General features: G+C 35.3%; 11 protein-coding genes across 25 annotated transcripts in view; 8 read left to right on the forward strand and 3 right to left on the reverse strand.

The window, feature by feature from the left end:
- Nucleotides 1–728: 728 nt before the first annotated feature.
- On the reverse strand, nt 729–15,278 carry LOC117912904. Of its 5 annotated transcripts, none has more exons than XR_004651056.1 (6): nt 15,066–15,272; nt 14,890–14,984; nt 14,634–14,730; nt 3,969–4,025; nt 2,895–3,043; nt 729–1,025 (listed from the first exon to the last, which is right to left on the reverse strand). XR_004651056.1 is itself a non-coding variant. In XM_034827701.1 (5 exons), the coding sequence occupies exons 2-4, from the start codon at nt 14,972–14,974 to the stop codon at nt 4,013–4,015; spliced, it is 195 nt and encodes a 64-aa protein (XP_034683592.1). In that variant the 5' UTR covers nt 14,975–14,984; nt 15,066–15,269; the 3' UTR covers nt 729–1,025; nt 3,969–4,012. The 5 variants fall into 5 exon arrangements, 3 of the variants coding, with proteins under 3 accessions (XP_034683592.1, XP_034683591.1, XP_034683590.1); XR_004651055.1 differs by having other exon boundaries at nt 3,965–4,025; XM_034827701.1 differs by lacking the exon at nt 2,895–3,043 and having other exon boundaries at nt 15,066–15,269.
- A 5,147-nt stretch (nt 15,279–20,425) lies between these two features.
- Nucleotides 20,426–59,911, forward strand: LOC117912593 (DNA-directed RNA polymerase III subunit RPC5). Of its 5 annotated transcripts, none has more exons than XM_034827242.1 (15): nt 20,426–20,869; nt 21,083–21,151; nt 21,236–21,343; nt 28,173–28,241; nt 32,174–32,338; nt 32,879–32,926; nt 38,180–38,286; nt 38,434–38,508; nt 42,738–42,789; nt 44,857–45,485; nt 57,046–57,252; nt 57,372–57,492; nt 58,677–58,793; nt 58,965–59,093; nt 59,406–59,911. In XM_034827242.1, the coding sequence occupies exons 1-13, from the start codon at nt 20,510–20,512 to the stop codon at nt 58,746–58,748; spliced, it is 2,082 nt and encodes a 693-aa protein (XP_034683133.1). In that variant the 5' UTR covers nt 20,426–20,509; the 3' UTR covers nt 58,749–58,793; nt 58,965–59,093; nt 59,406–59,911. The 5 variants fall into 5 exon arrangements, with proteins under 5 accessions (XP_034683133.1, XP_034683134.1, XP_034683135.1 ...); XM_034827243.1 differs by having other exon boundaries at nt 58,965–59,087; XM_034827244.1 differs by having other exon boundaries at nt 44,872–45,485.
- A 1,528-nt stretch (nt 59,912–61,439) lies between these two features.
- LOC117912629 (splicing factor U2af large subunit B) lies at nt 61,440–68,626 on the forward strand. 5 transcript variants are annotated; one of them, XR_004651030.1, is made up of 13 exons: nt 61,440–61,633; nt 62,998–63,230; nt 63,615–63,728; nt 64,615–64,685; nt 65,287–65,366; nt 65,461–65,505; nt 65,607–65,666; nt 66,324–66,384; nt 66,466–66,578; nt 66,885–67,331; nt 67,637–67,772; nt 67,894–68,112; nt 68,216–68,626. XR_004651030.1 is itself a non-coding variant. In XM_034827306.1 (13 exons), the coding sequence occupies exons 1-13, from the start codon at nt 61,505–61,507 to the stop codon at nt 68,351–68,353; spliced, it is 1,695 nt and encodes a 564-aa protein (XP_034683197.1). In that variant the 5' UTR covers nt 61,441–61,504; the 3' UTR covers nt 68,354–68,626. The 5 variants fall into 5 exon arrangements, 4 of the variants coding, with proteins under 4 accessions (XP_034683197.1, XP_034683198.1, XP_034683199.1 ...); XM_034827306.1 differs by having other exon boundaries at nt 61,441–61,633; nt 68,045–68,112; XM_034827307.1 differs by having other exon boundaries at nt 61,505–61,633; nt 65,296–65,366; nt 68,045–68,112; nt 68,216–68,353.
- A 657-nt stretch (nt 68,627–69,283) lies between these two features.
- LOC117913626 (pentatricopeptide repeat-containing protein At4g36680, mitochondrial) lies at nt 69,284–70,960 on the forward strand. The gene has a single exon (XM_034828647.1). It carries the CDS (start codon nt 69,357–69,359, stop codon nt 70,605–70,607), a length of 1,251 nt encoding a protein of 416 aa, XP_034684538.1. The 5' UTR covers nt 69,284–69,356; the 3' UTR covers nt 70,608–70,960.
- Nucleotides 70,961–72,399: 1,439 nt separating this feature from the next.
- Nucleotides 72,400–81,975, forward strand: LOC117913520 (splicing factor 3B subunit 4). Its single transcript, XM_034828516.1, has 9 exons — nt 72,400–72,573; nt 74,693–74,741; nt 76,144–76,232; nt 76,402–76,458; nt 76,619–76,681; nt 76,823–76,888; nt 79,516–79,602; nt 80,433–80,526; nt 81,080–81,975. The coding sequence occupies exons 1-9, from the start codon at nt 72,469–72,471 to the stop codon at nt 81,589–81,591; spliced, it is 1,122 nt and encodes a 373-aa protein (XP_034684407.1). The 5' UTR covers nt 72,400–72,468; the 3' UTR covers nt 81,592–81,975.
- Nucleotides 81,976–89,837: 7,862 nt separating this feature from the next.
- On the reverse strand, nt 89,838–90,954 carry LOC117913296 (replication protein A 70 kDa DNA-binding subunit B-like). Its single transcript, XM_034828243.1, has 4 exons — nt 90,739–90,954; nt 90,469–90,629; nt 90,237–90,357; nt 89,838–90,038 (listed from the first exon to the last, which is right to left on the reverse strand). The coding sequence occupies exons 1-4, from the start codon at nt 90,853–90,855 to the stop codon at nt 89,838–89,840; spliced, it is 600 nt and encodes a 199-aa protein (XP_034684134.1). The 5' UTR covers nt 90,856–90,954.
- A 7,789-nt stretch (nt 90,955–98,743) lies between these two features.
- Nucleotides 98,744–101,439, forward strand: LOC117912313 (indole-3-pyruvate monooxygenase YUCCA6-like). 2 transcript variants are annotated; one of them, XM_034826856.1, is made up of 4 exons: nt 98,755–99,786; nt 100,183–100,431; nt 100,722–100,844; nt 100,945–101,439. In XM_034826856.1, the coding sequence occupies exons 1-4, from the start codon at nt 98,950–98,952 to the stop codon at nt 101,140–101,142; spliced, it is 1,407 nt and encodes a 468-aa protein (XP_034682747.1). In that variant the 5' UTR covers nt 98,755–98,949; the 3' UTR covers nt 101,143–101,439. The 2 variants fall into 2 exon arrangements, with proteins under 2 accessions (XP_034682748.1, XP_034682747.1); XM_034826857.1 differs by lacking the exon at nt 100,183–100,431 and having other exon boundaries at nt 98,744–99,786.
- Nucleotides 101,440–106,792: 5,353 nt separating this feature from the next.
- LOC117912332 (transcription repressor OFP7-like) lies at nt 106,793–108,346 on the reverse strand. Its single transcript, XM_034826885.1, has one exon. It carries the CDS (start codon nt 108,073–108,075, stop codon nt 106,993–106,995), a length of 1,083 nt encoding a protein of 360 aa, XP_034682776.1. The 5' UTR covers nt 108,076–108,346; the 3' UTR covers nt 106,793–106,992.
- An 8,159-nt stretch (nt 108,347–116,505) lies between these two features.
- LOC117912365 (probable polyol transporter 6) lies at nt 116,506–135,698 on the forward strand. 2 transcript variants are annotated; one of them, XM_034826923.1, is made up of 6 exons: nt 116,517–116,778; nt 117,001–117,493; nt 124,400–124,404; nt 125,003–125,241; nt 125,356–125,571; nt 135,195–135,698. In XM_034826923.1, the coding sequence occupies exons 1-6, from the start codon at nt 116,679–116,681 to the stop codon at nt 135,276–135,278; spliced, it is 1,137 nt and encodes a 378-aa protein (XP_034682814.1). In that variant the 5' UTR covers nt 116,517–116,678; the 3' UTR covers nt 135,279–135,698. The 2 variants fall into 2 exon arrangements, with proteins under 2 accessions (XP_034682813.1, XP_034682814.1); XM_034826922.1 differs by lacking the exons at nt 124,400–124,404; nt 125,003–125,241; nt 125,356–125,571; nt 135,195–135,698 and having other exon boundaries at nt 116,506–116,778; nt 117,001–118,628.
- On the forward strand, nt 121,026–123,962 carry LOC117912366. Its single transcript, XM_034826924.1, is given in 4 exon segments — nt 121,026–121,411; nt 121,705–122,043; nt 123,256–123,490; nt 123,493–123,962. Coding segments are annotated over 4 exon segments (1,089 nt in total). The 5' UTR covers nt 121,026–121,123; the 3' UTR covers nt 123,720–123,962.
- Nucleotides 135,699–136,229: 531 nt separating the features above from the next.
- The window catches only part of LOC117912364 (plant-specific TFIIB-related protein 1), an 8,570-nt gene continuing 2,360 nt past the window's right edge, over nt 136,230–142,439 (forward strand). Inside the window, exons 1-2 of the mRNA XM_034826920.1 lie at nt 136,230–137,038; nt 142,276–142,434. Of these exons, the coding sequence (XP_034682811.1) occupies nt 136,403–137,038; nt 142,276–142,434 (795 nt within the window). The 5' untranslated portion in view covers nt 136,230–136,402. The remainder of the gene's footprint in view (nt 137,039–142,275; nt 142,435–142,439) is intronic.

The raw sequence follows: 142,439 nt of genomic DNA on the forward strand, positions 1-142,439 counted from the left end.
AATGATCCTCTCGATCACGTAATCACATATGTGATGTGAGGTGATTTTTTATTTTTTATTTTTTATTTTAACTAAAAATTAAAATCATAATTTTTAAAAAATTAACATAATTCAATTGAAATAAGCTTAAATTAATTTCTGGTTTTAAAAGTTATTCAAAAAATTAAATTTTGGGTTTAAAAGCTCGTCATAGGTTTGAAGGGCTGCTGCACGACCCTATCAGCGAATAGTAATTGGTGGGGCCAGATGCAAGCTCATAAAGAAACAGTAGCATGGCATAGTACGTAACAATTGCACATGCACGCCGGGTCCCATTCCTTGACATATTAATGTATCATACATACGCTACACCATCAAATTACATGAACAAGAATTTCCTTTGTTTTAATGACCATTTTTATTTATTTATTTATTTATTTAGAGCAAGTGACGATAAGGATGATTTTTTAAAAGCAGAAGCTTGAACTGAGGATACAACCAAAAAGCCGGCACTTCTTTTCTCCACACTCCATCATTATTCGCATTGACTTTAGAATGCATTTCTTTTTGTAGTTCAAACTCTGCATTATTATATGCAGTGGGATGGGGCCTCTCTGTCCTTTAATTATCTCAGACTCCATCCCCTTCAAGCTTCCTCCAGTGCCCTATTAAATTCTCTGCTCTGCTGTAAAATACTAAATACCATGTGTTGGTGGCACCATACGACTTGGTCAGCCAGGCGCCCGAGATTTAAATTCACAATATCCTTAGCATTAAGTGTAAGCATCATATAATTAAGAAGACAAATTTAGAGCTACCACGCAAGCTGTTAGGCCGGCCAAACTAAAGATTGTTGATAATGACAACAAAAATATAATTGCTACTCAGGGGAGGAATATATGAATCCAGCAAACATCAAGAGGAACATAAGCTTCAAAATAATTAAACACCTACAAACAGAAGAACCAATATTCAATCCAGCTCTATTTGGTTGGTGATGGAGCAACAGGAATCCACAGAATCACATGGGGGATACTTGCATCGTCCTGCAACACGAAAGAAAAGTATGGGTGAATCAGTAAAATACCAATCTCTGAGTCATTTGCAGGTTTCTTTTAAGAGAGTGCTACAGCAAGTTACATCCACTCAAGTGACCATCAGCAAAAGTGAAAGTCTTTTATCTCTTCTCCACGAAGTTTGAGAAACAGATTCTAAAACGTTGCAAAAGGTCTAACCTCGTTCTTGATTCTTACTAACATCTATATGTGCTTTTTTCTTTTTTACATGCTACAAAGTTGAAATCTTCCTGTTCATGTTATTTCCAATACCCTTCTTCGATATATGGTATTTTCCCCATTCTAGTTATTGTGATGATAAATAGGATGTGGGGTCACAAGTCGCTACTTGAAAAGTATGGTTCAATGACTACTCATTCACTTCGGTTGTTCTTCCTCTACTTTTGAGAGAGATAAAAGTGGGGCGGGGGTGGTTCAATAAGTTCCTTCTCTTTAACACCTTCACTGGAAAAGGTGATTCCATCTCTTTACAATTTTGATAGAGACAAGAGGTGACCATGGCCCCAATAATGGCCCTGTCGTAATGATGTTGTAGCCTATCAGCATCTATTCTAAAACCGTATGTACAAGAAACAAAGAAGAGAGAAGAGAAACAATTTTTGATGGGTGTTTTAAGGTTTGTAACTATACTACAAGCTACCATCCGTAATGAATGAACAGTTAATATTGATTGAATTCATCAAATTAAATGTATGAACGACTTCGCCTATGAACTAAAATACTTTGATACAAAAATTCAAATAAAAATAGTACCAATGGTCAAAACATCAGTTTTCATTATAGATCTATTGGTTAACATCATAGATTTTTACATAGTTTTCATTACCTGAACTTATTGTAAATCAAGACATGCAGGTCAGTAATAATAGCTGCGCTATTTTGGAAAGGCAGATCAAGTTTCGGCAGACACAAGGTACTCGTGGTCTATGCAGGCTAACTTTGTATCAGTGTCAAGAACTTGGGAAAACCATTAGCCTAGGATGACAGGATCTCAGTGATTACTATCATTAGACATTACTGTTGGACGACCGTTCCAAATAAACATCACAAGGACTATCTATGATTACCTGACAGTCCAATTAAGCCCTCGATAACAGAATCAAAAGTTAATGATAAGGTGCTCTACTTCCATTTCTTTCCCTCAACCCCACACCCATCTGCAACACCAACACCCTTCCCACTCACCTCAGCACAAACCCCACCCAAAACCTTCTCCAACCCCAACCAAAGCCCAAAAAAATAAGGAGAGAGAGAGAGAGAGAAAGAGCAAAGTTCTTGCTAAAATGACTCAAAAGCATTGTTGACCAGAAAAATGAAATTATTAAGGGCAGTTAGGTATTTATAATTTACAACAATGACATTGCAAAGTGCAGAGAATTTAAAAGAATAATAAAGTAAACCGAGCATTCATGTGATCATGCAGAGTCAAGCTTGTTATGATTATGTCAATCAGTGAATGGACTCTATTGCTGCAATGCACTAAGCTCCTACATTATCCCCAACTTCTCATATTTAAATTAGCACCCATATTCCTTTTAATGGTTTAAAGTCAAACGACAGGGTTTTGCTGGATTCAACTGATTGAAAATGGGCATAAAAGGATGTGTGCATGGAACAACTTTAAGGAAAAAGATTTCTACCATTTTTATATAAATGTCAACATTTTGTTTTAAGTTTCTTCAATCATATTAATAAAAATTAAAGAAACTTTAACTGCATTGTGGGTGATTCCTAAAGAAACAGTTACCATATGCATTTTGGAAAAGGGACTGGCCGGGTGGATAGGCAGGCATATATGAATTTGATCATGTAAGTTGCATGACCAAGTACCATATTTACCTTCAGCTGTCCTATCTTCCCATAATAAACAGTTAGAACTCATTCTTACTTAAGTTTGCTCCAAGCACCATCAATGTTCCCCGGATGCCTGGTTAAATAACCAGAAAAAGCTTTTAATTGGGAGCCACTTTTAACAGTTACTGAAACATCTGCCAAGGAAAACCCCACGTCATGATTTGTTTTTCAGATACCTTGGAGTTCTGAGGCAAAAGGCATTGTTCAAGACCTACTGTGGGAGTGTATGAGCCATGAAACAGAACAGATCAGAATATATGAATGTGATTAAGGAGATATTTTTTTGTTTGAACTTGCAGAATCCTTCAACTGATTAGGAATTTTGAGCTATCTTCTCAAATTTCAAGTCATCACCACCCAGCTCCCACAGCAAAGCATTAACAATTGACATATCTTAAGCAAGTACTCTTTTTTTACATATGCATGATATAACATTTAGAATCAATCAGCTTTATATAAAAAAAGAAAATATAATAATGACTCACCATCTTTCATGTTTTAATAAACTTATATACAATAATATATATAAATCGAAAGGCTGTTTTTAGATTTCTCCTCTTAGAGGAGTTTTTATTTTCCCTTTTTATTTTTGTAAATCATGGGATAAGATGCCCAGGGATTTTGATTCTTCAAAACTTCAACCAAATTTTTTCAAACTATTTTGGAGTGTTATGTCAGATCCTACATGAAATATATGAAACCATGTTAAATCGTTTTGCTTGTTCAAAAGTGTAACAAACCAAAACAAAGCCCTTCTTTTTTTCATTAACTTTTGCGGTGCTTTATCAAGATAGAGTTAAATTGCCATCTTTCTTATGTGTTATTTGTTTCTTTTTTATTTTAAAAGAGGCCATTTGTATGAAATCTAAAAATGCAGCACAAATAGAGGAAGAAATATATATATATATATATATATCTAGAACAATTGATATGCAATGAACAAATACATTTTGCAGATCATTGAAAATTTTTTGCAAGCATTCATATCAAAAAGAAAGAATCAAGAATGATGAACACCTAAGAAAAATCATCAAAAGCATAAGCAATATGCTTACATACTATAATTATCCATCTGGAAATGGCATTCCTGCAACTCCTGAAATTCACCATAAGTGCCTGAAAAAGTATCAAAAATTGCCAACAGACAACAGTAAAAAATTGTGAATGAGATATAAGAGTTGGCATCAAAATATTAAAGTAAAAGATCTTGAATAATCAATGCATATGTGCAAAATCATCACAGTTATAAAACTTCTAGTCAAATTATCACATTACAATCATACCAAGTGATATTTTATTTGTTTTTATCCAAAAAACAAAAACCAAGTGATATTTTATTGTATTTGTTTAATATTGCTAGAGGCTTCCATCTATGATATTTCTTCCACATGAAGCCAATTATGCCACATTAGGCCCTATTGGCCAGCAATGCAGCATTCCCTTCTTAATATGCTTAATGTCTCTCAAGCCCATTCCCCCTTGACCTGAAGCTAAGATGCCTGTCCCATCTCAGCATTTTGTCTAGCATAACGCCATCTAATATATGGGTTTCATTGAATCAGGTGTGTAAGCTGGACACTGAAAAAGCTTTCGACCATATTCAGTTTTGAGTTTGGTGGGCTGGGGAAAATGGAGTGTCTGAATAAAATTTATATATCCGTAATTTTCTGTGTTGGTAAATGGGACTTCTACTGGATTTTTTCAGAGCTCAAGGGGATTGGGATAAGGTGATCCCCTCTCTCCTTATCTGTATATTCTGGTGATGGAGGTGCTGAGTCACGTCATCCAAAGGGCAGTGAATGAGGGCAAGGATTGATGCCAAGATAGAGGCTATGCATGCCTTCATGACTGGATAGTATTCAGAGATGATGGAGTATCTTCAACACACTTCCCTCCATCTCCTCCTCAACCTTGACCTATCCTTTTGGCCTTTCCCTCCTTGGACTCTTTTCTATATGATGGTTTTGATGATGCCAAAGGGGTAGACATATGGCATTTGATAGTCTTTCATATAAGACATTTGACAGTCTCTTTGTTTTCAGTTTGCTTGCTCATGTTTTTAGTTCCTATGATTTCTCTTATGCATGGTTAATGTTATTTAGGCATGTATGGTTTATTTACTTATAGGCTATGCTTATGTATTGGACAGATGATATACATATTATGATGATGGTTACTACTTTCACTTGACTTGAATAACAAGTTTTAGCTTAATGCTTTTTAGCCCAACAAAATGCATGTAGGGAGAGCTTTTTTTCCAACCCTAGGTTTTGTCATTATCAAAAAGGGGGAGATTGTTAGCCCAAGGTTTTTCAAAGGCAACTAGTAAGATATTTTGATAATAATAAAATAAGGGATCAGTATTTAATGTTTTCAAATGAAGCTCATGCAGGAAAAAAATTATCTTAAAAAGTTAGAGGGCTCATGATCAAGAAGAAGATGCAATTTAAGTCACGTTCTCAAGACAAAAGCTTTTTGGTTAAGGTCTTTGTACAAATTTCAATGCTATGTAAGGCTAGAAAAAGGTGCAATCAAGATAGGCAAATTCCTCCAAACTTTTCCTAAGCACCCAAATTATCAAAGATGAACCTAAAGTAAGTTTTTCATGGAAAGTATTATTTTAAATAATCCATCCTAAAACATTTTTAAAACCAGATGCTCTTGAAGTCCTTTTCAACACCAAAAAGGTTTTCAAACAAAAATTACATCGAGGGCCTTAATAATTTTGTGCTAAAACTCATAAAATGGAAGCAAATGGAGGTTGGGACCATAGGGCGGTCAATCGGTGGTACCCCTACTTGGTGCCTCCATGTGTGTTCCAATAGGTCATCTTTGATAGTAAGTTATGGAGAGTAAATTAGCTCAACAAGGAGATCAATTGACCTAGTCAACCGATGTAGTAGGATTGTCTCCCAACGGTCACCTGCAATACATTAATGGTTCAATTGCTAGCTAGGTGGTTGATTAGACAGTTGATCAAGGCAATGATTATTTTGGCTCCAACAACCACTTGACTTTCATTTCATATAAAAAGGTTCCTTATCTCTCATTTATATTCTCTCAACGACCTAACATTTAATTACACCCATTATGAGAGTATAAAAACAATTAAAGAGCACATTTATTCTTCCAACTTGCAAATCCTCGATTGTACCTTTTCCTAGTCTTACATAACATTAATATTTTGACAAAGACCTTAACCAAAAAGCTTCCATCTTTAAATCTTGACTTGAATTGCATCTCTCCTTCTTGATCATGAGCCCTTTAACTTTATAAGGGTGGCTTGGGAGTTAGACGTTTGTCTACTCTCAATAGAGCACTTTTATGCAAGTGGAACTGGCGGTTTGCGAATGAAAGGGAGGCTCTTTGGAGGCAAGTCATTAGTAGGAAGTTTGGGGAGGAAGAAGGGGGCTGGTATACTAGAGAAGTTAGGGAGGGGTTTGGAGTAGGCTTGTGGAAGGAAATAAGGAAGGAAGGAGCTCTCTTGCAAAACAAAGTTGTCTTTTCTATGGGGAATGGTAGAAGGGTGAAATTTTGGAATGATAATTGGTGTGGGAATTTCTCTCTCAGTAATTTGTTTCCTTCTTTGTATGCCTTTGCTTCATCTAAAGAGGCTTGGCTAGTGGAGTTATGGGATCATTCGGGAGATGAAGGGGTTTGGAATCCTAGCTTTTCTAGGTCCTTTAATGACTGGGAGGTGGAGGGGGTGGAGAGATTACTTCTGACAATCCGGGGTAGGAGGCTTAATCCTCTTTTGGAAGATAGAATGTTGTGGAAAGAGACTAAAAATGGGATTTTCTCAGTTAAGTCCCTTTATAGTTCGCTAGCTTCAAGAAGAGATGTTCAGTTCCCTTATAGTAATATTTGGAGTATTTGTGTGTCTACCAAAGTGAGCTTCTTTGCTTGGGAAGCTTATTGGGGTAAGGTGCTAACCTTGGATCAACTTAAAAAGAGGGGCCGGTCTCTAGCTAATAGATGCTTCCTTTGCGGTATGGAAGAAGAGTCAATTGATCATATTCTTATTCAGTGCTCTAAGGCAAGAGGGTTATGGGAGTTATTGTTTGCTTTGTTTGGTGTTACTTGGGTCCTCCCTTCTTCGGTTAGAGATACTCTTAGTGGTTGGTGTGGCTTTAAGTTGGGCAAGAAGCGTAGGAAGGTGTGGAACGCAGCCCCTTTGTGCATTTTTTGGGCGGTTTGGAAGGAAAGAAACAGGATAGCTTTTGATAATGAAGAGTTATCAATTCATAGGTTGAAGAATTCTTTTGTTTGTAATCTTTGGCTATGGACTAAATCGGTTGTAAATGAGGGTCCTCTTCCTCTGATTAATTTTTTTGATTGGCTAGGCGCTAGTTGAGGGCAGGTATTGTATCTCTTTTTCTTTTTGTGCCTATTGGCGCCTCTTGTATACATCCTGTATGCTTGGGTTAGCCTCAAGGCACCCTTTTCTAATATATTTTTGTTGTGTGTTTGCCTATCAAAAAAAAGATCAAAGGCTATAAGCCCATTCACAATGGGTTAGAATGTGGTATGCTGATTTAGCTCCTTACTTGCAAAGACAACAACAACTAACTAAAGATCATCCTCTCCTCATAAGGTGATCAATTACGAGAGTTTTCTTCCATACCATCTCCTGAACAAACAAATTGGCCTTAAATGGCGCTTTGAAATTCTAAACTGTGTTAGTTTGAAACAAAGAAGATTCTCTTGTAGCCAAAAAATTGTAGTAAAAAAATCATTCTCGGGTTAGTTTCACACAAGCTTATCCTCCAAATCATCTTCCATTGACAAGGAACTCAGTAGCTACAACAGAGAGCCCATTATAATCTCCTCATAGTCAAAGAAGTTTCTTCTATAACCGAGGTTCCATTTTTGTTAGCCTAAGGTTTTGAAAAGGCAATCAATGAAATATTTGGACAAAGACCTTAACCAAAAAGTTTTCATCTTGAGATCTTGACTTGAATTGCATCTCCTTCTTGATCAAGAGCCCTTTAACTTTATAAGATCATTTTGCTAGCATAGGCTTCATTTGAAATCATTAGATACTAATCCTCTTTTTTTTTATCATCAAAATATTTGATTGATTGCCTTTGGAAAAACTTAGGCTAATAAAAATGGAACCTCGGTTACAAAAGAAACTTCTTTGACTATGAGGAGATTGTAATGGGTTCTTTGTTGTAGCCACTAAGTCCCTTGTCAATGGAAGACGATTTGGAGGATAAGTTTGTGTGGAATTAAACCAAGAATGATTCTATCTCTATCAGGTCCTACTACAATTTTTTTGCTATAAGGGAGTCTTCTTTGTTTCCAACTAACACAATTTAGAATTTCAAAGCATCATTTAAGGCGAATTTGTTTGTTTAGGAGATGGTATGGAAGAAAACTCTCACAATTGATCACCTTATGAGGAGAGGATGACCTTTAGTAAATTGTTGTTGTCTTTGCAAGCAACGAGCTAAATCAGCATACAACATTTTAACCCATTGTGAGTGGGCTTGTAGCTTTTGATCTTGGTTTTCTCACTATATGGGATGGCTTGGGTGTTGTTATTGTCAGTCAAGGGGTTTGCAAACAGCTTTTGTTGCATATAGTTTGGAAATTAATCTCTTTTTATTTGTTTTGGAACACATGGAAGGAACAAAATCTTAGATTCTTTGTAGAATCTGAGAAGTTGATTATGATAGAAAAAAACAGGCTTTCATTAAAGCCTTGTTACTCTAGTCTAATGGAGAAGTAGGAAATGAAAAGCTCTCTTTTCTTCTTTAATTTTGTTTATTTTATTTTATTTTTTATTTTGTAGATAGATTGGGAGTGGGTTAGCTTCTTTGGTGTGCTCTCTTCCTTTGGTGCATATCTTGTATACATTGTATGTACTTGGTTTGGGCTTTGGTTGGCGCTTTTAATTTTATACTTCTTTTGTTTTGCCTGTCAAAAAGAATATTTCCAAAAGCTACAGAATAATCTCTAATGGAACGTTTTTCAGACATGAGTTTAGCAATTTCAGGTGGTGCTACAAACTAGTGATAAACAGGTACAGATAAAAGATTCAGCAAATTGATAAAGAGCCCCACCAAGTGAAAATGAAAATAAAATAAATAAGTAAAATGGGAAACACCATTTAGATGGTTCAAACATGTCTAAAGAGAAACAAGAAAGCACATTGCAAAATGCCGGAAAGTCTAAGTTGATAGTATAGATGGTAAATAAAACCTGAAATCTGTTGGGTATTGTTAAAGACCTTAGTTAGACTGTTATTATAGTTAGAAGTGGTCAACAAGTGTCATCCTGTGATTAGTCTACTTGAGTTTTCTGTTAGAAAGTCAGTCAGTCACCAATTATATAGACCTCTTGTAAGAACTGTTTATTCAGAACACCGTTGCAGAATTCATATCTGAATCCACTTTCGTTACTTCTTTAACATGGTATCAGAACCAAACTTACTGTCAATGGTGAGTCCTTCGATCTCTGCTATAATCAGGACTTAATCTTCTTTGTCAAGATCCGCTCCAATTTCATTTACTCACTCAATCTCCGTAAAACTTGACCAAACAATTTTCAACAAGTGATTGCAGAGATCAAGGGTTACAAGTTGATGAAATCCTGTTTTTTTTTTTTTTTTTGATAAGTAAGTTGATGAAATTCTTCAATGTGTTGAAGTTGTTCCCTAGAGATTTCTTTCAACCACTAATGAAGCTACTGGAAAGATCAATCCAGATTCTCCTGATTAGGAACAACAAGATCAATTGTTAGTGTCTTGGTTATCATCATCCATGTCTGAAAGTACCTGTACTCTGATGGTTGGTTGTGAAACATCTTTTCAAATTTGGGCAAAATTAAAATTGTATTTCACGTCTAAAATAAAGCAATTCAAAACACAACTTCAAAATACCAAGAAGGGTTCATCAACTATCAATGAATATATTTTGAAGATTAACAATCTTGTTGATAGTCTTGCTTCTGTTGCATGTCATTTCAATTTCTAGTCTTGCTTCTGTTGCATGTCATTTCAATTTCTGATCATTGATGGTCTATCTTTGGAGTATGACACCTTTATCACTTCAGTTACTTCAAGGACTGATCCTTACATGGTAGATGAAATTGAATCTTTACTTCTTGCGCAAGAGGCACGAATCGAGAAAAACAATCAGTTCTTGGACTGTTGCCCTAGTGCTAATTTTGCTGCATAAAATCCAAACAATAAGGATAAAAAGACATTTGCTTCTTTTAGCAATAGGCAATCAAATTTTCAGCAGATGCTTAGTCCAGGAACATTCAGGGGTTCTTCCAATTTTCATGCTAATCAAGGTGGTTTTAGAGGTCGTAGCTTTGGTGGTTCAGGTAGAGGTCGGGGAGAATAGTAAGTTTTTTTGAATGGTTGGGCACTTGTTGAGGTTTTCCCTTTGTTTTCTCCTGTTTGAGCCTTGGTGGTGAAGGGAGGTTTGTTTCTTGTATACCTTGGGTCACTCTTTTGGCAACTCTTTTCATTTAATGTCGATCTTTATTTATCAAAAAAAAAAGGTAGAGGTCAGGGAGGATGGCAATCTTGGAACTTTAATGAGCCCCAATGTCAATTATATGGCAGAGTTGGACATGTTGTAATGCAATGCTATTATAGGTTTTATCCATCATTTTAGGGTCAACTTTCTTTTCAAGGACCTAACACTGGTTTTTCGTCCAACTGCACCAATAGCAGCTATCCTTGCCACTCCAGAATCTGTCTATGATTCAAATAGGTATCCTGACTCTAGGTAACAAATCATGTAACTCCAGATGTGAACAACTTGATGACAAAGTCTGAATTCACTGGACAAAATAGACTCTTCATGGACAATGGAACAGGTTTGCATATTCAATACATTGGACATTCTTCCTTTCTATCACAATTCCCAAATTTCTTTCTTTGAAAATTTTGCTGCATGTTCCTTCAATAACCCAAAATTTCTTAAGCATTTCTAAATTTGCCAAGGACAACAATGTATTCTTTGAATTCTATCCTAATTTTTGTTTTGTTAACATTCAGGTTTCCAAGCAGGTTCTAATGGAAGGGAGGACTTAAGCTTGGTTTGTAAGCGTTTGATGATTCCCATGTCAAGATTCCTTCAAAGCAATCACAACCTCATTCCTCTGGAAGTCCTTTCAATTGTAAACAATGTTCAAGTAGCCAACTCATGTTTCAGATTCCTGTAATTCTCTCACTTCCAGCCCTAATCCTTCTAATGTTGATCTTTGGCATAGCATATTAGGTCATCTATCTACTCAAGTGGTAAATCTGTACTTTCATCTTGTAATATTCTTATTTCTAATTAAATGAACCCAAGCTTTTGTTCTGCTTGTTGTCTTGGCAAGATACATAAATTTCCATTTGACCTGTCTGAAACTCAATACACAGCTCTTCAGTTGATACACTCACACTTGTGGGGTCCTGCATCTACACAGTCTTCTAGTGGATATCACAATTAGATCCATTTTATTGATGCCTTTTCTAGGTTCACCTGGGGTCTATCTTCTTTGAAACAAGTCAAACGCTTTTCAAACCTTGGTAAATTTCAAAATACAGGTTGAATTGCAACTCGGATTTAAGATAAAAGCTATTCAAACAAACCAGGGTGGAGCATATGGAGCCTTTTCTGAATTTCTTTAATCTCATGGTATTATTTAGAGATCCCTCACACTCATGAACAAAATGAGGTACCAGAGAGAAAGCATAGACGCATTGTTAAGAATGGACTTACCTTGTTCACGAAAGCTTCCATACCTTTCAATCATTGGAATGAGACTTTTTCCAACACTTGTGTTGGATAACAAGTCTCCCTTAGAGGTCATGTTTAAAACCCCTCCAGATTATTCTTTCCTTGGAATTTTTTTTTGTTCTTGTTTTCCTAATATTCGACCTTATAACAAGAATAAACTTCAGTTTTGTACAATTGAATGTACTTTCCTTGGCTATAGTTTTAACCACAAAGGTTATGAGTGTCTTGATCCAAATGGTAGAATTTTTATTTTTAGAAATGTTATTTTGATGAAATATCTTTTCCGTTTGCAAAAAGAATTCTGCTGCGTTGCTCTTGTTCTAAAACGAATACTTCAGTTGGGCCTTTAGCCACTCCAACTATTCTTTCCATTTCTCCAAATCGTTCAACCATGCAATCTTCTCCAAATCAAACAGCTTTAGGTCATTTTATCAATCTGTCTGGTTCCTCATTTTCAGATAAATCTAGTGCTTTATCAGTTCCTAATAATGTCCAAATTGTTGATATATTGCAAAATACCTTAGTTCCAAGTAGCCATTCTGAAGATTCAACTTTTGATGCAGTTACTACTGATATTTCTGTAGCTACTCAGTCTTTGCAGATCATCCCGGGAACACTCATGTTATGATTACAAGATCAAAAAGTGGAGTTTTTAAACCAAAGGTGTTAATGACTGCTGTGGAACCAAACAGTGTAGAAGAAGCTTTAGTTAATGATCATTGGAAAGCTGCTATGACTGAAGAGTATTTGGCTCTTATGCGCAATAAACTTGGTCTTTAGTGTCACTACCAGCAGGAAGAAAGGCCATATGAAGTAAATGGATGTTTAAAGTGAAAGAAAAACTTGATGGTACATTTCAGAAGTATAAGGCCAAATTAGTTGCAAAGGGGTTTCACCAGGTGGTTGGATTTCTTTCAAATGAAACATTTAGTCCAGTAATTAAGCCTATAACAATCAGAATTGCACTCAATATTGCTTTGAAAAAAGAATGGCTGGTTCACCAATTAGATGTTAATAATGCATTTTCAAATGGTGTTCTATAGGAAGAGGTTCTTATGGAACAACTAGTTTGCAATTTGCATAAGGTTCTATATGGCTCTAAAACAACCCCCATGTACTTGGTTTGACTGGTTGAATGATGCTTTATACTCTTTTGGCTTTCTATCTACTAAATCAAACTCGTCATTGTTTACTGGGATCACACCCAAACATTCTCATACATTCTTGTATATGTGGATGACATTCTGATTACAAGAAGTGATACTAAAGTTATTGCAAGCCTCAACCTATTTAAACAAGTTTACTTTGAAAGACTTAGGGATAGCCAACTATTTCTTGGGAACCCAAGCTTAGCTTACAAGTGAAGGCATTCATCTCTCATAGACCAAGTACACTAATTTGCTATGTAAAGCTAAAATGCAATATGACAAGCCTCTCTCAACCCTAATAACAAGTGGCTTGAGGCTCTGTGGCTTTGAGAGTAATCCAGTGGAAGACACTCGTCTCTATACATCCATTGTAGGAACTCTACAATATGTGGCCATCACTTGACCAAAGATTACTTATAGTGTCAATTGACTTTGTCAGTTCATGCAAAATCCTTTGCAGTCACATTGGAAATCAATAAAAATAATACTAAGATATTTGAGAGGAACACTCAACTTTGGCTTGCACTAAAAAGAAAGTCTACTCTTGACTTGATTGACTTTTGTGATGCTAACAGGACTGCGACTCTAGATGATAGAAGATTTACTTGAGGATATTGTGTGTACTTTGGCTCAAATTTGTTTGCTTGGTATTCAAAGAAACAACATTTTAGGTCTAGTACAGAAGCAAAATATAGAAGTTTGGAACATCTAGCTGCTAAGATCACTTGGATACAATCTCTACTTTCAGAACTCAAAATTGCTATTTCTAAGGCTCCAATGATTTGGTGTGACAATCTCAGCACAGTAATGCTTGCAGCAAATCGTGTCCTCCATGCTAGAACAAAGCACATCAAATTAGTTCTATATTTTGTTCAAGAAAAGGTCTTAAAGAAGCTCATTGAAGTTTGTCATGTTCCTTCAATTGGCCAAACTGCTGATGTTCTTACAAAGCTATCTCTAGTACTCAATTCTTAACTTTGAGAAGCAAACTCTAAGAAGAAAATCTTTCTACCCTGAGTTTAGGGGAAAATGTCAAAGACCTTAGTTAGGCTGTTATCATGGTTTGTCATTGTAGTTAGAAGTGCTTAACAAGTGTCATTTTGAGATTAGCTAACTTAAGTTTTTTATTAGAAAGTAAGTAGGTGTTTGGTAAACCAACTTAATAACTTAAAATGATTTAATAACTTAATTTAAGACATTAAGTAAATTAAGCATATTTGATAAAATAACTTAATGACACGACTTAAAGTTAAAAACTGCTTTAAGAAATAAATAAAAATATGTAAGTCAACATCTTCATTTTACCTTTTTATCCTCATTTGTCATAATTACTTTCACGATTTCTTTTGCTACTCCGCAACCCTCATTGTTACTCAACCTCATTTGCCCTAGTTATAATTTATGAGGGTAAATATGTTAGTTTGGTGATTTAGAATAAATTTTAAATTAATTTTATCCAACAACCTTAATACTTAAAATAAGAATTAAGTAATAAATTTTAAGTCAACAATTTAAGAATATTTTTACTTAAAAGTCAACTTAACTCGTTAAGTAATAAGTATTAAGTTTTACCAAACACTCCTTAAGTTAGTCATTGATTTTGTATACCTCTTGTAAGAAACTGATAAATTCAGAATGCCATTGCAGAATTCAGATATGAATTCTCTTTCTCTACTTCTTTAACAGGTATAATTACGAACAAGCTTTGAATTTTCAATTTTTATCCGACTTTGAACTATAACAGGTTATGGAAATATTGAGTAAGATTACGTGAAACCGAAGTAAGAAATTAACAGCAGAAGCAATGATAATGACGATGTTGTTTTCACCTTGGGGGAAAGGAAACGAGGTACCTTTTGCAGAACTCGGATGCATTGCGTGCGCCGTTGTAGCAAACAAACCACATCAACAAAATCACCAAAATGTCTACCATACATAAGAAATCCAAACAGCTGAATCTCCAAAACTTTCCCTCGATCATAAAAATAAAAAAAATAAAAAATGCAAATCTAGATCTTATGGTTCCAGAAAACCCTAGTTGGAACAAGCTCAAAATCCTTGAGCAATAATAGAAGAGAAGGATACTGAAGAGACAACGCTCCCACCAATCTAACATGTAAAGTCCAAAAGTGACATTGTAGAGATAGATCTTGCGCTGAACCCAATTCATTGACTCCGACCTGAGATTAGATTTGAAGAAATTGTAAAACCGAATAACTGATCGATTCAAAGACTGCAGATAAACTATAGAATGCTTTCACCTTTCAATTTCTGATCAAACAAAACTCCAACCGAGATTCTCGATTCCCTTCGATTTTCCGATCCGCTGACTGGTCGTTGCTGAACTGCTTACTGTTGAATTGCGAAGTGTTTATATTTAATGGGCGTCTAGAAAAAGGAACAAAAAAACAGAAGTGGCTCTATACACATATACAGTTGTCGGGTCGAAATATTGCCACGTGTCCTGTTTGATCGTCACGTTTAAAGTGTGTCATACACGCGCTAGGACAACTCTTATGGGAAAGAAAGAAACGAGAAGTGCTGCTTCGTGGATGTTGTAACCGAAGTTCCACCGTGTCTCACGGCGCAGCATAAAAAGGCAGGCGAGATGTGCTTCAACGGTGAAAGGTATCTTTGGCTCCTACAACTGACCTTCAAATCTTATCATCGTTGCATGTGGTTTAGAATTAGAACGTACAAACAATTATCTTTTATTGTGGAAGTGGGAAAAACACTTTGGTTAGATAAAAATACACTTCCCATCAAAAACTTTTTTATATTGTAAGATTATGCTATGTCGCGATAATAAGATAAGATAGGTATATAATATGATATTATATTTTATTAGATATAAAATAAATATTATTTTTAATATATCTATATTACGTGATATCATATTTTATTAGATATAAAATAAATCATATTTTTAATAGGATGTGATATATTTTGATATATCCTATCAGCATGGTCATGATACATTAAAGTAGTATATGTAATAAAATATGTTATGTTATATTATGTTTATATTTAATTTATAAAATTAATTAAAAATAATAATATAAAATATATATTATTTTTAATATTTAAAATATAAATTATATTCTCTTCTAGTATTTCTATTTAAAAATATTAAAAATTTTATTATATTTAACAATATTCGTGATTAAATATTTAAATATTATAAATAACATTTTTTTATAATATGTTGTTCAATATATAAAAATAATTTATATATTATACATTAATATTAGCTTATAATTTTTTTAGTTTTTTTTAACCATGAATTTAATTTATAATAAGAAAATTTATTTTGCAAAATGAGTATATTAAAAAATAAAAATAAATAAATTTATAATATATGAGATATGCATATTTCATATCCAATAATGTGATTAACATATTCCATATAAAAGAAAAAAAATTATGGATAATATAGCTCACCAATTATTTTATCTTATGTTTTGTTGAATATAAAATATAATAAGTGATATAATAACTTATTTCATATCATATCCGATCAATCAAATATAACTTTAGAAAATTTAACATATCTATAAATCTATGTACATTATAAAGTATATGTATATGAAGTCATTTAGGAACAATGGGACTTGAGTTAGCAACTAAACAGTCCCAACTATTGTTGGTCAATTTTTATAGTACTGTTCATTGCACTATCCTTCAATTAAACCATGGGATAATAGCTCATAATTGTTTACTAGAGTTTGTTTGGTAAAGAAATTGAGTATATGCTCTTTTCCATGCAAAGCTTTTTCACCAAGGATCTAGAGCCTATATTTGATCCTAAGAAAGGGAAAATAGGAGGAAAATAAAATAGAGAGAAACTGTGGAAGGGAAAAAAAAATGATTCAAAGTTAATAAATTATTTTTATATACTTTTCAAATTCATTTCACTTATTTTATTTCATTATATAAAAATTATATAAAATTTTAATTATATATATTTTAACTAAATATGAAAAAACTATTTTTTTAAACATTTTTTTCCTTTGTATTTTTCAATAATTAAACATAGCCAAAAGAAAACCCATAAGGCTCATTGTCTCCATGGACCATTTGATTTGGGATGTCTACATGGTGGTACATTATTTTATTATTTTTCTTTGGGGTCTATGGTTGTATTTCTCCAATATTGTAGCAAGTGTTTGAGCCTTGAGTGTAAAAAACTAACAACAAAAGAGGGGGTAGATATCCAATTTTGGAGTGAGACTTGTTTGTTTTGTGTGCACAAATGATGTAAATTCCTTTCCAAGCCATTGCTCTTTAAGTCTTAGTCATGAATACTAGGTTGTTTCCACTACTAATAGTTAGGTATTGAATCAAGTAACAATTTCGTATGTGTTTTTATTAGGAATCCTTTGTTTTCATATTGGTTTTTTGATATGTGTGTTTTTTCATTCATAGATCATTCAAACCTAGTTTGTTGAAAATTTATCAAGTATTTTTAATTTTTACTTTTTAATTAGATCGATGATCGTGTTATATGGGTGTTCCAATTGATAGCCAAACTAATTTTAAAGATTAAAAATAACTATTTACAAGATGTTATGTGTGTATGTGATTTTAACATAATGTTTGCATTTGTTTAGGCTGGTAGAAAATGAAGAACAAATTATGCACATGGCTTTTTGAATGCACCAAACATATATGAAATCCAATTTTCTCGGTTAAGTAATGAAAAATATTATTCAATTGATTTTAATTTTTTTTGTGCATATGAATTCCTACCACTTCATCATTTACAATAATATCATGGTAACGTAATCAACTTACAAGATATTAAAAAAATATTTTAATTACAAACATTCTTAAGGATATAAGCCTTAATTTAATCCCATTGTTGTATATTATATCTTTTGCGATTTTATTTGTTTATTAGTACAAATTGATAATCATTTAGGCAATATGAGGTCGAAAATCTTTTAGTATAAGGTAAATAAACAACTATGTATAATATAAGTTACTCGATTGATCTGTCAAATGTGAGTGTTGCATTTACGATAATTTGTAGGATCAAATTGCTCAAATAATATGAGCAAATTGTATTAATGTCAATCTAAGATTTGTAATTCATATATCATGAATATGTGTGTTTTGTCTAAGTTAAATGTTAAAATTTTATATTTTTCTTGACTAGTTATCGTTAATAATATATGATATATATTGTAATTGATAGTGCTTAAATATAGTTTGTAAATTGAATTGATAACTATAAAATATAACGGAGAAATTGAATTGATAACTATAAAATATAACGGATAAAAAATTCATGTGTCATCCCAACTTCAGACGAACATGTTTTGTCATGTTTAAAACAAGTAAGAATTGTAATAGTTGATTTTATTAGAGTCCATTAAATAATGCAAGAATAACCAATTAACTTGTAAACTAGATTAATTGATATCGATAAAATATACTATGCATAATTTATTATTTATAACAATTTTTATATTATAGAGACATCTATATTGCCTTTTTTTGAATTCCCAACTTATCATGCCAATACATGTAACAAATTATCATGACATATTCTATGTATTGGTTATTATTAGTGTAATATCATTGTTATTTATTATTTAATATTTTTTATTATTACTATTATTGTTAAGTGAATGAATATGCCCTTCGTAATTATGAACTTATAACACATTTATATATTATAAATTTATTTTTATCATGTATTGTCTGTGTCACAATACTTATAATTTGTTTGGTTGTGATTATATGAAACACTTTTAATATTTATAACATTTGAAGTTATTTAAGTATTAAACAATGTTTGAAACATTTTCTAAAATCACTCTCAAACGCACTCTTAAGTGCTTTTAATAGTGTTTTTATTTGAAGTGTTTTATTTGAAAGTATTTTGTTTGAAAATATTTTTAGGAGAATTACTTATTAAGAGTGCCTTTGAGAGTTATTTTAGAAAGCATTTATAACATTTATAACACTTTAATAATAAAAAATTTAAAGTATTAAAAATATTAAAAGCACTTCTTAAAATTATTACCAAATGGATTTTAAATATTTTTTTAGAAAACACTACAAGCGTTTTTTCAACACTATAAGGTTACGTGTAGGAGTGGTTTTATAAAGTATTTCCAATATTTTTAACACTTTAATGAAAAAAAAAATTAAAGTATTAAAGATGCTTCCTAAAATCATTGTCAAACTAACTATAAGTAATCTTTCAGATTATAAAAGTGTTTCATAAATTTTACCAAACATCTATTTTTATTTTATTTTATTATTTAAAAACACTTTTTAAGTAAAAAATGATTCCTATCAAATAAACTCTTATGGTATTAATTTGTTTTAATGTTGATAACATGTTTTGCAGGCTATTGTTTTGTTTTGCACGTTAATTAATTAAAATGGACTATCTACATATATTTTTATAGATTTTTTTTTTGTCAAATGTCAAAAAAACAGGCAAGATGCTTTGAAATTTTGGTCTATTATCATTTATATGTCTGATTTATATGTCTGGATAAGTATATTTGAAATCAATTGTAAATAAACATGTTTACATTGTATTTTTTTTTTAAATTAATATTATTTTAAAAATTATACACAAATTTTAAAATGGACTAAAACTCTTTTATGTTTTAATAAAGTATATATATTTTTATATTTAAAGATTTTATAATTCCATATATGGTTTATTTTGAACATCAAAGTAATTATGAGAAGAAAATATTCAATTTTAAAAAAGCTCAAAAACATTTTTTTATAAAACTATTTTTATTAAATCAACTTTTTTTTAAAAGAATATTTTTAGAAATACAATTATATTTAAACATTCAAGTATATATATATATATATATATATATAAGTTTAGGATGTGTTTGGTACTTATTTTTGACAATTGTTATGAAAAATAGTTTTAAATTATTCTATGATGTTTTGTAGGATAAAATCGAAACTTGAAATGTTTTTAACCTATTTTTAATATTTTTAAATGTGTTTTAAAAATATTTTTATGTTTGCAGTTTTATTTTGAATCATTCATGTTTGTATTATTAATATTTAAAATAATTTTTTAAAAACAAGTAAAAACAATTAAAAGATGTTATCTAAAAATATCATATTTTCTATTATTTAAAAGTTGAAAACATAAAATAGTTTATGATTATCAAATATGTTTTTCAATTTTTTTTGTTCTAAAAAATAAAAAATTATTTTTTAAAATCATTTTCAAACATACTCTTAATAACTTGTTGTCTAAAATTTACTACATAAAATTTTAAAGTATAATGCATATTTTGAGTTCTTACTTAAAACATTAAAGGGAAATGGAAAAAAGAAAAAAATAAAAAAATGGTTTAAATTTATTTCAAAAGTAACCATTATTTTAAAACAAATCAATTTTTTATGCATTTTTTTAACTATTTTTGAGAATAATTAAGGGGTAAAAATGTGTTTAAAAGTGATTTTAGAAAACGTTTTTAATATTTTTTTTGAAAATTTTAAATAATAAATATTTGTAAGTATTATAAATATTAAAAGTGGTTATAGTAAAGAGTCACGAAGACAAAAGTGCGTGACCTATAACCTATGTGCCTATATATATCTTTCGATTTCAGAAATTATAATTTCCAGTTCTTTCAGGTTCTCCGCTTCAACCCTCCCATACCTGTGTCACTCTCACCAAACAGACTCGCCGGCCGGAAAGACGTCAAGCATGGACCTAGACGACCTAGATGGTCCGAACCGGGCTCCTGTGAGGCGGCCCTCGCGTTTCGCACCCAAATCCTCCAAACCTAAGCTCATCCCAAAACCAGAACCATCATCTCAACCTGAACCATCCAAGCTCGATGATGTAACTCTTATCAATAAGAAGGAAGAAGACTCTCAACCTCCGCTGGTCAAGAAAGCTGACGAGTCCTTCGCTTCATCTACTCAAAACGGCGTTATCGAGACGGAGGTGGAAGCCAAAGCGGAAGTGGAGGACGCCATGGAGGAAGACGACCGCGATGAAGATCCAGTGGTCCGTGAAATTGATGTCTTCTTCACTCCGCCTCCCACTGATGACAACACTAAGGTGTGTGTTCTTTAATTGCATTTTTCCTTTGAGCTCTGTTTGGTTGCTGAGAAAGTGTTGCAACATCAGGGCCGCAGGAAAATAAATTCCGCTTAGATGTGGAACTAGGAGTATCATGAGTATAATTACTATGCTTTCTCAGGACCCAAATGAAGGGTTATGTGTTTTATTTTTATTATTATTTTTGTCTTAAAACCGTTTCTGCTTTTCCAGATATATGTTCTGCAGTATCCTCTAAGACCGTACTGGCGTCCGTACGAATTGGGCGAAAGATGTGATGAGGTGTGCACTGCACATTTATTACAGAGTTGTTCTTCTTCGTGAAGAGAAACAAACCTGTTTAAGCCTAGTCTTTTCGTTTTGCAGGTTAGGGTGAAACCTGCTAGCGCAGAAGTAGAAGTGGATTTGTCTATTGATGTCGATTCCAAAAATTATGATCCTGATGCTCCTAATGCGCAGAGGATGAAGAAGCAGGTTTTTTTTTTTTTTTTTTATAAGATTTGAGATTTTCCATTTCAGTATATGATCAATTTATCTAAATTAATACACGTCTCTCATGGTTAATCCCAATCTACTGTTGAGAACAGTTATGCAAAATTATATCTGGGGAGGTTGAAAATTGTAACTGCTTTAGGCATAACAATTAGGGTTTTTATTTTTATTTTTAAGTTTTTTATTTTATTTTAATTTTTTGGTGAGTTTTAGTAGAGAAGAATGGACTTTCTACAAAAGTCTTCACATTGACGTGAGTTGAAAAATATTAAGAAAACATTGAAAATGCCATATAAATTTGTAAAAAAATTAAAGCAACAAGAATGGATACATGAATACTTGACAAATCCTTATTGTTGTGGTTGTGTGCCATTTGCAGAATTGGCCTTGGACACAGTTTGATTGCCTGCTGCTTGTGATGAATTAGATCTTGATAAGTTTGTTGGGAATTAATAGGTTGCATCATTTGGACGCTGGTAGGTTACAGCATGGTTTGGGAGGGTCTATTTCACAAAGTAAACAAGATACTCACTGATCAAACCAGCTATGGTTTCTTTTATGGAGTAGGATTTGAGACAACATTAGATGAGGTTGAGGTTTTGGGAAAATTGTAAGATTTATAGATTGGGCTCAAGTTAGTTGGGGAGCAACCAAGGGCCCTAGGTCAGGGCAAGTCTTGTTTCACCAAGTAAACAAGTTATAATTTCATAAATAGAATAAGATTTGAGGTAACTTGCCAAGGTGGCCTAAATGCTCAGGACGAATACTGGGAAGTGTGGTCCCAATAAGTGGCACATGGTCTTGAGTTTGAATCTTGCCACTGATGATACACTGAATTTACTTGGTATTAGTTGTTGTGGGGCGGTCAACGCCTCAAGGTTTGAGTCCTCATGGAGAGTCCTAAGGGCTTGATCATAAAAGTTTTATCGGTTATAAAAAAAAGAAAAAGGAAAAAAAAAAAGAAAAAAAAGAACAGGATTTGAGGTAATCTTACTCAGGTTGAGATTTTGGGAAAATGGAATGATTTAGAGGATGAGAAAAAGTGAGATGTGGGTAGCTCCTTGGGATAGAGCATGTTCGATCCCACTAAGCTTTGTATTCACCAGATAACATGGGGAAGGACCAGGTACTTTCAGCTCCATGTATCAGCTATACTTTCAATCATGTCCTTTACTATGGCTTTGAACCATTCTTGTGCCTCTTGTAGCTGTTAAATGCGAGCAAGCTTTGGCTTTATTGGCTGTATTAGATCAAGTGACCAGATCTCTAGTATAGGGTGTAGTCTACCCTCTTTATAGTATAACTAGCACTTGAAGTGACAATTTTTCTCTAGTGTGTTACGTGTTCGAAGAGTAGTGAATCAAGTGACCATCTTTTTCTTCACTATCCCATTGCACTACAATTGTCGCATAGATTGTTTAGCCCAACCAATCTCAAGTGGATTCCTCCTAGAGCCATAGCAGAGATGTTGTGAATCTCCTTTAAAGGCTTTGGCAGCCAGCCTAGATCGAAGATTCTTTGGCAGGTGGTTGTTTTATCCTTTATATGATTCATTTGGTTATAGAGGAATCCTAGGATATTTGAGGATAGATGGAGATATGTGGATGTTGTATGGGATCAATTTTATTTTTCTCTTCCTTGTGGATCTCAATCATTGAGCCTTTTGCATATATTCCTTTACATGTCTTATTGTTGGAGTTGAAGACGTGCTTGTTGCTCCAACAGGTTGGAGAGGAAAGGAATGAGGGATTGGTTACCCATTCTAGTGGGTTTAGTTAGGTTAACTGATTGTAATTCCTTGTTGTCCAAAATACAAATCCTAAATTACATAGCAACTTTGACCAAGAAAAACCAAAAAAAGAGTCACTATGGCTTTTGTAGTATTTCGGGTATCGTCCTCAAAGACTAACTTATAGAAGTTGTCAAATTAGGTCTAAATGATTTTTTTCCCCCTAATTTCTTAAACCGAGAATGTGTAAAATTGATTTGAATAAAATCGAATTGACTAAAATAAACCTAATTAAATTGCAAGAGAATTATTTATTTCTAATTCAAATGATTCAAGATTGAGGGTTCCGCAATCCAACTTTGGGTATAGGGCTTACAACAAAATAAGGGTATCAATTTTAGTTAGGCTTAGGGTATTCGGAATATGAGGTCAAATGAGATCAACCCGAGTTCCAAAACTTAGGATTGCATTCGTGTCCTAACTTTTAATATTTTATTCCATTACTGAAATTCTAAATAGATGAATGGATATGAAATCTGGGTTAAGGTGATGTAGGACAATCCTAGGATGGTTGCCTACACTCAAGGGTAGGTGGGCTATGGTTTTATTTTTAGGGTGTAAGGAGAGGAACAAGGAATAAATTTTATGATAGAGAAAAGTATAAGATAAGAAATAGAGAGAAAGAAGAAACAATGAAGAAAAGATGAAAAACCTTAGAGTCTCACTAAGGCCTTTTAGGAGTCTCACCTAGAAGAAAATCAATGGAGTCTCACCATTGAGGGTTGCAACCTTGCAATGAAAGAAAGTATAATATCATTCATCAAATTCATCCATTTGATTTACATTGATTAGCCTATTTATAGGCTTCTCTAAGAAATCCAAAGTCTACTAGGTCTCTAATAACCTATTATGATTCTAATTCTAATTATAACATCCAAAGTCTACTAAGACTCTAATAACCTATCATGACTCAAATTCTAATTATATTATAACTCAACTAGCTAATCCTAATTAGATTCCAACAAATACGAATCACAATTCAATTCTAATTAATATTAATCCTACTTAAAGTTTACTTAGGTCTTCCCTTTCTTCCTTGAATAAACTTTAAAAGGCTTTCCCCCATCATAAGGTCTAGGATTTAGGCTTTTACCATTTTGTGTAGATTTGTTTTAGGGTAGATAACAATAGCAAAACCTCAAATAATTAAGGATCAAGAATTACCAAGAATCCCTAGTATCAAGGAATGAGCTATTGTACTATCCCCTAATTCAAACTAACATTAGAAGACTGGTGATGGGGGATTTCTTTCCGGCTGCAGGCTTCGGGGGAGAGGGGGCGTGGAGCTGGCTGTATCCCATCTTCTCTTTGCTGACGACACAATTATTTTCTGCAAAGCGGAAAGAGAGCAAGTAACCAATCTAAGTTGGATCTTGGCGTGGTTTGAGGCGGCTTCGGGTCTCAAAATTAATCTTGCTAAGAGTGCCCTAATTCCTGTGGGGCAAGTGGAGGAGTTGGCGGTTGAACTAGGGTGCAGATTGGGGACTTTACCCACTGTTTATTTGGGGCTGCCCCTTGGAGCCCACCATAAAACCCCCTCTTCTTGGGACGGGGTGGAAGAGAGAATGAGAAGAAGACTTGCCCAGTGGAAAAGACAATACATCTCGAAGGGAGGTAGAATTACTCTTATCAAGAGTACGTTGGCCAGCATACCTACCTACTTTCTGTCCCTTATTCGCATCCCTAAATCGGTTTCAAAGAGGATTGAGAAAATCCAAAGAGATTTCCTTTGGGGGGGAGGAAGTTTAGAGAGGAAAGCTCACTTAATTAAGTGGAAGGTGGTCTGTAGCCCTAAGGAGGAGGGAGGATTAGGCATCCGAAAGATTGATTTTTTGAATAAAGCTTTGCTTGGCAAATGGGTGTGGAGATATGCCCACGAGAAAGAGAACCTGTGGAAAATGGTGATAGGGGTAAAGTATGGCCAAGAGGGATGTGGGTGGAGGACTAAGGATGTTTGTGGGCCTTATGGAGTGGGATTGTGGAAGGAGATAATGAAGGAAGCTGAATGGTGTTGGGAGAGCATTGATTTTAAGGTAGGGAGGGGGACCAAAGTGCTGTTCTGGATGGATAAGTGGTGTGGTAATGAGGCGCTTGCTCACTCTTTCCCATAGTTGTTTACCTTGGCAAGGCATAGGAATGCCAAAGTAAGTGAAGTGTGGGACTCTAGCATGGGTCAAGGAGGTTGGAATCTTAGATTGGCTAGAGATCTCAACGATTGGGAGCTGGACCAGATAGGAAACATGCTGAATCTGCTGAGGGATTTTAGGACTTCTACTGAGGAGGATGTTGTGAGATGGAAAAGGGAAGGCAATGGTATTTTTGGGGTTAAGGGGACTTACAAACTGCTGGTGGGGTCCTCAGCCTGTGTCTTCCCGAACAGACGCATTTGGATGGAAAAGGTTCCAACAAAAGTGTCTTTTTTTGCTTGGGAAGCTTCGTGGGGGAAGATCCTCACCTTGGATAAGTTGCAAAGAAGGGGGTGGCAGCTCCCTAATCGGTGTTTTTTGTGTGGCTGTGAAGAGGAAAATGCGAATCATATTCTAGTTCATTGTACAGTGGTTAAGACTCTTTGGGAGATTGCCCTCTCCATTTTTGGAGTCCAGTGGGTGTTCCCAAATTCAGTTATGGAAGTGCTACTTAGCTGGAGGGGCTCTTTTGTGGGGAAAAAAAGAAAAAGTACCTGGAATTCCATTCCGTTGTGCATATTTTGGACGGTGTGGAAGGAAAGGAATAGGTTAGCTTTTAGGGGAGGATCTTTAGATATTCAAAAATTCAAGAATTTTTTTGTATGTAACTTGTGGAGTTGGGCTAGGGTGTACATTGGTGAGGATACCTATTCTCTTTTAGGCTTTTTGGAGTGGCTAGCGGCCACTTGAGGGTGTGTGAGGTTTTTTCCCTCTTTTTATCTTGTTTGTTCTCCTTTTTGGGCTTTTGAGTATACTCCCTGTATACATGAGGCTTTTCAGCCTTTTCTAATATATGCTGATGTTTATCTATCAAAAAAAAAAAAAAAAATTAGAAGATATCTCTGTTTTCATTTATTATGCCTAAACTTTTTTTTCACTCATTCATTTTTAATTCAATTTTACCCATTGTTTTCCCTTGGCTTTAACCCTAGGTTTTCATGTTTCACACCCTAAAAGGGCCTTTTAGCGTCTCATGATGGTGATTTAATTCACACAATTCATAAAAGAAGAATAAAAAACCATTGTTGAATAAAAGAAATTGGAAATAATTGGTTAAATTAATAAAATAGAAAAAACAAACCAATAGTCTTCAATATAGTCTTCTATCCCCACAAAACCCAAGAAGCCCTCAAAATACCTAAATATTGAGTTTTTATAGTTTCCATAAAAAACCTAACACATGACATGCCTCTATTAGCCACTTATTTCCCAAAATAATTATTTAAAAATAAATAAAAAAATAAAAAAAAATCTTGATTTCTAGTCATTTGGAGCCCATTTAGGGTGGATGGAGTGCCCAAGACACAATTCCTGAGGTGGAGGAGGTGAAACCCCAAAGTGGTAGTGTGTGATTTTGAAATTGGGGTAATTTCGAAATCATAAGTTGAATTTTCAAAAGAATTTTGAAATGGTCCATCAACTTTGCCCAATTGTCTTCAAATGGCCATAATTTTTTTGTTTCAGCTTCGATTTGTGTGCACCGTTTGAAGTGTTGGACTTTTGACTTCCGAAGCTTCAAAATGATATATAGCTTGCCCAAAATTGATTTGGGAAGTGCTCTAGATTTAACCTCAAAGTTAGAGTGTGTGCTATTGCCAGGTTTTGAGTTCCAAATTTCTATGTGAACTTGATTGCATCTGCTTCAACCCTCATCCATTATGGTTGCTTGCCCTCTATCTTAATCTATAACATCTGTTGCTAGTATTTCATGCCTATGGCTTGCTCATTACGCCCTTGTTTAGACTCTTCATAGTTCACAAGTCCCAAGTCTCTCAATTATGCATGTTTAACCCTTTCTACTTCCATAATTGATAATGACTTTTGCACTTATCATTTTTTTTATCCCTTAAACCTATAGTTAGGTTCAAAATAGAAGTTATATCCATAGCTAGAGTCTTAGCATGAATGCAAGTTAAGCTGGATGGTTTGAGCTTTTGATGTTGCGTGAATTATATTATGTATGTGCCATCGGAGCATATATTTTGGCTCCAATCATTAACCTTTGACAGTTGTTCCTTAGGTAATCTTAGATAGTTGGGGTACAAGAGGAGCTACTATAGATCATTCATGTACAGTATTGAGAGCTTACTCAAAGCATGTAAAAGCAAGATTGGTTATTGAGGTAGAGATATTAACATTATTGGAGGGTTGCAGCATGCCAAGGCTTTAGGTTTATCCAATCAATTAGTGGTGTGAGACTTCACTACTGTACTATCCTAGCTGTTGAAAAGGGAAAGAGGGTCATGGAAACTTGACAATTGGGTGTGCAAAATTATAGACATTGCTTGTGGTTGGGGATGCTCCTTTTCTTGAATTCCTCGTTCATCTAATCAAGTAGCTAACTGGTTAGCCAAACCAGAAGCAACACACTTGACCTTTTTTGTTGGAGATTTTCTTCCCCTTGAGTGTATAATGTCTTTCTATTTGTATTACAGGGGTATTACCCCTTGAGAGGAGGGGCTATTTTTGTTGTGGTGTTGGATGCTTGGTTACTTTTTAGCTAACTTTTGTACATCTTTGAAGGCTTGCTTATCCTTTTTGTATTCATCATTTATTGAATGAAGATGTTTTTGTTCCTACCTTTAAAAAAAAAAAAAAGGTGATAGTGTTCTCTCCTATGCTGCTCTAAAGATCAGTTTGTTCCTTCATACAACTCCTTTTTTGTTCTTGTTTTTATGCTTTGTACTTGTTTTTCCTTAGGTTTGTATTTCCTTACAGAAACTTATATTTGTAAATGTTGGATGTCTTTGTGGTCCTGTTTGCCATTATTAGCTCATATTGGCCAATGATTATGTGGTGATGATGCATGACATCGTTTTTCTTGGTTTCTATGTAGACTTTGTCGACTTCATGGAAACCACCTCAAACAACTGGCTATGTCGTAGGAGTTTTGATGGGGAATAAGGTATGCTCCTTGTTTACATATATCTTAGATCTGTTTTTTTAAGGCTTAATCTACTATTGTTTTGATCTTGAATATGGTTGAGATTGGTTGAATTGTTCCTAAGGCATGAGATCTGTTAAAGGCAGTAAAAATTTTGAGTTGGTTGAAATTATTAGAATTGTTAAAGGTGGTTTTTTATGCTTTGAGGCCAGTCAGAAAGATAATTGTCTCCAATTATGATTTGACTTTATTGTTAAGGTGCTTTTAGGGCAATTGATGTGCCTGGATAAGAACTTGCCAGTTCTTTTGTACCCTTGGGTCTGTTAAAACTATATAAACTTTTATTGGGGCCAAATTTTATGCAAGGCATCATTTTAGTAAGACGAGCTAATAAGATTTCTGACTGGATGATGGATTAATCTTCCAGCTCCTTAGTTGATGGGATGATATATATATAGTTGCAAACGTGCTGGCAGTGTGTTTTGAAAAAGGAAGTACATGGGCCATGGGAATGCCGGCAAGTCTCCACAAAAGTTGGTTTTGTGGTTTAAAATATGAATAGTGGGATTGATTAAGAGTTAGCATGATCAATTTAAGTAAACTAGATTGATGACTACAAATTCATGTCCTACAAAATTACATGGGCAGTATTTTTTTTATTTTTGGTCAGAATACATGGCCAGTACTTTGATTAACTGCAAAACTATCCTTTTAATATTTTGCCATCTCCTTTGTAATTTGGAAGCTTAGTGCTGTCAAAATGCTTTATCATGACATTCTGGTTTTGTTATGCAAAATTGTCATTATGAGTTTGGTCTCCTTGTTTTCAAAATGCAATTATGGATTCCATGAGAAAGCAAGGGTTGACAAAAGTTTGTTATTCTGTTTAAAGTATGAATAGGAGTGTTAAGAGTTAGCATGATCACTTTGAGGAGACTAGATTGCTTACCACAAATTAGTGTCCTAAGAAATTCCTATCCATTTTCTTAGCATTTTAACTTTTGTTGCAATCTTACTGATATAGAAATTGACTTTCTCGAACGATTTATGTTTTCACTAACTTCAGTGCTCTTGTCTCCTGATGCCGTAGATTTACGTGCTTGGTCTTTATTCTCCTTAGGTTTATTCTCAATAATTTTTTTTTCTTGGCCTTGTCTAGTTCTTGAAATCCAATTTTGTTTCTTTTAGCCAAATTTGTTTGGAAATCAAAAGCCCCTTCAAAGGTCAAGGCCTTTGCTTGGTTAGTGGTGCACGAGAAGGCAAACACCAATGATAGGCTACAGTTGAGAAAACCCCACAAATCTCTTAGTTCTCATTGGTGCATTTTATGCAAGGGAAGTGAAGAATCGATTGACTATCTTTTTCTTCATTGCCCATTAACATTAGGGCTTTGGCATAAGCTCTTTAGTCTAGCCAAGATGGATTGGGTTCTGCCCATGAGTATTGGTGGTATGATGATAATCTCATAGGATTGGGGACTTCCATTAAAGGCGAGACTCTTTAGTAAATTGTTTGTCTCACTATACTTTGGATTGTGTGGAAATTGAGAAATGCTAGGATTTTAGAGGAAAAGTGGAGAACGGAAGGAATGTTGTGAGATCTACTTCACTTCTATTCTTCCCTGTGGACCTCTTCTATTATTGCTTTTAGAGGAGTTCCACTTCATGTTATTCAATATAGTTGACTTTTGGTTTGTAATTCAAAAAGGGTGAATAACATTGAGTGGAGTTGATTCCGGTTTTTGAGATATTTTGTGTATACCTATGTGTATAGTTCTCCTTGTAGAGTGGAGGTGTCTAGTCTTACTTTGATAAGATTTTGTATTTTGTGGGAAGGACCTCTCATCCTTGTCTTGAACTTTTATTATCATCAATAAAGGATATGTTCCCTCAGCTGTTCAGAATGGCAACAAACAATTCTGCTGCAGTGGCTGATCTTTGGGGGAGGCAAGGAGGGGGTGGTGGGGTTTGGGAGGTGCACTTTAGAAGATCCTTTCAAGATTGGGAATTGGAGGAGGTGAGTCGTTTTCTGGAATATATTTCTGCAGTAAAGGTTCAAGATGGGGAGGATTTCTTGGTTTGGAAGATTGAGAGGAGGGGAAAGTTTAGTGTTAAGTCTTATTATAGGTCTTTCAAGGGTGAGAATAGCCCTTTCTTTCCGGCCAAAGAGGTTTGGGGTTCACATGCCCCTTTGAGAACTCGTTTTTTTACTTGGGAAGCAGTTTGGGGTAAAATTTCTACTATTGATATGTTGATGAGAAGGGGTTGGTCTATGGTTAATAGATGCAATCTGTGTAAAGAGAATGAGGAATCGGCGGACCATATCCTTATTCATTGTGACAAGACTAGGAAACTATGGAATTCAGTGTTGTCTTCTTTTGGGGTGATATGGGTATTCCCAGCTTCAGTGAGAAACTTGCTAGGCGAATGGAAAATCAAGGGTCTAGGGAAGAAAAGGAAAGCAGTGTGGAGATTAGCGCCTATTTGTCTCTTTTGGTGCATTTGGGGAGAGAGAAACCGAAGAACGTTCCAAGAGGAAGAAATGTCAGATACGAGTCTAAGGAACCTCTTTTTTCGGTCTCTTCTAGAGTGGTCTAAACCTTTTCTGGACTTAGACTATCTCTCCTTTCTGATTTTTTTGGGTGATGGGGTTGAAGTTTAGCTGTTTTCCTTTTTAGTCTGTGTTTGTTTTTGTGGCCTCGGGTTTGGCTTTCTTTGTATACTGCCTGTGTACATGGGGAGCGCCCCCTTTTAGGCGTGTTTTAATCATAAATTTTCTCTTTGTCTATCAAAAAAAAATTATCATCAATATATCTTTTGTTTTTGATAAATTTTTTTCCCCACCCTCTTCCTAATTTAGAAGCTTAGTGTTGTTAGATCAAGAAACTTTGTTATGGCATTATTTTTATATTTTTTTTAATGAAAAAAATATATTGTTTTCTTCCCTAGCTTTTCAAAGTGGACTTACGTGTCATGTGCTCAAGTCCCCTGTGGTCCAATACCTGGACTTCATGTAGGACTTCTATTAAAGGGAAATATGTGGGATGTGGTGCATTTAACATGTGCTTCATGTTGGCATCATCTTCCTCTGGCTTGTCACCAGTTCTCTGGCCAGAGTTTTGAAATCAACAATATGAATCAAACATGAAGGCTATGCATGTTTTTGACTTTACCTGACACCATAGGGCACTTGTTTGAGATATCTTTGACAGGGATAAGCCGAGCTTTGAACCTTGGGGCTGAAATCCAGTTCTTGTGGCCAGCAATGTTTTTGATTTGCCTAATTATGATTATTCTGTGCAGGCATCTCTATTTTGGTGAATGGTAGTTAATGCCTTTGATGTTGTCTAGCTTACTTTAAATCAAGGTTTAAAATGTTGTGATCAATCGAGGATATATTGCTGAAATATCGTGTATCAGAGGCAACTGACACGATAACCTCCTTCGAAATCTTGAGTGTCCAATATTTCCCTATTTTCACCTTTTTTTCGGCCTTGTATAAATATTTTGCCGATTATCACCGATTTTTGGGCAATTTTTATGCCATGTCACTAATGTGTATATATGTATATATATGTATGTATGTATGTATGTATATATAGAATTTTGCATGGCATGTGTGTCAATTCATCATCTATAACCTGGATTACTTGATCTGATCATAGAACCAAGATTACCAGTTGCTAAATGCAAGGCACAAGAGTTTGTTGATTTTGTAAGTGTATTATGACAACTTTTGTATTATACTGTTGCTTTATAAAATTTTAGTTTGTTTGATGTTAAGGGTTAGGAAGTCCTTTCGGTGTCCTTTGTACCCTTGTGTACATTGGTGTGCCCCTTTTGTTTAGGTTCTTTTAATGAGGTACTTGTTGGCCTATCATTAGAAGAAAAAAGGATATCTAAAGTAATGAAGCTTTATTTTTATTTTTTTTCTTTTCCCCCCACCTCTTGCAGCTACACCTGAACCCTATTCATGCAGTGGTGCAGCTCCGGCCATCAATGGAATATCTCAGTTCTGGTGGTGCAAAAAGAAAGAACAATGTTACAGGCGACACAAACAGTGCAGTTAAGCTAGAGGTTTCTAATGAAGGAGAATCTGTTGGGTCATTGAAGAAACAGGTAAATTGTTTTATGAATCTATGATCTATCATGCTACTAGACTCAGCAATTTATTGTGCAGAAGTCTGGAGTATATGGGCTGACTATGTGCATTGATGGGGCACCAACATATCCAGGTTTAGAACAATTTGTTATCTGACATTGTGATCTGATAATTCTGAATTGGCTTCATCTAATTTTCAATTTTTTCTTAAAATCAATAAACAAGTATATTGTGGCAAAGAATAGAATAAGTGCAAAGAAGGTCTAGGAGTCCTTTCTGGAACACCCATAGACAAAAGGATTAGAGATAAACAAGGGAAAGGCTACAGACTACAAAAAGAATAAGACCTATCTCAAGTAGGGTAGAATTTCTAACTTAGCCCATCAAGGTGTCCAATTGGTTAAAGCAAATGCCAGGATGTGTGGTGCCCTGCTAGGACTCCTTGAAGTTTAACTAGATTTTATATTAGTCCACTTTGTCTCTCCCTTTATGTTTTTGTAATGTGTATTTACTTTGAAATAGAGTTAAAACTCTATATACCAATCCTTCCTGTGCAGAACAAGATAATGGGAATTTTGGATGAGCAAAACACAGATGCTGCAGAGGTATGGCATTTCATTATGCAATGATGCCATTGATATTCAATGAATTGCCTATTTTTCCAGAATGAGGGCTATCTTGTCACTAATGGTTAATTGTTGATGCATTTGAAGGCATTCTAAATTAGATGTATAATCTAAGAAAAAGTAACTGAAGATGGTTGCCTTTTCAGTTAGCCAAAGTTAAATGTGGTTCTTAACTTCTTATGATCATCATCATTGTTATCAGCATAAAATTCTTAGTATTACTATTGTTTTTTATTGGTCTGTTGTTCTTATTATTATGTAGTATTTTTTTTTCCCTTTTTAATTAGAAACAAAAGATGTATTAATTAAAGTGAAAAAAACATGAGAAGGATGAGAAATCCTCCCCATGATATACAAACCTGATCAAAGGACCCAATGAAACCTCCGCTTTACAAGGAGGACTATACAAAAGGAACCAAAAACCTATATAAGTATAACATCTCTTGAAGCTCATCTAGGGACCTCACCATGTAGGCCCAACCCTAGGGTGTACATACCGAAACCTATACAATTATTATGTGGTATTTTGTCCATAGAGCACTATTGAAGCTAACATGTGAGAATTTTGTGAAGGGAGCAATTCTTTATATTAAAAGGATGAAGTACAAAGATTATACATCGACAAACCTAGAAATCTTCTAAGCAAGATAACACTAAACTACACCTTATATGTATTATATGTAATCAATACATGTCTCTAACATCTTGCACTTGCATGTTTAGGAGTATATGCTATTTTTTCATCAATTTTGAAATCCATCTAGGTTGGGATCATCAACAATAGCTAAAGGAGGCCTATAGGACCCATGGAAGTCGAAAATAGTCTATTATGATATTCCAAGATGGCACGTTGTTGGAATTTCTGAAGAATATTTTGAGAGGATTAGTAGGAAAGGGGCTCATGGTGAGGTATAGAGGAAAAGGAGGTCTTAAAGAAGAACTTTTAACTGTTGTCCAGCAGGGGAGAGGAGCATCCCTCAGATTGTCTCTTCAATAAGTTGATGGCTTTCAGTAGCTTTGTGGGGATGGCAATGGTGGGATTTGAAAAGAAGATTATTTCCCTTTCAGTAGCCCTTTTTGTCAAAGAATCTAAGACCAGAAGGTTAGCAGTAATTGAGTTCAATAAGTGGGCTTCATTGGAAGAAACTATGTGGAGGCAAAAGCCAAGAGAAATAAACACCAAATTCTTCCATAATATGACCGAAGTGCAGAGAAGAATAAACTTTTTGTCCAAAGTTAGAGTGAATGGGGATTTTTGAGGATGCAAATGTAAAAGAATGAGTTTCTAAGGGCTTCCAAAATCTTTGATTGGAAGTGGGTGATTGGAGACCCAACATTAGTGGGATGACTTTTGAAGCGTTGGGAAGTGAGGATGCTAGAGTCTTGGAGTTTCCTTTGTACAGGGAGGAAGTATTAGCCACCTTGTCTGGTTTGTGCGAGGACAAAGCTCCAAGGTTAGATGGTTTCACTATGGTAGTTTAACAAATGAGTTTGGATTTTGCAGAATCATAGGTGATAGGTTTCTTTAAGGAACAATTCAATTATGATTTTTTTGAGAGAAGCTTAAGTGCCATTTTCTTGGTTTTAGTCTTAAAGAAAGGAGGAGTGGAGGATGTGAAAGATTTTTGACCTTATTAACTTAGTTGGGGGGCTGTACAAGCTCTTGGCTAAGGTTCGAGCTAATAAGCTAAAAAAGGTGGTAGGGTAAGTGGTTTTTGTTTACTAACATGCATTTGTGGAGGGTGGGCAAATTTTAGACACAGTTCTTATTGCAAATGAAGCCTTAGATTTGAGGCTGAAGAACACTAATAGCGGGGTTATTTGCTAGCTAGGCAATGAAAAGGTTATGATCATGTAAATTTGGAATTCTTGTTAATAGTGTTAGATAAAATAGGCTTTGGTGATAAGTGGGTCAAATGGATCAAATGGTGCATATTTATGGTGAAATTCTCTATCCTTGTCAATGGGGTACTGTTTAACTTTCCCTAGAGCTCTAGGGGATTGAGGCACCTCTCTTTTTCCCTATCTCTTCATTTTAGAAATGAAGGTTGAGTCAGATTTTGAAGAATACTAGAGAGGGGGGCTTCATTTTAGGCTTCAAAGTGGGAAGAAGAGGCGGTGAAGGAATGAAAGTGTCTGATTTGTTGTTTGCTAATGACATCCTAATTTTATGTAATGCTAATCAAGAGCATTTGAGGCAATTTTTGGCCTTGAAATATATACGGATAAGAGTGAACTAATTCTAGTAAGGGGAGTTGCAAATGTGGAAGGTCTAGCGTTGGTGTTAGGTTGCAAATGTGGAACTCAGAGTTATATTTTCTGTCAAATCTTTCCACACTTTCTTAGCTCAAGGAAGAAGTCAAACTTTCTTGAAGTATGTAGTTTGGACGTATGAGTGCCAATGAAAGTGGGTTTCTTTGCTTTGGAAGCTATCTGGGGAAAGATCGACTTAGGAGGGGATGGATTATTCCAAACAAATTCTGTGGCTGCTTTTGTATACTCCTTGTATACCTAGAGGGCACTAGTTTGGTGTCTCCTCTTTCTGTTTAATATATTTCTCTTTACTTATCAAAAAAAAATTATTCCAAACAGATGTTTCATGTGTAAAAGTGAGAAAGAGTCAGATGATCACTTGGTGCTTCACCATTTTAAAGTGAGAATCTTAGGACAACTGATTTTTTCTCTATTCGAAGTGTCCTAGGTGATGCATTCCTCTATAAGAGGAGCTCTTTTGAGTTGGCATGGCTCTTAGTGGGGAGGAAGTAGAAGAAAGCCTAGAGGGCTACTCCTTTGTGTTTGTTTTAGACTTTATGAAAGGAAATGAATAAGAGATCATTTGAAGATGCAAAATCATCGATTCAAGCAATTAAAGCCTTGTTTGGTAATTGTTTTTTAAAACAGTTCTAAAAAATAGTTTTTAAGAACAGTTTTTGAAAACCGTTCTCTGATGTTTTATAGAACAAAACTTTTTTTGGGAATTTAAAATGTTTTTAACTCGTTTTTAATATTTTTACATATGTTTTAAAAATAATTTTTATGTCCACAACTTTATTTTTAATCATTATATATGCTTGTATAATTATTTTTTAAAACAACTCTTAAAAAATAAGTGAAAACAACTAAAAGATTTTCTATGAAAACACCCTATTTTCTATTTTCTGAGAACAAAAAACAAAAAACAGTTTCTGGTTGCCAAAAGTGTTTTCCGGTTTTTTTGTTCTAGAAAACAGAAAACTGTTCTTGAAAACAGTTCTCAAACAGGGCTTAAATCTTGTTGTGTATCTCTTTGGATTGAGTTAGAGTGTACATAGATGATTTTCCGATGAGTATTCTAGGCTTTGTAGAGTGGTTGAGTACTAATTAGTGAAAGAGAGGTTTTTTGTTGTCTGCCTTCCTTTTTGCTTTCCTAACGCTATCTGTATGCAGTGTTTTAGAAATCGGATAGGACTGGTCTAATTGTCAACTGACGGTCTTTTTGATCTAGTTGATTGCACTGAACCATCTTAGCATTGGACTAACCATGAACTGTGCGAACCGATAGTTAGACCTCTAGACTGGATGAGCTGGCATCGACCATGTACTGTTTTTGCCCAAAATTACATTGGGTTTCAACCTACTTGGCCCAATTTCATTACCCATCCTTCAACCCAACTTAGTTGCTAGTCATTATTATTATTTTTTTATCAGACTTAGTTGCTAGTCATTATGGTCACATGGTATTTCTATACCACAATTATTTCATCACCTACCAACGTGGGATTGATTAAAGAAGAAAAGTAATATGCAATATGTGCTGTTGGTGGGATTTGAGCCTTGGATGTCCATTATGCTAAAAGGTCCCTTGACCACTAGGCTATACAATACTTCTATAATTATGTTATACAACAAACTATATAAAAATATGTTTTGTTTTCAAATTTTTATCATATAAAACCATTAAATAAATACAAATATTTACATTTATATTTATTTTTATAATAATTATTAAATGATAAATACGAGATAGACATAAATAAAATTACATAGTATAATTTTTTTTTTCATCTTTAAATATATCTTCAAAGTTAAATATTATATTCGTTCTATTTAATAAAATTTAAAATATTAAGATATTTATATTTATTTTTATGTTTTAATTTGATACATCATGTATATATATATATATATATAAAACAATATTAAAAATTTTGAACTATATGTTTTTAATTTTTTACAATTATTTTTAATTTTATACAATATATAAATTATTTATTTATGACATCACCGGTTCGACTACGATTGAACCATCGGTCCGACATTGAATTGTGAATCAATAACTTTTTCAGTTCAACGACCGGTCCGGTTCTAAAAACATTGTCTATATGCATTATGTGTACTCTAGCGCGGTCGCCTATTTCAAGCGCTTTTAATATATTCTCATGGTTTGCTAGTCAAAAAAAGAAATTGTAGGAGACTTCCATCAAATCCCTCGAGAAGTTGTGTATAGTCCTATTGGAGATGGTTTAGTGCTCCTTGTTAGATTTCATAGATGGTCTAATTAGATGGTAGGTTATTTTTATATAATTTTCTTATTTCATTCTCCTTGTGGTTCCTTTGTCATGCTTCTTGTGTACATTGGGTATGCCCCCCATTTTTTGGTTGGTGCTGTTTTACACATCTTTATATGCCTATCCAACAGAAGAAGAGGGGGAGTAAAAAGTTGAAGAGAATTATGGTACAGAATGGTTGTTGCAGTGTTGATTGTGAGGTCATGCCATATATGAGATAGGATTAAGGACAGCTGTTATTTTTAGACATCGATAACATAACAATATCACATATAGTTTCTGACATGGATTTCATTTTTCCAGTCCCTTTTTATGTTGCATAGTTGCATTGTTCATAGATGATGCCTAATATGTGCTTAAATAACTTTCATTTTCTATATTGCTATTTAACAAAAATGATCCTTAGATATTCATAGAATAGGAGAAGCAGGTGATCTTCTGGATGTTTATCATTGGTGACTGATATGTTGCATTCTTTTTGTGGAATCTTCCCTCCCTCTATCTAGTATGCTTTCTTTCTTCATTGGCATGTTATGGTCTGTCACTGTGGGATATTGTTGCAACTTCCCACCTTGTCCTTTGGTGCTTTTAGATTTTGTGTTACATTGCTTGCAAACTATGGATTCATTGAGCTGTTTTCCTTTTTTTTTCCTTCCCCCTTCTTTACCCCCACTCTATCCCACAGAGTTGGGTTCCACTCAAGTACCATAGCTCGGAGAGTGATTTCTCAGCAAGATATCTACAAAAAATGGTGGCAGAAGACAACTCTCCTATCCAGTTTTTAATGAGCCCGTATGCCTTTTACTTATTTATCAATGCATTTTTTTTTTGTTCCTGTGTTGTTTTCAATCAAAGGGGTTAAATGTTGTCTGAATATGTTAATTATTTAATATTTTTAATAATTATAATTATTATTATCTTTTTTTTTTTAATGTGAAGGTATGAATATGTCAACTCCTTGTGTCCCCCCGGAGTGTCTAATGATGATAACAGATCAAAAGGTCTTTCAAGAAGGTATTCTTATCCTGTTGCTTCTGGTTGCATGAATCTGTGATAATTTATGTACCTTACATTTATAGTGGGGGGTTAGCAATGCCTAGAGCTTTGTTAAAATTATATTTAAAAAAATTTGGTTCTAATTCTGTGTGCACTCTGTTTTTCTTCATTCCTGTTTTTATTCTCTGTACTTGCAAATATGCTTGACATTCTTATTGATGAATACTGATCAAGGACCAGGGATTTTTCGGTTTGAATTGTATATCACTTTTTTGGTAGGTATAAATAGAAATTATATAAAAGGACATAAAAAATAGACAATCCATGAACACACGTGGTATACAAGGTACATCCAAGCATAGTTCAAAAAACAATAGGAAGAAGAAGAATATGGATCTGCAAAACCTCCTGCTATATCTCTCTCAAATCTTGAATGAACCCAAAGGAGGATCTTCTGCTATTTGATCTACTTCTTCTGACCAAACAGATAAACATATAAGCAAAATCTCCTTTCTTTCCAAACTGGATCTTCAATCCCCTTGGATGGCCTTCTATAAAAGCCCTCCCAGTTACACCATGCTAAGCATGAAGGAACTGTCATTATAACCCTCTTCGAAGGTTATCTCATCCTTCTTTGTACTATACATTTATGTTCTTTAAAATAAACTGTTTGTTCCCAATTAAAAAAAGCATAAAGGTTTGACTTATAGAACCTAAGCACCTATCTAGGGCCAAATAGGATATTCCAAAGCCATAGTTTCCAGGCCATTGGACAGCATAAAAGGATGTGATCAGTTTTCTCTTATTCCTTTTACATATCACCACCATTTGGGATGATCACCCCCACCTTGACCAACTTGTCTATGGTCAAAATCCATCTCTAAACTGATGTTGACATGAATAACATTGCCACTTTTTGGTCAGCCAAAGTGCCTCAATTTATTATTAATTTTTTTTTTTTGAAAAATCATTCTTACCCCAGTATTCATATCTCTATAAAAAAGATTTAACAGAAATCTTGTTATCTGAGGACAACTTTCCATTGACTGATCATGCCTGTTTTGACTAATCTCCTTCTTATACAACTGTTCCATGGAAGAAAGATCATCCTCTTCTTCTTTGCTTCTCCATGATGAAGTTTGTGTTCCAAAATGAGTACTTAAATCATTGTTTATTTCTGATTAAGAAAAGTATAAAGGAGCTACATTACAAACTTCCCATGCCTCCTAGAAGGAGGCCTGATTACACCAAATAGAATGAAGATCAAAGCCCATAGGTCTCTAGCCATTGAAAGACAACAAAGGATGTGAGCTGCTCCTCTTGTGCCTCTTACACATCACCATCAGTTAGGAGTCATCTCCCCCATCTTCACCAGCTGGTCTGTGATTAAAATCCTTCTTTGAACTGCTGCTGAGATGAAGAATGCTGTCACTTTTTCTGGTTAGTGACACACAAGAAGGTGAATACTAATGACATGCTACAAGTGAGAAGACCCTACAAAGCCCTTAGTCCTGATATTTGTATTCTGTGCATGAAGCATGGGGAATCAATAGATCATCTTTTTCTTCATTGTTCCTTGACGATTGGGTTGTGGCACAGGTTATTTCAGTTAGCTAAGATGGATTGGGTTCCCCCGAGGAGCATATCTGACATGATGTCCATCAAATTTAAAGGCTTTGGTACTTCTAAGAGGGGGATAGTTTTGTGGCAAGCTGTGAGCATTGCTCTAATTCGGGTTGTGTGGTAGGAAAGAAACACGAGGATTTTCGAGGATAAAGCAAGAAATTCAGAGTTCCTTTGGGACTCTATTGTTTTCATTGCTTCTCTTTGGGCTTTCTGTTCCAAGGCATTTAAGGGGACTCCCCTTAATGTGATTCAACATGATTGGTTAGCGGTGTGTACTCCATAAGGATTGGTCCTTATATTGAGTTCGTTTGTTTTCTGTGCATTTTCCTGTAATTTAGTTGTCTTTGGCGGGAGGGTTTCTCATCCTTCTTCTTGTACTTCTTTTTCTATCAATATATCTTTGTGTCGTTTCCAATAAAAAAAAAAAAAAATGCTGTCACTTTTTTGGAAGGAAAAGTGCCCCAAATTCCTCTTCTGGAAAATCCTTCTCACCCCATTAGCCAAATCTTGATAAAAAGGCATTTAACAGAGACCGTATTGTCTGAGGACATCTTTCCCTTGAATTTTATCATCCCTGTTTTGACTAATTTCCCTTCTTAGACAAGGATTTGGAAACTTCACTTCCAATGATCTCTTTCCCTGCATCACTCACCTTGCAAATCGTATCAATTGTTAAGCATGTTCATTTGTCCCTGCTTCTTGTCTAATTGGACTTTGTACAAGCCTTTTCAAAAGTACTATGAATGCATGTTTTGTGTTCATAATTTCTTTGATATCAACTAGGGATGAACAAACTGGCAAAATTGCTGAAATTATGACTGATATTTCAGATATCGGCATCATTGGAAAAAAAAATTGGAGGAAAGTTGGGCTAGTGGTGTATTGCCGATTTTTGGCCAAAAAATTGCTGAAATCATTGACATATTGAGAATAATCTAAAAAGGATGTATTGAAAGGAAATTTTAATAAAAATAAAGAATGATTACAAATATGAGCAAAAGGAGTTTACAAATAATATTATATTAGTCTTGAAATTTTAAAATTAATCCTTTTTTTGGGAAAAAAGTATTTTGTGGATGTGAATTTAGGTTTCAATATTTATCTTAATCTAAAATTTGATTTTTTAAAGAATATTTGGAATAATCTAAAAAATGGATCTAGAAAAATTTATATATTTTTATTTAAAAATCCCACTTTATATTTTTATCTAAATTTAAATGATAGTTTTTATTCTTATGAAGTAATGTCAAAAGGTATATATATGAAAATTTAAAGGTAAAAACTTGGTAACAAGAATGATTTTTACAATTTTAGTGTTAAATTTTGATTAAAAAGAGTAAAAGATCTAATTATATGAAAAATAAGAATTTCACTTGAATAAAACACATTCTTTTAGAAGAACTGATCATAAAAATGATTATCTTACTTTAGGCGCTTTTTAATGCATTTCTTGCTTACCTATAAAAGAAATGATTATCTTACTTTGATTTAATTGTTTAATTTGTTCATTTTAAATATTAGTTTCATATTTTATATAATCTAATTTAATTGTAATATAAGTTGATTATTAGGAATTATGAATTTATGAGTTTGTACTTGTGCATATTTTTTATGTTTAATTAGTTTAATACTTCAATTTAATTATTAGTTTGTTATATAATTTAATTAGTCTATTACCTGTGTACTATCAGTTTTTTAATCATTTCTTAGTGTTTTTTTTTTCCAGCATTTCCTTGAGTTTCGATTAATTTCCCTCTCACTGAATTTTTCTTCCAAAACTTCTGTCCAATATTTTTGATATTTTTGTAAAATCGAAGCATCTGTATGCCGTGGATTTTCGATATTTTCATCCTTGATATCAATAAGATGATTTGTTTAATAGAATGAGATTTCACCCTATACAGAAGATCTTGAATGAAGTCCAAACTCTGGACCTAGAACAAGAAAATGCTTAGTTAATGCCAAATAAACTTTCATGAAAACCTTTTTACTTACCTTTTGATGTTTAATTTACTGCACTGACAGTGGAAAATATCAATTTTTTTTTTTTTATATTGTTTGAAATTTAAATGCATCTACTTTTTCTCAAACTGCTGTAGACTTAAGTATATGGAGAAATCTATAACTAGCATGGGAATTGGAATTAGTGCTCTTGATATTAGAATCTTTATAACATAAATAATGTAATTACTGTTGCAAAATAAGTTGGTTTGGATTCTTGTGGTAATTGTTATGCTAATACATGCTTATTTTAAGGGAGCAAAGAGAATGCAGACAAATTTTATTATTTAGCCCTAATATTCTGCTTTTGAAGTTGGCCACCCCATTTTCACTCACATTTATTACTTGTCAGCACTATTATGGTAGCTTATATTATTTTGTTCAGTTGTCTAGTAAATGGCATTATTAAAATTGTATCAATTGGTCTTGGTTGTGAACAATTTCCATATCTCTGGTACACTAAATGATACTCAATTCAACATTGATGCACATATTTATGTATCTTGTGTTTGTTTGTGTTGCTTGATCTGCTCATTTCTTTGTCAAGAGAATATTAACATTAGTACTCCATGTACCTGTTTGGTATTGGATTTCAAAGTAACAAGTGGATACTGTTTCAGGTTCTTACTTTCAATGCCTCTGGAAGAACGTTTTAAGACATTGCTTTGTGAGGTTTGTTGCTACTTCAGTTGACATATACGCATTTTGCAATTATTCTGTATTTGCAGTTGATACTCTGGTGTGTGTGTGTTCCTCCTTTTCTTTTTCCATTTTTCTTTCAGTTTTGGGGGGAGGTATGTTGTTAAGTACTTCGAGTAGGTTAATTACATAGTTGAATGAATTGAACTGTTTTTTTTTTGTTTTTATTTTATTTTATTTTATTTATTTATTTATTTTTATTATTACAGGACATGCAGACTCATATAAGATAATTTATACTTATTGTAACATTTCCTTTTAGCTCATTTGCTTTAAGGTTTCTCTGTCAAGACCAATTCTTCTGTGAGTTCCTTGTTGCACGGTGAAAAAATGGAGAGACAGTTTGATGGAATCAATCCAACTGATAGATAAGAAACTCGAGAAGATACTTTGCAAACATCTCCCGGCTTCTTTTTTTGTGTGTGTGTGTGTTTGTTTCTTTAACGTTTGTGCTAAGATTAATTATGATAGAGTAAGCATTTAACTGGGAGTTGCGCAATTGAAGTGTTGGAAGTCATCTCCTAGAGTAAGCATTTATTTGTGATTCAGTTGTGAATCCCTACAGGGGGTATCTATCTCAATTGGAAAAACTGTTTCTGTCATCTTTTTGAGGATGTGGGGCCCACAATCCCATGCATATTAGAGTTGTGGGGATGGCCAATATTACCTTTATGACCTTGTTGGCTTATCTGCTCTAGTGGATAGACTGCGACTATTCAACTAAAGTATGCTTTATTTTTTTGGCACCAATTGGTTTTAGGTGAGATAATTAAATTAGGGACAATCGAGTTGTATTAGAGCCATGGCTACAAGTTTTAGTACAATGCTGTGGAGCAAGGAGAAGGGATTGTTAGGGTCAGGGATCCACAATCCAATGCTGGTGGGAATGCCTCTGTCAGCATTAAATTTGAAAACTCATAAGGCCCTAGTGAACTGACCATCACTACTCTATTAGATTTTACTTATTTCTGCCTGAAACCTATTTATGTAGTGAGATACGGGACCATCTATCTTGAATTTTAAGTTGTCTTACTTGCCTGACATCACGTTATGGTATTTTGCATTTCCCATGATTGGGTGGAATGGGATCCTTATGATATATACTGGTTTGCATAGTACACTGATGTCTATCCCTTCTCTCCGGTGGTACCATGTATAAAGTTCCACTCAGCATAGGCATGGAGTCCACATCTGGATGTATCTGAAGCCTCAATCTATCTGAATACCTTTGAGCTAAGTCTGGTTTGTGTGTCTCTGTTTTTAACCACCTATATTCATGGTTAACCTTCTATCATTTTAGCTTTCCTCACGAATATGAAGGATGCATTGGGCTCACCATTTGTGAGGCTTAAACAAGCTTTTTGACAGTAAAATCTCTTTCATCCCGTGTTTGGTTACCCTTGAGAAGTCCTTTAGGTTAAAGATATTCGGACCTAAAAGCTCTTCAAGTAAAAATTACACTAAAAAGTATGAGGGAAACTACTATTTGTTTAATTCTTTCTCCATATAAATTTAATATTATGATGAAATTATTTATTTATTTATTGTCTCAAAATTATCCACAATAAAAAATATCTTAAGAAAGACTTTATTAGAATATATAGCTGCCCCAAATGGGGCCAAAAACGAGTCAAATTTGTATTTCTGTTCAACTATTATTGTTTGCATTTTTTCTTTTTATTTGCAGCCATAATAACATACTATATTATCCCCAAATAGGAAAACCAGGTGGGAAATATTGTTTGATATGGTCCAGGGGGCTGAGTCATACCACCCCACAAAACCCACCACCTGCTGCCGGGTACTCCTCTTTTTAGGGTATACTGAAGTGGGGGTACATAGTACCACTTTACCAGTCCAACATCCTAGGGATGAAGGGGTGGGAAGTATATTTTGTTGTCCCCATTGCAGTGGGAACCTTAAATTGTCTTTTTTTTCCTTTCCTTTTTTTTTTTTTTGATTGTGCACCTCCTTTTTTGTTTCTTTAGGGGATAGTTTAAGCAATTCTCAAAAATAATTTTTATTTATTTGTAATTCCAGAAATTTTCTTTGCAGGGGCCTCCAGTTCATCGATTCAGTGCTCTTAAGCACTTCGCTCCTGATAACTCTGTTGAAGATGTTCTAGGAGTCCTTACGAAACATGCTCATTTAGTGCAAGGACTGTGGGTTCCAAAGAGTTCATTGTTATTTCCTGGAGGTCAAGGTGTTGCACCATTAGCTAGAGATTACATTCTTCTTTTATTTAGCAAGGGTCCTTTAATCAACTATTCTCAAGTAGACGTTCCAGGATCTCTTAATAAAGCTCTGAAGGGCTTTCTGAGTATATTAGCTGTCGAAAGACCTTCCTTTAGGGATTGGAAGTTTAAAGAGCCTACAGATGTGTCATTTATGAAACTGCATCCAGACATTGTTAGGGAGCAAAGACGAGTTTGGGAAAGTCTGGAAAAACAGATAACTGATATTATTCATGGAGGTGGAAGGAGAGGTCCTGTCACAAAGAATTCTGGGAAGCCTAGCATTGCAAATAAAACTGGAACGTCAACAAAATCTGATGGAGCAACAAGAGCTACAAATGGAACCCCTGTCAGGAGAACAGCCATGTCAGCCGAAACTCGAGAAGCTCTACCAAAAGCTCTGGAAGAAGTTTTTAGATTGCACAAGGTTTGCAGGTGAGGTTGTTGATTCATTTCATCTTTATAGGATTTTTCAACCAGTCGAACTTAAAACTCTGGTTATTTTTTTTTTTCGTTCGCTAATATTTTAATTCTTCAGTCTTTTGGCCATTTCATGCCATATAAGTTACACTGATGATGTTCTGTTATAGTTATGTTGAACCTTTGAATTACTGACAACTGATTATAGCAAAATTGTCCACCAGTATGTATTTTATTCTTTGCATTACATTTAAAATTGGGGTTTTGTGGTTCTGTTGATCAAGGGTTTCCTTGTTTATGTCGTAGCAATGATGGTAGTCGTGGTCTTGATAGAGGTTTTAGTGTTTGTCAACATCAGTAATGCTTGTCAAGTCATCATCCCAAGAAGGGTTTGTCAGAGAATGGAAAAGATTTGGCAGAGGATATTTCTGTTGGAAGGTTGTTCTTTGGAAAGAAGCCTCACCTATTGGAATGCAGTTTGCATGGATACAAAACAAGGAGGTATGGGCATTAGAAGTCTTTCAATTCTCAACAAGGCTTTGTTGGGATTTGGTGGGTCTATGAAGAGGGAAGGGAAGGGTATGGGCGTTGGGCTTTGGAAAACAATTAAGAAAGATGGGAAGTGTTTGATGTTTCAAGCTAGAACTGGCCTTGTAGGTGATGGTAGAGAGTGAGGTTTTGGCATGATTTGTGGTGCAGTGTAATTGTTCTTTGGGAATCTTTTCGAGCATTGTTTTTCATTTCAAGGTCAAAAGATACTTGGGTAGCTGGTTTTTGGTAGGCTGTAGCACATGGTAGGTTTCGGAATCCATGTTTCTCAAGGAACCTCCTTCACTGGGAGTTGGTTATTGTGGAGGCAAACTGTGGTAGCGACTAGAGGTTGTGAGGATAGGCTGGTGTTGAAAGATTCAAAGAATTGGAAATTTCTTTGTAAAATCCTTTTTTAGCTCTTTGGAATCTACTTCAAGAGTTTGTCCCAGCAAAAGAACATGGAGCTCGAGGCCCCCATAAAAGTGTGTTTTTATGCTTGGGAGGCAGTCCAGGAGAGGATCTTAATGTTGGATTAATGAATAGAAAAGGAAGGCCTTCGGCTAACTGGTGTTGTTTATGTAGAAGCAACGAGTAACCAATCAACCATATCCTCCTTCATCGTGGCATAGCAGGAAGCTTATGGTCTCTGGTTTTTGCACTTTTTGGAGTCACATGGGTGCTGCCAAGGGGTGGCATAGAATTTTTGTGGGGAAAAAAATGTAAAGTTTGGTGAATGTTGCCTCTTTGTTTGTTTTGATAATTTGGTACGAGTAAAACAGTAGGATCCTCAAGGGGTGTGTGTACTTTCAAAGATCTTTTTGTCCATTCTCTGTTTTCATGATCAAAGGGATGTTTGAAAGTTGATCGTTCCCCTCTTTTTCACTTTATTGATTGTATAGGATCCCATGAACACTTTATTTTTCTTTTTAGCCTTTTGGCATCATTTGTATACTTCTAGTGTGCTAGGGGTGCACCTGCCAGCCCCCTCATCGATTTGATTGGCGCTTCTTTATATATGTATTCTTTACTTGCCCAAAAGAAAGGTTGGGATGATGATGATGGCATTGCAATCTTGGCAACAGTGGGTGGGTGGAAGGTGATAGGTGTCTTAATGGTTTGGGTGGTATAGGTGGCAGCTGATGGTGAGGTTTCAAATGTCACAGCTCCTGGTGATGGTGGTGTCTGTTGATGGCATCAGGATCGATTTGATTTATTGAGTAACATATTAAATTCACCATAATGCTGGTCAAATAAAGGAACCTAAGTTGGTGTAGATTAAGATTAGAAAAGAACTCTGACCTGGCTTCACATTACCTGCTTATATAATGACATGGAGTACTAGCACTTCTGTTTTAGTCCTTTATCCTAATATTGCATTTTTAGACATTTGAAACATCAATACGCAGTTGACCCTTAGCAATCGATATCTCTAATATTGAATAATTTTCATGGAATCAACTCGGCTCTTGAGTGAGTAACTATATCTTGGGATGATGAATTTTTAGCATAAAAAATATAGGCAAAAATGCTTATATTCTTAGGAGGTCATATGGTACACTTTTGGATTGGGTTTCAACTATTCTTGTTATTTGTGGGCACTTAATGCCACATGCCATACTTATTGCACGGATTAGGGTCCACTAGTTGACATGACCAATATAAGAGGTCAACTTTAATCAAAACGTGGGCTTGATAAATGATCTTGATCACTTAGAGTGCGTTTGGGGAGTGAATTTAGAAAGCATTTCTAGCATTTCTAACACTTGAATGATAAAAATTTTCAAGTATTAGAAATATTAAAAGCATTTCCTAGGTGAAAAAAAAAGCCGAAATGGGTGAGAGAAAGCGGGAGAGAGAGCGAGAGAGAGAGAGTGAGTGCGGCTGCAAGCGAGCTCGTGAGGAAGGAAAAAGGCGAGATCACGACGGCGAGGGAGATGAAGATAAGGAGGGGTCTCGAAGAAGGCGAAGGGGGAGCAGGTTCACAGTTGAATCCAAGGTGTTTGAGCTGGAGCTTTTAGAGAGAAGAGGAAAACCCCAAATATTTATAGAGGAAAGCAAAGGGGGAGTCTCGTCTTGGGTCAGAATGGGAGTGGAGAGTTTAGGGTTCCTGATGGAAGGCCTAAACCACTGTATAATGGACGAAAAGGAAGATAGATGGGTGACGGAATGGAAGGAACAGGGGAGATCCTTCTCTCTGCTGCGAAGTGTAAATAAAGCGGGATGCTTCCTCCGGCTAGGGGTAACGGATTTGGAACGAAAACAATGCTGTATCTACATCCCAAAGGGTAGAGGAGGAAAAAAGGGATGGGCTGCAATGGCGGAAAATCTACAGATTCTGTGTAGGCCAATCGATAGAAAGAGTAATATGCGAGAAGAAAAAGTAGGTAGAAACATGGATCTGAAGAGAACGTTTGCGGAAGTGGTGAAGAGACCGATTTGTAGAGTTATAAACTCAGTTTAGGTGAAGGTAAGGAGGGAGGAAATCCAAAGTAATCTGGAAAAATTGGAATATTGTGTTGTTGGGAGTTGGAACCCTAGGTCTAGAGATGAAGAAGATCTGGAAAAATTGGGGAGATTTCTGGCGAGCTCTTGGGGATTGAAAGGGAGCCTAGGGCTGGCAAAATTGGAGAGAAGCAGAATTTTGTTGGAGTTCGAATATTTGGAAGAAGCTCAAAGGGTTTCCCTATCAGGTGAAAAAATGATGGGAGAGATAAGGTTGAGGTTCGAGAAATGGAGACCATGGGGTGGATGCAGGGAGGAGGAGGAAGAAAGAAACGAGGTTTGGGTTAGAATCTTTGGACTGCCAGTATTGTTGTGGAACCCGACTGTGTTGAGAAGGGTGGGGGATGTATGTGGTGGTTTCATTAACATCGATTCGAAGACGGAGAACCTGGAAGAGCTCCAATGGGCTAGGATTCTGGTTAGGACGAACGACGGAGACAAACCGAGAACGCTGGAGATTGGGATCGAGGAGGAAGTTTTCACTCTCGCCCTCTGGTGGGAGCTCAGGCTGGCAGTCAAGAAGTTTAGGGATGATAGCCGAAGATGGGGGGAGGTTAGGGATGACAACATATCACGCTCCGGCTCGCGCGTGGAGGTGGAATCGGCCATTGAAAAGACCGAGGCGCTGCTATCGTCAGATGAGGGGACAGGGAGACAGAAGAGGGATATGGGCTGGGAGGGGATAGATGACCGGCCCCAACAATCAGCGTCCATGGGTCATGAGGGAAGGGTCTGTGGGCCGAAACATTCGGGCCTAAAGCTAAAGGGAGTGATGGAAGAGGGGGTGGGGATAGAAGTTGGGCCGCCCAAGAGCTGGGCCTTTGACAAGGAAGGTTGTTTTTTGAATGGGGCCAGTTCATTTCAGCCCACGGCCCAAGAGTCATTCCTAGATCGGCCCGAGGTGTTGATGAATTCAAATAAGAGGCTGGGCTGGCAGGAAAGTTACTTGGGTTGGAAAGGAAATGTAGATCAGGCCCAGGAGTCAATGAAAAGGGGGGTAGAGAAGAGCCCATGTGGGCTGAGTGTAGTGAGGGGCCCGACATTAAAGGAAAGGATGACCATTCCTGATGGACCAGAGACTAGCCAGCCCAAAGATGGGCTCGTGTTGGGAGAAGTCCAGTGGCTGAGATGGAAGAGGCCAGATCAAGTCAGTCCATGACCCAAAACAAAGGCAAAAGACCCCTGGAGAAAGGAAGTCTTCTGGACTGCAGAATTGCCAGCAATGGGAGCGTTTTAGAGGGAGAGCACCTAGTCATATGGGAGACAGAGGAAGCAAGGAAGACAAGGGAGAAAACCTTACTTTCAGCAACAGATAAGGCGCTGGCAGAGGAAGCCATGAGGTACGATTCTGGTCTAAGGATAGAGAGGGAAAGGGGTTATGGGTCTTCTCATCTCATCTTGTATTCTTTTGATCGGACTCCGGTGGGGGAGCCTTTCAATCACTCTGGGGTGCTAAAGGAAAGTAATGAAGGTGGTCCCGGAATGGAGGGCAATGGATGCTGGGACTTGGTAGAATTCAATAAGGACCCCAATTTGGCTAGGGGGGTGGAGTGGAATTCAGAGAGGACAGAACTTCAAGAAGTCAGAACTGAGAAGAGGATAGATGGGAAGAAAGCAGTTTGGCCAAGTTCAGTCATTTTTTGGGTTTTTCGACAGAAGGTTTGGAAAAGGAAATTTTGAACTTCTTGATCAAAATAAGAAAGAGACGGGAGAGAATTCACAGCAAAGAATTGATGGAGAAGTCAAAATTTGAACGGGAATTGAAGAGACTGGAGTGCTCAGTTAATTATGAGAAAGGGTGTAAGCAAAAAAGCCTTCCACAAGGCAAAGGGGATCAGCTTGCAGTAGATTAATGAAGCTAAAACTGTTAAGTTGGAATGTGAGGGGGGCAAATGACAGGTCCAAGAGGAAAATTATCAAGACATTTATAAGGAATCAAAAAGTTGATTTACTGTGTATTCAGGAGACGAAAATTCAGCCAATGTCGGAGGGGGTGGTGAGAAGTTTAGGCACGGGAAGATTCTTAGATTGGAGGGCTTTGGATGCGGATGGGGCGGCGGGAGGACTGTTGATTTGCTGGGATAAAAGGTCGCTGGAAATTGTGGGTTGGGAGGAGGGACAATACTCCTTATCGTGTAGATTCAAGAATGTGGAAGATGGGGTTGTTTGGGTGTTTACGGGAGTCTATGGCCCATTTACCAAAGAGGAAAGAGAATGCCTGTGGGAAGAGCTTGGGGTTGTTAGAGGAATCTGGGACGAGCCTTGGTGCCTAGGGGGGGACTTTAATAGTACCCTCTTTCAAAGAGAAAGAAGCCGCCAAGGGTGAATAACCCCGACCATGAGGAGGTTTGCTCATATTATTGATGATTTAGGGCTGGTAGATCTCCCGTTGCAAGGGGGAGTGTTCATTTGGAGCGGGGGCCTAAACAACCAATCCTGGGCAAGATTGGACAGGTTTTTGGTGTCTCCTAGCTGGCTAGATCAGTTCAATGGGGTGATTCAAAGAAGGCTGCCTCGTCCCGTTTTGGACCACTTTCCCATTCTGCTAGAAGGAGGTGGGCTGAGGAGAGGTCCATCTCCCTTCAGGTTCGAAAATATGTGGTTAAAAGTTGAGGGTTTTCTAGACCTTATCCGGAATTGGTGGAGGGAAATTGAGGTCAGAGGCACTGCTAGCTATAGATTGGCAGCAAAGATGAAGGAGCTCAAACAGAAACTGAAAGCTTGGAATAGAGAGGTTTTTGGAAATCTGGAAGGTAACAAAAGTGCAGCCCTGCAGCAAGTGGATTATTGGGACCGTGTGGAAAGCGAAAGAAGATTGTCTTTGGAAGAGACAGAATTAAAAAAGGAAGCAAAGGAAAGCTATAAAAAATGGGTCCTTTTGGAAGAAAGTCATTGGAGACAACTCTCAAGGGAGGTATGGCTTAAGGAAGGGGACAAAAATACGGGATTTTTTCATCGGATGGCGAATGCCCACTGTAACAACAACTCTTTGGACAGAATTAAAATTGATGGGGTTTGGCTGGAAGAGGAACAGGAGGTAAGGGAGGGGATTGCAAATGCTTATCAACAGAGGCTCTCAGAAGACTTGGGGTGGAAGGCGGATATTGAGAGGATCCAATTAAATCAAATTAGCCAGCAAGAAGCAGAGAATCTTGAGATTCCGTTCTCTGAAAATGAGATTCATTCAGCCTTAATGGAGATGAGTGGGGATAAAGCCCCTGGGCCGGATGACTTTACTATGGCGTTTTGGCAAAGTTGTTGGGATTTTGTGAAAGGGGAGATCTTGGAGATGTTTAAGGAGTTTTATGAGCAAAGCTCCTTTCTCAAAAGCCTCAATAACACTTTCCTGGTGCTGATTCCTAAGAAAGGGGGAGCGGCTGATTTGGGTGATTTTAGACCCATTAGTTTCCTGGGGGGGCTTTACAAATTGTTGGCTAAAGTGTTAGCTAATAGACTCAAGAGAGTGTTAAACAAAGTGGTAGCCTCAACTCAGAATGCATTTGTGATGGGAAGACAAATCCTTGATGCTTCTTTAATTGCGAATGAGGTGATAGACTCATGGCAGAAAAGAAAAGAGAAAGGGCTCATTTGCAAGTTGGATATTGAGAAAGCGTATGATAGTATCAATTGACAGTTCTTGTTGAAGACACTACACAAAATGGGATTTGGCTCAAAGTGGTTGGGGTGGATGTGGAGTTGTATATCTTCAGCCAAGTTTTCAGTTCTAGTTAATGGGGTGCCAGCTGGATTTTTCCTGAGTTCTAAAGGGCTTCGTCAAGGGGATCCATTATCTCCTTACCTCTTTGTTCTGGGAATGGAAGTGCTAGATGCCCTAATTAGGAGGGCGGTTGCAGAGGGCTACCTTTCAGGTTGCAGTATTCAGGGTGATAGGAGACACAATCTTAAAATTTCCCATCTCTTCTTTGCTGATGATACAATCGTGTTCTGTGAGGCTAACAAAGAGCACCTAACACATTTGAGCTGGATTTTTTGTGGTTTGAAGCAGCTTCAGGGTTAAGGATTAACTTGGACAAAAGTGAAATTATCCCAGTTGGTGGGGTGGAGGAGATTGAGGAGATGGCAGTGGAATTAGGATGTAGGGGGGGCTCTCTTCCTTCTCATTACTTGGGCTTGCCATTAGGGGCTCCTAATAAAGCCACCTCAGTTTGGGATGGGGTGGAAGAGAAAGTGAGAAGGAGACTAGCGCGGTGGAAACGGCAATATATCTCAAAAAGGGGAGAATCACTCTCATAAGAAGTGTTTTGGCTAGCATGCCAATCTATCACATGTCTTTGTTCCGAATGCCAAAGTCAGTGGCTAGGAGATTAGATAAAGTTCAAAGAGAGTTCCTTTGGGGAGGGGGGAGTGCGGAAAGGAAAGCTTATCTAATTAAGTGGGAGGCAATTTGTGAGGATAAGAGCAAGGGAGGACTAGGCTTAAGGAAGCTAGTGCTCTTGAACAAAGCTTTGCTTGGGAAGTGGATCTGGAGATTTGCTTATGATAAAGATGATCTTTGGAAGCAAGTTATCGCAGCGAAATATGGGCAAGAGGGTCATGGTTGGAGAGCAAAGAGGGCTTATGGGGCTTTCGACGTGGGGGTGTGGAAGGAAATATGGAAGGAAAATGATTGGTGCTGGGATAACATGGGGTTCATAGTTGGCAAAGGAAGCAAAATCAATTTTTGGACTGATGTGTGGTGTAAGGGTACAAGGCTGTCCCAAAACTTCCCCCATTTATTTGCTATGGCTGCTCAGAGGAATGCGACGGTGGAGGAGATGTGGGATCAGAATTTTGGTCAAGGGGAGTGGAATCTAAGATTTTTTAGGGACTTTAATGATTGGGAGATGGATATGATAGGGAACTTGTTGCATATTCTGAGGGATTACAAGCCTTCTATGGAGGAAGATGCAGTCTGTTGGAAGGGAGGAAGGAATGGCAAATTTAGGGTCAAAGAAGCCTATAAATTGGTGGCCAGACCCAATGAGTTTGATTTTCCTTCTAGATGCATTTGGTGGATTCAGTTCCAACCAAGGTTGCATTCTATGCTTGGGAGGTTACATGGGGGAGGGTGCTCACTCTTGATAGACTTCAGAAAAGAGGATGACAGCTTCCTAATCGTTGTTTCTATGTGGTTGTGAAGAAGAAACTGTAAATCATATGCTTATTCATTGTATAGTGGTCAGAGTTCTGTGGGATATTGTTCTTGGGTTATTAGGTGTGCAGTGGGTCTTTCCAGAAACTGTAAAGGAGGTCTTAACTAGCTGGAGGGGCCCTTTGTGGGAAAGAAAAGGAAAAAGATATGGAAATCCATTCCGTTATGTATTTTTTGGACGGTTTGGAAAGAAAGAAATAGGCTAGCTTTTAGGGGGGGAGTGTTAGATATCCAAAAGCTTAAGAATTCTTTTGTTTGTAGCTTGTGGAGCTGGGCTAGATTGTATATTGGTGAGGAGAGTGTGTCCCTTATAGGGTTTTTGGAATGGTTGGCGTCAAACTAAGGGGTGGTGAGCCCTTCTTGTTTTCTTTTTGGTTCTGAGAAGGGGTTGTTGCTTTGTATACCCCCTGTATACTTGTAACTTTCCGCCTCTCCATTAATATATCTTGCTTTACTTATCAAAAAAAAATTAAAAGCATTTCCTAGAATTACTACCAAACGGGTTCTTAGTTTCACTAATTTTATTTATTTATTTTTGTGGGTCATAAAAGGTTTTTATTTATTTATTTGTTTTATTGATAGACATCAAGATCATGTAAGGTGCTTAAAAAGAAGGGACACACTCTATGTATATAGGAGTATAACACAAAACAACCAAAAGTAAGCATCAAACAAAGTTAGCCTACAAAAACAAGACGATGCTAATCATAATAAAGCGCATCTAGAAAATTCAACATAGAGTGGTTCTCTAACTGCAAAGAATCTTGGTACCACTTTATAAGCAACTGTATGAAGAAATCCTTTAATCTTTGATTTGAAAGCTCTTCATCTTTAAAAGTCCTTCAGTTATGCTATTTTCAAATACACTAAAATAAACAAATCAGAGCCAAATACTAAACTGCCATTTATTTTTTTATTTTTTTTATTCAGCCCCTTAACTTTCTATTGTAGGAGGAGATTTCTCTTTGAAGCCAAAAACACCCAAACCAAGCCAAAAACTGCTAACAAAAAGGCCCATAGTTCTCTTATCTTGTCACAATGAATCAAAAAATGATCGACTAATTTTTCACTATCTTTACAAAGACAACATTTGTTGGCCATTTTGCCATCCCCTCTTCATTAAAGTATCTACAACTAAGATCTTCCCCCAAACAGCTTCCAAATAAAAAAACCAGTTCTAGGAGGAACACAGGATGTCTAGATCTCTTTGCTTGAAAAAACTAAATTATTCTTCGTCCATAGGGAAATATAATACGACTTGACATTGAAATTTCCCATCCTATCATCTTTCCAAATTAAAATGTCTCCTCCTTTTTGCACTTTTAATGGGTGAAGAAGCTCCAAAAAATGGGTCACCTCTATCTCCCAATCTTGGAAGGATCTTCTAAATTGAACCTACCAATGTCCTCCTTTGCCTCCTTCTCTTTCCCATAAGTCTGCAACTGTAGCATTTTTGTGGGAAGCTATCCTAAAAGAGTAGGGTATGCATCTTTCAACTTAATCTTCCCCGCCCAACTATCCCACCCCCCTAACACCCAAAATCTCCCTAAATTGATCTTCATTCACAAGCTCTTTTGCGCAATAGAAAACCTCCATGACTATTTGCCTAGCAAGGCTTGATTGAGACCCTCCAACCTTCTTAGTCCCAACCCTCCATATTTTTTTTATCCTTACACACTTCTGGCCAATTTACTAAATGGATCTTTCTCCTTCTTCCTGAATTTCCACCTCAAAAGTCTCTTTGAATTCTCTTTAATCTAATCCTCACTTTTCTGGGAATTTCAAAGAGGGATATAAAACAAATATGGAGGTTTGATAGAGTGCTCTTAATAAGGGCTGGTTTTTCTCCTTTGGATAGGTATTGTTTTTTTCAAATAGCCAATTTCCTCTTAAACCCCTCCTCGATTGAATTCCACACACCACAATGCTTGTGAGGGGTCCTAAGGAGTAAGCCTAGATAAGAAGTAGGAAGCTTTCTTACTTTACACCCAAAAAAAGAAGTTTCTCTATCCACATCTTCCATCTCCTTCATTGGAATAATTTCAATATTTTGGATATTTATTTTCAAGCTCGACATCAATTCAAAGCAAGTGATAATCCACTTCCAATATTTCAATTGATCTACGTTATCCATGCAAAAAGGGAGGGTATCATCTGTAAACAATGTGTGAGACTTGAGTCTCTTCTGCCTCTTTACCCTCAATCTTGAAACCCTTAATGAAAACTCCTTGCTTAGCCTTTGCAATTAAGTTGTTGAGGGCTTCCATGACCAACACAAAAAGATAGGGTAAGAGAGGGTCCCCTTGCCTCAAACTTCTACAGGTCAGGAAGAAATTTGTGGGAGTGTGTCATTAACAAGAATTGTCACTCTCATGAAAGAAATACAAAAGTGGATCCATTGTCTCTATTTGGGTCTAAATCCCATCTTTTCTAAGACCGAAAGAAGGAATTCCAGCTTACATGATCATAAGCCTTTTCTATATCCAATTTGCAAGCTAAGCCTGGATTGGAACTATGCTTCCTCGAGTCAATAGCCTCATTTGCAATCAAAGCAACATCCATAATCTATCTACCCCTAAAAAGACATTATGACTGTTTGAAAATAAAAGCTTGAAGGGTATGGTTGAACCTATTTTTGTTATATGGATCTTCACATAATTGGGCACTTAATTTTGTTCTATTAAATGATGAGTATCAGAATAAATTAAGTTTGAAAAGGAAAAAACAAGAATAAGAGTCAAGATTTTTTCAATGAAATGCAATCTATGTGATTTCTTTGGCAAAGTATCCTTTTATTCTTTTAAAGGAATTCAACTGTAAGGCTTGGACAGCTTATCGTGGTCCTATGTTAGATCTTTCTCTGTTTAGTTTGAAAATAATGGATAGGCCTATCACCTAAGTAGGACCTTCTCCTGTTTAGCAGAAAATAATGGATGTGTAGACCCTCACAATTCTCTAGAAGAGATCAAAAACATATTGCATGAAGTTTTATGGAGCTTGAGCATTTGGAGCTCTGGGGCCTATAAAAAGTTGTTGACAATTTGTAGCTTCAATATGATAAATGGCATTTTCATCTCTTCTTCTGTTACAGGTGGCCATGTCTAATGGAATGGAATATTTCTTTTCCTCTTTTATGGAATATGTTTGATGAGATTTTTCAGATTGAAAAATCTTCTAGGGTGTTATCTATTTTCCTAACAGTCTCTGCTCTTGTTGTCATTAAATTACCATCAATGACGTCTGTGATTGATTTGCACTTGTGTGTATGATGTTGATGTTGAGAAGTTCTAGTTACGCACACAAGCATTCAGCTGTTGCAAATTACTGAAAGATTCTTTCACAATCAAAATTTGGTGATTGATATTAGAATTATGTCATCTCTTTTGCTAGCTTCCAACTGATTTGCCAAGCTTTGCGGGATTTGGCGGTTTCAAAGTCTACTAGCCCAAAGGTGGATCCTAGGACATTTGTGGCTGCAGCATATGGTGCTGATGCTCCTCAAGAGGAGTTGCATGCAATTATAAGTAAATATGCAACAAATGTACATGGTGTTTATGTTTGGAAGACTTCCGAACATTCAGAACACAATCCATTAAGGTTCACAATTTTATTTTTATTTTTTCAGAAAAAGGTTGTGCTTATGTCTAAAATAGAGTTGTGTAATGTTTTCTCCTACAGGAAAGTTGTTATTGATGTTTTGACTGTTACCCTGTCAGGAAAGTTGTCGTTGATCTTTTTTGTGGAAAAGAACCTAATGCTAAGCTTAAGAGGGCTGATATCATGGAAGCTGCCAAGATTGCGCTTAAAAAAGAGATCACCACCCATGAATATAACAAGGTCAGCAAGAAATCTGGTTCATAAATTATCTGGATTTTTTCATAACATAAGAAAGTTCAGTGTAAAGTTAAGTTTGAATTTCATTTATCTGGAAGTAATTATTTTGTAACTGACCATATTTTGATGGACTTGTGAAATACTTTGACTCATGCATACACATTTCGCAGAAAGAGATCTTGATTTTTGTGAAAGGGTCTTGGAAAATACCTGAACATCTAGCATTGTAGGTGTAGCATCCAGAAACTCATCTTGTAACGTTCAATTGTCATTTTTTGATGTATTTTAGAATTTGTATTCTCTTTTAATAAAATCTCTGGAAGTGAAAATGTCACTATGTAACATGGTCATGCTGTACATTGAATTAATTTTTTATGCAAATTAATTCAAGTTTCATTTAACTAGATTGATATGTAATCACATGTGTGTGAGATTATTACAAAAGTAATAAGTAATTTAACTGTTACTTACAAAAAAAAAAAGCAATTTAACTGTCATCCATGCATAATATCAGTGCCAGCTGCCATCAGCATTGGATTATGAAGAAATTTTGGATAGTTGCACTATATTGGTGTACTAGTGTACACCATATCATTTGGTATTGATTGACATCTAGCAAGATTTGGCTAGATTAGAATTTGATATTATAATGTTTGTTTTATCAGATTTATCCTTTTTTGTTATGAAATATTTTTGTTAGATTAATTCCTTCAGTGGGTATATTCAATTTAATATTTTTTTTGAATTTTTTTATTTATGTCCAATCTATAATCCATCCACATCTTGGGTATTATCAAGATAAGCTGATAAATTCCTTCATATCTTCATTCAGAAGTATCGCTCTAGCCTATTTAAATATCAGTTGGTTTGGTTCCTTGAACTTAATAATTACTTTCTGGAATTCTCTCATGGAAGCATGCCTTGATAGACTCATATAGGACTTTATTATTTGACCTCCGGATCCCTCAAAGTCTAGCAGAATTTGACTTGCATGAATAGTCCCACAGTACATGTACCACGTGTATAACAAGGAACAATGGAACGTTTGTGTTCATTTTAAATAAGCAGAAAGAAATGTTTATGCTTTTTTTATTATTATTTGTATCTGATTATCTTCTGATATCAAGGAAAAATCTTGCTGATTGATGCTTCAATTGAATGCATGCTGTTTCTCTTTGATTTTGCAGGTTGTAAGTGAATTATGTGAATCCAGGGGCTCTCTGTGGGTTTTGAAAAGCGGTGATGGAAAGCCAAAATGATTCTCTTGTGCAGTTTTCTATATTGATTACAATTATTGTTGTAAGGTATGCTAAGAAATCCAGTCTCCACAGAATATTGATTGACAAATAAAAAATTCAAGTGTCTGGTGAATACACGTTTCTTTGGTCAAACAAGCTAGCTTATTTATCCCATGAACATCTTGTTATGAATAATGATGGATGGTGATATTGCTACTTACTTTCTACCTCTACCAGGCTTTTGAAGCATGCACACACAGGGGATGCATGCACTCCATGATTGAATAAGACTTGGAATGATCACAACTCCATGCCAACTGGGAAAAAGTGTATAGTATGAAGAGGAATCGGAAGTTGCAGGTGAAGGTGATATTTTTCTTCAAGTTTTAAACACAAAAAAAAAAAAAAAAAACGTGTATGTAAAAAACATAATCATGTTATTCTTGGAGATAAAAGAAAATCCTGCAACTTTTTCGGATGTGGGGTTGTCAAAATTATGGGGGAGCAAAACTGTTCACATGGAAGTCATTTTCAAGGGTTAGGTTGAAGGAGGAATTGCATATTGCACCTAGTCATGCATTCATTCTTGTAGAATATTAACCATTGATGCTCTGATATTCATTGCAGCAAGTGTTGCTGGCATCTGTGTTACTCATGATTTTGTGATTCATTTTGCAGTTCTCGGCAGCTCTTTTTCAGCTGGGGCAGTTTTGTGGAAACTGGTTAGTAAAGTAGGAGATATCGCTGGTAACATTGTGTGTTTTTCTTAGCATTAGGCTTCCCTCAGAGATTGCTAATTGCGAGAATTCGCCTTGATAGTGATAACATCATTACTTATGTTGACGATGTTGTTGTTTTTTTCCGTTATTTTCCTTAATAGTCGTTACTCTTAAATCAGAAATCCAAATGCCAATAATCATTTCCTTGGCCGTCGATGCTTTTAGCTCGGCGCTATATTTGGAACACAAAGTTCATTTCTAGGTGGAGTGGGAGTCACGGCATGTTCAGTTTGTTTTAGTGACGACTTTGATTGACCCATGCTTCCACTGACTACGTATCCGTCATGGAATTAGACTCTAATGCTGAATCTTAATCTATTATATGCTTTTTGTTCCAAAAATATTACAAAATGTAATTTCTATTTTCAATTCATCCAAATGGAAGACTCTCTGCCTTCTTGCTTACGTTGAGACTCCATTGCCTTTTTGCCAAGATGGCATCTCTTGTACCACAAAGATAGATGTTGTTTATGAGAGTAACTTCGGTGACAATACTTCTAGTCCATAGTGTTTTTATTAACAGCGATTTGATTAAAAATGTTTTATTGAAAGTCCGTTGGCAGTATATTTAAAAAAAAAAAAAATCAGATGCAAAATTTTAAAAATGTTTTAAAAAATTTAAGAAACATTTATAGTGTTTTTTTGGATAAATATTTGATAAGTGATTGAAAAAAAAAAAAAAACTATTTTGTTAAAATCACTTCAAAATGAAATATTGCCCATTTGATAAAACATTTAGGTTGTGTTTGGTTTTAAAAAAATATGAAGAAAAGAAAAAAAAATTAAAAGATTTTTTTTTTTTTTCATGTTTGGTTGTGGTATGAAAAAAGAAAATTAAATATAATTAAAATTTTATGTATATTTAAATTATTTAATCTTTATATCAATGAATTAAAATAAATAAAATGAGTTTGAAGTAACAAATAAAAATAATTTATTAATTTTTTTTTCTTTTTTTTCTATTTTTTCTTTGTATTTTTTTTTTATTTTTATTTTTTATGTTTTTCGAGAATCAAAGATAGTCTTGATTGGAATTTTGGATATTCCATTGACACTTCCACACGGAATTTGACCCCCTTTCTTGATATCCAATATATGTTGTTCACCATTCTCACTTAAATGGTTAAGTGAAATTACAATAATTTTGATAGATTTTTAAAAATATTATTTGATTTAGAGTTTGAATAAAAATTAATAATTTTAATATTCAAATGAATGATTTATGCTTTCACAAAAAAGTCATTTATCTAAAAGAAATTGTTTGTTCCTACTATCATATGATCACATTTTCTTTTGGCAATGATTTCAAGTCGGAGCATGATTGAAAATTTATCTATTTTCTCTATTTTTGGTAAGAAATTAATGAATTATAGAACAAATAATTATAAATGTTGCCATAAACTAGTACAATAAATAATGCATACTAATTATATGATTGTTTTTTTTTCATTTTATATATGTTTTTTTATTTATTTTTAATTTAAAGTGGTGTTTTTTTTAATCAAAGAATCTTTCTTAACTAAGTTCTTAAGACTGATCCAAATTTTTGGATGTTAACTATCTCACAACAATCAACAACTAAGGTATTATCGGAATGAGATTTGAACCTAGAACCATTTGCTACTACTTGTTGGATCGAGTATTTTATTGACCAATATTTATATATTAATTTTTGTTTTAATTTTCATTATTTTACTTGATCGTATTTTGATTCCATTATTGGCATTTTAGATTTTATTATTTTGTATTTTTATATGTGATTTTGTTATTTTATGTTTTAATTTAATTATTTGTAAAATGATTTCATTTTTTATTATTTATTTTATAATTTCACATAGCTAGGTTTTTCCAATGAAAAATAAAATAATAAATAACAATTTATTTCCGACACGATCTCTCAGAACAGTAGTATATAACCACTCCAAACCCTTCTCGAGCCCTAGACATCGCACAGCTTCTCCACTTAATCTCGTTAGGGGAGTGAAAGTGAAACCAACGATGCCGGACTACGAAGGCAGATACGAAGGTAACGGTAATGGAGAGGATCTCGACAATTATGGTTCCTCTCCTCAACCACGGGGTAGTAGCCATGGCGGTCCCGATGACTATAGCGATTCTAAATCTCAGGTTTGTTCCAATCTTCCGTTTTTTCTTTTTCTTTTTTCTTTTTCGGTTTTATGTTTATGATCTTCGCAAGGAGAACACTTGATTTCGTTGAGAGAGCAGGCTTCGCCTGTGATTTTAGGGTTTCGGATGAATCGAGCGATTTTGATAAATAATTCAGTATATTTTTTGCGGTTTCTGGTTAGGGTGTGTTTTGTATGCGATTTTAGGGTTTTGGTTGAGAACATGTATGTTTTTGTTGCGTGCGGAATTATGTCTGGATTATAGTTTAGGGTTTGTGTTCGGTTTTTGGTTTTTGGTTTTGGTTTAGGTTTAGTTGTTTAGGTATTAGTAGCTATTATCGGTTTTTTCTCTGTGAGAGAACATTAGTTATTTTTTTAATCTCTTTTGTGTTAAGTTTAGACTTATTGCAGGTGACTGGAAGTGAATCCAAAAAGCTTAGATGTTGATGGAGATCTTTGTGATTCTTTAGTTATATCTTTTTAGTATGTTGTCATAAGCCCCTCTTGGTTGTTTAGATGGGTGCCTATGATTGTTTAAATGATTTCTTCTGTCTTTCAAAGCTAGAAGGCACTATGCTTTATCTTTTAAGACTATGCATGCTGTTAAAGATTCCATTTTTCAATGCATATGAGGTTCTGTCTTTTTTATCCTGTTTATACATATGTGCATGTCCTTGGTGTATTTTCTGATTGTGCTATACCTCTGGGTTGAGCACAGTATCGATTTTATTGTGCTATTTGATCCTTTGAACCCATGCATATAAGTGACATTTGTGATCTAATAATATGAGTTTTATTGTACTATTTGTTCCTTTGAACCCATGCATATACGTGACATTTGTGATCTAATGATAAGAAAAGGTTCTTATGCAAGTTTTAAAATCATTTTTTTTTCCTGAATCCCTTGAAGACGTGATTTTGGTTAATTCATGTTGCATAAGTTAATACTTGAGAGACTAGCAGTTAAATATTGGTAAAGTTTATAATATAATAAGCGATAAGGGATCTGTGCCTTTTAGAATGAAATAATAAGAGACCCACAATGTTCTGTAGACAATCGGTGGGGAGGTTTCATGCAAGTCCTTTAAATTCTCTCTTTTCTGAATCAATTGTATATTGTGTGAAGATGTACACTTGGTGAATGCATGTTACATGTTAAAAACATTCGAGTGTTGTAGATAGATATCTGAAAGGAGTTTTTTGGGTATATCAATTGAATGTTGTAAAAGTTCATAAAATAATGCATGATAAGTATCTATGATTATGAATGAAATTGCTTGATAAATCATGATAGTGAACATTGAAAAATACATAACATGTGTATCTTCTATACTGAAAGTTGCTAATATTGTCTATCTTATGCAGCATGGTTCTCGTGAGTATCAAAGGGAGTCTTCCAAAAGCAGGGAAAGGGAAAGAGAGAAAGGGCGTGACAAGGATCGTGAGAGAGACAGGGATAGGGAAAGGGACAAGGACAGGGACAGGGACAAGGAGAGGGACAGGGACAGAAGAGACCGCTATAGGGATCGGAGTGACAGAAGGGAACGAACCAGAGATAGAGATGATGATGATTTCCACCGCAGCCGAGATTATGATAGGTACCAAAAGTAAAGCAATGTATTTATGTCTGTATATGTTTTATTTTCATTTTATTTATTCATTCATCTAGCCATATCTAGCATTTAATTTCTTAAGGAATTGACAAAACATTTTTCTTACCATCTCATTGAATTTAATTTGCTGCCAAATAGCCTCATCAGAACTGTTCATACTGTGACTGAGTGACCTTTCTAATTGATATGTTATGACTAAAGCTAATATTTGATCTGTATTACTTGGCCTTACTGCACTGCTTATTATTCATAATCTGCATTTAATCTCACCAGTCACCGAGTCTTTTTTATTTTGTTTTATTTTGGAACATTCTTGTACTTTTCCCCTTTTGAGGTGTTAACAATTTATTGATTTGATGTTAACTACAGGCGAAGGGATTTTGACAGGGATAGAGATGACAGGCATAAGCGCAGGTCTCGTTCTCGTTCCAAGGGTAGATCCGAACAGAGATCAAGGTCAAGATCTGCCTCGCTGTCAAAGAGGTAGGCTCTACAGGATGTTTGTACACTGATCTTAGAAATTTAAGTTTATAAGATCTTAATTCACAATGTATATCATGTACTCTAACACCCTTCGTCATAAGCTTACACGTAGGCTTAATAAATTAGGAAAATAAAGTAGTCTTTTTTGGGCTTAATAAATTAAGGAAATGAACATATGGTGAGGTTAAAATGCATAGCCACGCTCTAATATTATGTTAGATAATTAATTTTCCTAAAAGTTTAAGCTTGCAAGGTTTGTGTCCATAATGTATGTTATATACTCTAACAAGTTGGAATCTTAGGATCATCATTTTATTCATTTGAATTTTCTAGTAGCCTAAAATTCACAAGTACCATTAAGCTTTGTACTGATGGGTTCTTGCTTTCTTGTGATGCAATTGAGGTTTTATGCTATACCATCTATACATGGATGGAAACACTGAATAGTGAGGGTAAAAAGAAAAAAGAATTATGAGAAATGATTTTTCCCTAATTTCCCCTAGATATTTTGTTTTTCATTGCAGTCATGGAATGCCATGGCAGTCTGTCAACATCCAAATTTGGTTATATAGGAAGTACACTACATAATCATTACTCCAGTGAAAGTGGATATACAACATCAACTGTTATCTGGCAATGTGAAAATGAAAGATATTTCTGCTACCTTCATGCTTTACAGAATCTGTTAGTTTATATGCATGTGTTTTTGTGTTTACATATGCTTGCATTCTTTGTTTTTCTCGATTCTGTGAAGCAGGGTTATTTGGTTTCTGCATTGCCCAACACAATCATACACACACGCACACACACACGTACATTTTAGTTAATTGTGGCTCCTCTAGATGGTTTTCTACAGTCATGCTAAGTTGGTGATATATATTTGCAGCAAAAGGGTCAGTGGTTTTGACATGGCGCCCCCTGCTTCTGCAATGTTAGCCGGTGCTGCTGCTGCTGCAGGTGCATTTCCCATCCATACATGATTAGTTTGTTATATTTTTTTAACTGCTATCTTTTTTTGTTTGATCTAGTGGAAAGTTCGTATCAAATTGCATGGTGTCTTTTTGGTAAGCTGGATCAAATTGCATGGTGTCATTATGTTTCTTTTAAATTGTTTACTTGGTGAAATAATTCTGAAACTGAGAAATGTTTTTGGTTTTGTTCTTGTGTTTGGTGTTTGTTTGTTTGTTTCTATGTCTTATCTTTTGTTGTAAGAAGGCAATGTTGGGCTACTTGCCCCACTGTGCTGACAATGGGTGTGAGCCGACTTCTGTAGCTTTTATGTACAAGGAGGAATCAATGCACCAGTTTGATGGGTCTTGTTCGTCTTCAACCGGCATCTATTGCCTGTTTTGGTAGTCTTACAAATATTTCCTCCAGTACTTGAATATGTAGTATTCTTTTCATCCTTTTTGATACCTTCTATTGCAAGAGCCTAGGATTTGATAATACCATTGAGTTCTCATAAAAAAAAAATTAAATAATATGTGTCTGGTACTTATTATTTGGGTAGAGTAAGAAATGATTTGTGATTATGTTCTGAGGTGTGTAATTTGTTTAGACTTCACAGGTCAGATTCCCGGTACCACTCCAACCATTCCTGGAATGTTCCCGAACATGTTTCCATTAGCCTCTGGACAGGTACATATTCCTCCCTAAGGTTTGGAAAATTCATGCAATTACTTGTATTCACTTTAATATTTTTTTTTTTCTAATTATTTGTTGTACGTGACAGTTTGGAGCTCTTCCTGTTATGCCAGTTCAGGCTATGACTCAGCAGGTTTGCATGATCAAGCATTCCTTGCAGTTTTTCCTCTTAAGTTTACTTTCCTCTTTTTGATTATGTCATAACATCTTTCATGGTTTGTTCTGTGGTGTTAGGCTACTAGACATGCTCGGCGGGTATATGTTGGTGGACTTTCTCCCACAGCCAATGAACAGGTTTTCTCCTCCATCTAGTTTAAACTATGTTATTGTTACTGTCTTGATGTTGGCTTTAGTTTGTTGGTATGTTTCTATTCATCATTGCTACTATAGCCAACAGACTACACACTGGCCTAAATAATAATTGAATTGTTTTTTCCTTATTACAGAAGAAAGTCTCAATCACCCAATCCTTTTTGTGTATTGTAGATGCTAGTAATTGTTACATCTATATTTTCGGCCTGCAGAGTTGAGCTAGCATAACCTTAGAGTTGCCATCTTTTCATTCAACTAATTAGATCTTTGAGATGTTATTTCAGAACTGAATGTAGTTAAAGCCTTGTCTATAATATAATTATAGATAATTACTAGTTTCTTGGTATCTCAGTAGTTTGAGGTGCACCAGTAAGCTAATGGTGACATTATAGGAGTTCATGTTATTTGAAAAATCTTAATAGATACGAATCATGGTTGGTTATACTTTCTTCAGCTTGTTTTTATTTTTGAATTCTTGTATTTTATCTTGCATTGTTGTGCCATACAAAATTGATCTCTAGACTTGTGGTGTCTTATTATTCTAGATTTGAAATTTATTTGTCATATACTTTTGTTCTCAATTGTCATTTAATATGATCTGAGTTTTCAATGCATCTGATCTTTCATTTTCTGCTGCAGTCTGTTGCGACCTTTTTCAGCCAGGTTATGTCTGCAATTGGAGGAAACACTGCTGGACCAGGTTTGTTGAAAATATCACTATTTGTGAATGTTTAGTAGATGACTGTGTATGACCATTTTCCTCGAATTTTGTTATGTCCAGGGGATGCTGTGGTTAATGTTTATATAAATCATGAAAAGAAGTTTGCCTTTGTGGAGATGAGATCTGTTGAGGAAGCCAGTAATGCAATGGCTTTGGATGGTATCATTTTTGAGGTATATTGTCCTTTTTTTTAGGGGGTTGAAATTAGCCAGTCCATTAGAGTCTGCTTGTTCTTCTTAGAATTAATTGGTGAAAAGTTTTGTTTCTCCTCTCAAAAAGGTTATTGATGTTCACATTCTGGTTCAAAATTCATGTTTATTTTATTATTTTTAACTTTTGTTGTTTTTATTATTTTATTATTTTGTGGTTAAGTGAGAAATGATCCTCAGACTTGGCTCTAGGATCTGGAATTCACTGACATCATACTAAATTTGTGGCATGGCACTGACATAGGTGAAGTTATTCTTCTTTGTATGCAGGGTGCTCCAGTCAAGGTGAGGAGACCTAGTGATTATAACCCTTCTCTTGCTGCAACACTTGGTCCAAGTCAGCCCAATCCCAATTTAAACCTTGCTGCTGTGGGCCTAACACCAGGTTCTGCTGGGGGTCTTGAGGGTCCTGACCGCATTTTTGTTGGTGGACTCCCCTACTACTTCACAGAAGCACAGATCAGGGAGTTGCTAGAGTCTTTTGGTCCTCTTCGGGGTTTTGATCTTGTGAAAGACAGGGAAACTGGAAACTCCAAGGGCTATGCATTTTGTGTTTACCAAGATCTTTCTGTTACTGACATAGCTTGTGCTGCATTGAATGGAATTAAAATGGGTGATAAGACTCTCACTGTTAGGCGTGCAAACCAGGGTGCTTCCCAACCTAAACCCGAGCAAGAGAATGTATTGTTGCATGCACAGCAGCAGATTGCTTTACAGGTGGAAAGAATCTTCATGTTATCATCTCTATTTACTGGGAGATGTTGCAAATTTGCTGTCAATCTTAAAATTAAAATATTATCCAGTAATATTAATTTTGCATTTTATTTCAATGGTATTCTTGTTGCATCTAATGATCAATAACAGCAAGTTGTGATGCTGCAATAGTTTTTCTAAATGGGCTGTACCTATCAAACTATAAAGTAGAACCTTTTTTGGTGGTTGTGATGCAAAATCAAGCCTTAGCATATATTTCTTCAGATACTGTCCGAGTTAATTATGACATGGTGTTTTTTCTTCTGCAGAGGCTAATGTTCCAGCCTGGGGCACTTGCCACCAAAGTTGTATGCTTAACTCAAGTGGTTAATGCGGATGAGCTACAGGATGATGAGGCTTACGAAGACATTGTTGAAGACATGCGCATAGAGGGAGGAAAATTTGGTAATGATTTGGGTTATCAATTGGTTGACATCCTGATTTTTCTCTTCTTTTCACGGTTTTTCCTGCCAATCTTCTTGCATGTGTATTGATTTTCTTTGTCTTCTATCTGTCTGTTTTACAGCCTTTTGTAGTCCCACATTCTGCTATAGAGAATCAGGCCTAACATACAGACAGAAGACTCCATAACCTTCTATCTATGTTCACCTGAGATTAATTTTTTGTTTACCCTGTTATTTTCTTACGGATTCCAAATTCCACTCATGATTTTGCAGGTAATTTAGTGAATGTTGCCATACCTCGCCCAAAACCAAATGGTGAACCAACACCTGGCTTAGGAAAGGTCAGTGAAGTTTCCTGCCTCTTTTACTTGGAACTGTTTTCAATGCTTTAAATGACCCCTTAAAAGAGTTACAAAAATTCTGAGAGTGATTTTCCTGTTACAGGTTTTCTTGGAGTATGCCGACATTGATGGTGCTACAAAAGCCCGGACTGGATTGAATGGGAGAAAATTTGATGGAAACCAAGTTGTGGCCGTCTTCTATCCAGAGAACAAGTTTTCCCAAGGGGAATATGATGGCTAGTTTGTCTGTATCTTCTGGCTTTCAACATCAGAATTCACTGGGCACGATGTTTTCCGATGTATCACTATGGTCTTTGGCCTAGATTGGGTTATAAAAGTTCATGTTCTTAATGACAGCTTACAATGGGTCTCTGGATTACCCTATTTTTAACTTTGCAGATAGTAGACAAGTAGTTCTTTTTCCCCTCCCCCTTTGTTTTTTTATTTTATATTTCTATTTCTTTGTTTTGACTGGTGTTCGGAAGTATAAAATTGTTGCTGTTGAACCTGAGTAGTTGAAACTTTGTTTGGCTTGTGTTTTAGATTAGTTGTCGTTATTGTCAGGATGAGGGGCCTGAACTGAATATCGCGAGGATGGGGAGCCTGAAAGATTTTAGAGCAAATACGAAAGGAAGCTCTTAGCCCTTTCCAAAATCACTTAAAATCAGATTTTTATTTGTCATTATTTAATAATTATGTTGATTTATTTGATTTAATTCATATATGACTCCCTTAAAATTTGATTTGGAATAAATAGCCTGATTGAGCTGTAAATATAACAATTTGAAAGATTAATCATGATGAATGAAGCAAGATCTAACTATTATTAATGGGTTGTATGTGTATGGGCTATTTAATAATTAAGTCGTGGTTAAGTTTATGTTTTTAATTTGATTGTTATTTATATCATATTTGGATCGACTTATCTAAGTAAAATGTTTGCATTTACATGGATGCAAAGATTTGCTTTGAAAACAAACAAGCCCTTAAAATTATTTTGGAATTGAAAGTTAATATATTCTTTAGGACTTTGCACTTTCTGAAACATTAGAAGAATAAGTGGGTTTTGATAGTAATATCAGAAAAATAAAATGAAAAGAAATTAGGGCGTGTGTGAGTAACTATTAATTAACTTCCCCAGCCACCTCTAAAACCCTAATATCTTCACACCCCGCTCCTACCCCCGTTCATATATCAGTTCCCTTTCCATTTATCCCTACCACCCAAACGCCAGAACCCTAAAAATGTCATGTTCTCTTGCCCGCCACCTCCGCCACGTCCGTCACCTCTCAACTGCCGCCGCCGCCGCCGCCTCCACCGCTGCTGCCTCTTCCTCTTCCTCTTCCTCGTCCATATCCGTTTCCAGAGCCAAATCGATACTCCGATCAGAATTTGATCCAGACAGAGCCTTAGAAATCTACTCCTCCGTTTCCAAACACTACACCTCCCCACTCGCCTCTCGCTACGCCCAAGACCTCACCGTTAAACGCCTTGCCAAGTCTCGCCGCTTCGCCGATATCGAGACCCTGATCGAGTCCCACAAGAATGATCCCAAAATCACCCAAGAACCTTACCTTTCCACCTTGATTCGATCCTATGGTATAGCCGGCATGTTCCAACATGCCCTCAGAACGTTTAATCAAATGGAAGAGCTTGGCACTCCTCGATCATCCATTTCCTTCAACGCCCTTTTGTCCGCCTGTAATCAATCCAAGTTGTTCGATCAAGTACCCAAATTCTTCGAAGAAATTCCCAGAAGGTACGGTATTTTGCCAGATAAGATTTCTTATGGTATATTGGTGAAATCATACTGTGAATCGGGTTTGTCTGACAAAGCAATTTCGATGTTGAAAGAAATGGAAGAGAAGGGTGTTGAGATTACAGCAGTTACGTTCACGACGATATTGGATGCTTTGTACAAGCAGGGGCAGAGTGATAGAGCTGAGAAAGTTTGGCATGAAATGGCGAAAAAGGGGTGTTTGGATGTTGGGGCCTATAATGTGAAGATTATGTTTGCCCATGGCGGAGACCCCGAAAATGTGAAGGCGTTGATCGATGAGATGAGCAATGCTGGGTTGAAACCGGACACCATCAGTTACAATTATTTGATGACCAGTTATTGCAAGAGCGGGATGATGGATGAGGCAAAGAAGGTTTATGCAGAGTTAGAGGAAACTGGGTGTCATCCCAATGCAGCCACATTTAGGACTTTGATTTATTATTTATGTCGAAGTGGAGACTTTGAAACGGGGTATAAGGTTTTTAAGCAGAGTGCTTTTAGGCGTAAGATACCGGATTTTGGTACATTGAGGCATTTGGTGGAAGGATTGGTGCAGAAAAAGAAAACCAAGGAGGCCAAAGGATTGATCAGAACGGTGAAAAAGAATTTTCCTGCAAATTTCTTGAATGTGTGGAGGAAGCTGGAGGAGGATCTTGGTTTAGCTGGCGTAGATTCTTCTCCGGCTGCTGATGATGTCCAAGAGGCTACTTCATAGATCAGTTAAAGTCCTTGTTCACCACTTCATCTGCGTTTGCAATTGATTCAATTGGTCAAATTGTGAGTAGATGTTGGTTGTGTAGGCCAAGTTCGGAGCAACGGGTGAAGCTATTTTAAACCTCATAGAGCTGTAAAAGCTTTGTTTTTAGCTTTATGCTTGGTGTAGTGTTAGTCCTCGCCTGGCTCTCCACAATTTAAAGGCTGTTTTAAACTTCATGCAGTTGTTTTTATGCCCGTTATCTACTATTTCTTTATGGGTTAATAATGTTGGCTTTGTGGAGGCCAAAAGGGGTTTTAAAGATTTTGGCTTTAATTCAATGTGTTTACTGATGGGGTTAATTTCTTCCCTCCTGTTCTGTTGTTCCTATTGTTTCTAGGTTTTTTTTTTCTTGGTTTCTATCTTTCTCATGTTGAGGGTGATGGGGAAATTGCAGGGAGGGTCAAGGGAAGAAGATGGGTCTTTTGAAAATCCGTTTCATATGGTCTCATTTGGATTTTTGTGCAGTTTAGGGTTAGCCAAAGGATCTTGTGTTTATTGTGGGGGTAAATTTCTGTCACGTTTTTCTACAATAACATAAGACCAACCAAATGGATATTTTTAGCTAACTGAGGTCGCTCTCTCAACGTTATAGGTCTGGAAAGACAAATACTCTGCATCCCTTCTGCTTGATCCCAGCACGGGGAGGTGCAGCTTAATTTCCCGGAAGTGTAAATTGGTTAGACTTGAGCCCTCAAACACACTATTTTTTGGCGACAAAGCTATTATCTCACTCTTAGGTTCTTAAATGGTTTCCCTCTTGGCCTCCTAGTTTAGGGCCTTACTATGTGTTTTATGGTTTAAGTTGAATATAAATGAGTTTAAATTAAATCTGTGTCCTGAATATCCCATTTAATAAATAGGTAATTTTTAAGTTAATATGAATAATATAAATTTATTCAATTGATCTATTTAATAATATCACTATTAATTTAATTATATTTTAAAATTATTTAGCTTATATTTGATTCATTTTAAATAAACAAGTTAATTAAGTCATGAACATATTTGATTAAGACATTAAGTATATAGACATGTATAAGACTTAATTTTCTTTTTATTATTAAAATGGATTAGATGAGTTATACAAAGTATTATTTATTTAATAAGATTGAGCTATATACTATAATAACTTAACTTTTGACATGACACAAATACAACCCATCAACATAAAACACTACCGGTTGATGCACCCATAGAAAGTTATCTAAATTCAAGCTGTCAAATAGAATCATAAAAAAGAATGGTGAAAATGATTCTTCTTCCATTGATATGGTATTCGATTCAAATTTAATTAAAATCCATGGTAATTTGTGGTTTGGAAATTATTGGACATGGTTAGTTCTTGAATGGCTATCACGCTCCACACCATGTTATTAAATGCCAAATAATAAAATAAACACTATTCTTTGTCAATTATATGTAGTAGGTTATAAAAAAAAAACAATGAAAATTACAACATTTGTGTAGGGAGTAACTTCGCACCAAATTGGTCATTTTGACAATTAAAATATATATTTTTTATTTTTCAAAATAGTTTTTTATTACTTTCCTTTATTTTAAAAAAAATTTTGTTTGAAATTGTATTTTAAAATTACAAATATAAAAATAATATTTTAAAATTACTGTACATATATTTTGTGGTGAAAGGACCATTTTGACCCAAAATTCGTTATTTTGAGTAATTGTATGAAAATATGACTTTGATATTACGTTGGGAAGAGAGGAGGCATAAGGTAGGGCAGAGCCGAGTAGCGTATGATTTTAGTTTTAAAGAAGGGGTAGAACCGTCGAAAGAAGAAATAGAGAGGAAAGAGAAACGATGACGACTCGAATCGCTCCGGGCGTCGGAGCCAACTTGCTAGGCCAACACTCCGCCGAGAGGAACCAGGATGCCACTGCTTACGTCGGCAATCTCGATCCTCAGGTTCTCTCGTTTCCTTGTTTCTTTTCTCCATTGCTTTCCGCTTTATCTCTTATTTATTTATTTTATTTATTTTTATTTTAATTTGTTTTAGTGCTTCTGCAATAAAGCTAGGGCTTCCATATTCCAACTGTCAAAATCAACCAAACTTTACACACTGCAACTTCAGTTTTCAGTTTATTTGGGAGCTCTCCTCCTCCCACGCTTTTCTAGATTCATCGCCTGATGAAAATTTAGTCAGTATCCCACTCATTACTAACTCAATGTTTTCATAGAAATGGAAGTTCTTCTTTTTCAGGGTTTTCGGACACGTGACTATTGTAAACTTGACAATCTTGTAAACGAATTCTTGCCTGGTTTTATTCTTTTCAATTAATTGAAGCTTAGTGTCGATGCCCAACATCAAAATCCACTTGCAGTCTTAACTAAAATAGGTGGAGAAAAAAACAAAATTGAAATTCAGATGGAATGTGTTCATCAGGATCTTGACACACCTTTAATTCATATTGCTCCTAGGAGCGCTGCTCTCACTACCCTCATTTACAAAGAAGACTGAAAAGATCCGGACCCTAATTAAAAGGATACAAATAAAATTGTATGTAATCGATAAATGGGGGGTGTGGTCATGAACCTTTTCCTCAACAATGCTCACACTAAACTGGGAGCTCCCAAAGAAATTTAGAAATTGGGTTGAGAGTCATTCCTGTTGCTTCATGAGTCAGTATTGCAACCATTATATATAGCCTAAGGATATGTTTGGTTCCAAAAAAATTGAGGGAAAATGCAGGGAAAAGAAAAATGTGGGGGAAAAAATGAAAGAAAATAAAAAATAGATTTAAAATCAATAAATTATTTTTTATGCTAGTTCAAACTCATTTTACTTATTTGAATTCTTCTAAGGATTAAATAATTTGAAAATGTATGGTTGTTTAATTAATTTTCATTATATTTGATTTTCTTTCGTACTTTCATAATAAAACCTAACATGAAAAAATCATTTTTCCTTAAGGTTGTGTTTGGTTCCCGGAAAATACTAAGGAAAGAAAAAAAAATACAAAGGAAAATGATTTTTTCATGTTTGGTTGTCCTATGAAAAATGTAAAAGAAAATAAAATATAATTAAAATTTTATGTATGTTTAAATTATTTAATCTTTATATCGATGAGTTAAAATAAGTAAAATGAGTTTGAAGTAACAAATAAAAATAATTTATTGACTTTTAATCTATTTTTTATTTCTCTTCACTTTTTGTTACTTTCTACTTTTCCTTTGTATTTTCTCCCCCTTGCATTCTCCCTCAGATTTTTCGGGAACCAAACATGGCCTAACAGTTTTTTTTTCTTTCCTTTATACTTTCTTGGGACCAAACATTAAGTGATTATCTTTAAAAGTATTTCTAATGGAAGCTATAGTTAAAAACGATTTAACCAAAATCACTCCCAAATAGGCTCTACATATTGTTGCCAGGATGTATAGGTGCCTCATAAAAATGATGTAATGGTGAAAATTTTCAAACTAACTTTACACTGGATTATTTGTGTCATGGAGAAAGTTGGCTCAGCCTATGCTTTTCCAGATAGGCTGGTGCACAAATGCGACTCCTTAGACTTGAAATGTGAAGTTCCCAGAATGGCCCTTGAAGGTATATTTTTGTGTGCTATGCATAGCACACAAATTCTTATAGAAGAGGTTGAAGTGGTTCAGACTCTTGAAAACCTTGAAATTGTAACATATTATTCTGGAAATTGTTGTTATTTAGATTTTAAATCATCATTCACTTATCTGTTCATGTGATGAAGATATTTCTAGTCAAACCTTCTGTTGTATATAACCAACTTTTTACATAATATATCATTCCTCTCTAATCATTAGATTGTTGGTCCAATATCCAGCAGTCAGTTTGTTGATCATGTATATTTCATTTTTTTCTGTGCCATATGTTCCCTCTTATTTGTACCAGAATTTGTGTAATATCCATGTTACATAGAGCACTAGATCAGAATCATATAACATTTTTTTTCCCTCTTTTTTGCGGTTGGGGTGGGAGGAGGGATGGGGAGAGAAAAGAGACCTGGACCCTCTTCATTTTTTCACATGCTCATTCTGCTCTATTTTCTTGCAGGTAACCGAGGAGTTACTGTGGGAGTTGTTTGTTCAAGCGGGCCCTGTTGGTAAGTTCCAAACTTTTATTATCACAAAGGCGCTGATCAATGAATATTTGCGATTCAAGTGAAGTATAAAATAAAGTACATCCGTTTATCAGCATGGTTGGAACACTTGGCTATTGACCGTTTTGGTGCACATTTTTGTGACATTCATAGAGTTAATAGTTTTGCCATTGTAATTCCTTTTTCTCATGATTTATGTGTTATGAGTTATCGAATCATAGAAAACCCATTCTAAGATTGTGATAACTTCCACTAGTTTCTTTTCACATCAGAACATTTTATTCCATGCATAACATATATTTCTCCTTTTATTTATCTTTCTTGCGTCACTTCCCTCAATTATCATGTTAGTTACTCTTTTTACTAGATTCCTTTGTTGAAAAAATTTAACCATTTTATGCATATTAGCTATTTGTGCATGTGTATGTGTACACGTCTCCCAACTTATAGGTTCTTTATTTAATTATTTTTTTTTAGTTTTTCATTGTATTTGTAAGTTTAAAAACCACTAACTATAGGTTTGGATGTGACATTTCATATTTGATGTCTAAAATTACTTAGATCAAAGTGTTTTCAAATGCTTCCTTCTTGATGTGCAATTCATTGAGATCAGATTATTTGTAAATACCTCAAACATTAGATGCTGAAAACAAAATGATGATTCTTTTGATTAAAGAAAGGAAAGAGAGTGTTTGACATCCCACATTGTCTGGGAGGAGAGGTTCTTGACATTCATAAGGGGTATACCACTGATATGGATAGATGTACTTTATAGCAATGAGGGTAGCCTTGAAGTTTGTGGGCTCAAAGTGGACAATATCCACCTGATGTCTGTGGTCATGAGAGGTGGTATCATAGCCAATCATTAATTAAAAAGTGTATGGAGTCAACTGCATCTTGTGAGCTGTGGGCCGGCAAGGATGTCAAGGTTGTATGAAAGGGTCAGTTATGACATCCCATATCATTAAGGAGGAGAGGTTCCTAGCTTTCTTAAGGGGTGATGCCTCTAAACTAGTTAGCGTTTTAAAGTTGTAAGGACTTCCATGAAGGTGGTAGACCCAAAGCAGACAATATTTAGATCGTTGAAGCAAAATGATAACCCTTTTGATTAAAGAAAGGGAAGAGAAAGAGACAACTCTTAACATGCCCTTTTACAGTATGGTAATGAAAGAAATAAGGTTTGGACTTTACTGGTATGTAGTATAACTTCTATGGATTAACATTCTTAATGAGAACTAGATGTAGGATTTATGGTAGTGCTATAGTGGTTTTACTTGATTATTTGCTGAAGCATTTTGAACATTTCTTTTACATTTTTTACAAATTATTTCTGACAGTGCAAATTGCAAAATTATAATTTTCTATAGACTTTGTTTATGTATCCTTTTTTTCCCTTCTATTTCAGTTAATGTATATGTTCCCAAAGATAGAGTGACAAATCTGCACCAAGGATATGGATTTGTAGAATTTCGAAGTGAAGAGGATGCTGATTATGTAAGTGTTGCTTTTACATTGTACCAGTTTCCATGCTCCTGTTAATTGCTTAACTGCCTGTTCAAATCATATTTTTAATCTGTAGCTGTTCACTTCCTTAAAGTTTTATATTTTTTATTTATAGGTCTTTCTTTTTCTTTTTCTTTTTCTTTTTTTTTCCCTAATGCAGGCAATTAAGGTTCTGAATATGATTAAACTTTATGGGAAGCCAATACGTGTAAATAAGGTGTGACATTTATTTTCACTAGCTATCTCATTTGCCTTATTTCTTATGTTCTTTTTCAGACTATGAGTTATGAAGTGTAGTTATATTTGTTTGGAGTGTCCATAAATTCTTATAGAATATGTGTTTGTATGATCTCTTTCCCCTTTTTTATTGGTTCCAGGCATCTCAAGATAAAAAGAGCTTGGATGTTGGAGCAAACCTTTTTGTTGGAAACCTTGATCCTGTAAGTAGTTCAATTCCTTATTTTTATTTATTTTTATTGGGAAGTTGTATTGTATCAAAACCTTTGTGGGTGTGAAGGACTCATGGACAGTTGTTGTATCACTAGTTTCAATTTAAAGTTGACCCTGGATGTTCTTTGCAGGATGTGGATGAGAAACTTCTGTATGATACTTTCAGTGCATTTGGAGTCATTGTCACAAATCCTAAGGTGATGCCTCTTTTGATTTTCCCTTTTTTGAGAATATATACACATATATTTTCTGTTATATGGAACCAGAATTGGAATCTCTCCCCATCCCCACCCTAACCTCTTGCCTCTTGGGCCAAGCCTCAGGGGTCCCCTTCCATTGACTTTTCTTTTGTTAAGATATCTGAAAGTCCAGAAATCAAATAAATAATCTTCGTGCAAGAAATTCTTAAATGCATGTTGTAGGTTTAAAACCATTGTTATTCAGCTTATTAGCTTATGGTGTATGTTAGCATAGACAATTACACCAAGGATCTGTATTTGTTCATAAATTCTCCTCACAGATGAGAAATATCTGGAGATAACTTGATTTCTTTTTCTTTGGCTACTGTTTGTCACTGTCATCTATAATGATAGTAATTGATAAATCAACAATGTCAGTGACATGGCAATTTTATGGGTAAGGATCAAAAGAGGGTGGCCCCTCTTTGCTTGTTTGCTACATATGGAAGAATGCAATAGGAGAATCCTGGATGGCTTGGAGCAAATAAATTAGCAATGAAGGACTGTGTTTCCTCAGATCTCTATTTGCTTGGGTTAGGGGTTTTGTAGCTCATGTTGTGTAGCTTTATGCATATCATCCAAATTCGTCTGTGGTTGAGCCAGAAACGAATAACTGTTGCTCATGGTGTGGCTTCACCAGTGTTCTGTTCAAATTTCTATTTGATTTATCTAGCCAGTAGGGAGTAATTGTCACTCATGATGTGACTTCAGAAGTGTGCCATGCAAACTTCTATATGGTTCATCTAGCCAGAAAGGAATTACCAGAATCAATGAGTTTATAAATGGTTGGTAAGAATCCACTAGGGAGATGGTGCATCTTTCATTCCATGTCAGTTGCCTTTGCTCATATAAGCATTTCTCTGCCTCTTATCTATCTAAATTGGAGGATAATTGCTCCCTGCTCTCCTTAGGTTTCTGCTTGCAATCTGCTTCCTTGTGACTCCATAAAAAGTTACTTGTGATGCTGGTCCCATGGCTATCCTAGGTGAACTTGGTGACCATAGGTATGGGGAATCATGAAAATAATAACACTTCCCTTTAAAGCTTTTCACTATGATAAGGCTAATAGGGTGGAATTTCCATTTAGTGAGTTTGAGGGCAGTGACAAAATTGGGAATCCTTGACAGAGGCAATGGACATTTCCAGAGTAATGTGTTTGGACTTATGATCTACGAATCTAGATGTTGGACTTATTAGATAAGAATTGCAGTTAGATTTTGGACAAAATTTATGTGCTGTATTAGTCTTTCTTTATGCTGCAGATTCTTTGTTGGTCTTGTTTTGATCATTTCCTGGAGTAATTAAAGCCTCTTTCGTATACAGTGTACTCTCTGCTCTGAGTTTCCTAAAATTTGTTTGTATTAAGGAAAAAAATTGACATACTTGAAGATTTTGTTGTTGGATCCTTCTCTCGTGCATCTTGCAATTCTCTTTTGTTTCTCCTTTTGTTTTCCTTAGTTTGTTATATTATAATACATTGTCATGCATGTTACTGCTTGCTACTGCTTTTAGGAAATAGCACACACAACACATGTGCAGGAATTATTGTTGAGAAGAGTTAAGAAATGTGTGGAGTTGAATGTGAAGTTTGTAAAAGTGTGCATGTAATATTGTTGAGAGAAACTAAGAAATGTGCGGGAGTTGAGTAATAAAGGTTGTAAGAGTTGTGTGGAAGAGATTCTCATCTTTTTATTTGGATTTAGAAAATCTCAGTGGATAGAACGTTTATTTAGATTTCTCTTAATTAATATTAAATTACATGAGAATGATATCTTTCATATGTCAATTAGGGAAAATGGATTTCAGAGGCAGGAGGAGAGACTAAATAGGACAATCACTTTCTCTGTGATATAGATTTGAAACTGCTAACCTTTTGATGGCCATGACTTTTGCAATATGGATCTCTTGTATCCTAGAGTTTTATACCCCGCTTTAGAAGGTGGGTCCTTCATTATCCATGTAGACGAGATAGTGCAACAGTTATTTTGTGCTTCATACTGGGATGCATTAGGAGCTCAGGACTCGATAGGATGGAGAGATTATGGGGTGTCTATGAATGCTCCATTGGATAATTCTTCCATTGTGTATTTATAGTGAGTTGGGGGTCAGATACTGTCCAAACTTGTGTTTGCTGCATATCTGGGCTAAAGATAAAATCAAAGTGCTTGTGTAAATTGTCACTTGGGTTGACTTGAATTTGAAAATCTTTATATATACACCATTTAAGAAGTTAAATTTGATTTTGTTTGACAGTAAAAAATCCTGAAACTACTTAAATGCATTCTTTCATGACCATATTTTCTATACCATTTAGCATGGTCACATTAACATTCAATTGATCATATGGTTTGGAACGTTTATGTGCCTTAATTTTGATTCCAGAGGATTGGGATGTAACTGTGTAAATAACCCATTTAATGGTGGGCTCTGGTCTCATCCTTGCACATCTCATGCATCACAAAAATTGTGGGCTTAATGAAATGTATTAAATATGCACAGGGACAATTTCATTTGTGTTCTGTGCTGAATAAAATGATGATGCTTCTTTGCAATTGAATATGACGTTTGGCACTTCTCCTTGTCAGATAATGAGAGATCCTGATACAGGAAATTCTCGTGGTTTTGGTTTCGTTAGCTATGACTCTTTTGAGGCATCTGATGCAGCTATTGAGGTATTTATCTCTTGATGATATTTTCATATCATTTAGGTGGTTTTAACTTTCTGCTTAAGCTATGAGAAACACAATGCAGTATTTGGATTAATGATTGGCTTTCTAATTCGGTCCTGTTGTATTATGATAAAGGTTTAAACAATCTACACTCAACTTGTATTTAGAAACTAGATAACAAGTCAGCTTAGGTATTGTTTTCACACACAAATTTTCCTTTTTAATAGACAAATAAAGATGATATAATAGGCATCTAACAAAAGGGTGCACGGTCCACAAGTGCACAGGATCTGCTACCCCAAGACCAAGAGAACAAAAAGTTAATGCAGGCTCTTTTCAGTCTTTCCAGGTTTTGAGAAACCCTTAAAACATCTTCATTTTTGGTCTCTCCAATTATGCTGAGACAAATGAAGAAGAATCTCCTTTGAGCTCTCTCCAAGAAACTTTCCATGCCAGGCCCATAGCAACCACATTATTGTTCTTTTCAAAAACCTATTGATCCCCATGACATTTTGTGATTCTTCTTCTTCTTCTTCATGATTTTGATAGTCCAGGTTTGTAATTACATTAGACAAGATTTCAGAAAGCCTCTTAAATTATCTGTACTCTTTTTATCTCAGTAATCTTCTTCTCCTTGAGGGGTTTGTAGTCCAGGTGGTTTCGTAGTCCTGGTGTTAATTGCATTGTTCAAGATTTCAGAAAGCCTCTTAAATTAGTTTTGCTCTTTTTTTCACATTATGGCATCAAGTCACTCACCCATATGACTTGATCCATCTTTTATTCTGATTGAATTGGAGTTAGATTTAGGTGTTGATGACCTTCCATATTTGCAGGCAATGAATGGTCAATATCTCTGCAACCGGCAGATAACAGTGTCCTATGCATACAAGAAAGACACTAAAGGGGAGCGGCATGGTACCCCAGCAGGTAAGGTTTTCTCCATCATCAAGCTGCTACTTTCTTTCATTGAAGAAAAATGTGAAGGGTTTTGTTAATAAAAAGTAGACAGGAGAGGCCACCTCAAAGGTGATGCTCACTGAAAAGAGAAAGAAATGGCATACAAACCCAAACTAGACAGACGACTCTAATCAAGTAGGATAATAGTGCCCTTGCAGTTTTTTGAGTGCAAGCTATCCCTGTGGTTGAGAAATCCGTTACCTGGTTAGCTGCTCTCTGAACCCTAGAAATCTGGCTTTTCTGATACCAAGGGTCTGACCATTGAAAAAATGATATTATAAAAAAAAAAAAACAAAAAAACCAGAAGTCACTGAAAAGGAGCAGAAATATGGAACCCAATGAAAATTCAAAACCGCCAATTTCTCCAACTTAGTTAGAATACAATAGTACTGCCACACATCCTTCAAAAACTGCCATCCCCTGACCAGAGTTGACATCTGCCCCTGCTGCTTTTAGTTATTATTATTTTTTGAGTCATAAATATTTTAGAGAACATTTTCTTATTTGCTGCTCGACCATGCAGAAAGGGTTTTGGCTGCAAGCAATCCAAGTGCTCCAAAGAGCAGGCCCCACACCTTGTTTGCGAGCGGACCTCCTACACTTCCCAACGTTCCTCAGGCCAATGGTAACATGGGTGCTCCAATGCCGCCACGTCCCTTTGCAAATGGTGTTGTTCCTCCGGTCCCAATTCCCGCAATGCGCCCCCCACCCCCACAAAGTGGAGCCTACCCACCCATGCAGCTAGCTGGACCACCATCTTGGCAAGGGCAGCCTCAGCAACCGGGTCAACCAATGCAACCACCTATGATGCCTCCGCCCCCACTTCAGCAGTTCAGGCCGCCTCCCCCGAACATGCCACCACCCCCTCAACAGGTAATGCCAGCTCTCTCAAGACCTCCTCCACCACCAGCATTAATGGGGGGCCCTCCCCCTGTTTGGCGGCCACCCCCACCCCCTCAGCAAATGGCTGGGAGGCCCCCTACTATGCTTCAGATGTCAATGCCGCCACCTCCACCACCTCCTGCAGCAGGTTGAAGAGAAGTTGAAAACCCGATAAATGTTGCAAAAGTAGTTATTTTGTCAAATGCTTCTATGTAAGACTATTTCTTACCTACTTAGGATTATATAGAAATCGCAGTAGGGACAATCTTTGATCCTTAGTATTGACAACCATCTAAAGGTGATGGGAGAGGAAAATCTTTTGAGTTCTGTGATTTTGATAAAACTGGAGATGATTCAGTAAAAGCAAGTCATGAGAATGTTCTGTTACTGCGGCCCAACCAGAAGCTTTAATCACCTGAGTTTTGAATTTTGGATTTCATACCAAGTGTGATCCATTCCTGCAGTGTGGTCTATGAGGGTTTGAGAAGGGCTTTCTTTATTCTGATTAAATCTCATTTCCTTGTATGGAACTTGGAAGGTCTATGTGTTCGTTTCATTCATCCATTTATGCCCTAATTGTTTATTTTCATATTTGACACATTGAGAATGGATCTAACTATTGTTTTTAAATTCTTATTTTTTAAAAGCGTTTCTAAAAACATTGCCAAAAATTGTTTTTAAAAACAAATAATTGAATATATTCAATTTGGCTAAAATGTGAGAATCAGGTAATTGGAGACTTCATTCATGAAAGAAGTCAAGGTATGTATGGTGTGGGATTCAAGGGCTTGATTACGTTGTTTCATGATTTTGCACTGAGCCACTGAAATCAAGCATTTTCAATTTCCTTTCGAGACTCGTCAAAAGGAAAGAACGGGTGTATTGTTTTAGAAATAATCGATCCAGCTCGGGCGGGTCCAAAAATTTTGGGCTAAAGTCTACCCAGCCTGCATATAAGATCAGCCCGAACCCAATAACCATCTCTTTTAGATGGGCTTGGGTTAATTTTTCTAACCCAACACTGAAAGTTTTGTCTCGGTTGTGAAATCAAGGTAAATAGATATTTTTAGATGCCTTAGATAATATTTTTATTTCGAAGTGTTTTTTAATATAAATGTTTTTTTTCGAAGCGTTTTTGAGGGAATCACTATCACGTGTTTATACAAAAGCTATTATAAATATTTTTTTTTTAACTTTTTAAAAGTGTTTTTTTAATTTTGTTAAATACTTATTTTTTTTCAAAAATATTTTTTATTATATTAGAAGTACTTTCTAAAAACAATGTCCAAATATACTCTAAATGTGCATCTAAATATACTTAATATTTTTAAAAAAATTAAAATTTTTATATAAAATTAGAACATATTGTATAAAAAAATATATCTTATATATTTAAAAATCACTTTTAAAAATTTAAATTTTGAGGTAATAAATTTTTTATATTCAATTTTTTTTTTTTAAAAATGTAAGATCATTACTTTTCCAACCTAACCCTTTTAAGAATTCATGAATCTTAATTTTTTTTTATTTTATAAATAAAAAATAGAAAACAGAAAATATATCTAAATGGACACTGGGTTGCCATTGATTTGAAAAACGTTTTTTAGTTTTCATTTTTTAATAATAGTTTTCACTTTTTATGTATGTTTTTCCTTGAAAATGTGTTGGTTAGAGCAGGGAAAGATGTTTTAGAAAAATGAAAATTGAGAAACTTACTACCAATTGTTTTTTACATGAAAAATAACTTGTGAGGTGGGTTTAAGTGCAATGTATCACTTGAATGAAAACATTTAAGTGTGGGATATCACTTAAGATTTGTCAAATATGGAATATCATTCAAAGAGTTTAAAGTGAGACATCTTTTAAGGAAAATTGTAAATATCCATTGAATTGAGTTAATCACTTGAAGACTTATATTAAAAGCCTTACTAGTGAAATTCTCACTCCATTCTAGTATAGAGAGAGTGTATGTAGGTCATGTATCTTTCTATTTTAATGAGAACCATTTTATTTCCATTTCACAAGCGCCTTCACCTTTGTGTTTTTGGAAAAAAAAAAACAAAAGAAAATTCAAGAAAAATGATAAATTGAGAAATAAATTTTTCTTGGAAAAGTTTTTGGGCTAACATAATAAAATAAATTGTATGGTGACACTTAGTAATTTTATTCATCCGATCCAAATTATGTGGTTAACTTATTATTATTATTATTATTAGTTTTACAGACATTAATCTTATATATATATATTTATACTTTTCTGCTATTACTTTGTATTTACACCAAATATTAATTAATGGATTTATCGTTAAAATAACCTCAATTTATATTAGATGGATGATATGGTTTATTCTCGTGTCTTTTAAATCGGTGACTTGATTCTAAATCATTTCCTATCTATAAACTTACTTTTTTCCTATATGAGTATTTTTCATGGTTTTTATTTTTTATTTTAAAAATAAATAAAATAATTAATGAATTTAATAAAATATTTAAAAATAATTTTTTCATTGAATTCAAGTCTCAACATTGAATGGAAACGCAAGTAAATACATGCAGGTCCACGATAGACAACATATACTATACTATGGGAAAACTCTGTTTTGGCCCGCCCATTTGGGCCTAATAGCTTTTTCATAACCCAACTTTCCATAACCCCAAATATGTCCACGATTGCCAAAAAAAATATCCCTTTCATGCACTATCCACTGTTTTATAATTTCATTTCCAAAATTACCCCTCCAGCCTTCCATGTCAGCAGCCATCTCCCTCTCCATGTCACCACGGGAAGTTGTGCTTTTAAGCACCCATGGTTATCATACCCATACGAGCCTATGTCATCTTGAACAACCTGAAGATTTCTTGGTGGAGAAGACTACATGCTGCAGGTGGCCTCATATGCTTGGATTTGGGTGTCTTGGTGAGAGGGAAAGAACCCTGGTTGATTCCTGATTGAAATGGGTCAGATCTAGGAACAACGATCTTCAATGGCGGGTTCACCCCTTAACACGCCTGCACAAAGCATTTGAAGGTGTGTTGGTTTTGTTGGTGAAATCTAACTTTTCTCCCCCCTTCTTGAGTTGTACTTCAATTATAAATTTGGAAAAACTAACAAAGAGAGATTCTAAGAATGAATTAAAAAAAATGACCTTATATCTGTCAGGGTGCCCTGCAACTACTCCCCAATGGGCTGAGAGACACTATGTAAAAAAGAGAAATCAAAATCCTGACCTTATAAGTAATTTAATCATGGTAATGAACAAGAAGTAAAATGGATGATTTGAAGCTTCAAACTTCACTTGAATTTCCTTACAAGACCAAGGAACAGATACTTCAAATTTAAAGCTAAGATGATGATGAGCCAATTATGGAATTTTTCTTCATCCACTTGTGGGATTATCAATGAATTTACAGAAAATGGGTCTGGTTTACCTGTGACCTACCTCTTTACCAATCTAATCATTGTTTTGAAATTCAAATGGAATGGTTTCTTGGGACTGTAGCTTAGGTACTACCTTAAGGGCCCTTAGGTACTACCTTAGTGGCCTTTAGGTACTACCTTAAGGGACCCTAGGTACTACCTTAAGGTAAACTTGAACTCAACCACTCCAAAGCCTCGAGTCTTCCTTGGTGACCCTTAGACCATCCAATTATGTGGTTCCCTTCAGTGTTGAAGTGATCCACGAATGGTTTCTTGGGACTGTAGCTTAAGTACTACCTTAAGGGCCCTTAGGTACTACCTTAGTGGCCTTGAGGTACTACCTTAAGGGACCCTAGGTACTACCTTAAGGTAAACTTGAACTCAACCACTCCAAAGCCTCGAGTCTTCCTTGGTGACCCTTAAACCATCCAATTATGTGGTTCTCTTCATTCCTCAAGTGCTCCACCAATGGTTTCTTGGGACTGTAGCTTAGGTACTACCTTAAGGGTCCTTAGGTACTACCTTAGTGGCCTGGAGGTACTATCTTAAGGGACCCTAGGTACTACCTTAAGGTAAACTTGAACTCAACCACTCCTAAGCCTCGAGTCTTCCTTGGTGACCCTTAGACCATCCAATTATGTGGTTCTCTTCAGTGTTGAAGTGATCCACGAATGGTTTCTTGGGACTGTAGCTTAGGTACTACCTTAAGGACCCTTAGGTACTACCTTAGTGGCCTTGAGGTACTACCTTAAGGGACCCTAGGTACTACCTTAAGGTAAATTTCAACTCAACCTCTCCCAAGCCTCGGGTCTTCCTTGGTGACCCTTAGACCATCCAATTATGTGGTTCTCTTCAGTGTTGAAGTGATCTACCAATGGTTTCTTGGGACTGTAGCTTAGGTACTACCTTAAGGGCCCTTAGGTACTACCTTAAGGGACCCTAGGTACTACCTTAAGGTAAACTTGAACTCAACCACTCCAAAGCCTCGAGTCTTCCTTGGTAACCCTTAGACCATCCAATTATGTGGTTCTCTTCAGTGTTGAAGTGATCCACGAATGGTTTCTTGGGACTGTAGCTTAGGTACTACCTTAAGGGCCCTTAGGTACTACCTTAGTGGCCTTGAGGTACTACCTTAAGGGACCCTAGGTACTACCTTAAGGTAAACTTGAACTCAACCACTCCAAAGCCTCGAGTCTTCCTTGGTGACCCTTAGACCATCCAATTATGTGGTTCTCTTCATTCCTCAAGTGCTCCACCAATGGTTTCTTGGGACTGTAGCTTAGGTATTACCTTAAGGGCCCTTAGGTACTACCTTAGTGGCCTTGAGGTACTACCTTAAGGGACCCTAGGTACTACCTTAAGGTAAACTTGAACTCAACCACTCCAAAGCCTCAAGTCTTCCTTGGTGACCCTTAGACCATCCAATTATGTGGTTCTCTTCATTCCTCAAGTGCTCCACCAATGGTTTCTTGGGACTGTAGCTTAGGTACTACCTTAAGGGCCCTTAGGTACTACCTTAGTGGCCTTGAGGTACTAGCTTAAGGGACCCTAGGTACTACCTTAAGGTAAACTTGAACTCAACTACTCCAAAGCCTCGAGTCTTCCTTGGTGACCCTTAGACCATCCAATTATGTGGTTCTCTTCATTCCTCAAGTGCTCCACTAATGGTTTCTTGGGACTGTAGCTTAGGTACTACCTTAAGAGCCCTTAGGTACTACCTTAGTGGCCTTGAGGTACTACCTTAAGGGACCCTAGGTACTACCTTAAGGTAAACTTGAACTCAACCACTCCAAAGCCTCGAGTCTTCCTTGGTGACCCTTAGACCATCCAATTATGTGGTTCTCTTCAGTGTTGAAGTGATCCACCAATGGTTTCTTGGGACTGTAGCTTAGGTACTACCTTAAGGGCCCTTAGGTACTACCTTAGTGGCCTTGAGGTACTACCTTAAGGGACCCTAGGTACTACCTTAAGGTAAATTTCAACTCAACCTCTCCCAAGCCTCGGGTCTTCCTTGGTGACCCTTAGACCATCCAATTATGTGGTTCTCTTCATTCCTCAAGTCGTCCACCTATGGTTTCTTGGGACTGTAGCTTAGGTACTACCTTAAGGGCCCTTAGGTACTACCTTAGTGGCCTTGAGGTACTACCTTAAGGGACCTTAGGTATTACCTTAAGGTAAACTTGAACTCAACCACTCCAAAGCCTCGAGTCTTCCTTGGTGACCCTTAGACCATCCAATTATGTGGTTCTCTTTAGTGTTGAAGTGATCCACGAATGGTTTCTTGGGACTGTAGCTTAGGTACTACCTTAAGGGCCCTTAGGTACTACCTTAGTGGCCTTGAGGTACTACCTTAAGGGACCCTAGGTACTACCTTAAGGTAAACTTGAACTCAACCACTCCAAAGCCTCGAGTCTTCCTTGGTGACCCTTAGACCATCCAATTATATGGTTCTCTTCAGTGTTGAAGTGATCCACGAATGGTTTCTTGGGATTGTAGCTTAGGTACTACCTTAAGGGACCCTAGGTACTACCTTAAGGTAAACTTGAATTCAACCACTCCAAAGCCTCGAGTCTTCCTTGGTGACCCTTAGACCATCCAATTATGTGGTTCTCTTCATTCCTCAAGTGCTCCACCAATGGTTTCTTGGGACTGTAGCTTAGGTACTACCTTAAGGGCCCTTAGGTACTACCTTAGTGGCCTTGAGGTACTACCTTAAGGGACCCTAGGTACTACCTTAAGGTAAATTTCAACTCAACCTCTCCCAAGCCTCGGGTATTCCTTGGTGACCCTTAGACCATCCAATTATGTGGTTCTCTTCAGTGTTGAAGTGATCCACCAATGGTTTCTTTGTACTGTAGCTTCATTAAGCAGTGGTAGGGATTGGACCTTGGAAGGACACAGTAGTTTCAGTGGTAGATAATTATTTGCAACCACCTACTGATCTTGTTGGCAAAGCACATGCCCACAACTTACAGGTTTGTATCTTCTCTGTGTAAAGCTTATTTGTGGGACGTTATCAATAAGGCTATTTATGAAACATATCATGTATGCCATATCTTCTGTCTCTCTTTGTTGCTGTATGTTGCATTTATACATCTAGGTTTCTCTGTGTCAGTCTATGCTATGCATGGTCAAACTTTCAACGACATTTGGATGGGATGCCTAAATAGACATGATATTTGGAGTCATTCCATCAACTGAGTTGTGTGTGATATTATGTGGTGACCAAAAATAGTTTACCATATCAGTATTCACTAAGGACATGAGCCAATAAAAATAGGGCATCCAGGATCTCAATCCCAATATTTTGCCTCCATTAAAGATTAAACTTGTTATCTCTGTGAATGAACTTAAACTCCATATGAGGGGGAACGGGTTTGAAGGTGTTGAGCTAAGAAACAGCCATGATGCACTAATTTTCACTAATTATACATGGTTTTAGGTCTTTATGAACACGTTGATTCATGGTGCTCAATTTCCTTGAAAGGAAAAAGAAAAAATCCATGGTTCTGTTTGTCTAAGATTGCATCCGAGGATTTCATTTTTCTTGTGTGCTTTTCGGTAATTATTTTCTTAAGAAATTTGAAGATCTAGATATGTGTACTCTAGAAGAATTCTAGGATTCGATTTGTCCTGATCATGATCATGTGCAAATTTTGGTTTACTGATTTTAGTTTTCTTTCAAACTTTTCTTGTTAGGAAATCTCAAATTTCTCTTTTTCATGTGCAAGTATTTCATAAGCATTGAGCAAAAGTCATCAGAAACCCAACTTGTGAATTGTGATGGCAGGTACACCCATACACTTATCGGAATGAGAACCAGTTCTTACACTTCAACTTCCATCAAGACCCATATGCAGAATATGATTACTGGATAAACAAGATAGGAGTTGATGGACTCTTCACATATTTCACTGGCAGCCTCCATGACTTTCAGGAATGGACCTCTCCTCTCTCTCAAGATGATGGTGATGATGATGGCAATACAGCTAAATTGTTGCATAAGATTGCAACTTTAGTCTCCCTACAGGAAGGGATGATTGTGTAAAATGCAACTTCTCAAAACTGTAGCTTAGGGTAGAAATCTCTCCAATAAAATTTTGGTTTTTTAACAATAATTTTTTAAAACTAATCACTAATGTTTTATAGAATTGTAAACCTAATTTTAAATTTATTTTTAATCGTTTTTAATATGTTTTAAAAATAATTTTTATATCGAATATTTTATTTTTTTTTATCATTCTACATGTTCATATAATTATTGTTTTAAACAACCATCAAAAAACAATTTAAAAATATTTTCTCAAAAACACTATGTTTTTTATTTTTAAGAATAAAAAACAAAAAGCAAATTTATGATTGTCAAATGTTTTTTTTTTTTTTTTGTTCTAAAAAATAAAAAATATTCTTAAAGGCATTTGCCAAACAAACCCTATATGACTTTTTCCACCCAAAACATGAAAGCAATGCCTACTTTCTACACTATTCTCCACTTTTGGAAGTATTCTCCCATCTCAAATGAAGAAGAATTTCTTGACCAAGAACTGAACTCTACTTTTTATCACCACAACTGAGAAGCTGCCCTAAACCTTTTCTCAAACATCATAATTTTAATAAACTGCAGAACTACAAACCATTGTGGACTTAGCCATTAAACATGAAGAATGCAATCCCATCTCAAATTGAAGCATTAAGGTGCAGGACTGCAAATAGGGGTAAATAACCGTTAGTGATTAACTAGAAGGCCCAAAAGTCGATCACATGGAAACCCAAGTCGTGAAACTGCTTTTTAAGTGATTTTTCTACAATGCAACAAAACCACATGTATGTCTGCAAAACATATATTACAATAATGGTATGTGCATTCCAAGTTAGGATTAAGCTTCCTCTATATTCAATGGGATGTGTCTTAAGATATAGAGGGAACTGAAGGCATACTGACTAAATATCATTATCCAAAGAACAAAATAAACTAAGGAGCCTATTGTGAAGTCTTCATCTTTGATATCTCCTCTAACAGTAATATGGATTCAGCTGCATAATCAACTGGAACAACAGCCCTGGCTGTTATCCTCTGCCTTTTCTCATTCATGTACTCATGTTGTGCAACACTAATCCGGAAAAGATGAGGGACCCAAATAGCTTCCTTCAATTTCTGTTGGAATAGGTTCTCTTCTCCCTGCTGCAGAGAAGATTGGGTTTTTTAAACATCAGATTTTGAATGCCAGAAGTTCATCTTTTTTTTTTTTCCCATAGAACCCAACAAGGCTACCAAATAAGTAACCAACTACATATGAATTAATGCATCAATGAGCAACTCTTTCAAGTTAACTAAGATTTGGACAAACTCATAGATATTTCAATTTTGTCAAGAGTTTACCTGTGATTTCAGCTTATTAAGCTTATCAGCAGAGCACCCAAATATTCTCTCTGCTTGTTCATTGAACAGAGAAAGCCATGCTTCACCACTAGCATCTGAATCTTTCACTACCATTATGTACCTGGAAAACAAAACAGAAAGGAACAAAGAAACATCACTCATAGGACAACTTTCATGAATTTCAACTACTATCGCTGGATTCTTATTGATTCAAATTCCATGAATCCCTTACCTTAAACTGCACTCATCATCATTCTTTTGGCATCCTTCACACCAATACCCAGATCCAATAACATCTGTGACTTTCTTGTTGCATGTCTTACAAGCCCGGTACCACATTGTTTGATCAGGCTTGATGAAGCTTATGTATGCTCTGATGCTAAAAAAGGAAGGTTGTACAAAGACAAGCCCACATTATCAAAACTGAATATGCTTTTAACTCAAAACTTTGGCCAAGACCAGGTTGATCATGTTAGGTTATTTTAATGACAATAATTATTACCTTGTCTTCACCCAAAGATGGGTTGCTGGTTACATGAGAAAGGGAAACCCTGTTATAGTACATGGACCTCACTCCAGCCTTAGATGAAGGACTGATATCAGACCCAATAGAAGCCATTGAAGCTCCTTTACATTCAGAATCATACCTGTGAACAAGAACATATGGTCAGAAACACTTACTACAAGAACTAACAAGGTAATAGGTCACTGGATGATTCCTTACCAGTATATCAACTTTTTTTATTTGCGTGTATCTGGATTTACCAGTACAATACTTTCACTCAATGTTGACAATGATACAACTAAAACAAGATATGTTCTGAACAAATTCTTCATAGATAAAGATGAAATGTGAAAAAGAAGCCATGTATCCAACCCTAAGTAGTCATAATTAAAGCTTTGGTGAGCTAAGTTGAATGTTCTTTGTTTATTGTTTCACAAGTTAGCAAGCTTCCACAGCCCAACAACGTCAAAAGATACTGTAAAATGCAAAGGGAATTTTTATTAAAATCTCCATCAATTAAGATTAAAGCTCTCAAGTCTCAATAACAATCTCTATCCAGCAACAACTAGAAGAGAAAGTATCAGTTAAAGAGGATTAACTTCATAGTTATTTGTTTACAGAGGAGAGAAAAAAAAAAGACCAATATCCATAAAATGTCTGAGTGCCTAGCTTCTAACCAATCCAATAATAATTCCTAAATTGTACCACAACAGAATTGCTAACAACTATGATGTCTTTCTGTTTTAGCAAGCTTCCAATGACCAAATCAATAACTATAGATAAAAGGCTTAAGAACTATCCAAAGAGAGAAAAGATAAATAAATAAATAGTAGCAGAAAATTTAATTTCTGAAAGAAATATAGAAAAGAAAAACAAGAGAACCATAGAGATCAAAACAGAGCCAAAGGACGGTTTGCGGGTAAGGGTGGGTTCAGGTAAGGGTGGTGGTTGCGGGTACACGTCTAGGTGTCAGATCCTTTGCATCCCAAAATCTTAGGAGTCTAGAACTCAGAGATTCAGCTGAGAAGGATCTCAACTATAAGCGCAAGTATTTGGATATGACATTAATTAAAAATTAACATTAAATATAAGCATAGTAAGGTAAGTTTTAAGTTATCTATAATATTACATGGTTAATTGTAATTGAAAACATATTTATTATAATTTTTCTATTTTAAGAAGATATTAAGCTTATCTTACTTTGATATTATTGCTAATTATACATGAAGAATGTATTTATTATAAGTCTTTTATTTTAATATTGTAAAAAAATTATAATAGATTAGATATTGATAAAATATAATTCACATTTAATTTTGTTCTCATATCAAAAATTGAATTTGTATATTAATTATTATCATTTATCTTTAGATTTTTTAAGATATTGATTTTGATATTTATCTTTATATTTTTATTCTATGAATTTTTCTTTATCTTTAAATTTAATATAATATTAATTATTGTATTTATCTTTAAATTTTATTTTAAAATTAAAAAAGAGATAAAGCAACTATTAATTATTATATTTTATTATAATTTAAAAAAAATTAAGAAAAATATAAAACACTTAAGCTACAAGAGTTAGAAATTAATTAAAAAATTCTTTAATTTTGTGTTACAAAGGGTGTGGACTAGAAACAAAAGCATACTTGTTATCGTATGCCAATTAGTCAAAAAAATCTCCAACCTAAATATATTCTCAACAACAATGCCACAAACATAGTGATGATTACATGGTCTCGGAAAGTGAAGTTAGTGTCGTAGTGAACATAACATGTACATAACAGCTAATAATAGTTCCACGGTTATAAAGAAAAGATGATTGCAGAAACATCACAATAATTATTGTTTTACCCTAGATTCGCTTGATGTTCTACCAAGAAAAAGATAGACAGAGACATAGACACACATACAGAGAACAAATAAGCAGCAACATAGGAAAAAGCAAATACCTCAACAACAATTCCCAAGTAATCTATGAATGTTGGAATCTTGCCTTTTGCAAACAGTCCATATATATATCTGTAATCCAACAATGAGAAGTTGAGAATGGGAAAAGAAGAAGGGACATGGCAGAAATTTCAAAGCTGACATACAATACATAATGAAAAAGCTAAAAATCATTAATGCTTATTGTAAATAACATAGGTTTCTTCTTGTATGTTTTAACAGGAAGAAGTTAAAGTCACTTATGTTTGTAAATAAGTATCACAACAAAATAAACATTTTATATAGGTAACAATTTTTTCCTCCCCTGAAAATGAAATTGGAAACCTACCAGCATCCCACCCCAACACTTTGCTACTTGAACCAAGTATCAAGGGTTATGACAAGTGGCAACATAATAAGCATTTAAGACAACTTTTGAGAAGCAAGAACCAGCAAGAAATAATCTCGTAGCTAATATAAACAAATCTGAATAAAATTACAACATATAATTTCAAATTAAATAATTAAAATTGTATTTTTGTAATGATGAACCTTAACAAATTTAAAATAAATATATCTTATCAAAGAGTATCATAGTCCAATGGTAGCAGTGATTGAACCCAACCCACGGTTTTCATTTAATAAAAATTAAGATGGATAAGAACCCAAGCTTTCGATTTTTCACTGAGAAATTCACACAACAGAGAGAAAAGAGAGAGAAGAGAGAGAAGCTAAGGACCTTCCATTTGGCACAAAGTAAGAAAACCTTATTTGCTGTTTGATGTGAAGCTCTATGCATTAAAAAAAGGAAAAACAAATTATAAACTTAATTTAAAAATAAAAAATAAAAAACAGCTCTCTAGGTGGCAGGAGAGGTGGGTTTTGGTTCAAATAGCTTATACTGCCTCTGGCATCTGTTCTTGAATTCTCCAACTTTGTCTCCCAAACATGTCCTAATTCCTAGGAGCTCATATTGCCACACCTACTCATTAGGGTTTGCATCAGTTTCCATTAACATTTAACTAAAAAGAGTTTAAAAATTCAATCAAGGTCAAACAAAATCAACCATCCCACAGAGCAGAAGTTACATAGATATTCGAGAAAATCAATCATGTCACAAACTAAGCATCTAATCACACAGCAGAAGTTCAAAAGTTCAACTTTCCTCAATCCAACCAGCTTTGAATACATGCTTATAGGCTTATATAATCTGCTCCTTACCACCTTTAAACAAAACCCTTGAACGAATTAAACCAAAAAACCCAGAAAAAAAAAAAAAGAAGAAGCACAGAAAATTAGGATTACAATCAATCAAGGGGATTCTTGGTACATTCTAACAAGTCCTATACCACTTTCCACCATTCAATTTATCCCAAAATAGCATAAATATCAAGGGGATACAGGAGACCAGAACTAATAAAGGCAATGGCATTAAACGGGAGAAAAAAATATCGAAGCATGATGGAAGAGTTAAATACTTAAACAAGTTAGTGTTGGTATTTTAATTATAGTATTCCATTAATACAGTACCAAAATACTGGATGCCATATACTTTTGTCTAACAATGGATGGAATAATAGATATACAAGCACAAGAAATATGTTTCACTAACATGAAAATGAAATTTATGAAAGGTGCCTAGATTCGAGAAATACAAATAGGATAGAACACCTATGAAGCATGAAATATTTTTGAACACAAACTTTAACAAATCCATAACATGAATAAATGTTTGGAACCACCACACTAGATCAACAATCTGTAGCTTCTCAATATCATAACTGTTACAACTATATTCGACTTCTAACCATATAAGCTAAGCCTATGTTTTGTTTCTGGAAAGTTTTAAGGAAAAAAAATAGAGCAGAGAAATATAAGAAAAAATTATAAAAGTTTTCTTTTATTTGATTGTCCATTGAAAAGTTGAAGGAAAGAAAATTAAATTGCTAAAAAATGTAATTTCCACTAACTTTCCTCATTTTTTGTTAAGGAAAATGGACACCACCACCACCCCAACCCTTTTCTTTGGTTTTTTTTTTCTTCATCTTTCGCATGGTACCCAAACATGAGAAAACCATTTTCACTAGCATTTTTTCCTTTCCTTTTCTTATTACTTTCCAAGAACCAAACATAAGGTAAGTTTATGACACCCTTTCTAACACAACCATTAATAGACGGCTCAAGGTACTTCTAACAGTGAAAGAAGAATTTCACAAATACTTATAGTAAATTATAGCATAAGCCAAAAGTGAAGATAACATCTATTAATACCTGCCTTCTTCATCTTCCAAATTCTGAAGATGTTGTTTTTCATCTTCACTTAAGTCCAATGCAACTTGGACGTAGGAAAAATTAGAACAAAAAAATAATCAAGCATTCTTTTCTCAGAATCATCATGCAAAATTTTCCAGCATAGCATAAAAGGAAATCATGAAGAAAAATAAAAAATTAAAAAATAATACGCATGCTCTCTACAATAATCACAATAAAGGCAAACTACTCCAACAAATTATTAGAAAAAATTGGAAAAAATAAAATTCAGATAATGGAAATCCATTTTCACCTCCATATAAAATACACCATGAAAAACATTGGAATCTAGTAAAGCTCTAGGTAAAAGAGGTATTTCAGGCCAATTTAAGAGCTCTATCAGAAATTCAAATGTCCATTCTGAAATAGAAAATTTAAAACCTAATTGAAACTTAACTATGCAATCCGAGTACCATAAAAACATTGAAAAAGTCACACAAATACTCGCATAATCTTATCAATCGAAAGGTTATAATACAAGGTGCAAAACACCAGAATCGGAAATAAGTTTCACATTCTACAAAACTTACACTAAAAAGAGAAAGTTAAAAGGTCACAGACAGTCGAAAATAACCAGAAAATAAAGGAAAATAAAATAAAAGGGACCTGTTTGCCGATAAGTTCTCTCTTAGAGTGGGATGGGAGTTGGGAGACACTCATCTAATATATAGGGAAAGTTGTGTTTTTTTTCCCTCCCTCTGTTTTCTGGATCTAGGGGTCTCTTTGCTTTTGTGCCATTTGAATTAAATTTCACAAACTCTAAACCCACGATTTTTTAGCCAGGCTGAAAAATACCACCTTTGCCTGCAAATCGTGATGAGATTACCAAATAGCATCTTATTGTGCCATTGGAATTAAATTTCACAAACCCTAACCGACGATTTTTGAACCGGGCTCAAAAATACCACATTTGCCTGGAAATCGTGGTCAGATTACCAAATAGCATCTTATTGTGCCATTGGAATTAAATTTCAAAAACCCTAAGCCCACGATTTTTGAGCCAACCAGAAAAATACCACCTTTGCTTGCAAATCGTAATCAGATTACGAAATAGCATCTTATGTTTTTAAAAAATAATAATAATAAAAAAGCTTGGACAGCTCGTGAACAATGCAAAACAACATTTACCCCAAATTTTTTCTCAACAGCCAAACAAATTGTTAAATGGAAACTCACCTGCGATTACTCCAAAAGGAAGACGAAGCTTCACCGCCAATTCCAGAAACCACCCATGAAAATGCAGGCAAAAGGAGAGAATAGGGCAAAAAGCGAGGAAGTCAGAGCGTTTCCCCAAATTTTTGAGTCGGGTCGTGGGTTTTGCAAATGCTAACTCTAAAGCTTAATATTTTTGTGTTCAATTATTAAAAACACAGCTTCCCGTGCTGACACGGATAAGGAGATGGCTGCTGACATGGAAGGTTGGAGGGGTAATTTTGGAAATTAAATTATAAACAGTGGATAGTGCATGAAAAGTATATTTTTTTTGGGAACCGTAGACATATTTTGGGTTATGGAAAGTTGGGTTATGAAAAAGCTATTTGGCCCAAATGGGTGGGCCAAAACACAGTTTTCCCTACTTTTATCTTTGAAAACTAGATCCATGGATCACAAATGTATTGGTGACACCACTTGCATGGCTTCATTCTAATATTCAATTGGAAATGCATGCACTGTTCCAATACGTTTGACCGGGCCATGCACTTTTCAAGCATAAGACAATCAAATAAAAATTATGAATAAATAATCAAAATCAATGAGTCACTCAAAGTTAACAAACGTTAGATGAATAATTCAATAAACACGTTAAAAATTAAACAGCCGTCAACTTAAAGACATTCAAAACGTTGTCCTTCGCTGCAAGCCCTTTCTTGTTCCCGTACGACCTATAAAACGACCACGTTTTATTTGTTGTCTACATTGGGCAGAAACGGAGAAAACTATAATACTGAATGCTGAGGCAAAACTGTATAGGGCACGTGTTTGGTGGCCTAGAGAAAGACTACGACCCCCATTTGACGGCACGTTGGCAACCGAGAAAAATATCAAACGATGTCGTTTTCAGGGTATGATATTTTGCCTAAGAGAACAAACATGAACTTCTTTTAATTAAGTAGACATATTTTAAAATTGTAAGTCTTTTTTAGATTAAAATAAACAATATTTATAGAATTGAGAATGGATTGTTATCGATGTCTCTATCTTATTTGTGTCAAATGCAAGGATTTGCGTCTGGGTTTAACCGTAAATTTTCAATTTCAATTTGGATTTTGGTCAAATCGGGACCCAACCAAGGAGCTAGCCCCGTGGCCTAACTGATTTTGGGTGCCCAACACTTCTCCATGGACACCCATTTCACCACACATTAATGCCTTGCCTAGTATTGTATAGCCTTAGCAAATTTTAGAGGCTGTGTAGCTTCAACAATTCATCATATTATTCTTAAATTACATGTAAATTAAGACAAATTCAAATTTTGAATTGAGCAAAAACTGTTTTGTCATTTCAAGGGGGCTTAAAATATCACTGATAAAATCTATGCTCATTCAGAAAAAACAAAACATATTCATACCACACGGTGTTGTTGACATGATAAGTTTGTCACTTAAAAAATCTAGCTGCCAAGATAGAACCATATCTATTTTAGACATTGCATGGATTTTAGTTACACTCTGTTTCTTGTTTGACTGTCATTGGGTGGGTTTGGCAGTCTAATCTTCTTGCCCATTATTGGATGTTTCTGCATACATGCTTTGGCCACCAAAAGAAAAGATTTGGGAGGAAACCATCATCACAGCATTGCCAATTACCACCAATAGCCTACCCGACCGGTGATGGGTGTGTCGAGTGAACTTGATCACATTTATGGTATCAACCATCTTCTTGTGTTTTTTTTTTTTTTGGTCATGGGTACACTACAATCCTTCAGATGAAAATAACGTACTTCTATATAGTTGGCAGTGTCATGAAAATGGAAAAGGGAAAGGATTCTACATCCTCTGCACAGACTCTAAGAAATAACAGCACAATGGGAATTGGTTTAACATACACACACCTAACCCCAACCACACAGCTTCTAGTTTCATACAAATTTGACTTCATCACAAGCCCCTTTCATTCTTTGGTTCTTCTCCTTGCTCTTTTCGGGTCTTTCGTCAACCCTTAATAGTTAAGAGACTGATCATGAAAATGTTGCCCCAGTAATTAGAGCATAATTGATATGAAATGGAAACATACTTTTTCGGACTAATGAAAAACTCGTACCAAAGTTATAATGCATCTGTTGATAGAGTATAGAATATTATTTGATAATTAATCAGAGACGAGAGGGGAGAAAATTGTATGTGCTAAGAGGGGCTATTGAGGATTGATTTGTTCAGAGGTTAAAAGCACCACAAGACCAATATGAAAAATACCAAACATGATGGGAGTGGGGACTATGAAAAAGAGGCGTTTGTGTGTTATTTATCAGAAGATATTTATAAGAGGAGGAATTAATGGCTCCATTCCTGTCTCAGAAGCCAGCATCAAGGTATTCTATTTTCAGTTCATCTTCTTTCTGGCGCTAAATGGAGCAAACAAATTTAGAACTATAATTCTACATTAAGAAATGAGTGTCCAACTCAATAAATTTAGATGCATTTTCAATTTATGGAGACCAAAACAAGAGTCCAAAAGTTGGCAAAGACGTGGCAGATACTTATAGGAGGTGGGCAGAAAAAAAAAAAAAGATAGTTCTCTAAGGATGAGATGGTTTATCTTTTTTGAAAAATCCTTAGTATTTTGGAATCCATCTCTTGTGCTTATAAATCTATGTTTTCCCTGAAAACATAAGCCTTACACCTTTGTCCTCTCAGGAACTCCCACAGTCCTACTCTTTTTCAAATTTCCTAAATTTCCTCCAAAAGATCTTTGCGACTTTTTCTTCATATTAATGAATACTTTTCACCTCTTTTATGTCCAGTCTTGTCTATGTTCGTGATGAGCGTATCTTCCTCAGTGTGGTTGCCCTACAAGTTCTTATTTACCTTCTTATACTTGAGCTTCTGGTTTTGTCCTCAGTCAACACTTCAATTGTCTGTTTCTACCCTGTTTTTATTTTTCTGCACATACTCTTTCTTACCTCACTTGAATGAACTGAACCGATCCCCACAAAATCAAATTCCAAATTATTATCAATGGGATGAAGCCATGATGAGCAAAGAATTAAAGCAAGTTTTGGTCCCTGGTGCACTGATCATTGGTGCTGGGCCTTCAGGTCTTGCTGTAGCTGCATGCCTTAAAAAAAGAGGAGTACCCTCGTTGATCCTGGAGAAGGAGAACTGTATGGCCTCCTTATGGAATCTGAAGACATACGACCGTCTAACACTCCACCTCCCAAAGAAGTTCTGTGAACTTCCTTACATGAAATTTCCTTCAGAATTTCCAGCTTACCCGACAAAGCAGCAGTTTATAAGTTACTTGGAGGATTATGCTAAAAGCTTCTCAATTGAGCCCATGTTTGGACAGGAGGTTCGATGGACTGAGTATGATAGAAGCATGAGACTGTGGCAGGTAGAAGCCAAAGAGTCCAAGTTTCTGTGCCGGTGGATCATTGTGGCTACTGGTGAGAATGCGGAACCAGTGGTACCAGAGATTGCGGGCATCTCGAATTTTGGAGGAAGATTGCTGCACACTAGCATATACAAGAATGGAGCTGATTTCAAAGGAAGTAAGGTTTTGGTTGTGGGTTGTGGCAACTCTGGCATGGAAGTTAGTTTGGATCTATGTAATAGTGGTGCTCAAGTTTCTTTAGTAGTGAGAGATAAGGTACCACCTCTTGTTTCACCTTTTTTTTTCTTGTCTTTTCCTTTCCTTTTCCCCTCCATGTTCTGCTTTCTTGCCTGTGTTCATAACCACATGAAGTTCCTCTTCCTATGAATATCAAACCAAACACAAACCCCAAAGCCACAAAAAAAAGGGAGGGATGTATTCCTCTTTTATTTTATTTTTGCCAAGTTCCTAGTTTCAGCTTCACAACAAAACTTTTCCAGCTCCACTGTAGATGCTTACATAATCTGGCTTCATAAAACCAACTTTTTTTTTTCTTCATGTCAGAATTGTAAAAGAAGTTTCCCAGTGAGAGATTTTTAATATGCTGGTAAATTCTGGTCCATAAATCAGTAATAGTTCCCTGAATCGTATTCTGCTTCTATCATCTTGCAGTTGCATGTTTTGCCCAGAGAAATATTTGGAATCTCCACCTTTGCTCTGTCCATGTGGCTGCTAAAATGGTTTCCAGTAAGCTTAGTTGATGGGTTGATCCTCCTCTGTTCACGGCTGATCCTTGGAGACACAAGCCAAATTGGGATCAAAAGACCAGAATTCGGTCCCCTTCACCTGAAGAATGCTACAGGAAAGACCCCAGTATTGGATGTCGGTGCTGTAGCTAAAATCAGGTCTAGTGAGGTGAAGGTTAGTGTCAGCTTTTGTGCCTTACATCACATTCAATAATAGTTGCTACAGAAACAAAAGGAAAAAATAATAATACTGTTAATCAGACTGAAACATATAAAAACTTAAACAAATATATGCATTTAGGTTTACAATAGTTCAGATGTGCCTAAACAGAAGCCATGTTGGCTCCATGATTAGTAAGAGAGCATTTTATCAAAGTTCTTAATTGCTGAAAATTTGTCCATATTTTTAGTCTACTGTCGATAAAATTAGCGAGTACGTGCCTAACAATTTGCTAAAATTGGCAGGTGGTTTGTGGCATTCGAAGATTCACAGCCAAAGGTGTAGAATTTGTGAATGGAGAAGTACAGGAGTTCGACTCAGTAATCCTAGCGACAGGTTATAGAAGCAACGTTGCCTCATGGCTCAAGGTAAAATGAAGACCCTTTACAATGACTTGGAAAATTATATATAGTGTGCCATTTTACAGATTTGTGAAGCTCTATTAAATTTTAAATTTTCTTACAAAAGGAGGGCAACTTCTTCAGCCAGAAAGACGGTTATCCCAAAAATCCATTCCCAAACAATTGGAAAGGCGAGGATGGCGCATATAGCGTTGGCTTCACCAGGCGAGGCTTGTATGGGGCTTCAATTGATGCTCAGAGAGTAGCAGAAGATATTGCAAGGCAATGGAAATCCCAAATGAAGCATTTGCCTCTTGACTTATAGGCCAATTTGTACAAGTAGTTATGAAGAGAAGAGAATACAAATTAGGCGTTTGATTCCTGATCAGTTTACTTTCAGTAGTGTAATGTACTAATTAAACCTGTTCCAAAGGATGAGAAACTGATACACTTAGGAGATAGTAGCTAAGAGGGCTTTGATCATTAGTTTGTTTTCTGCAGGAAGAGCTACTACAGTCAGAGTGTTAGGCTCACTAGCTCTCTTGTATTTCTTTCCCCTAGTGACATGGAGTATGGTAATTTAGTCAAAACCTATATACACAGTTGTTCATGCTACATCTTATGTTGCATCATTTCTTATGTTGAATTTGCATGGATGGATAATGTTAGGTTCATTTTTTTCTTGTTTGCGGGAAAAAAGGCAAAAAATAAAAACGGGTCGATCTCAATTAAGGCTACTGTCCAATGTTGCCAATAGTCGTCCCCTACATGTACTACCCTACGTGGCCTAAAACCATGGCTGCTCATCAACCAAAGTCCAAACACTCCTTTTTCTGCCAGAAGTTCCATTCTTCAGCAGCCAAGAAGATGGTTCTGAGAATCACACTGGCTTTTGGCACTTGATCTTGAACAAGTGGCAATAAACTGGTATTTCCATATGGGCAGGTAGCTAAGAACAGTCAAATGACCTCAAAATGATCCCAGCCTCATGCTCTAGAGTCTAGACTTGCACTTAGGGGGATGAGCCTTTTTTTCAATGTTGCACACCCCTTTCATTATTGAACAACAAAGACAAGAACATCTAAATTGGAAGTCCAAGTGCCAAAAGAACTTTCCAGAGTCAGAAAAATAAGGCTGCCCAACAAAAACCCACGAGTGCCGTAGCTCCATTTTGGACTTCCTGTCCATTTATCTAAATCGCTTTACTAACAAGAAAATTTGTCTCTGTATACCCCAGAACATTTAAAAGCTGAAACCAAAGGCATCAAACCATACCATACCATCTGATGATCCAAACAGGTACTTCATCGCTTATAAAGGCCATATCATATATGCCACATTGTTTCATCCGATGCTCTTTAAATCACACCAAGAAAAACCGTCCGAGCTTGCGCTATCAGCAGTTGAGTCTAGTTGTTTCCAATCATCAATCCAGAACCCACTAGCAAGTAGGATGGTCCCCGCCCACTGTAACCATGCGATCTAACGAAACACTGAAAAGATCTTCAGTTCGTGCCAAGCTCCATGGCCCAGTTATGAGTTCTCCAAATAATTGCCTAAGGACCATTTCCTAAAAGGCTTTCTGGGAGGCGTTAGTGCATTGCCTTTTTTTCACTTTTTAGTACCATGTCACATTCCATACGTTCTGCATTTGTTAACTACTGGATAGATGTTATCTACAAACAGAAACTGAAAGAAACCGGAATCAAAATTCTCTTTAATCTGTTCCATTTAGGAATTAAGTAATTCAGATGTCATAGGGTGGTGACCATGTCTAAGGAATAAGGATCATCCAATCAAACAAGCCACACTCAGCAATCAGTTCAAAGGAGAAGGATTAAATCCCCAAGGAAGGACTGAAGTATCAATTCCTCACCCTTTCGGCAAAAGTTGGTGATTCACATGATCTTTGATCCCAAGCCACATTGCCCACATGCCTTTCGCTGTCAAATGAAGCCAAATCCTGCAGAATCAAACGAATATTTGGTTCTAAGTACAAGGCCATTGGTGACATATAGTAGAAACAAGCAGGTGAAGCTTTGCAGATATTACAAGCGTGATCTGTAATGGAAAGAAAAAATCAAATTCACCGCCATAGATTTAGGCACCATGCTTTTGCATTTACATATATTCACCAGAGTAAATCCCAAGAATTAATCTCATCATTTGTTAACTAGAAATTGGAGGAAGAAGTGAATTGATTTCAGATCAGTCACAGTGTAGAGACGGGGACATCTATCTGACGAGGACGTCCATCAGCAGTGCACTTAGGTGAGTGTAGCTAATAAGCCAAAAACAGCACCCACTTATAGAAATGCCAGAACCCAAGAGTCTGACACTGTCATATCGACATGTTCTAATCACAAAAATGGATATCATTAACTCTAGCTTCTTCCTGGCTTCCAAGTCAAAGACGCCACTGAATCATTGCTCCTTGGAGTCAATTTCAGGACCAGCTGATGCCAGTAGTTTTCAGCAAAAATATAAATCGTGTTTCATAAGAAAATATTCCCAGCAAATAATCTTAACAATATTATATGTAGTCTTGAGAAAAAAAAATCCCTCTAGTATAGAGGACCGCGTTTCCAAGTTCAACACGAAATCATAACGAGTCTCCAGTGATGTCGTCTCAATTCGGATTTCACAGTTGAACAAGGCAGTAGCATTCAGTTAGCATCAACTTGCAATTCTCCAGATGACTGCAGAGTATTCATTAATACCAGATATACTAAGGTGAGGGTTGTTATGCAATATGTATATACACATATATAAACTGGGTAATTTTGAATCAGATAATGCTGTGCTAAGAGTGTGTATCTTGTGTGATCACAAGCCAGCAACTGGGCCGTCTTACCTTTCAGTCAGAAACAGAGGAAAGAGATTAGCTGGGGAAGGTCTTCTAAAATCATTTAGGATTATACCAATCTAGTGACTGTTCAGTGTTTCAAGAGTTATTGGACTTTCCTCCCCTTGATACAAAGTTTGAGCAAGAAAAAGAATTTCAGTTTTTAGCAATGCGTCTCTACAACTGAAAAGGATTAATTTGATGAACAATTTGGAAATTTTTCAACAGGTTTGTTGGTTAGGTCTTTCAACTTGTACCATTCCCTTTCTTAGCCAGGGACTTTTATCTGTTAGGCACCACTTAACATTCCCACTCTTCATTTCTGGAGTACAAATGTGCTCTTGCGTATGCCTATGGTGCATGCAGAACATAGAAAGCACAGAAAATGACTCAAGAAGAAACAGTATTAATGACCACATTAAGTTCACTTTTAAACCCAATTTTGGTTTCTTCATGCATGCAAATCCTACATTCATAGATTCATCGATTGATACATGCATTTTCTAACTCACATTCATCAAATATTTTGGCTTCTTCATCTATGTAACATACTATATACATATATAGATTAATGTATTTTCATAGATTGATGCATTTTTCTAGTTTGTATGGTTGCATACATTAATTAAATTCATCCTAAAAGAACTCAAAATTCATGAAAGTTATGTTCCCATTTAAAAATCAATTACCGTTCCATGAAAGTAGATTAAGATGTCTACTCCAACATGATGACCTTAGCTTTGGTACCAACTTTTAGATTGAGTTTTGATCATCTTATCTGAAAATTAAATGGTATCCAATGATTTAAATCTTTTATAACATTAAACATCACTATCATTTAGATGACTCATTTTGAAGTTGAAAAGCGATATTATTACATTCCAATATAAAGAACTTAATTTTCGCTTATCGATGAGATAATTCATAAAGAAGTATGTATAAAAGATTCGTAATCCCTCTCTCCACTCATTATTTTCTTATTATCTCTTATCCATCATTAAGAACCGCTTAAAAGTAAAAGTAGGAGCATAAAGATTAAAGACTTCAAAATTATTATTTTCACATTTCTACTATTAGAATTTTAGCATTATCTATTAATGCATGCACTATTTCATTCATATTTTTAATTGTTTTTTGATACTTAAATCAAGAAAATATTAGTACATATGTTGTTAGAACCATGGTTAAGAATTTGTAATCTTTCTCTTCCTTGGTCTTGATCATAATGTCTATTTCAGTTATGATAAGATTATTTATATCTATCACAATGTTATTTTCACAACATCAAAGCCATGAATAGATGAATTTGCACCTAGAGTACTTGTCCTCCATCAGTGATCAGAGGCACAGAGTCTAATCGTTTCAGGCTTTGGAAGGGCATAGAGTCTCACCGTTCCCAACCCTTCAACTTGCACCGTTTTGGCCTCCTTTTACGTCAAAACGGGCCACCCTGTTTTGACCTTTATGTGTTAAAATGCACCGAATTTTAATTTCACCCTTTTGACTTGTCTGCACTATAACGCACCGTTTTATTTAGAACGTGAAGAGGCATGGGGGGGCTTCAGGCTTGGTGGGTGGTGTGTCACTGTGTCTCCCTCTCTCAGTCTGTACCCTGGGCCCAGATCCCGAGAACCAAAAGGGTGATCCGATGGTGGAGGAGGGGCGGGGGTGCTGGGGTTCCAGAAACGTGACTGAGCCATAAGATGCAACAGTGGGCGTCGGCATGGTAAAAGAGCCCAGATATGTAGGATTCGTAAGATCTCATCTCATGTCTTTTTGGAATGAGTGCGAGCATTTTCAGTCAGTTTCTTAAGGTTGGTGAAGAATCTCTGATACCGTGTGAGTGCGACACTCACTGAATTTTCCCATTTGCAGTAAAATAATTTCCCATTCTTTCTCTCGGGCCATGGGCGAACTTGGGACAATGGCGTGCCATTTACGAAAGATACCAGATGCTGCTCCTACTGCTTACTACTACTACCTACTACCATTATCAATCTTATTCCTCAGTCACACCCAAGTTAACACAGAGATGCCGCTTTTAGGTGATGGCTGTTTGCACACCCCTTGAGCGCCATGAGGCTGTCTCCTCATTTCAGCATCTTGTAGTTACACCAAACGTCACCCTTTGGTAAGTAAAGTTTGACAGAGGATCATACACAATGATGGTTACCAACAATGTGGACCCGACTTGACCCGATATAATAATCACTGCGCAAAGCCCACCACCATCCCATTTCCTCCCCATCTTCCACCATCATTGCCATCCCATGGTTGGTCAATGATGTGGGGTCCCGACATTCTCGAGGCAATCCACGTGTCGTCTGTCCTGCCAGTCAAATTCTCAACAAAGTGTAAAACCATCATTTCTATGGTTCCACCCGCGTAACATTTGGCTCAAACTGGGTTCATTGGGTGGTCTCAGATACCCTAGATGTAAATGAATCTGTACATTTTTTTCTCCACATGATCGATAGAGCATATTTAGAACTCCAATGAATGACAGTAATTTTTGTACATGGTGATCAGCCATGCGACATTGACTTCTTACGGTGGTAGCATGCGACTGCAAAACAAAGTAAAATGGCAGAGATGGCGCTTTGGGAGAAGAAAATCTTACTGTGCAATAGCCACAGAAGGATTATGCTCCCAAGCAAACAAATTAGTAGGACACAGTAAAAGACACTACTGATAGGCGGAAGTGAACGTATTGAAGTTTTATACTATTTGTTCTTGCTTAAAGAGCACTGCATGCTTGTCCAATCTGAACTGGAGTCATTAATTCATAACAAGACAAAAGAGAAAAAAACACATGAAGTGGAGCCTTTGGGATTGTAGTTTTGATTTCATATTGAAATAAAGGCTTGTGGTTAATTGTGACAGGTTGATATTGATATGAAAATTGAGGCTGCGTGCTGTCCCATGAATGCTCTGAGTTCATATATTGGCCAATCCCTATGAAGTATGGTCACACAACATGTTGCAGATATGTGTGGTGATTGAATGGATTCCTCTTTTACATGCGTGAGAAAGCAATGCTGCATGAGAATGAGAGGTCACCATAACTCTCTCTCAAAGGAGTTCATTACATGATTTTACGAAGTTCATTTTTCTGTGATCTTCTTTGAAGTTGACTCCTAAAACTAGCGACTCATACTCGGTTTTTTTCATAATTCCTGGATAAAATTCATAGAGAGAAGTGACAGAATGACCAGAAGATCATTGTGAACCTAGTAATCTCCATATCAAATCCTACAGCTTTTACGAAGAAAACAAAAAATAAAAGATTAAAAACAGGTGATCTTATTTATTTTTCATTTTCCATGTTCTTCAGAGAGCTTTAGACACCCGTTTGTGGGTCGGGGGTTTACAGAACAGAACATCCCAAATCTCTGTGAAAGCCTCGACGATGACTCCATGGTGGTGGCGCGAGTTCAGGGACAGAAAACAGTGGAGGAGCTGCTCCAAGTCCTTCTCTTCGAACATCTGTTTCTCCAGTATCATCTCCATCATTGACCTCTTGAAATCTTCGTAGGGGTCCTCCGATTTCTTCACCACTGCAAAACTCTCCCTAACCTTTCCGTCCACAGTACAGGGTATCAGCCTCTGGAACATTGACAACCTCGCCGGCGACTCACTTTCTGGAGACGACAGCCCACTTGTCTTCGCGTTTCTTGGTGACCCGCCTCGCTTATCGCTCTTCGAAACGCAGCGTTTAACCTTCTTAACCTTCTTCGCGTTCTTCTTTTTCTTACGCCTCACTCCATTCATGGGCATCTCGCGTATTGTCTCCAAATGAGGATTGAACTCCGACGATGAATCAGTGGAGAAGCTTCTTGAAGAAGAAACTAGGGTTTCTGTTTCCTCACCGTCATTCTCCTCACCACAGTCACTGCTAAACAACCCACTGTCAGCTGAAGAAGTACTCATGCGAACTCTAAACGCTGCTTTCTTCTTTTTACTCCTCCGTTTCTTCTTCTCCGCCGTGGGAGGTGGCGGTGGAGGCAACACATCATCGTCCGACTCCCCGGAAACAGATGAGTTATATATTTTCTGGCGAGGGTTGTCGTCGTAGACCTTGGCAACCACGTGCCACTTGTCTTCCTTCTTCCACTTGAACTCCGGCGATTCGCTGTCATCGTCATCGGAGAAGCATTGCCTGGAGGACCTCGACCCCAAACCACACCCGACGGATATGATCGCGGAAGACACGTGGCGCTTGAGGGAGTTGCGATGGGGTTTGGGCGGAGGCGGGGTCGCCGGTAAGTCGAGGTGACTGACTTCAGGGTTAGCCGGAGAGAGGCGGAAGAACACAGGAACAGGATTTTCAGGAAGACTGGACGGATCCTTGGAGCGACAGGATTGGAAAGATGGGATGACTCGCGAAATCCGAAGCTTGAAACGTCTCGCCATTACCCCTCCCTCTCTCTCTCTCTCTCAAGCCAGGCGTCAAAACATGAACTGTTTGTCTCAGAAAACCGTGGCTTTATACAGTGAGGAGTGCCTTCAAATTAATGCCTTTTTGCGGAAGCAGAATAATGAAAGTTGACAACAATTTCTTCTCTTCTCCCAAACCACCTCAAACCCCTAAAAACTCATAAAAATAAACCCACATTGTGTGTCGAGTCCGGCCTCATTCCTTGATCCGATTATGATTAAGACTAATGGCAACTGCAAGCAAGGCCAATACTATTTCCATTATAAGTAAATAGAGTGATGCCATTTCTTAGACCAATGCCCTCCACCGGCCGTACGTGAAAAAAAATATATAGGACACCACCTGCCTAGATTGTCTCTTGCAGCTGTATAATTGATGGTAAGTTGGTAGCATTATTAGCCACCCAGCTGGACACTTCCACCCCCAATTCAAACACCCCCTTACGCTATAGACAAATAAAAATGATTGGAATATTTTAATATCGTCATTTCCTTTGTTTTCATATTGTATGAATAACATCAATAATTGATGGGGAAAAATGTATGGAGACAAGCAGGTTAATGCAGTGGGGGATGGAGGCGTACGAAGATGAGGAAAAGGCTTGATTCTCCCATTGAAATCATTTTGGAGGGAAGCTAAATCCTCAAAATTTGGGGAGTGTTTAGAAATTTGGATCATACATGATCCATCCGTACAGTTGAGGGATTCTTTTTTCTTTGACAGATTGGATACACTCAGGTACTGAAATGAAGACTACACGTGGAGCTTCATCCATTGTAATTCAATTTTTTTTTTCCAGCTTTATTCATTTTCACATTCTTTTTCTTGGCCAAGTCAATAAAGACACGACAAATTTCGTATCTCATGGTTGGATTCCACGCTTTCGGGTCACGCGTCCCCTCTCCGCGCTTATTTGGAAATTATTTCCGTTGCTTTATTTTTGTTTTTAGATTAAATTTATCATTTAATTCCCAACATCCATTTGGCACCACACTAAATCAAACCTTTTACATTTTAAAATATTTTAATTTGCAATTAATTGTTAAACATTTTTTATAGCTAGTTGAAGGATTAGGATAAAATAATCATAATTTATTTTTATTTTTTATGAAAAGAGATTACGAAACAAAATACTTATAAATTCGATTGAAATATAAATCACAATAATTTTGGAAACGAAATTTTATAATATATTTAGGAATTTTGATCAACAAATAATCGACTCTACATTACAAATATCTTTCTTTTTTAATTAATAATTAACAATCATAAATATTTAGACCTTGAGACAATTTCGAAATATCCTCGATTTGATAGAATTTAAAACATTACTATTTTTATTATAACAATTTATTAAAAAAAAGTTCTAATATTATATAAGCATAGACTCCTGTTATAAATATACAGACACGTTTTAAAGTTGTTAGGACTCTTCAAAAATGAACAATGATCGGTGCTATTTAAGTTACAATGACAGCTAACACATCTATTTACCTTTATGACAAACCTATTATAAGAGATTATGTTATTAAGAATTAAAAAGAGCGCAATAAAAGAAGGGTAGCTTTATTGCAAGGAGAAAAGGCTTTTAGAGGTGTAGACCCGGAGAAAAGAGGGTGAAATATGCAAAGAAGCTATGTATGAAAGCGCATGGTGGGGATCCAAGGAAACAAAATCATCTTTGCATGCGATTGTCTTCTCTTTTTTCACACTCCTTTAAGGACACGCTCATTCACATTACTAAAGCTTCTCCTTCTTTTTATTTTTTCCTTTTTCTTTTCACTGTCTCTGCTTCCTGTAAAATTCAGATTGCCCTCCTTCCCCTGCCTACTACTCCCAACTCCCAACGCCTCCTTTTGAGTTTTTCCAAAATTTGAATTCAAATTGGGCTTTAATGGGCTCACCACCTGTACCTTCACGTACCAAGTCTGATAAGGAATATGCTGTGGGCCGGTCATATGGTACTGGCCTAGAAATGACCTTCTAAGCCCAAGGTCTAGATCTTTTTAACAACATTGATATAAAGAGATAATGCATACGCTAAATATTAGTTTAATAATATAATCAAGTTGGCAGGAGAAGTGGATCCACCTTGACGTGTCAAGCTTTTCTTGCTTGGATAAATACACGTCCCATCAAACACATGTAAGTCGAAATTGTAATATTTGGTAGGATATTGGAATTGATTTAGTATCACACCTAACATATTATAATAGATGGGGTTTTTTATAATTGTAAGGTAGATTTAAAAAATAATTTATAAAATATGGTGGAAAATAAAATATTTCCTAAACTACCCTACTTTGGATCCACTACTTCAAATAAAATCTTATATTTAAACGATTTGTATATATTTTATTTGAAAAAAATTAAAAAGCAAAATAGTTTCTAAAACAAACAATTTTTTTATTAAAACAAATGGTTTCTCTAAGCGTTTTCTTGTTTTTAATCATATTTTTAATTTAAAAAATAAATGTTCGACCAAGAGGGGTTGAATATGTGTTTTTACTCTTAATAGCTCAAAATTTGAAAACTTTTAATGTGATTAATGTCAATGAGATAATAGAAAATATTAAAAACAATCCAACATGACATGAATTTTTTTTATATATATAGAAAACTCCACACTTGCAAATATATATATAAAAAAAAAGAAAAAAAAAATCACGGGATTAGAGACTTCGAATCAACAATTCATTATTTAAGAAAATATTATATAAAATTACCTCACAAATGTTACTTTAGAAGTGTGAAAACCTTCTTTGAGAGCTTTGGAAAGGAAGTAGAAAGCAAACCAGGGTTTTCTTAATGGTTGCATTGAACTTAAAAACCTATTTAAGTAGGATATATGTAGGCCAATGACCTAAAGGATCAATTATGAAGCAAACCCCAAAAATAAAATCTTAATTTTCCAAGACAGACTCTCAAATTTGGCAGATCTAAACTTAAAACCTTCGAGTGCACATGGAGCGCTTGCCAACATTCTAGGGCTTGTGTATTTTTAAATACTTTTTATATATATAGTTTTAAACACACAATTCAATCCATATGTTTTCAATTTTAATTTGCATTTTTTTGAACTTTTCTAAATTTACTTGTGATGTCTTGATTAATCAACTATCAACCTTGAGTCTTCAACCGAAAATAAGTCACAATTTAAAAATGTTCTATACCAAAATAAATGGCTCAATACACCAACATAACTAATAATATATTATAATAATATAATTATAATAAATAAATGTGTGAGGGTATTTTATTTAATTGATAATTTTATTATTTTCTTACTAATTAAATGCAACTTAATTCATTAGTCTTATTTATTTCAAGACAAGTTTGAACTCCATCAAATTTGGATTCAAAGTTGTAAAATTTAAGGTAAGTAGAAATGATTAGTATAAGAAATTAAGAGGAGAATGTTTTCTATTTCCTAATTTGATTTTAAATTATATTTACCTCTAAAAAATTTTGAATACTTTTTTTAGTTAGATTTAAAACTATATTTGTCTTGGTATTTGATTCTAAAAGAATCTTTAGAATGTTTTAAAATTAGGGAACTCTTTATAATTATAAAAAGAGTTTTATAAATATAAATAAAAACATTTTATTTAAAAGGTGTGGGGATTTTTACAACCCACAAATAGTATACTATAATCATTCATCAAAAGTTTGATGCTACAATTCTCTTGATCTTAAGGGGTAAAACTATATACCTTTTTTCACATTTAGTGGATTATTTAGTGATCAAGTACACATAATAAGTTGATAGGTGGATGAAAATTTTGTTTTCTCTAAATAATTAATATAATATAAAGGAATAAATCTAAAATATAAAATAAAAATATTAGTTCCATTATCTCAAAACTAGAAATAAAACTTCTGTCAATATGTATTATAAAATTAATTAATTTCATATTAAATTTATTATATATATATATATATATATATATATATATATATATATATATATATATATATATAAAATTATTATAAATAATAATATTTTTAAAAGTATAAATTATATTTAACATATGACATTAAAAAATACAATTTTATATCAAATTAGACATTGATTAAAAAATTATTTTACTTTTTCGAACTTTATATAGTACTTTCTTACCGGTTCACTTTCTTTCTACTTCTTAATATTTTTTTTTAAGTAATAATTTTTAATTGAACTACAATTATTTTCAATCAATTTAGAATCCTGAGGGTAAATAAAATTTTAATTTTCTTATAAGTAATCATCTTCATTTTTTCTTAAACTAAATTATATGGCATTTAACTTATTTCAAAAATAATGTTTAAAAACTTGCAAAAACTTAAAATGTTTTAAATAAATTATTTTATTTTATTTTATTTAAGTTTTTTTAAAATAAATTTATTATCGATTTATTGTCTCATATATTAAATAAAGTTTAAAATTTTTGAATCATTTTATTTAGTTTTAATTTTTAAAATTAATTTTATTAGATAAACTTTAAAATTAAAAATATTATTCTTTAATTTAAAATTTAACCATAAAAGAATAAAATATAGAAAAATAAATAAATTTATTATTTTATAATTAATTGATATAAAATTAAGTTTTATATCAATTCACCTCCTTAATTCACCATTCAAAGGGATAAACAATTACACGTACGTCTCATTAAATATATCAAAACATATGTAAGTCCAAATCATAATATTGGTCTGATATTGTTAGGGGATTGATTTAGTATTTACCAAACAAACAAACGAGACCCTACACGTAACATACATATTGTGATTGATCCTGTTCTTTCAAAAAGATATTCGAACAAAACTCTATATGGTAACAGCTAGCCAGCATATTCCAAATTTCCAAACCAACCCCTAAAATAAAGCTTAAAACCTTAGAAGGCCTTCTTTGGAGAAAACCATGCAATTTCAGAGAGTTACTCTGGCACTATAAAATTTAGTGCAAATTGGAGAAGAAAATTTTGAAGAATAAAAGGTTGAGTAAATTACTTTTTAATAAAATAAGGTAGAAAAAATTATAATTTTTAAATAATGTAGTTTAAAAAACTTTAAAAATAAATTTTTAAACAAGAGTTTTAAAAAAAATATCAAAAAAATTAAACGTAGTAGAACAAGAATTATTATGAATGAATAAGACAGACTAATTGGCATGATAAGGGAAGGGGGGATCACATGATTTTTGTATAAGAGATGCTTTTATCATGTTATTGCTGAAAAGAAAAACCTAATTCCTCTATTTGATGTCGATTCATCCACACTTCCATTTTTTGTAGAGGAAGGCTAACTGTTTGTTGGCTGGGAGCTATATGAGCGGTAACGTCCACGTATGGGCTCCATGAGAAAGGGGTGGAATAAAAACTTTGTTGTACCTCACTTCCGTTTTCAATGGGGTTTGCTTTAATTTTTGGGGGGAATCTTTTAACTTTTTAATGGGATAAGAATGAAAATTATTTTGAATAAATGAGACGGGATTCAGATGGGATGACCCATCCAATCCCATTTTCTCTCAACTCTTCTTTTAGTCAACAACCAACCTTCAAAAAAAAAAAAAAAAACATATTATAGTGTTTTGACTTGAAAGGTCGGACATTATGACAAATGTTTGGACTTATTATGCTCCATACCATAAGATTACTTATATTTCTCCTTAATGGTAGTTTACTTATTTTATTAGGAAAAAAATTTATTATTTAAATAAATGAAATTGAGTATATACCATGGAAGCGATGATATTAAGTATAATTTTATTAATAAAAAAATATATTAAGAAAAATGATTTTTTTTATATTTATTTTATCACAAGAAACTTAAAAGAAATTCAAATATAATTAAAATTAGTATAAAACTTATATATTTTAAAATTATTTATTTTATATATTAAAAAAATAATAATTCAAAAATGTATATAAAAATAATTTATACACTTTTATTTTTTGTAGAGGAAGACTAACTGCTTGTTGGGTGAGAGCTATATGAGGCTCCATGAGAAGTGGGATGAAATAAAAACCTTGTTGTACCTCACTCACGTCTTCAATGGGATTTGCTCTTTTTTTGGGAAGTCTTTTAATTTTTTTTTAATGGGATAAGAATGAAAATTATTTTGAATAAATGAGACGGGATTCGGATGGGATGACCCATCCAGTCCCACTTTCTCTCAACTCTTCTTTTAGTCAACAACCAACCTTCAAAAAAAAAAAAAAAAAAAAACACATGCTATGATGTTTTGACTTGAAAGGTTGGAAATTGAGTATATGCCATGGAAGCGATGATATTAAGTATAATTTTATTAATAAAAAATATATATTAAGAAAAATGATTTTTTTATATTTATTTTATCCCGAGAAACTTAAAAGAAATTCAAATATAATTAAAATTAGTATAAAACTTGTACATTTTAAAATGATTTAATTTATATATTAAAAATAAAAATATAATTCAAAAATGTATATAGAAATAATTTATACACTTCCATTTTCTTGTAAAGGAAGACTAACTGCTTGCTAGGCGGGAGCTATATGAGCGGTAACGTCCACACATACGGCTCCATGAGAAGTGAGATAGAATAAAAACCTTATTGTACCTCACTTCTGTCTTCAATGGGGTTTGCTCTATTTTTTTTGGGGAGTTTTTTTAATTTTTTTTTATGAGATAAGAATGAGAATTATTTTGAATAAATAAAATGTTCAGATGAGATGACCGAATTGCCCCACTTTCTCTCAAACTCTTCTTTTAGTCAACAACCAACCTTCAAAAAAAATAAAAAAACACATACTATGGTGATTTAACTTGAAATGTTGAACATTATGCAAATGTTTGGACTTATTATGCCCCATATCATGTTTGGACTTATTATGCATCATAAGATTACTCATATTTCTCTTAATGTTAGTTTACTTATTTTATCAGGAAACATTCTTATTTTGAAAAATTTATTATTTAAATAGATGAAATTGAGTATATGCCATGGAAGCGATAAAAAATTATATATATATATATATATATATATATATATTAAGAAAAATGATTTTTTTTTATATTTGTTTTATCACGAGAAACTTAAAAAAAATCAAATGTAATTAAAATTAGTATAAAACTTGTATATTTTAAAATTATTTCATTTATATATTAAAAAATAAAAAATAATTCAAAAATGTATATAAAAAATAATTTATACACTTCCATTCCTTGTAGAGGAAGGTTAACTGCTTGCTGGGTGGGAGCTATATGAGCGGTAACTTCCACATACGGCTCCATGAGAAGAGGGGTGGAATAAAAACCTTGTTGTACCTCACTCCCATCTTCAATAATGTCCGCTCTATTTTTTTGGTGGAGTCTTTTAATTTTTTTTAATGGAATAAGAATGAGAATTATTTTGAATAAATGAGACAGGATTCATATGGATGACCCAAACTGCCCCACTTTCTCTCAAACTCTTCTTTTAATCAACAACTAACCTTCCAAAAAAAAAAAAAACACATACTATGGTGTTTTGAAAAAAATATATATATTAAGAAAAATGATTTTTTTTTTATATTTGTTTTATCACAAGAAACTTAAAAGAAATTCAAATATAATTAAAATTAGTATAAAACTTGAACATTTTTTTTCCTTTCTTTTTAGGTATTTTCCTTCAAGTATTATAACAACCAAACATAGGGTTTCTTTTTATTTTTCTTTTCTTATAAGTTATATCTTTTAAAGGGTGTGTCAAACTGGCTATTAACAAGATTGTAAAATAAAAAACATTATAGGAATATCTCAATTTTGAGAAAATAATGGTGAAGTTTTAAATGGTATAAAAATGTTTTTTTATGGTAAGCATTTTCTTCCTAAAAAAGAATTTAACCCAACAAAATCATATCAAGATCATATAAATTAAGAAGTAATTATTTAGAAATAATCCGATTTTATAATTTCTATAATTATAAAAGAATAATAATTTTTTTTCCCAATTCAATTCACTTTCTTCCTACCGAACACAACTACAGCATACTAAGTAAGAAATATTAATCCAATTAATTAAGAGGTTGTCAATTCAGAATCCATATGAGATTGGATTCTGCCTCTTAAGTCTTAAGTCTTAAGTAGGGTTTAGGTCTGATTGAAAAGAAAGAAAAAACAGTGTGGAACGGTTGACTCTCTGGGATAACCAAGAAAAGGCCAAGTACAGGTAGGATCGTTTCTCAGTCTTATCCTAAAAAAATAAATAAGAGGATAAGAAAATTGACCTATCCATTTAGATCATGGATTCATGATCCCTAAGTTTATGGAAAGTGGGCGACAATCCCTTTAATTTCTCCATATTTTTTTCTTTTTATTTCTTTGGTTATACAATTGATATGTATATATATATATTCCAATTTTCTTCTTAGGTGAATTGAATTAGGTATTAAGGGGTCAAGAAGAGCTCCTTTATTGTTGGTTAGTGGGGGGCGTGGCAACTGTGAAGCCGTTCATGCGTCAACTGAGTACTGGCTTTGTACCGGATGGTCTTGATCGATCCAATAATAATACTATATATAGGTGACGAGGAGGCACCATACAGCTTCACAAACACAGAGACAGAGTAGAAGGAATGGATTCAAAGGAGGAGGGGAAGAATCAAACAGGGATCAACAAGTATGCCTGCGCTTGTGCCGCAGTTGCTTCTATGATCTCCATTATATTTGGTTATGGTACGTCTGTCTTCTCTTTCTTTCCATGCAGATGCACAGAGCGTCTCGCCGGCATGCTTTTCTTTCTGAGATTGCTTTTATAGGGTTTAGAATGTTTTTTCTTCTGTTTTTTTTTTTAATTCCACTGCATGTGAGAATATGTATGATTGTATGGTATGAGTAGTGATTTGTTCTTCTGGGTTTGAATTGAAATATCATTAAGTTTTGGTTTGTATTCTTCAGACACTGGTGTTATGAGTGGAGCCATGCTATTCATAAAAGAAGATCTCAAAGTCAATGATACCCAAGTGTCAGTCCTGGCGGGAATCCTAAACGTGTGCGCGCTGGTGGGTTCCCTTGCTGCGGGAAGAACATCCGATTTCTTAGGCCGTCGATACACAATTGTCCTAGCCTCCATCATCTTCTTGGTTGGTTCAGTTCTGATGGGCTATGCCCCTAATTACGCAGTTCTATTGACTGGAAGATGCACTGCTGGGATCGGCGTGGGCTATGCGCTCATGATTGCACCTGTTTACTCCGCCGAGATTTCATCTCCTAAGTCTAGGGGCTTTTTGACCTCTCTCCCAGAGCTTGGCATCAGTACAGGAATATTATCTGGCTACCTCGCAAACTACTTTATGGCTGAATTGCCTCTAAAACTAGGCTGGAGGTTGATGCTCGGTATTGCGGCAGTCCCATCACTTGGCTTGGCTATTGGTATTCTTAAGATGCCTGAGTCCCCTCGGTGGTTAGTGATGCAAGGCCGACTCGGAGACGCCGAGAAAATCTTGTTGCGAGTATCTAATACTAGAGAAGAAGCTGAAATTCGGTACCGGGACATAAAGATTGCTGCAGGAATTGACGAAGACTGCAACGAGGATGTTGTCAAGCCTCCAAGTAACACTCACGGTGGAGGGGTGTGGAAAGAGCTATTACTAAGGCCCACCCCTGCCGTCCGTTGGATGTTACTGGCCACGATTGGAATCCATTTCTTTGAGCACGCCACTGGAATAGAAGCTGTCATGTTATTCAGTCCAAGAATCCTGAAGAAAGCTGGAGTCACCAGTAAGGACAAGCTATTGCTTGCCACTGTTGGGGTGGGGATCACAAAGCTGACATTTATGGCACTGTCCACACTCTTAATTGACAGAGTAGGGAGGAGGCCCCTCCTGCTAACAAGCACAACTGGTATGATTGTAGCCCTAACTGGATTAGGGTTTGGTTTAACCATGGTGGAGCACGCTAAAGAGAGGCTCTTTTGGGCACTTAACCTTAGTTTAGTTGCTACCTACACCTTTGTGGCTTTCTTCAACATTGGGGTTGCTCCTGTCACTTGGGTCTATCCGGCAGAGATATTTCCTCTCAAGTTAAGGGCACAAGGAGCTAGTATTGGGGTGGCAGTGAATAGGGGCACCAATGCTGCTATTTCAATAAGCTTCATTCCCATCTACAAGGCCATTACCATAGGTGGCGCTTTCTTCATGTTTGCTGGCATATCCGTAGTGGCTTGGATCTTCTTCTATTTCCTCCTGCCTGAGACCAAGGGGAAGCCCTTGGAAGAAATGGAGATGCTCTTTACCAGGGGGGGTAGATCTAAATCTAAAAATGCAGGTATTGAAGCTCAGCCAGTAGGATGATTATCTCTGAAGTTGAGGCTTAGATTTCCAACTCCACTATTCTCGTTTTATACTGGTTTATTGCTGTTCAGCACTGTACGTAGTTCGCATGTTTATGATATATGTTTTTATTTGTGGTCTGTGTCAAGTGTCCCAAGTCAACTGTCATTTTTTCCGTTCTAATGTACGTACCTCAGAAACACGTGGTACACACCAACAATGGAACAAAATATCATGAGCTTCTTTTATCTTAAACCTGTGGAGGCTCTCACTTGTTTGAAGTTGAAACCTGAAACCAAGTGGGGTTCAAATTTCTTTCTAGCCACTCCATTTGACCCCCAAAAATTTAAGCATATGCGGCTTCACTGCAACTCCATCAATGGTTTGGTTAGTCCCTTTTGGGTCTGGAACTGCCTTTAGACTCCGGTGGAGGCCAAGCTTGAGCTATGCTATAGGTGGCTATAGACAAAAGAGACTAGCTGTGTGTTTAGTTCACCTATGTTATTCCCTGTTTGATGTCTAACATGGTGAGTATAAAAAGTAAACGAGAAACAGAAAATAGTAGTATTAATTAACAAAAAGAGATGGATGCCTTCGACAGCTTTGGAGATGGCAAAAAAGAGGCCCGTATTGGGGAATTGGGTTTGATCTCGACCTTGCCTAATAATAGAATAGATATAAATAAATGAGATCGGGATTGGATAAGAGTGACTCAAAACCACTTATTTATTATATCTTTATAATATAATAGATATAAATAAACAAGATCGGGTTTGAATAAGGGTGACTCGCTTTATAATATAATAAATATAAATAAACAAGATTGGGTTTGGATAAGGGTGACTCAAATCCACTTCATTTGTTTGCAAAATAATTGACTATTAAAATCTTAATTATGCTTTCTTCTCATTTGTTGACTGTACTAGTTTACTTGATTCCATTGGAAATTGACTTAAATTTACATCCAAAATTTAAGCAAACGGAATATTATATCCTCCACCTTCGGATTTCACAATTTGAAAAATTAAATTTTGTCTCCAATACATAATAATTATCATATCTTACATTATAATAGTGCATTACTCATACTTTATTTATTTTTATATAATTAATAATTTTATTAATAAAAAATATTTATTATAAAATGTCTTTGACTATTTTACATTATAATAGTGTTGAATCTTGAATTAATTTTAAAGGTTTGAAGGTTTCTATTTTATAATTATTTTTATATAAGTAGATGGAAACTCGTTTTTTCTAAATTTATTATAATTTTTTTTTCATTCTCTTTCTTAATGATTTTGTAATCCTTTAATAAAAAGTTTTATTTCGGTTCCTTTTATTACATTCCTATTTTAATTGTAAATACTTTCATTCCCTTTCATAACTAAATTTAATAAACTAGTCATTGGCATCCACTATATATGCGATACTTTTGTCATTCTTTATCACCTATATAAAGATATAAGCAAAAAAAAAAAAAAAAATTAACAACGGTTTTTTGAAACGTAATCTAAAGGCAACTTAGAGGATTCCTAAATCATGCCCCAGGATTTCCAATAGGGAAATGCTGGCCACATACTCTCTAGTTTAAATAAGTTGAAAGAGATTTAATTATGTTTGGCCACATACTCTCTAGTTTAAATAAGTTCTAAAAAATAGTTTTTGAAAATTATTTAATAATGTTTTGTAGAATAAAAGTTTGGTTGAGATCGAATTTGAAATTAAATTTTTTTTTTTAATACCTTTAAATATATTTTCAAAATAATTTTTATATTCAGAGTTTTATTTTTAATCATTTTACATATTTGTATAATTATTTTTTAAAATAATCAATAAAAACAACCAAAAATATTATCTAAAAATACTCTAATTTCTATTATTTAAAAATAGAAAAAAAATAGTTATTAAAGGTTTTTTTTTTTTTTGAGAATAAAAAAATTATTTTCAAAAATAGTTGTGGAATAGACCCTAAATGTATGATTTGTTTTATTGTCAAAATATTACTTCTTCTCATTTATGACTTTCAAACATTTTTTAATACAGTTGAAGGAAAATGCATGCCTTTTAAAATAGCTAGTAGGGGAGAAAGGTGATTTTTTTTTCCTAATTTTATTATTTTTATATAAAAAAAAGCATATTTGTAAAAAAAAAAAATGATAGTTTTAATAATTTTTTTTTCTAAATCTATGATAATTATGAAATACCAATCCAAAATTATATTTTTGTTAATGACAATTTCAAAATTATTGAATATCTTTTAAAAAAGATAAATTTCTATTTAATTCATCATAAATTGTAGTAAATTTAGAAATTAAATTTTAGTCTTCATATCTTAAAGATATTTTTTTCCAAAATACATGACAGATTTGAAAACAATTTTTTAATCTTGATATTTTTAAAAACCAATTTCGAAGAGGCACATTTATTAGTGTGAGAAGTAATAACTATGAACCACTTGGTTTATTTTGTCAGCAAATGGGGTTAGGAGCAAAATGGATTAGGCCCCTTGAATAGAAGTGAGAAAGATGAACAGTAATCGTGCCCACACGACAGCTAAAAGCAAGGAGAGCCTTAGGTCAATTGACTCCATGCCCGTCTCATTTTCATTCTCCTTTGCCAATTCTACAGATTTCTGAGCATAGAGGAAGGTGGTGGGCCTTTCTTTTCTGCCCTTTCTCTCTCAACATCACTTCCATTTTCACAGACCTCCGTGCTTTTCTGTCTCTTTTCTTTTCTTTTTTTCTCATATGAGGAAACTCTGTCCAAATTTTGATCGAGATGATGGCCTGGAGACCGTCCTTGAGGTCCCAATCCCGGAAGAAATGTTCGCAAGCATGGGCAGCAACCTTGCTCTTCGCTGTCACAACATGCTCACCTGGATGAAGGCTCAAACTGCAGAGAAATGGTCGTCGCCCATCATCGCCGGACGTTTTAATGAGTTATCCTTTCTTCTTTACATTGTTGGATCCCCTCTTATTCCTCTTCAGGTCAGATTGGACAACTCCGTCCACCGTCCCATCAGAGATAGTTCCATTGTAAGAACTAAGAACCTTCCCTTTCAGATTCATCTCCATACTTGTTTTGTCATATCGTCATGATTCATGAGTTTGCCATTGACCCACCTGGAGACACGCCGCTGGAACTCCTGCATGGTTGATCTCTTCAATGTCATGCATATTTTGAGGCATGTAATTCGGGTCTGGGTGCAAGTATGATCAGCAGCTTATTTTGGAACCATAATATTGAATCTTGCAATCTAATTAATCATCTCAAGTCATTGTCCTCCATTTTTTAGAACCATTTGAGGAATATTGTTCCTTCTTTCCAGGAAGCTTCCACAGCCAAGTATATTGTCCAACAGTATATAGCAGCAACAGGAGGACAACCAGCGCTGAGCTCAGTGAACAGCATGTGTGCAATCGGACAGGTGAGGATCAGTGCATCAGAGTTTTACCAAAGCGACCTACACGTGAAGGTGGGTACTACTGAAGAGATCGGAGGATTTGTGCTTTGGCAAAAGAATCCGGATATGTGGTGGTTAGAGCTCGTTGTGTCAGGTTGCAAGGTGATATCTGGTAGCAATGGCAAGCTTTCATGGAGGCAGTGCTCAAACCAGCAATCACCCATCTCCAAGGGTGCCCCCAGACCCTTGCGTCGTTTTCTACAGGTATGTTATTGCAATTTGCTTCACTTTTCCTATCTTCCCAGTTGGTTCTATCTAATATATTTGGGAAAATAAATCCTTTATATTATGTTTGAAAGCCTTTTCGACAAGAGTTGTAAAATATAATTTGAAAATTGTTTTTTTTGGAATTCGAAATATTTTTAATATTTTTTTTGTGCATTTAAAAATATGTTTTCAAAATAATTTTTATTTGTAATATTTTATTTTTAATTATTATCTATATGTATATAATTATTTTTAAAAGTGAAAACAACTTAATATTACTTTAGGTTTTATTTGATAATTATATTTTAAAATAATTTTGTACTTTTTGAAACAAAATATAAGAAACTTCGTTTGACAAAAAAAAAAAATTGTTTTTATTGATATTTTTAATTGTTATTTTGTTATTTTCATCTAATTTTTTTAGGATTGTTTTTTAAAAAATTATATAGATACGAAGAATAATTAAAAGTATTGTTAACTAGAACTGTTTTTACAAATGCTTTCTAAATAGAAATTTATTTTTATTGAAAGAACAAATTTTTTTTATTACCAATATAAATTTTGTTTTATAGAAGAAAAAAAAACTATCTTAAAAAATAGTTATAAAATAAATTAAGGTGATATTTGTTTTTTTATAATTTAATTTAAAACAAAAACTTAAAACGAAATAATGCTTAATAATATTAAGTATTATATTGTTTTTTTTTACATTTTATTTATATTAAGTAAAAAAAATCAATAAATTATTTTTGTCTTCTGAAATCTATTTATTCAAAAAAGATTAAAAAATGAGTAATAAGTTAACAAAAAAATATAATAATATTAATTAAAATTTAAAAACAAGTCATTTTCAACAAAAATAAAAAATAAAAACACAAACTACATCTTACATTGCTCTTGAAAGATAGTTGCCGAAATATACTTAATATTTTTGTTATCATCCAAAAAAACCTATATATCAAATATAATATTTTTTATAAAATAAAAAATATATATTATCTAATGAGTGACGTGTAATGGATTAACTAGATTCCCAATACCCTCTCTACTATCCAAAGAAACCACAGTTAAGAGAACGGGTTTGGCAGATCAACGTTAAAAAAACCCTGTTAAGCTCGACTCAGGTACTTTTCAAGAAAGGACCCGCAGTGGATCAATTTTTTATGCAATTTTCTCTAGTTTTCAATCGAATTTTGTGTTTGTGGGCAGGGGTTGGATCCGAGGTCCACAGCCAACCTATTTATTGACGCGGTCTGCATCGGGGAGAAAATAATAAACAACGAGGACTGTTTCATACTGAAGCTGGAGACGAGCAGGGCAGTACGGGAGGCACAGAGCAGCCCAAAGTTTGAAATCATCCACCACACAATCTGGGGGTATTTCAGCCAGAGGTCGGGCCTCCTCATGCAGTTTGAGGACTCGAGGCTGCTCAGGATGAACACGGAGGGGACGACGGCGTGTTCTGGGAGACAAGCTCGGAATCAGTGATAGAGGACTACAGATACGTGGAGGGAGTGAACATAGCCCACAGTGGTAAGACTGTGGTGACGGTGTTCAGATATGGATCACATTCCGCCAGTCACAAGAGGGAGATGGAAGAAACGTGGAGGATTGAAGAGGTGGATTTCAATATATGGGGTTTGTCCAATGATTTTTTTCTGCCTCCCCCCTGACCTGACCTGCATGCGGAAAGAACAAAGCCATAGCTAGTTGAGACTCGAGATGAGAACATATATCACACACCATAGATTTTTAATATAATTTAACCAGTCACCAGCCACCTTTATATGATACATTGTGTGAGTATAAAGAAACCGTGTATATACAAGCAGATTTCCAAGTTTTTTCAATTCTTTGTTGACCGTTGCCCATCGAATCAATATCTAATCCAATCACCTCGGGTTTTGCGTGGGGTGTCGGTGGAAATCTAATTCCACTTTTAAGGCATTGTCGGCAGCTTCATTCAGAGCTTCCTATACCGCTATACGTATATTACAGTCTTACATGAGTCGGTGCTCTTCATGCTATACGTATAAATTTCTGATTTTGGTTTTATTATAAAAAAAAAATTAAAATTATTTTGGAAGGTATATATCTAGCATTTTTTTATATTAAATAATAGTAAAAAAAAAAAAATTTATTCTAATAAAAAAATAAACCCGACAATACACTTATGAATTTAATGAGATAGGTAATTTAAACGTGGAATTTGAAATATGGCTGGCCCTATAAATGTACTCACCTACCTCACTTACTCATAGTGCCATGACATGTGGCTAGTAATACATATAGCAGAAAGAAAACCCATCAAAGATAAAAAGATGGGAAAATATGACGTTAAGAGGAGTGTCAGAGTATGTAAAGTCAAACTTTCCGATTGAAATTAAAGTGAGGGTATTTTTGTTCAACGGATTAACGGTATTTAATCATAATTTTGAGACAAATGAACCCATAACTAAACAGGTAGCCGAGATTAGTACTAAAATTAAAGTTTAAAGAAAAGGGAGGCACACTTGGTGTATGCGTGGAAGGTGACGTAGCCGCTAGTCGTGCCCACCAGCTACAGAAGCTTCTCCGTCAGCACAGCGGTAGATCTCAGGATCAACTGCCAAAGCGAAATAAAACGACGTCGCTTTGGGACGATTGACTTCTCATTCCCCCTTAGATTCCCTTGACTAAATGGTATAATAGAATAGCAAATTGACGGTGAGAGATTAATAAATAAAGTAATGTACAGGGATCGTGGAATGAAGACTATTTAGTACGGTGGATCGCAAACTATAGAATTGTTTTCCAATTTCGGGAAACTGGTAAATCCAAATGCTGTCCCTCCCTTATTTTCCTTCCAAATCTGGGGTTCTCTCTTTCTTGTGAGAGAGAAGCTTGGGATTCAGTGTTTGATCAAACTGAAATTCGAATCCGAATCGGGAAAATCTGTGTGATCGAGGCGACGTAGCAATGAAGGATGATGATTCCCTTCCGACAACGGCGCCGACCACAAATGCGAAGAAAGATATCTCAGATGCGAGTGTTTTTGGGAGGGGTCGGTACAAGTTCTGGGCGTTGGCAGCGATTCTGCTCCTCGCTTTCTGGTCTATGTTCACCGGCACCGTTACTCTCCGGTGGTCCGCCGGCAACCTCAACCATATTTCCGACGACCTCGACTACCACATCCACGACGATCTCGATGTTCTGGTCTGTTTCTTTCGCTTTCTTTCTGTTTGTACACCTGAGCTTTGTCATTGGATCTTGGTGCAAATGTGAGGGACAGTGAGGGGTCTTGTGATCGGTGGATTTTTGTGGAAACAGGAAATGGAGGAGAGGGAGAAGGTGGTGAAGCACATGTGGGATGTGTACACCAACAGCCGGCGGAGCAGATTGCCGAGATTCTGGCAGGAGGCATTCGAGGCTGCATACGAGGACTTGACAAATGACGACCCTGGTGTTCGAGAGGATGCCATATCCGAGATCGCTAGGATGTCTGTGAGGAACATCGATCTCGATCCGCCTCTTATCCAATCAACGGTTCGTACTCCTTCTATGTCTACTCCCTGAAAGATTTCGTCTCAAAAAATGCTAGAAAGGTGAAAGATTGTGAATGTTGCATTAGAGTCTTCTTTCTTTTTCTCTCAATTTTTTTTTGGGAACCTAACAGAGGATTGGAGCTTTGAATTTCGAAATTGCGCTCTTTTTTCATGTTTCTTCCACGTTGATGTTTGATGTTTGTGCCGTGCTGTATATGTATATACGTGATTACGTGTATATAAAGCAAGAAAATATTACAAACAAGAGGGCAAAATATCAAGTCAAAGGACACGGGAAATATAAACAGATGCCTAAAAGCGCCTCCAATAAAAAATTAAATAAAGGGACCACAAAAAACAACACCCTTCACTGTGAATCTAATCGACAACAAACTCTGTATGGAGGACCCGAACTTAAAAACAACGTGAACCAAGCCCATATATTACAAAGGAAAGAGTCTTTTAGTCGTTGAATAGAATGCTTCCCATTTTAAAAAAATCTACTGTTTCTTTCCTCTTATAGGGCCTAAGATAAGCTTAGGGGAGCAATCTACCATATCTTTTTAAGTTTTTTTTTTTCCACAAAAGAACCATGCCATCCTAATCTCTCAGAAGCACCCAAAACATGCCAAAAGGGAAAACAATATATTTCATAATATCTTTGTTTTGACACAATGGATAAGAATGTGTTCGATGAACTCTTCCTCCAACTGACAAAGGAAATATTTGTTTGCCAAAGACCACCCTCTACTCTTTAAATAATCAAAGTTAAAACCTTTGCCCAAGTAGCCTCCGAAGCAAAAAAGCCCAACTTTGGTGGCACCCAAGAGTACCGAATCACATTTTCCAGAAACAACACTGAGTTTCTTGACTCTAAAACCGAGCAAAGGGCTTTAACAGTGATCTTCCCATTTTTTGACCCAGTCCAAATCACATTATCTTCCTCTTCCCTGCACATACTTCTCTTTTGCAAACTCAAAAGAAAGCACTCTACCATGTCCATCTCCCAATCATTTAGGAGCCTAGAGAAATGAGGGGCCCAACAGGCTTCCCATTTATTATTTGTATCATAAATCACAAAATACCTATTAGCTGAATTTGAACTGGTTCCTAGTTTCTTTTAACTGACATGATGATTATGAAATCTATAGTAGAAGTATGATGATTTGGTTTAAAAATGAAAAATAACTAATGAGTATATTGTCCAATTGGGGGAGTCGAATGGGAAGTGTTTTTGGCCTCACATAGTAGCATCCTTATGGGGAAAGAGAAGCTTTGTAACTGGACCTCAGTGACAACTTCCAAATTATAAATTTACAGCGACCTGTCTTACATTACTGTGGAAGCAGCCAAAAATCAAAAGTGCTCATGATATTTTTTGATAAACAAATAGAATGAATATGAGATTACAAATGCCTAAAAAGAAAAGAGGGTCACACCCAAATACGCTAGAAGTACACTGACCAAAGGCAAATCAAAACAGCCCTAAAGAAACTACAAAAAACTGAACCCCTCACTTTCAATGATATTGAAATCTTCTGGTTTTGGAATTGGAATCATTAGGTTAAGGGGTTTCTGCCTGCAAAAGAAATCAAAACTTGATTTACTTATTTATGTTTTAACAAGAATTCTAGTAGGATCATTATTTCTATTTTACATAATGTGATTTGTAGCTAATTTCATCTTTTCCTGAAACTGTTCTTAGGTTTAGGTACTATTTACCTTGATTACAAGTTATAATATTATTTTCTTTGACATTAATTTATTCTGCTCATGTCATGTTCAATATCCTATTTCCTAGTCCATTTGAATGCCTTTATACTAGATTTCCCCTGTTAATTATTATTGTTTGTTTCTTCTTGGGCTCTTTCTATGTCACTTATTGGAAAATTAAAATCTTTATCCTGTTTACATGAGAATTTTAATAAGGTTTTTGAAAGTTCTTTTTTTTTTTTTTTTATCCGTAAATGAAAATAGTATTGAAAAGCTCCAAAAAGGATGCACCAAAGTACACACGATATATACAATGACTGCCAAAAAGCACCAAAAAAGGAAGAGAAAACAAGAAACTACTCTTTCCCTCGAATCGATGCCAACCAATCAATGAAATCAACTATGGACATTGATCTTTTACCTATAAACGGTTTGGTCTAGGTTAACAAGTTACACAAAAACAAGAATTTCAGCCTTTGGACAAAGAGCTCCACATTCTCAAAACATCTTTTATTTCTCTCTTTCCAAAATGTCTAGAAAAAGCATAAAGGTGCTGCCCTCCAAACTTTTTTAGAAAGTTCTTAATTTAGCTATGTTGTTTAAGATGAACCCAATGTTTCAATTTTTATTTTGTTACAAAAAGCATTTGCCAATGGTGATTTTTTTTACATTTCAAGTTGTCATAGAAATAGTATCTACTAAGATAATTTTACATTTGAATTTTATTTTATTTATTTATTTTTTTTTTATAGACAACAAGAACATGCATTAAAAAGCGCTAAAAAGGAGGGGGCGCACTCTACGTATATAGGCTATATACACAAAAAAAAGCCAAATCATACCTTATACAAAGATGGTCTACACTAACAAACAAAGCAAAGCTAACCACAAAAAAGAGTATCAAGGAAATTCAATATAGAGGGGAAATCCAACTCCAAAGAGTCCCTGGACCACTCAAAAAGTGTCTGACTAAAGAAATCCTTTAAACTTTGGTTGAAAAACTCTTCATCTTTGAAAGTCCTTCGATTGCGCTCTTCCCAAATACACCAAAATAAGCAAATGAGGGCCAAACGACAAACTGCTCTATTCTTCTTTTGAAGCCCCTTAACCTTCCATTGTAGGAGGGGATTTCTCACTGAATCTGGAAATACCCAAGCCACTCCAAAATGGCTAAAAAAAAGGTTCATAGCTCTCTTATCTTGGCACAACGAATCAAAATGTGATCGGTTGTTTCTTCACTATCTTTACAAAGATTACATTTATTGACCATTTGTCATCCTCTCTTCATTAAAGTATCTACAGTTAAGATATTCTCTGAAAACAACTTTTCAAGCAAAAAAGCAAGTTCTCAGAGGAGCACGGGATCCCCAAACTTCCTTGCTAGGAAAAACTACATTGTTCTCCATCCTTATAGAACAATAATAAGACTTGACAAGAAAGGTTCCCCTTCTATCTTCTTTCCAATATAAAGTGTCCTCACCTTTTTGCACTTTAAACAGACATAGAAAACCCAAAAAGTGGGTCACCTCCTCTACCTTCCAATCTTGGAAAGGTCTTCTAAAAAGAACCTCCCAACACTCCTCTTCATTCCCATTTCTTTTCCATAATTCCGCATTGTAGCATTTTTATGAGAAGCTATTCTAAAAAACGTAGGGTAAACATCTTTTAGCTTGAAATCCTCCACCCAAATGTCCCACCAAAAACTTGTATGTATACCATTTCCTACACAGATAGAAGTTCTGACATTGAACTCTTCCCACCCTTTTCTAATGTCCTTCCAAAGGCTCATCCCAAAGGAGTCTCTCCACACTCTAGTAGTCCAACCCCTTTCCAACTCCCCAAATTTTCCATAGAGGATCTTCCTCCACAAGCTCTTATGCTCAATAGAGAACCTCCAAAGCCATTTGCCTAACAAAGCTTGATTGAGACTATTCAGTCTTCTTAGCCCCAAACCTCTACAATTTTTAGCCTTACACACATCTGACCATTTTACCAAGTGGATCTTTCTCCTATCTCCCAAATCTCCCCACAAAAAGTCTGTTTGATTTCTCTCTAATCTAATTTTCACTTTTCTAGGAATTATAAAGAGAGACATAAAATAGATAGGAAGATTTGAAAGAGTGTTCTTTAAAAGACATAATCTAATCTAGTCTAATTTTACATTTGAATATGTTGATGAGTCTTAACTAACTATGAATTACACCTATAGAACATGTGAGTAAGTATTTTTACATGTTTGAGATGGTTCTCAAAGCTGGGTTATCACCTCTCCTATTTTTTCTTATTTTTCGCTTTCAATATTTTCAACAAACAATCAAAACCTCATGCAAGAATGTATGCACCAACACTCTCCCAACAATTTAAGCAATGTAATTCACATGCAAATGAATTAACAATCTCTAATCAAGATTTATATAAACATTCAACAACACCAATCACATATCCAAATACCTATTAATTTCATAGCCAAAAAGAGATTATATCAAAACTCTCTTAAGCTTAAATGATCAAATTCAATCCATATCCTAAACCAATAAGCTCATTCCAATAGTGTAAATTTCACTAGCAAAGGTTGGCAAATAGAAATAACCAAAAGAAGAAATAAAGTGAAAGAGACAATGATATTGGGATTTAACATGGAAGATCTCTGAGTAGAAGAATTTACCAATCAAAAAGAATTTTGTCTAGCTCAAGTCCACCAATCCACTCATTGAGTTACTTGACTAGCTCCTTCCAACTTTAGCTATACACCTTTTTCTTTGGGAATACATTTGGAGTTGACACCAAGCTCAATTTGAGCCACTTCTTGAAGTCCAATCAAGAAGAAAATGAGTTTTATCCCAATACAAAGGCAACAATGAGAGATGGGATGGATGAACCAAATGAATCATTCCATATTTTATGAGAAAATCCAATGAAAGACTGTTTTATAGCTCAAAAACAAGATGCATTTTCTTGGGAAACAAACATTCACAATTTAGAAAAAAAAAAGGAGCACAATAGGAGGGTGTATGACAGCTACTATGTTTCCCTTAAACCCTTAAAAGGAAATTCAGGTTTAAATAGTGAGGGTTGAGATTGATCAAATGGCCGAGATTCAACCAGAAAGTTTTAAAAAAGGTTTTTATGTAGACCGATCAAATTTTGATTTGGACAGATGGATACGTACATTACACTGCCCTCTTATATGAAGATGGATGAATCATTCTTAACGATGGATCAATCACGAAATAGAATGCAAAAAGACTGAGCCAAAAAGATTGCCACCGATTAACTTTCTCTGATCTTCTATTGCAAAAATTAAGACACCTTAAAAGGAAATTCGGGTTTAAATAGTGAGGGTTGAGATTGATCAAATGGCTGAGATTCAACCAGAAAGTTTTAAAAAAGGTTTTTATGTAGACCGATCAAATTTTGATTTGGACAGATGGATATGTACATTACACTGCCCTCTTATATGAAGATGGATGAATCATTCTTAACGATGGATCAATCACGAAATAGAATGCAAAAAGACTGAGCCAAAAAGATTGCTACCGATTAACTTTCTCTGATCTTCTATTGCAAAAATTAAGACAATAATGATTTGAAGACATGGTTGATTCATTTATGTCCATCCACAACCTCAAACCGCTTACCTTTGCCTTTACACACTTTCAAACTACCTTGATATTCAATAGGCAAGTAGTCCAAGGGAGGATTTTGAAAGCTGGGAGTAAAATAGGAATTTTGACCTGGAACTGCCAATCTACCTAAAGCATTCATAGATGCTTTCTCAAGTTACTAGTGTAAGTTTTAATCATCATTTTTAAAATTTGTTTCACCTACATCCTTGTTTATTTTTAATTTTATAAGACTATTCATGGTTTGGATTAATTCCCCTTTCCCCATGTTTGCTTCAATTTGTAAGTTTTGTCTACTGTTCTATTTTTCTCATTTGTAAGGAAATTTTGGCTATTTCTAAATTTCTGTTATTTATAAACATATTAATGTATTATTATGTTGTTTTTTCCATTTGTTTTTTGGTCTGTAGAATTGATCTATTACCTAATTCTGTTTTTTTTTTTTTGATAAGTCTATTACCTAATTCTGTTTTGATGTCCTGGGATCCTACTTAGAGTTGTGGAGGTAATAACTATCAAAAAAAAGAAGAAGAAGAAGAAGAAGAAGAGTTGTGGTAGTAACAACCTTACATATGTGAAGGGTGGGAAAATCTAGATGTATCATTTGAGTTTTTGGCTTGTTCTAGGTTTTCGTATCCATGTCTGTAGTTGTCTAAAACTGATGATGCATTTGATATATGCATAAAGCACACATGACATATACAAAGAAATGCCAAAAGGCAAAAAGAAGAGAAACAAAAACAACATCCTCTCCCTAGCGAGACCAAACCAATCTACAAAATCTACTGTAGACATTGACATCCCATCTATGAACCTCTTAAACCACATCAAGGGAGTACAAAGAGACTGAGATTTGAGGTTAGCTCTACACTTTCAAATGATCTCTGATATCACTCCTTCCAATTAGTCCAAATAATAATAATAATAATACAGAAAGGAGCAGCCTTCCAAGCCTTCTTTTGCTTTTTTCCCCACAAAAATTTCATGCCAATCTAAAAGAGCCTCTTGAACTGATGAAGGCAGCACTCAGATTTTATGATGAAGCTGCACATAAATTTATAAACTCTTGCATTTCATGTGTGTGTGTGTAATATATATGTGTGTGTGTGTGTGCATTATATTGAAATTGGTAGTATATAGTTGCCTCTTTTATCCTTAGTATCTCTCCTGAGATTGGTTATATATTGTTCTTTACTTTGATTTGCAATGAGTGTATGTTTCATATATGCATAATATATACATACATTTTTTAATCTATATCCCAATGTTTAGAAAACCTTATGATTCCAATAAAGAGCCCACGATAAGAATAGAAGGAAAAATATAATTTAGGAATTGACAATGATGTTTATCTACTTGGGTCTGATCGATGTTATATTTCACAGGACTAGGATAGGGGTTTGTAGTATTTGAACAGAACTTGGTTTCTTTATATCCATTGTTTCCATTGGCCAAAGCAAAAGATATGGGTTGAGGAATCAGGTTGCTGATTCATTTGTCATTTCTTTGATGTTAAGTGAATCCATTCTGCCAAAGGAACTGAGGACTGGTTTTTGATAGAAAGGACCAAGTCACTGAAATATCACTTAGGTCAATACATTCTTGTCATACATGAATGCTGTATTCAGTCCTCTCACAGAGTGGCATCTGGGGCAGCTATTATCTTGAGTTAGGTTCTTATGGGTGCTATTTCTGCTTGATTGTATTCTTTCTGTTTGACATGCTAAATATGTCTTGGCAAGGAATACTAATCTTCAGGATACCTTTCTGATTTGGGTCTCGAGTGTCACCAGTATCATTGTAAGCTTGAATGTGGTAAGCTGATTTCAACTAAAGCTACCCATGGCTGTCTTGGTCCATGCCATCCTGCCTAGGAATAAGAGTTTCTCAGCTGTGGGGGTATTGGAGATTTCCAATCAATCTTCTTCACTTCAGGGAGAGGCTAGTCTCAGAAGCCATTTTTTAAGTTATTATCTACATTTTTTCCATGTTTGATTTATTTTTTAGTGGATTTTTATATTCTTGGTTTAGATATGCCTGCAAAATCTGTCCTGTTCATGACTGGAAATCTCCATTTCAAGCCTCAACTTTTTCTTTCTTTTGCTCATTCTTTCTTTCTCTCTCTCTCTCTCTCTCCCTCTATATATATATATATATATATATATATATATAAGAAAGAAAGAATGAGCAAGACCAGTTAGAAGTTTGTTCCAGAGACTTGTTCTCTTAGCATACTCCCTCTCATTTTGGCTAGCAAGACCAGCTTTATGTTGATTATATTTTCAGGCCCTAGTCCTCCATCCTGCTTGAGGGCATTAACTATACTTGTATCAATTAGGGGAGCTGTTTGATATTAATTCAGGAATTCTGCAAAGGAGTTTTTATAAATGGTTGCCAGTCCACTTGTGTAAGTAATCTGTCTAAGATGCCACTTGCCAGTGCTATTGGGATATTGACTCTTACATTTGCCGACAGTGAATTTCCAATATGTGTTAAGATATCTTCACCAAAATACTTGGTAGCACCATCACTAATGCTGACAAAGCTTTCAGGCTTATTGTCACTACCAACAGTCCAAATTTGTATTGCCATTTTGGCACAAGGAGATAGTGTTGACTATCAGAGGTGATGCAGATCCTCTGGAAGCACAAATCCAGGGATTTCCCTGTTGGTAAATTACATCAGATAAAAATCTCGCTCCAGTTCAAGATGTCAATCTTGCATTTTGCTCATCATTCTCTTTTCTGTATTTCAGATGAATTATGTCTTATGGATTCACCCAGCAATGTAATAATTAGAGTGTTTGGCCACTGCAAGTGTGTATTTTCTTGGTTACCTCATGCAATTGTAATCTGAGGCCAATGACTGTAGTCCAACCATTCATCTGATTGCATCTCCTCCTATTCCAAATCCCTGTCCTTGTCCATGCTTGCCCTAGAGGATATCTCCTGTATATTGGAGTTCCAGGGTCATTTGTTTTTAAAAAGCACAGGGGGGTTTTTGGGCGTTTTTAAACACATTGGTCTGGGTTTCCTTTATTTATTTATATTTCTCTTTTTGCTCATTGTCTGATTGGGTGGTGATCCCTCCTTCCACCTGTGATCACCTTTGGTGAGAAATTTATCTGCTCTAGAATTCCATGAGCCAACATCTAATTTTTCCATTAATTTTCAGTCCTCTTCCTCTCTCAAAGTACATCTAGTGGAATGTTTACTTGAGAAATTTGCCTTCTTTTGTGGGGAAAATCCTATTAGCCATGAAAAGGTTGGAAGAATATTCCAGTCACTATGGTTGCATCTATTTGTAGCCAAGCTCTGTTACCTGTTAAAAAGAGAGCATTTTCCCTTTGTTATGAGTAATAAGCAGTAGGTACTTGTCCTCTTGTTTGTTCTATTTGTTAATTTTGACATAGATTTCAATGTTCAATTTTTTCAGTAGGTTCATTGCTGATTCCTGCCTATTCCCTTGCCGTGATTAGTCACATTGGACATTTTCACGCTAGTTTTGTTTTATCTGTTTTTTATTGTTTGTGAGCTGTCTGTTCATTCATTACACTTTTTGTATTGTAGAAAGTAGAAACTTATGAATGATGGTCAAACAGACTCTTTGAAAATCTAAAACACTATTGTAGTAACTAATGTATAATGATTTTATGGAATGAAGTAGTGACAAATTTAACGTCTGGGCTAGTCACTGCACCCTCAAAAGTTAGCCATTTATGTGGGCTGTATAGCTTCTGACATAGTAATCATCACACTTTCTTGGTAGCCTTTCAATTCTTCAATCTCATGTTCTCTCTATCCTCCGAGAAGAATTTCATAGATTGAATGCTTGCAATAATTGCTTTCTTAAATGGTATGAATCAGATCTTGATGGTGGGATCTGTCAAGAGTTTTTCATTTGGTCTTTGTGGTGGGAAGTAGTGGTTGGGTATAAGAGTGGTGAATTATTATGACTGTATAGTTATCTGGAGCGTTTTTTGTTGGAAATTTGCTGGGTCAATTGTGGGACCATTAACAAGGACTTCTAAAACTCATCTGTAAGTATGAAATTCCAGCCCTTTATGGGTTGTGTACCAAGTGCTTACAATTAAAGTGGTGAATAAAAAAAACTGCTGTTTCCAGTTGGTTGGTAAGAGTTAATTCTAAATTTTTGAAAGAATTGGTTTAGGTTCTGGAATTTAGTAGTGAGTAGGAATAGGGGAGCAACTCTGTTCCTGTGCTTGATATATTGGAAATGAACATTGATCAAAATCCTAATAAAGTTTTATTCTATCCATTTTTGTCAGGTTTCACAAGAACTAGGTAAGAGTTTGAAGCAATCAACAAAAGACATGGTGGCAGTAACCTCATCAGGGAATAATAGTCAATAATGTGAAGAATGTTGAGGATCCAAGGCTGCAAGTCTCCATTCTTCTATGTTTACTTGATCCCATTAAAATCACTCGTGCTGCCCAAAGTTTGTGACAGGGAGCGGCAAGAAAAATTATACTTGGTGCTTCGTGTCCCCATATCTGAGACAAACTGTGTGCCTAATTAGGTTCTCATTCTTCCAATTTTTGCTGTCAGAAATTTGAGATGTGGGTGACAAATTGATGCGGCCTTTTGAGAAAATGAGAACAGTTCAATTGAGCAAGTTTTGATAAATATTTTGCTTTATAAGAATCTGAGCGATAGTTCCCTGAAAACTTATTGTGGAGTTCCTCACTCGATATTAAAGGGATGCATAAGCATATATCATAAAGCTCGGTTCTATGCTCCGTTTCTCTAATGAATCCTTTTTATTAGTATTATTATTTGTATATCCATTTTACCCAGCAGGGAAAGCCACGTTTTGACTCTTGAAATAAACGAGGAAATCGGTGCGCCTCTCTGGTGATGATATATTCAATTTTAGACCAGTGATTGGTCCCAAAATTTGCACCATCTTTGAAAGCCTGTGGTAGAGTGAATCATTCACTTCCTATTTGGATATACCTGTGTCTCGAATCCAAAGCCTTTTGGTATGTAAGCTGAGCAAGGCTTGTGGAGTGGAATCAGAGACTTGACTCATAAATTACATTTGCTCATATTGCATGGACCACTGAAAAGAGGGAATTGCCTTGGGGGCGGCTGCATTACCTTGTCTAGAAACTGTTTTTCAACGGACTAGCAACTCCTATGTTCATAGAATGCGGTGGACTATTCAGATCAAATCCCAGCTACAGACCATTTTCTGCTAAAAATTCCTCAGATGAAAGATTATTCATATATAACTTATCTCACCAATTTAAAAATTAGCCTTTTATATAATTTTGTGTTTATTTTCACTCATTCTGAGATTTGTGAAAAAGAACGAAAAAAAAAAGGGGGAAAATTTTGAGAGAGACAAATAAAAAAAGAAAGAAAAATACTGTTTACAACACTTGTCTTGATGGGGAAGAGCCGCAATTGGGATTACACATCGTGACTCCGGTTTCCACAGAAGTCATTGGTGAGTAAACAGAGCAGAAGGACGATGAGGTGCCCGTACTGCACGGCGGCGCAGGGGCGGTGCGGCACCACGGGGTCAGGCCGATTGGTGACGGAGTGCACCTCCTGCGGACGAGTCATGGAAGAGCGCCAATCCCAAATCCACCACTTATTCCACCTTCGAGCCCAAGATACCCCTCTCTGCCTCGTCACTTCAGACCTCCCACCACCTCCTCCTCAGCAAGCCCAGACCGCCCAGGAACAAGAAGATGATCCTTTCGAGTCCACCGGCTTCATCTCCGCCTTCTCCACCTGGTCCCTCGACCCATGCCCAATCTTCGCCCGCTCGTGCCTTTCCTTCTCAGGCCACCTTGCTGAACTCGAGCGTGTTCTCGAATCATCATCATCATCCTCATCTTCTTCTGCTGCTGCTGCGGCAGCGTCGTCTTCGTCTCTGGCCTCCTCTGGACCTGCGGTTGTGGTCGATAATCTTAGGGCTTATCTGCAGATCATAGACGTGGCCTCCATTTTGGGGTTGGACTATGATATAGCGGACCACGCATTTGAGCTGTTCAGGGACTGTTCTTCGGCTACCTGTTTGAGGAATCGCAGTGTGGAGGCTCTTGCCACTGCTGCTCTTGTTCAGGCCATTAGGGAGGCCCAGGAGCCCAGAACTCTTCAGGTCTGTCTCTTTTTTCATTTCGTTTTATTATTATTATTATTATTATTTTTGGGTGCTTATCAAGCAATCTAAGACTGGATAAGTTAGGGCTTTGATTTTGTGTTGATATTTTTCTAGTTGAATTCATCATAATGCTTTAAATTTCTTTGTTTCCTTAATTTATTTTACTTTGATTTCTGTGATATGGAGTTGCTGCATTGGCAAGGTATATGATCATTTATTGATCAGATATAACAGCTGTTCTGTTTTCTTCAAAACAATGCACATTTGTGTGACTGTTGAATCTTAAAAATATTTATTTGCAACACAATTTGTAAACTTAGAGTGTGAAGGTTAGATGGATATAGCTAGTGCACATACCATTGAGTTGTAGATTCAATGTTTTTGAGATTGAGAACTCAAGGTTTGGTTAAAGGGCTCCTGCTATTTTTTGGAAGAATTCCTGGTGAAACTATTGGAGGGTAGCTGGCTGTGAGAGGGGGAGGTGAAACCAATGCGCTTGAATGTCCTGTGTTACTGTTAGTTTTCTTCACTAAGTGTCTTCACCAATATTATCAGTCTATCTCTCCCAAGGCACCTTATCAAATGCTGATATACATATGCCTGAGGAAGGAACCCACTGACCAGTCTTATAGATTTGGGATATGGATCGAAAATGAATAAAAATTACCTACCTTAGTCCCAAGGAGAGATGCACGCAATGAAACTAGGACTGTAAGCCATGACATCTGGTTTCTGCTGTTAATAAGGGCTACTTCCTCGTATGCCCAATCCTTTTTTATTGTTTGACCTTCATTAAACATTGAAGATGTCTTTTTACATGCCTTGTTAAACATTCTCTTATATATGTGAAGTTCTTCAAGTTTGGTTCTTACTTTTTTTCTTTTGATAAAAGGTAGTTTTTCCTTCTCAAAGAAAGTACAATTTTGACAAATAAAAAATTTATGATGTTTCACACTCCCAAATTTATCAATTTGTTGCCAAATTGAGATTCACTAACTAAATATTGATCTCTAAATTGTTTAGTGTAGAAACATTGTATTTTCAATGATATGATGCCATACTTGAAACCTTTCTCACTTTCAAAGAAGTTGACACTCGTCAAGTTCAGTAAGGCTGGGACGGTCATAACCACCAGTGCACTATCAAGGCCTCCTCACAAGTAGGAGTGCCAATGGGTCATGTCATGTCATGTTGAGGTAAAAAATGTTGAAAATTTACTTAACATGAACACAATCTGTTTATTATATGGATAACATGGCATGAAACTGGTTGGGTTAATTCTGTATGAATTGACACAGATAACTAGTTAACACGATATGAACCTGTTAAAATGGTTCTAATTCATTAAACTCATTTAACCTATTTGAGATTTTAAATGTATAAAAATATTATCTTCTAAGTTTACTTTTTAAATTTTTAATTAATTTAATTATTTAATTATTATATATTTAATTATTTTTTTATAAGCAAGCAGGAAAATATTATAAATATAAAAAAGAGGCTATATGCCAAGGTACATAGGGCGTATGTGATGTGTACTGAAAAGCTTTGTCAGAAAGAGAGAAAATGCAAAAACTACTCCTTCCCTTAGTTAAGTTCGATCCAATCTATAAAATTAGTTAAGGGCATTTATCTTTCTTTTATGTACATGCTAAGCTATAACACTTGACTTCTAAGAAAAGAACACTTTAGCCAATGATTTAAAATCTAGATTGAACTAGCTGATCGGATTGGTTGAATAGTTGATTAGTCATGTCTAGAAATTGGTTCACTTTTTGAACTATTTTTAGCATTGAATCGATCTTTAACTGTTGAATTGGAGAATTGGTTGATCAACCTAGCAGTTTGACCACCTTTTTTTTTTCATTTTTTTTTTGTGTGTGGAACAAATGCTTGAGCAATAGCTTACCATTTAGCGAAACTTCTCTTCTACTATATTAGTAGCTTTTAATACAAACACAAGCATACACACACACATATATTATAAAATATAGGGCTAAGGGAATATGAATAAAATAAATAATAAAATTTTATATCACCCTTTGAAATATTATATGTGATATCTCTTCTTAAAGATTAAATATTATAATTTTTCTATTTAATAAAATAAAAAATATTAATATGTTTACATTTCATCCATATCATGACTTAATATGGCAATATTAAAAATAAAAGGATGAAATAGTTTAAGTTTTTTAATTATTTATATATAATTTTAACTTCTTATAATTAATTTTAATTTTCATAATATATAAATTATATATTTATGATATCATGTCAACATCACGATTAGATTATGTTTCAACCACTGATTTGACCATTAGGCCTTAACTTGATAACTTTTCCAATTCAATAACTGATTTAGTTTTGAATACATTAAACATTAACTTTAGTAATTGAATCAGTCGTTCCTCACTTTCGAACACTCATCGATTCTTTTTCCAAATTGTTTAAAAGATGCATAGAGAAGTGGTTCTCCAAACTTTCTTGAGTTTTCTTTCTACAAACGAGTCATGTCAACTTGAAGGAGTCCTCTTAGTTGTAGAAGGAAGGACTCAAACCATGTTGAACAAAGAGAATAACAACTACCAGAGTACCCTTACTTTGGCACAATGTAGGAGGATGTGATCAATTGATTCCTTTTTGCTTTTGCGAAGGAAACATTTGTTTGCCAATGACCACCCTCTCTTTTCAAGCTTATTCAAAGTCAATACATTTCCATAGTTAGCTTCTTATGCACAAAAAAAAAAAAAAAAATCGTTTTAGATGGGACCCAAAATTCTAAATAATGGCCATCAAGAAAGGTATTGCATGCCTTGACTTCAAAATGGAATAGAAATTTGACAGATAAGACTCCTTGAATCTATTTGGACCACTTCATCCTTATCTTCCTCTTTAGGAGCCTTCCTTTCAACCTTGAGAAAAAAACCTCTACATTATCTAATTGCCAATCATTCAAGCATTTAGTGAAGCAAGGATTTGAGTGGCCCCCTCACCTAGACCATCCTAAATGTTTGCCACCCAAACTTTTTTTGATGATGCTAAGGCAAAGAAGGATGGGAAAGACATATTAAAGGGTTTGTCTCTACATTACATATTCGTCCAAAACTTCACCCTCTTCCTATTTCCCAACTCAGAGAATGTTTTACCAATTCCCATCTGTTTATGATGTTCTTATACCCATCCCTCACTTCACAAGAACTCTAACCCCCTCTTCCTCGTTGTACTTTCTAAATGACCTTTTTTCTAAAAAGTTTCTTCTTTGAAGCATATCTCTAACACTATTTTCGTAGGAAAAACTTATTGTGTAAAGAATGACATCAAAGGATATTCCACTAAGTCCCCATCATTTATGATGTTCCTATACTCGTCCCTCACTTCACTAGAACTGTAACCCTCTCTTCCTTGGTATTTTCCTTGAACGACCTTTTTCCAAGAAGTTTCTTCTTTAAAAGATATCTCCAACCCTATTTTCCTAGGAGAGACCTATTAAGCAAAGAAAGACATCTAATTTACAGGCATTCCTTTCTTTTTTCCCTGTAAACAATCGACCATTTCACTAAATGTATCTTTTTCTCCAAAGCCTTACTCCCTAAAGGAAGTCTCTTTGAATTTTGTCAAACCTTTTTTTTTGATAAGTGATGAATTTTGTCAAGCCTTAACTTGACCTTCTTGGGTATGCTAAATAAGGACATAATATGTAGACAAAATTGGACAGGGTACTTTTTATCAAGTAAGTCACCCCCTTTTTAAAATATATTCCCTTTTCCACATTGGTAATCTTTCTCCCTCCCACATTGTCCCAAATTGACTTTTCTTTAAAAGGAGCCTGTAAGGGTTTTTTTTTTTTGATAGGTAAATGCAAATTATATCCAAAAAAAAAAAAGTTCCCTTACAAGATCCTTTTAAAGAAAAGTCAAATTGGGACAATGTGGGAGAGAGCTCGTAAGGGAAATCCCAAGTGATGGTTGGAAGCTTCCCTACCTTGCATCCTAGTTTTAGGGCCAAATCCTCCAAATTAGCCACCCTATCTATTGGGATCAATTCATCTTTCTCTTGATTTATTTTTAGCCTTGAGATATCTTCAAATCACATAAGCAACCAGCTTAAATGAATCATTTTACTTTGCATGGCCTCACAAAAGGTTAGGATGTTGGTGGCAAACAACAAATGAGATGCTTACACCCCCTCATAATTTCAATACATTTATAACATAGAGAATAAATTAAAATTTTAATTTTATACTTGTTTATAATTTTATTTAATATTTTAACTATAAATATTTTTAATCTTTGTAATAAAATATATAATATTCTACTTTAGTTATTTATTATTTTTTTAATTATATGATATTCATAATTAAAAAGTAGTTTTAATTTTAAATGTATAAAATTAATAATTTTATGAGTTTAACGGGTCAAACGTTTGGTCATTTTGACACGATTAAGTAAATAGTTTTAGATGGATCGAGTTCTCAAACTAAAACATGACCCTGTTTATCAAATAGGTTGCACAAGTTGACATGATTATTATACCAACACAATTATGACTAACCCAAACTTGGTAAAATTGGTGTCATTTTTGAGTCATGTTGTCGGTTTATGTCAAAATTGTCATCCCTACTCTTAAGTTTATTGTTCAATCCCCCAACTTCACAAGCATTACTTCTGTGAATGAGATTGATGTAAGATATTCACAATCCCATTTAAGAATTACATGCATTTGTAGAGTTCTCATATGCTATGTTGGTGAACATCACTCTGAATATTGTCTAGATGTAAAAAGTATGGATTATTTCAGTCATAAAACCTTGTGTAGAAAAACATGTATTGATGCATAAATGGATGCCTTAATTTTTTTAGTTTTCTGACTAGTAACCAGGGCAACAAATGTGAAATATGCATGTGCTTATATTATATTGTTCCTACATCATATGCAGACTTTTGTTTGTAGTAGTTTCATCAACTAGTTTTGGCTCTTATAAGAATTGGGTTCCATAGGCTGCATTACTCTCAGTTTCATTGCCTTAGAGAGTATTCAGTGACAAGCAGGCTTATTTTGAATTGCACTATCCTTTGTTCTCTGTATTATGGTCGAATGCCCAACTCCATATGCAGGTGTTGCCTTCTGATAGGATTGCCTTTCTAACAATGGTTCTTGAAGTGGTTTTCACAATTCTTGTCGTAGCTTACTTCCTGAGGGTTTCTAACCTTACATCTTCTCTAATGTAACAGGAAATCTCAATTGCAGCCAATGTACCCCAGAAGGAGATAGGGAAGTACATCAAGATACTGGGAGAAGCTCTACAACTAAGCCAGCCCATTAATAGTAATTCCATATCAGTCCATATGCCAAGATTTTGTACGCTTCTACAGCTCAACAAATCTGCTCAGGTACC

This window comes from Vitis riparia, chromosome 4 (assembly GCF_004353265.1).
Source record: "Vitis riparia cultivar Riparia Gloire de Montpellier isolate 1030 chromosome 4, EGFV_Vit.rip_1.0, whole genome shotgun sequence".
NCBI lineage: Eukaryota > Viridiplantae > Streptophyta > Magnoliopsida > Vitales > Vitaceae > Vitis > Vitis riparia.

What these genes read in the sequence shown, in the direction of transcription:
- LOC117912904 (XM_034827699.1), bottom strand. Translation starts at nt 14,974, where the DNA reads ATGAATTGGGTTCAGCGCAAGATCTATCTCTACAATGTCACTTTTGGA. An exon ending in GTGGGAGCGTTGTCTCTTCA is followed by an intron (nt 14,731 to 14,889) that starts GTATCCTTCTCT and finishes TATGTATGGTAG; the next exon opens with ACATTTTGGTGATTTTGTTG.
- LOC117912593 (XM_034827242.1), top strand. Translation starts at nt 20,510, where the DNA reads ATGGACCTAGACGACCTAGATGGTCCGAACCGGGCTCCTGTGAGGCGG. An exon ending in CGCAGAGGATGAAGAAGCAG is followed by an intron (nt 21,344 to 28,172) that starts GTTTTTTTTTTT and finishes GTTTCTATGTAG; the next exon opens with ACTTTGTCGACTTCATGGAA. An exon ending in AGATTGCACAAGGTTTGCAG is followed by an intron (nt 45,486 to 57,045) that starts GTGAGGTTGTTG and finishes CTCTTTTGCTAG; the next exon opens with CTTCCAACTGATTTGCCAAG.
- LOC117912629 (XM_034827306.1), top strand. Translation starts at nt 61,505, where the DNA reads ATGCCGGACTACGAAGGCAGATACGAAGGTAACGGTAATGGAGAGGAT. An exon ending in AGGAAACACTGCTGGACCAG is followed by an intron (nt 66,385 to 66,465) that starts GTTTGTTGAAAA and finishes TGTTATGTCCAG; the next exon opens with GGGATGCTGTGGTTAATGTT. An exon ending in AGCAGCAGATTGCTTTACAG is followed by an intron (nt 67,332 to 67,636) that starts GTGGAAAGAATC and finishes TTTCTTCTGCAG; the next exon opens with AGGCTAATGTTCCAGCCTGG.
- LOC117913626 (XM_034828647.1), top strand. Translation starts at nt 69,357, where the DNA reads ATGTCATGTTCTCTTGCCCGCCACCTCCGCCACGTCCGTCACCTCTCA.
- LOC117913520 (XM_034828516.1), top strand. Translation starts at nt 72,469, where the DNA reads ATGACGACTCGAATCGCTCCGGGCGTCGGAGCCAACTTGCTAGGCCAA. An exon ending in TGTTCAAGCGGGCCCTGTTG is followed by an intron (nt 74,742 to 76,143) that starts GTAAGTTCCAAA and finishes CTTCTATTTCAG; the next exon opens with TTAATGTATATGTTCCCAAA. An exon ending in GCGGCATGGTACCCCAGCAG is followed by an intron (nt 80,527 to 81,079) that starts GTAAGGTTTTCT and finishes TCGACCATGCAG; the next exon opens with AAAGGGTTTTGGCTGCAAGC.
- LOC117913296 (XM_034828243.1), bottom strand. Translation starts at nt 90,855, where the DNA reads ATGGCTTCTATTGGGTCTGATATCAGTCCTTCATCTAAGGCTGGAGTG. An exon ending in CATCTTTGGGTGAAGACAAG is followed by an intron (nt 90,630 to 90,738) that starts GTAATAATTATT and finishes GTCTTTGTACAA; the next exon opens with CCTTCCTTTTTTAGCATCAG. An exon ending in GATGATGAGTGCAGTTTAAG is followed by an intron (nt 90,358 to 90,468) that starts GTAAGGGATTCA and finishes TTTGTTTTCCAG; the next exon opens with GTACATAATGGTAGTGAAAG.
- LOC117912313 (XM_034826856.1), top strand. Translation starts at nt 98,950, where the DNA reads ATGTTCGTGATGAGCGTATCTTCCTCAGTGTGGTTGCCCTACAAGTTC. An exon ending in CTTTAGTAGTGAGAGATAAG is followed by an intron (nt 99,787 to 100,182) that starts GTACCACCTCTT and finishes ATCATCTTGCAG; the next exon opens with TTGCATGTTTTGCCCAGAGA. An exon ending in TCAGGTCTAGTGAGGTGAAG is followed by an intron (nt 100,432 to 100,721) that starts GTTAGTGTCAGC and finishes TAAAATTGGCAG; the next exon opens with GTGGTTTGTGGCATTCGAAG.
- LOC117912332 (XM_034826885.1), bottom strand. Translation starts at nt 108,075, where the DNA reads ATGGCGAGACGTTTCAAGCTTCGGATTTCGCGAGTCATCCCATCTTTC.
- LOC117912365 (XM_034826922.1), top strand. Translation starts at nt 116,679, where the DNA reads ATGGATTCAAAGGAGGAGGGGAAGAATCAAACAGGGATCAACAAGTAT. An exon ending in CTCCATTATATTTGGTTATG is followed by an intron (nt 116,779 to 117,000) that starts GTACGTCTGTCT and finishes TGTATTCTTCAG; the next exon opens with ACACTGGTGTTATGAGTGGA.